Source organism: Lontra canadensis, unplaced genomic scaffold (genome assembly GCF_010015895.1).
Source record: "Lontra canadensis isolate GAN:19392208 unplaced genomic scaffold, GSC_riverotter_1.0 scaffold64, whole genome shotgun sequence".
In the NCBI taxonomy this organism is placed as follows: domain Eukaryota; kingdom Metazoa; phylum Chordata; class Mammalia; order Carnivora; family Mustelidae; genus Lontra; species Lontra canadensis.
The window spans coordinates 6117010-6261188 of NW_022631058.1; the positions used below are offsets into that span (position 1 = coordinate 6117010).

Below are 144179 nucleotides of genomic sequence, written 5' to 3' on the forward strand. Positions count from 1 at the left end.
GAACCTCTTCTAGAAATGTAAAGAAACAGAACAGAAAAAAGCAGAACTGTCTAAGTCAAGTCTAAAAACTCCACTACTCTCCCTCTGGGTCTTCCTCCTCATGGACATAACTAGCCATGATAGCTTCTAGAGCTAATTAACTACTTGAAGAAGATAAGGCTAGCAGAGGCTAAAGAAAACTGGCTGTAGTAAAACACGTCTACCTTCTCAGGGAAAATAGTTCTTGTTTTCTTTTATTTTTCTAATTGAATTTCCATTGGTTCTCCGTTAATATTCAGTAAAGATTTGAGAACTTCCAGATTAATTCAGTTTTACCAAGAGGGAGTCAAAGGGAGGGCTTTTCAGTTTACACAGTAAATCTTCAGGGAAATGGTTAGCGTTTACAGCTGAGGGACCCAATGGACATTGGGGAGTGCATTGACACCAGTAATGGAAAGTGGGGAAAACCTAAGAGAAAGATGTCTCTGTGACAGGCAGAGTCCACCATCTCCTTTCCCTGGCAATTACCCTTGCTGAACTTGAGAGGTTTTGAGATTTATTTAAGTACCAGAGAATGATATCTTTGCAACACCAGTTGTTAACTTAATGGTTTTGTCCTGTAAATTCACAGCCAAGTACAGAACAAGGAAACACATTTTAAAATGATATTTTGTCTTGGAATCAACAGAGAATTATTGCAAGAATACTTTGTCACTTTGACAAGCTTAAGACAGCCAATAAAATTACCAGATACTGCTTTAAAAATTATTAGATCTGGAACAAAAGCAAACCAATACTCCCTAGTTGGACAAGAATGGATGGATTTTATCTGATACATACCTACCATTCTTGTCAACCAAAGCAACTTGGTGTCCTCTCTTCCAGTTTCAATCAAATAAACTCTGATGACCACAGCTAGGAGAGCTTCCTACTCAGCTTTGCATTCCCAGTATCTAACACAGATGTGTGGTGCATTTGTGCTAAGTTCCCAGTTACTATTTGCTGAGCTAAAGGTCTTGCTTTCTGAGTATCTATCTAGATCACATGTAATCACAACAGGCATATTACTTGGGAGAGATTTCAACAAAAGGAGGCCGAAAAACTCTAGTCTTCATTTTGGAGGGCTTATAAATATGTCTGAGAGCATAAGATGTTTGTTCGAGTAGGTGCAAGGTCTGGGGTTCACGTGAACTCTGCTTTCTGCCAGTGTTTTCAGCAATGGATGTACTGGTTGCTAGAAATGTGTTTCTATCAATACACTGTTATACTTAGCAAAGATGACAAGGATGGTGTAATTCTGCTACATTAAAAGCTGCAACTAATAGGTTAGAAACATATTAATAAACATTTTAAGTGCTGAATCTCTAGGCATTCCTCAGTGACTTGGGTAGTTACTTCCTGAGATAGGACTTGAAAATGTTCTATTCTTTTTAAAGCTTTTTGTTTTGAATTATCTAAAATGTATTCCATTCACTGTGGTTATGAAATGTTGACGAGTTACAATCTTGATCACCTTCTCTGGATTTGTTTCAGCCAAAGTAATAAGTTTTTACAACTAATTGTAAATATCACCTTTCAGTGGTTTTAATGAACCTAATAAAGAGATATGGTAATTTGCCTGCTCTCTGCAGGCACTTAGCTCTGAGAAAATTAAATTAGGATTAAGCCATATTAACCCTCATTACTTAGTCAGAGTAATGGATATATTAACATAACTTAAGACAATAAAACATTGTTGTATATGAATCTTCAGCATTTTTCAAAAGAAACATATGTTAGATTCTTTTTAGCTATGGTTTAGATGTGGGAGAATGGAAATTTTCCTTAAACTTTGAATACCGTGAACCACTTTTAGGGGAACTTGGAATTAAACCTGGGTAAACTCTGCCTCATGCTAACAATATACTTCGTAGAAAGCTAGCATCTTTTCTTTCATTTTTATTTTTAACCTATGCACTCTTTCGTTAAAAGGAACCATTTCTTTAAATAGAAGTGCTCAAGGATTTGTTGTTAGACCTGTGTTCTTATTTCCACATGACTGATAGTATAACCAGGAGGATCTTTTGAAGTTGATAAAAGTTTTAAAAATAGTAAAGCTTAGGATCTGCTTTTTGGGACATAAAGAACCCATGCATTTTACTTTACTTTCTGGACAATGGATTTCCCCCTGCCTTGAAACGTAAACCACCATATATATATAGTCTAAATAAACAATTTTCAATTGTATTCTTCCATGTTCTTTTTTCTAAGTAAGTTAAACGAAACCTGATCCACATACATCTGGACATACTCAGGGCTAGTCATGTTGGGATTAAGAACTTGGGATGGCATCAACCTTGCTGTAATTGGTTTTTGACATTTGTATCAATGCCCTCTTTTTCAAAATGGGGCATTTTAGACAGTTCTGGGAGGGGTTCTTGAGATCTAAAGCACACTGATGTGACTCAATGTACATGAAAAGGAAATGTTTCATTGTATGGTGGTGGTTTCCATGCCAAAATTTTCCAGACGCTGAAGGCACTGACACCATGTTTTCAGAGAATGGGAATTGGCGAAGTGGTAAGAGGAAGGAGCATGGGCAGGATATCTGGATTTTAGATGCTAAAACCAATGAAAGTTTGAAGTTCCAAGTTGTATTTGCCAAGAATTTGAAAGCTACATCTTCTCCCATTGATGGCCTAACTCTGATAGCCCAAGAGAAGCATGCCAAAAAGGAGGGGTGAAGGGATTTCCTTTACTCATAGTATATAATATCTCCCAAATGTCTTGAAGAAACCAGTAATTAGGAGTTGCCAAAATATTTTAACATCACATTATGGTGCACAGTCACTGACTTTATGTTCATCTGCAGAATAGGAAGGATGGCAGCAAATACGGACATGGAGAAGGTACGGAAAAAAATGTCACGAGAATCTTAGATCTTTAACATGACAGCAGTGACATTCCATGGAAAATTAGTAAAATTCCCATCTTGAATAAAGATAAATTATAGATGAAACCACTCCCAAAAGCAAAGAAATGGAATACAAAATATAACCAATGTAACTTTTTGAGGAGAAGAGGCGGATTCTTCACTCGTCTTATCGCTTAAGAATGAGATATTGCACCATCTGCTCCCCAAACAGTTATTCCATTTCCCTCTGGATTTCTCCTCAGTCTCCTCCCTATGTTTCTCTGAATGTTCAGATTGGCTCTCTTCCTGTGAGTCACATCCTTTCTTTAAATGCTTCCATATTTACCCTTTCTCTCTGCAGCTTATGTGTGACTCTTTGTTAGGCATTTCAAAATATTACATGTTACCACATCGTAATACATTGCCTGTATCCAGCACCTTCTTTCCTCAGAACTCAGTGGTGTTCAAATAAATACTATCTTCCTAATTACTATGGTTTAAAAAGTGATTATTCATTTCATAGGTATAAAGCCATGTCATAATTTGTAAAAAAAAAAAAAAAATTAGAGAGAGAGAGAGAGAATGACTAGCCCCCATTGATTCTACAGTGTTTAATCTAACTAGTGTTCCTACAGCCATTGAAAGATATCCTGCAGGTTATAATCACTCCTCTTACTGTGTCGCTGCCTTCTACAATCTTCTACATGATACATGAATACATACACCTTTAACCAGACTTAGGGTCATCCATTATAGTGACCCCTCTCACATAAAGGAGTTAGAAACGACATTTCCCTCTCCCTTCCTTCTAGCCAGTGACAAAAACCTTGCAATTTTGCCTCATCATCAGTTTTGTCTTTTTGAAAACTGTGGCCTGGGGGTCAATTCCTGCCAAATGCCTTGTTTTCAAAATAGAGTTTTATTGAAACACACCCACACTCATTTGTTTATATATTGTCTATGGCAGAGTTAAGTGGCAAAAGCACTGGTTATCACTCCCCCATTTTAAAAACCTTCAAAGTTCCTTTCTTTGAGGATAAAACTCCATTTTCAAAATACAACTTTTAAGGCCTATTGCTGTCTATGTGTCTTCTCTTTTCCCTCTCCTCGACAATAGATTTTCCAGGCAAAAGAAGCAACTTTAAGTTTCTATAATATTCCATATCCCTACCAGAAAGGACTCTTGATTCCAGAAAACTGAGTTAGGTGTCTCTTCCATGTTCCTTAATAAAATGTTATATTTCTCCTCATCTAGCACTTGCTATAAAACAGAACTGTAGTTTCACTTACTTGTCTGAATACTCCATAATAATCTACTTCCTGCTGACACATTTACCAGGATAAATTACAGTGTCTGTCATGTATAGCATATCATAGAGTTTCAGAAATATTTAATCATGTAAACAATAAAACATGGATGCCATGGATATACTCATGGAAAAAAATACTACCATGTGAAGTTCATAAACATACAAAAAGAACAACCAAATTTAGAGAGAGGTAGGCCCAAGAGTAGTACAAAGAATATGGATTTCTTGGGAAATTAGTTAAATTTGAGTAGGAAATGTGGTCTAAGCATGAGAACGCATGAGGCAATAACCAGACATATTTATTGGAATGTGATATGCGAAGACCAGGAAACAGTCCCATAGCTGCACTTCATACTGCTTAGTCCATTATCATAAGTGTTGACATTATCACATCCATATTCCCTTGTTATTAATGATTCTAACTTACCCTCTGCAATTATTTACATATGTATTTTGATTAATTATTATTATGTTTAGCAATTGCTTAGTTCGAATCTCACTTATTCTGAAATATGTGTAAGATACTAGTATGAGAAGAGCAAACATTTTGAAGATAAAAAGAGAGACAGTAGGATCAACAACGAATCTGAAGAAAACTACTGTTGTAGGTGTAGGAAATACATGCTTCATTATCCATAAACTTTGTATGAATTTTCACCCATTGTCAGTATGTTCTATAACCTAAATAGTTCATATACAGATAGTTATGGATTATCTCTGACCCAGCTATCTGCTCTTTCTCTGTGTGTAAATGTCATCCTGCTGTGAGACTCATAAGCTGTCCATGCTGTCTATGCAGAAGGAACATAGCTTGCTTTTATATAAACTCCAGCATTTGCCTTATTAGACCAACGTCTACCCATCAGAGCCATGGCTTTTCCTAAGATGTAAACAAATGGAGGGAGTCAACAGCAAAAAAAAGCAGCCAAGGAATTAGTGTTTTTATTCGATTTACCACATCTAGAACTTCCAAAAAAAACTTTGAAACTGGGAATTACTATTATCTTCTTCAACTAAATCATAAAATTAATAAATAATATTAAGATACACATTGATATGTTTCTGTACAAATTTCACCCAGCAGCTATTTAAATGGTCTTGTTTGCATAAACTCTATTGGGATCTTTGCTATTATAACTAAAAAGAACTACATTCCAACTGATGGATATGCTTGAAAACATTTCCAGGGAGGAAAATATTAATAAATAAAATAAATATTTACAATACAATATTATAAAAATAAAATATTTAAAAATATTTAAAAATAGTAAAATAAAAATATTTACAAATGAGAAGAGGATTCTACAGAATTTGGAAGCTAAATGTAACCAAGGTTTTAAAAGTAACCTTGAGCAGATTAGTCCTAGTGAATACCAAATGTACTCCATTCCATATCCCAAAGGTGGCCTGGCTTCTTAGTTGTTTCAAGTGGCTCATTCATACATAAAAAGACTTTGCCAACAGGACGTACAAATCTTTAAGCAATAACACTTGCCTTTTCATCTCACCCAAAGTATCCATAAGAAGGATTGTCAGCATTTTTTTTCTAACTATAACTTTATAGCATTAGTTTCCAAAGCGGGGGGGGAAGGAATATTATGGGATTCACATAAACGATTTAACTTATCCTGAGAAAGGAAATCCCCCCTACTGTTCTTAATGGTTATGTGACTGGGACAAGCCATGTTTGTACTGTTTGAATACATATCCCCTTACTCCTGCCTGGTGGGATTCAGAGTCACCCACTAAGCAGGGTTAACTAATGACCGAAATGAAATCCAGTCAGTTAAGAAAATCTCAAAGGCTTCCTGGAGTTAGGTTGGAAAGATGTCACTAATAGAAGGGCTGTACTTTATGCTTTTGCAATGTTTACAGAACCTCTAACACAATGGAACATGATTAATGAGGCTCTCCAAACTCTAGCCCGAGCATGGAACTTTGTACTTGTCATATCTGAAGATCAGTCCTTTATCACCCTCCTCAAAGAAGAAATGTAAACCAGAATCTGATCATTTCCTAGAGAGTTACCTTGGTTTTCATCCTCAAGTAAGCTAAGGGGTTAAAGAGGAGACATTCACAATTTTTTTTTTTTTCCAATAAGAATGACACTTTTGCTTGGGGAAATGCTTTCCTCATAGATATTTCTACATTTACCATTTTATTCTATGCTTACAAAATGATGCAAAGCAAGTTTGCCAGAAATTATTATCACCTCTGAGAAGAGACATCTGGGGCCTAAGAAAATTGAGTGGCTTTCCTAAATCTTCAGCTAGCTGGGAACATATTTGATACCAGAACTCACCCTGCTTCTCTTCCAAAAAGACTGCAACATGCTCTTATACTTACACACATCCTATAAGGCATTGACGAAGAACTCGGCTAGTTTAGCAAATTTTCTCAATATCTTCAAATGTAGTCTCTACTCTTTTCCTAAAACCTGAGAGTAATGTTAAAAATGAAAAAAAAAAAGTGGTTTTTCTATCTATGATAAAAGATTTTTCATTGTGTCGATTAAAGACATTGATCTAAAAACCTTCAAAAGTGTATTTTTCTGCCCGTTCCAAACTCACAACTCATTAAATGTGCACTCCACCCCCCAACCACCATCTCTCTTCCATCTGGGATGTTGCTGTAAGTGCGTGATGGATGGCTCACAGGTCCAGTAGATCTAGCCCCACTTCCAACCTCCTTTCTTCTATCAACAGTTTCCGCAGGCCTGAAAAACAAGGTCTTCCTGGCTGGAGAAAGGTTATTGAAGAGCACATAAACTTGATTTCATCACATCTAGTGGCCAAGCTCCTGTTGGAGAAAAATGAATGCAGAATACCAATCGGGGCCCCTTTTTCAATTGAGAACAACTATGCCAATTGTCCTAAAGCTCGTCACCTGAGGATTATAAATCTGTACTTTGTTTCTTTTCCTACTGTTGAAGGTAGATGTAAATTATTCTTCCTGGACATTTTCGTCAGCGGTACCCAGAAAAGCATGATGTCGTTCATTCCTCAGTAATAGACATGACATGCCCTTATTCTATTTTCTTCTTTTTTCTTGTCTGCTTTAGCTAATTTTTTTTTTTTCAGGTAATCCTCCTAGTAAAATGACATGTTTATCTATTCAAGGCATTACAGTGGAAACTGTGGAGAAACACCTTTAGTGGTTTTTTCTTTATTTATTTTCTGATTGCTCCAGCTCTGGAGCTGTCATCATTTGAGGAAAGAAAGACTCTTGATCTGAACTCCTTGATGGACAAGATGTTGTCTTTATTTTATTTTATTTTTTTTCCTTTGGCAACTGATACTCTGACTTTCTTCTTAACCCATCTGTTTTATGCCTTCTTGTTTTGCCAGAAAAAAAGAAAAATGTGACATCCTTACAAAATGATATTTATATTGCCCTAGCTGGACAGAAAGAAAGAAGATTCCTGATTGATGACTATATAAAAGAATTAAGCTGTTCAAAGGGTATGTTAAAGTAATTGATCAATCTATTATCAAAAGTGGATCTTTATTAGTAAAACATCATGTTTCCTTGAGCCATAGTAAACAAATGTAATATGTATTGTAAAAATAGAAGAATCATTTTGGCAGAGTAAACTGGAGACCAAAGGACCTAATAAAAAAGCAGAGAATTAGCTTTTTTCTTTTTTTTAAGAGAATGGAGTGGAAAGGATATGTCACCTGTGTTCTGTTTATTTTACTTTTGAATTTTTACAGATCATGTGGGTGAATTTAATCAGATTACAAATGATCTGCTCTTCTAAAAAAGTAGATAATAAGAAGAATGTTTAGACACACATATTAGTTTATTATTTCTACTACTCTCCATATTCTTTATTTATTGGTCTTAAGATAATTCAAGCCCTATTTATTGGTGACATTAGAGGACCTAGCAAGAATATTACCAATATTAAATATTCACAGATATTGACATTAATCCTCTTTGCTTTTAAAAAATAATTTTATTTAGACATATTTTACATATCATATAATTCATTCCTTTTGAGTGTACAATTCAATTCTTATTTTTAGTAAATTTGCCAAGTTATGCATACATCACCATGAATCAATTTTAAAACATTTTAATCACTGCATTATGATCTCTTATGCACATTTACAGTAAATCTCTGTTCCTTCTTCCACTGTCAGCTACTGATTTGCTATCTTCAAAAACTCTGCTTTTTCTGTGATTTCTATAAATTAAGTCACACAATATGTGATCTCTAGAGTGTGACTTCTTTTATGGAACAAAATTATTTTGAGGTTCACCCATGCTTTACCATGTATCCTTACTTTGTTCAAATAACAGTCCATTGCATGGATACACTACATTTTGTCTATGTGTTCAGCCCCTAATAGCCTATATGTCTATCTAGCCCCAGTTTGGGGCTACTATGAAACATGTTGCTGAGAGCACTTATGGAGAAGTGTTTGTGTGGATGTATACTTCCATTTTTTTGGAGAGATATGACTAAGGGTGGGATTTCAGGGTCGTATGGTAAATTAATGTTTAACTTTTTAGGAAACCTTCACACCAAAGTACCTGTAGTATTTTACAATCCCATCATTAAGGTATGTTGATTCAGATTTCTCTACTTGCTTACCAATGCTCATTATTTTCTGTCTTTTTAAATAGCCATTCTAATGGGAGTGCACTGGTTTCTCGCTGTGGTTTTTTCTCCCTAATGATGTTGAGGCTCCCTTAACTTTTAGAGGCTTACTTCTATAATTTTTAAGCCTGTCTGCTTAGGACAGACATGTGAGAAATACAGGATGTCTTTTAAGAAAACAGTCTTTTAATTTATAGAGACTTAGAAATAAATTTATAGAGACTTAGAAATAAATTTAAATAACTTCAGTTTTATCTAAATGATAAGAAAAATACTTCCTGTTGATGAGAGAACAAAATCTATAGCAGGGTAGTGGCTAAACTCTGGACAGGTTTCTAGAGATCTGGCATCTACTACTAGCTACCTCACTTGTTTCTGTAACCTACGACACGATGGCAGAAGGCAGAGAGCTCTCAGACATAGTCATCCATTTGGTAATGATGTAAGAGATAAATGCCCTGCAGATGGAGGTATTTTAAAGGTTAACTTCTTGTCTTTCTACTAACTCTGATGGGTAATCCATATTCTTTTATCTGCTATACTTAATAATCTGATATGATTCCATTTATAAAGCATTAAAGTAAAATGAAGAGGAAATTATACTGTTGAAACTCAAAACTGTAGCAGAATCCCTAGAAATACAAATAAATACATACTTCAAGAACAGAATGATTCAGATATTTTCATGGCTTCATATAGTTTGAGATTCGTTTCTTCAAAACACTGAGGAAAATGGGAAAGCCTTTGGAAATCAAGCTTTTATTGCTTCTTTGGAGAAAGGAATGCCATGGCCTTTGCCAAACTATACACCAGACTGTGATCAACAACAGCCCTTCAGTGTTTAGGAAGAAGAATTTAATTCACGCCCTTGTACTATTGATAAAGAGTAGAAATCAAATGCAAATAAGCTCACTTCATTCATATCATATGACTTTCTAATATGTCAACAAAATATGGTACTACTGGAAACTTCCAGAGGTGAAACAGAGAGAGACAGAGAGACACTCTCTGTGAGGAGCTACCTCTTTAACTTTTTGCTAACAAGTTTTAGTGACAATTTAATTTTCCAAAAATGTTTCAAGTAGAGAGAGGGGAAACATCAAATCTAAGTTGTTTCAACTGAGTAAGCAAATGAGATGACTTAAATCCAGAAAACGCAAGCATGAAAATAATTTAACAATAAAATTTTTAAAAAATCATTTAGAAAACTTTAGTTACTTCTATTAGCTAAGTGGACGAACTGCAAAAGAAAATTGGCCAACAGCAATTTATATGAATTTTTCAGTGAGGGATCGATAAGACAGCTAAGAATTCCCTATGTTGGATAAGTTTATTGTTCAGGTAGTCAAAACTTGGTTGAGTGGCACCAGAAAGTATTGTTTGGAGCAACATTGCAGGAATTTAACAACTCTGTGTCTTTGAAGCTCTGAAACTTTGTGTAAAACAGGTTACCAGAAAAGCCAGGAATGTCTTTTTTTTTTTTTTAAGATTTTATTTATTTATTTGACAGAGATCACAAGTAGGCAGAGAGGCAGGCAGAGAGAGAGGAAGGGAAGCAGGCTCCCTGCTGAGCAGAGAGTCCAATGTGGGGTTCGATCCCAGAACCCTGGGATCATGACCTGAGCGAAAGGCAGAGGCTTTAACCCACTGAGCCACCCAGGTGCCCCTAAATCCAGGAATGTCTTAAGATTATACAGAGTAAAATAGATCTCACATTAAATTACGGTTTGTTACAGTCATTACATAAATAATAATAGTTTGTTCTTAATTTGAGCTTCAAAATAACCCACTTCACTTACTGTTCATGTATCTACCCTGGCAGATCGTTTTGTTTTTCCTTTTTGGATAAAAGAGAAACTGAGGCCTTGAGCTATTAGTGATTTCCCTGATAAAGTGGTAGAGACTTAAAGTCCCACCATCCAAGTCCAAGTTCAGGCCTCTTGCAACTACACATAGCTTAACTGAAGTAGTGTTAATCCTTATAATAAGAGTCAGGCTTGAAAACAATCTCTGACCTTCTAAAGAATGCAATTTTATTTCTCTAATATATCAACAGACAATGAGAAGTGTATATGTGTGTGTTTGTAAATAGTTACGTAGATGACAGATGATAGATAGATAGATAGATAGATGATAGATATGTAGTCTAGTGGGATGTTATATATATATGTATTTGTTATATATATTATATATTCTAATTCAGAATCTTTTATACTCACTCAATGAAGTATGTTTTCTCCATTAAAATGAAACTTCCCAGGGGCGCCTGGATGGTTCAGTGGGTTAAAGCCTCTGCCTTCGGTTCAGGTTATGATTCCAGGGTCCTGGGATCGAGCCCCCATCAGGCTTTTTGCTCAGCGGGGAGCCTGCTTCCCCCCCTTCTCTCTGCCTGCCTCTCTGTCTACTTGTGATCTCTATCAAATAAATAAATAAAATCTTTAAAAAAGAATGAAACTTCCCTCTTCATTGGAACTGTAGTCAGATACAGGAGGCTTAGTCACTTTTGTTACAATTGCAGCACCCAGGTTCAAATCCGTCTCTGGGTAGATCTTTCATCTCTTCTTAAAATGGCTTCCATCTTTATATCAACCATATACCTTTTTTAAAAAGGGCATTTCCCTCATTTATTCTTCCCCAGTGCTGTTGGAGAATGGTTGATTCAAGTTTTTGCTAGCTTCCCTTTGGAACAGAGAGTAAGTGCTTGACAAATGGCAGGTTTATGTATGAGGAAATCTCCATGGTTTAACGTGCTTTTGTTTCCTGTCAGTGTAGACCCTCTGTTTTTGTTATGCGTAATCATCTTGTAACCTGCATGGAGAGGCAAAGAAACCAAGGCTTAGGAGAAATGGATAGTCAAGCAATTGACTATCCATTCTTGGCCCAAAGAGATTTTCCCATTCTTGGCCCAAAGAGATTTCCCTGAGACAAGGGACTCTGGTTGGTTGCTGGGATTGCTGTATGCAGAAGGCTGGAAGTAAAAATGTCAAAATTCCCCTATAAAATCAGTATATTATCAAGAGAACCCCCTCATCACTTGGATGAGGATTTCCCTCCTCAGAGAATCTATTTTAGGTCACTAATGTGCTTTGCATATACCAAATTGTTTTATTTACCTGATGATTGTAATTATTTAATTAAATGTATTATTATTTATATATTAATATATATATAATTTATAGTATAACTATGTTACTATTATTTAATTAAAATTATTTAATTTAATTAATCAATTTAAAATTAATTAATTATTTAATTAATGTGTAATTATTTAACAGTGTACCTCTACTACACTGAGAGCTTTGATAGGGTTAAGGACTAAGTGTATTTATCAAAGTTCTGCTACATGTTTTGTGTTTTCTACAAATGTTTGTTGAATAAATGGATGAATAATAAACTGTACCATGATGTTTCAAAACCAGAGGAGTATGCATTTCAATGTCATAGATTTACATGAATCATGTCACACACACACACACACACACACACACACAAATGCATAAGGAGTCTTTTATACTCAGGAGAGAAATGAAAAGCCACCTAGCCCCAGTGTGTTAACCACGGATTTCCTTACAGTGGCTCTCATCTCAGAAGAAAGGTTAGCTTTCTTTCTACTTACTACAGAAGCTTATTCATGAAGTCAACACGCATGTTTCAAGTATTTACCAGAATAAAAGAAAGGTAACACCAACTAAATTCTCAGAGACCCTTAGACTATCCAAAGACAAACTAGTCGATTGCTGTTGTCCCTTGGAGGGAGACTGAAATGAATACCAAACTGTCAGAAAACCATGAAAGGGAGGAAAGGATAAGAGATCATGGATGCCATCTTTCTGTAGGTAAGTTGGGATTCTAAACCAACCAGATGTGACGATGAGAACTAGGAAGGTAGGAGACATTTTAAAAAAGAATCAAGAGTATTTGGAGACTGGGTTTGGGGATTGTAAAGCATGGCGTGGTGAAGATGGGTTCAAAAGACATAGCCAAGAGGAGGTAGTTGAACACTTTCCTAAGGATGTAGAATACAGGAAGAATTTCCTGGAAGATTATTCCTAGGTGGATTCAATATTTGGGGTGTTCATGAGTTGCACTAAAGGCTTAACCTGTGCATTTACAAATTCTAAATCCATGAGGGTCAACAGAACTTAGTGACTCACTTCCAAAGAACAGAGTATGGAAAAGGACAGATAACTTTATAGCAGAGAGACCTTGCACACAATACCTTAGAGAGTGATAATGTTATCATCAGTGACATCATGCCCATATCATGCACCACCTGCTATGATGAGATGAGAACAGCACTCTACCTCCTGAGTATTTTTTCCCCCAAACCCAGAACTACAGTCAAATCAGACAAACCCAAATGGAAAGACAAAATACAGGACCATTATTCTTCAAAACTCCCAGGGTCATTAAAAACAAGGAAAGATTGAGGAATTGTCACAGAGCAAAGGAGATATGATGAATAAAGGCAATGTGGTATCCTAGATGGGGTCCTGAAATGGAAAAGGGATATTAATGGAAAAAATGACAATATACCAGTAAAGCCTGGGGTTTAGTTAATAGCAACATAGCAGTGTTGGTTTCTTTGTTTTGATAAATGTTCCAAGGTAATGTAAGATGATAACATTAGGGGAAGCTGTTCAGGTTGATGTAACTTTCCAATGTTTTGAAGGCTGAGACTGTGTGATGTAATGATAATATTGTTAGCAATAACTGAATAACAACTGAATCTTCTAAAGCACTTTCCCATGCACTGACTCACAATGTGACAATATTATGAGACTGGTACAACAGGTATTTTTATGCCCATTTTATTAATGAGTAAAGAGTGGCTCAGAGCCAGTCTTACCCAAGATCAAAATTTTCAGGGCCTTGGGCTTAAACCATGATCTTATAAATCCAAATCCTGTGTTATCTTTACTTCTGCAAAATATTATTATTATTATTTTAAAGATTTTATTTATTTATTCATGAAAGAGAGGCAGAGGGAGAAGCAGACTCCTGGCAGAGCAGGGAGCCAAATCCCATTTGGGGACTTGATCCCAGGCCCCTGGGATCACAGCCTAAGCCAAAGGCAGACACTTAACTAACTGAGTCACCCAGGCACCTTTCTACAAAGTATTAGAAACACAGGCCAATGTACATGTGCATTGTATAGATGGGAGAGTATACAAAAAACATGGAGAGGGGCACAAAAAGATTTGAGATGGCAGTCAAGTTTCGGCTGATGTGAAAACTCCATGGAGAAATGAAGTCCAAAGAATAACGAATGAGCTAACTTTCTGGTTTTGCTTGTTTGTTTGTTTGTTTTTTGTTTTAGGTTTTATTTATTATTTATTTATTTGAGAGAGAGTGCACCCCAGAGAGAGTGCACAGGTGGGGGAAGGGCAGAGGGAGAAGGACAGAGAATCTTCAAGCAGACTCCCTGCTGAGTGTAGAGCCCCTCAGTGGGTTAGAACTCAGTACTCTGAGATCATGACCTGATACAAAATTAAGAGTCAGACACTTAACTGACTAACCCACCCAGGTACCCCATGAGTTTCCGTGTTTTGAGGCTCACAGATTTGCTTTTTGTTTCTCTACTCTTCTATCCTTTCGTATTAGTGATGTCCTCTTAATAAAAATAAAGTAACCTAATTATCCCAGTTTTGTGTGTCTGCAAAATTATTACTCTCTGGAGCCCCTGGAACCACATTTACTATTCTGTCACTTTCTCTGGCTCCACCAGCACACATTTCTAAAGGACTTATAGGTCGTGTGGTTAAGAAATGTGTTACAGTTATTCTTTTCATATATCTGATGTGATGTTTTTCTGTACTTTGTTTTCCTTGTCCTGATTACAGTTATCCCATCAATAGTCTATCACAGGGAGCACAGACAGATGATAGTGTTTCCTTACAATTTATAAACAGCAGTAATCTGAAATAGAAAATCTGTACATCTGCAGCCACCTCATCTCTCTTTTTAAATCTTAGTCAATTTCTGGCAGCATAAATCAGAAAGTAAAACCTATAAGGAGTTCCATTTTTTTTTAAACAAAAACGTATTCTTAAAGATGAAATAATTATACTGTTATCTCAGATCAAGATTTCAAAGAAAGAATCTCATGTGGATACTTACGTACACTTATATACACGAAGATGAGTATTAAAAAGCAGGTAGATGAGTATTTGTCCTAAAATGTGGTCTTCCATGTTGATTCTGTTGCCTGACAAGCTCTCCCTATGCTTTGCTGCCACCTTGGCAAACTAGAAGGATTTACAACAAAATTCTGCGCCAGGCTGGCTGGAAACTGTTCCCATTGCCTCCGTGGGCAGACCCGGCTCTGGGGCGTTTAAAATGGGTATTACAGATTCCCATTGGCTTGGGTATGTTGCAGAGAGAACTTAGAACATCTATCTATCCCATGGAGAAACACATTTTTTTTTCTTTTAAAAATAACTCAGTTTTTGCAAGATCCAAGTGTTACCCTCTAAATGATTTTTAAAGACTCAGTCTTTCTTTCTTTCTTTAGTTAAGTATGGAGGTGGAGAAAAAGGGAATCTGTTGAAGATTGTCTGAGTTTGCGCTGTGGGCAACGTTCTGGCTCATTTGGGTGTGACAATGACAGCAGAGGCTAGAGCTGTCATTTTCTCTTGTCTAAGTTTCCATTCCACATCTAGGAGATGACTGACCTCCAACTCCAGTTTACTTCTTGGGCGTTCGGAGCACTTAGACAAAGCTGTTTATAAAACAAAGTATTTGGGTTGCCAGGGCTGAGCCTCACATATTCACTTTCTCCCTCTCATTAAAAAACAACAACCACAACAAAACAAACTCCCAAATTCATTCATTCATTCATTCTGCTTCCAAGGAGCTGAGGAAATATTGCCCATCAAAATCTAGGCACTTAAAGCTGACCTGCTGTTTTCAGTGTTGGGACTCAGGTATATTTTCTGCATCATCATTCTTGTCTGTGTTTCCCCTGCTTCTTCCATTCTAAGGCGCATTCTCTCTCCCTTCCATCTCCCTATTCGCACAGCTCTAACTCCCCCAAACCTTCCCCTTCATCTTCCGGGCGTCTTGGTCTTATTTGAATATGTGGTCATTTGCCATTGCCCACACTGGGTGAGTTGGTGGGAGACAGCTTTCCCGGCGGTTTCATTTAAATTTTGCGTGGGTGGATGGGTACCCTCCACCATTCGTCTCGCACACGCAAAACAGTTATAAGCTAGAATTAGAATGAGGGGAGAGTTCCACTTCTTCAAAGCATCGCTAGGAAAGGAAATAATACGGGGGGCGGGAGAGAGGAAAAAATAAAGGAATAAAACCCAACTTTGCTGGCAACTTCAATAAATCGGGTAACTGGAGGCAAAAAATAGATTCCGAGGGCTGGGTCTGGTCCGGATGAAACGCTAGGTCTCCTTCCCATGCCGGAGTCTGGCGCTGGAAGCCTGCCACTGGCGTCTTGCCACGCGAATGCCCCCAGACAGCAACACACCCACTGGAAACGCACGTGAACAAAGCTCTTGCCCCAGGAGCCGCCGCTTGCGGTTTCCGAGTCGATTCCAGCTTCTCCAGGGAGAATAGGACGCACACAGGGTTAAATTAGTTCCCTCCCCAGTAGGAGGGAGAGAAGGGGGCGGGGGGAAGCAGCATAGTGTCTCGGACTGGGTACCTTGTAGTTAGTTGTACGTTCGAAACCTGTCGCTGTCACTTAGCGAGTTTGTCATCTTCCATTGTCACCGCAGAAGAACGAGCGCTCAGAGATAACATCAGTGGCTACAGTCTCCGCGCCAAGGCGCTGCGCTGCTTCCGCCCGGGGTGCGTCTTTCACCCTCGGTTCCGGGTGTCTAGCAGCTGCGAGGCGGCAGCACTGCGCCTGCCGCGGTGTCCACCCAGACCCGGGATCAGGTTGACCGTTTTCAACGATGGGCAGGAGGGACCTTGGCGGTGACCCCTAAAACAATACCATGCCCCGGGAGCCCCGCTGCTGCCGCGCCAGCTTCTTCCCTTTCCACCTCCCCGACCCGGTCGGATTCGGATGAGCCCACTGCGAGGAGACACGGCGGCCGCCAGGTAAAGGGACAGAGGTGCCAGGTGGACTTTCCAGTAACCGCCAGGGCTGCTGCTACACGGTTGGGGGGAAGATAATGTTTTTTTTTGAACCAGCGTAGGGTGGTCAAAGGGATGGGATATTTTTAGCTTTCCTCTTGCCTCCAGAGAGAGCATAGCTGCTTAAATCTCCCCCGGACTTTAGGGAGGTCTATTTGCAGGTAGAATTCCTCTCCTCGAAAGAGTTTTGTAACTGAGCTCTGGGTCAAAACACACATTTGTCAGTGCGCTGGGAGGATAGATCCCAAATCGCGGTTCTAGAACCATTAAGCTTGCTGTAATCCAGCGTCTCACTTTGCCAGGATGCATATGATAACTTCTAGGAGTAACACCCCTTACTCCTCCACCCCCGCGCCCACTCCATCTGCTGATAAGGTCGCCGATGTTATCAAGCTGTTACATCTAAAGCCACCAACCCGCCTCCCCCCCCCCCCCCCCCCCCCCCCCACCCCGGGGGGATTTCGGGGAGTGTAAAAAGGCGGTGATACCTAAACCCCCAACCCCCCCCCCCCCCCCCACCCCGCCCCGCCCGCAATCCGGGATTGATTCGTGGCTAAGAAGATGTCGAGGATGCCAGTGCATTTTCTTTCGAGTTGGGGAGAGGGTTACTCTTTTTACCAAAACCAAGTCTTTCTCCAGCTCTGCCGGTCTTCAGTGGCCGGGCACCGAGCTGTGGCCGGAGCGTCTTCCCGACGCGCCAGCGTGGGTGATGAAGGCGCAGGCAGCGCACCAGGCTGAACTCCCGTTGCCTTGTTTGAGACTCGTGAGTGGAACGCGGACAGGGGGCGGAAAGTGCCAGGCCCCCCACTGGTAGCTCTGAGTGCCGGGGGCCGGCGGCGGCGAGGAAGGAGGAAGCAGAGCCTGGCCAGCTGCCACCGTGTCCCCGCGCGGGCTCGGAGTCGCTTGCAAAGATCCCTCTGCCGCGCTGACCAGTCCCGGGTTTGTCTCCATGCCTTCAGCGCCGGCTCGGTCACTTCTCATTTCCAATCAGGCCCAAGATCAAGGTTGTCAGTTGAGGTCGGGGCATTAACCAAGGAAATTAAGGATCGGGAAGGAGGGTGACTGGGGCCGTCTGGACTCTCAGTGATGCCAGGGAAACTCCTGGATCGCGTGGGGCTCAAACCAGCGGCAGCTGCTGTTGGAGGTGGAGGTGGAGGCCACCGCGGCAGTCGACGCTGGCCCCTTGCTCCTGGAACCTCCCAGCAAGATGGCACTCACTGTCCTGGTCCAATTAACTACCCCCGCCGTGCCCCCTCCTCTTTAGGGTATTTGTTAGTCACACACTGAGTTTGGGGAGAAGAGCGGTTATGTAGATGTAAATCAAAGTATTTTCCTCACCACTGCATAATGCAACAGAAACAGCGACCCTCGGGCACAAACCCAGGTCGTGTGTGCGTGTGTGCGCGCCTGAGAGAGCGTGTGCCAGCGTGCGTCTCGGCCATGCGTCTGGGTGGATCCATGCGTGGCTTGTGCTTGGGAGGCAAATGGGGCGTTTCTGCAAGTCCCCTTAACACAACTAAGGCACTCAAGTGAAGGCGGTAGACACAACAGGGATGCGAAGGAAATAAAAACAATTGGGAAAGTGGCGCCAAGTGACTCAGACTTTGAACTGAAGACGGGGAAATCCTCCTGAGTCAGCCGAGGCCACCACCCCTGCCCAGCCTTTCGTCCGAGACAGCCCAGCGCATCCCTAGGGAGTTGGTCCTGAGCTAGTTTCAAGCTCGATCTGTGCTTCCCGCGTGGCCCCACCGACGGCGCGTCTCTGGCGCTGCTTGGAGCTTGGCGCGAGCTCGCTCTCCCTCTTCTGTTCACATTCAGCTTCTCCACAGACTTGTTAAAACATGACAGCAACTTACTGGAGGCAGGAGGAGCGACAATGAGATGAGAGGAAAAAACAGAACCTTTTGAAATATGTTTTCCAAGAAAGAGACGTGCACCTGGTTTTCTTACATTACTCTTAAACCTTTGCAAAGAGATTGCGAAGTGGAAACGTTGCCCGTATACAAATCGGGCTCCTTTTGCTAAGTCTGTTTCCTGAATCTTTGAGGCTGAATTTAGTTGTCCGTTGTAATGTATGGGGAAAGTGAACAATCCTTTTTTTCCAGCAGCTAGAGTGAGGGGAGGAAATAGGTATTCAAGATAATCATACTAAACTTCCGATTATTTTTCCAATTAGTTATTTAATAAGGTCCGGGATAAGGGAGTTAACTGGTGATGGGTGGGGGTGGGGGAGCACATCATCAGGGTTGCCTTCATTTGAAATAACGCCATCTTGGTAGAGAGTCTTGTTATATTTTTACCCTCTAATCTCACGTTTCGATCATTTCTCAGTGTCCAAGTAATAGATCCTCTGGCTTAGAGGGCATGGGGGAAATCGACTTTCAGAGTTCAGACGGTGGCATTCTCCCTAAGAGTTGGGGGTGGGATAGGGCTGGCTAGAGCGAGAAGGCATGCTCGGTCAGGGTGGCATCCATGGTGTTGGTCCAGGCACTCTGCAACTCTCTTCGGGGAGGAGAGGGTTAAAAACCGAGACAGACTTTGCCTCTTGGAAAGCTTAGGGTTGCAGCCGCGCCTCCCAAGCATTCTTTAAACCAGAAATGTGGGAGGGACTCCGAAAGGGAGGGAGTAAAGGAGGGGGGCAGAGAAAGAGGGCTCGAGGAGGGGAGCGCGCCAGAGCGCGAGGGACAGAGTGAGAGGAGGAGCGCGGGAGCGGCGCAGGCGATCCAGCGAATTCATTACTGTAAACATCTCCCGGGGGTGTCAGGAGGGGTGGGGGTGGGAGCCGCGGCGTCTACATTAGCCCCGACGCAACCGATCGAGGCAGCAGTGAGGTCGGAGCAGCCTCAGGACCCACGCCCCGCCGGCGCAGCACTTGGAGCGAGCCCCGCGCCCGCCCCCGCGCAGCCCCGCGCAGCGCCCTGCTCCGGGCTCCGCGCGGTGGGTTCTCAAGCGCCCGCGGCGCGCCCGCCCGGCTCTCCGGCTGACCCCCGAGGTCCTCCGGTCTCTGAGGAGCCCCGGCGCTGCGGGGCCTGTTTCCGCAGCCTTCCCCACTCTCTCTGCTTCTTTCGGAACTCGTGGCTTGGTCTAGGCGGAGAGGGGGAGGCTGAGGAGGAAAGCAGGCGGGGGCCGCGGCGGCCGGAGCCGAGAGAAAGTGGCATGCCCGAGCCCTGGAGGCGGAGGTGGCGGAGGACGGGGGAAGACGATGCCGCGGCTCCGTAGAGGAGAAAGGCGAGAGCGAGCTAGGCGAGCGGGGCGCCCGGGCTCCGGCAGGCTGCGGGGAGGCGCGCGCCGCTCTGAGGCTCCGGCCTCCGCACCCCCGCGCCCCGACGCTGCGGGAGACAAGGCTGGGCTTCAGCACCCGCCACCGTCGCCGCCGCCGCCACCCGGAGGACCTAGCAAAAGTTTGGATCTGGGGGAGGACGCGGCGCTGAGCGAGATTACCACCGAGGCTGGAAGGAGACCTCGAGAACCTTCGCAGGTAACGCGCACCCCCAACCGTCTCCTTCCTTGACCCGCCGCTGAGCTCCTGCTTCTTCCCAGCGTCTTTCCTGACGCTCGGCAGATCTGAGTCAAAGTAAGAGGGAGGCGAAGTTCAAGATCCCGGGGATGGGCACCCAGCGCGGGGAGATCTACAGTCAGGTTCGAGGGGCCCGCGGCGCTTCTCTGCCCTCGGTGGGCAGCTGTGCAGGGAGATGAGGCTCCTCTGGGGATGGGTGAGAAACCTCGGCCCCAGCTGGAGCCTCATCTTGTAGCTCCTCGGAAACAGAATGTGGATTCAGGGGCTTTTAGTATTCTTCAACCCCGGGGGAATGGTGCATAGATTTCACTCCCTGCCACCCTCACCCCCTCACCTTCACCCTCTCACTCTCTCAGCCCTGTTTAGCTTAGCATCTTTTAGAAATGATAGGAGCCCACCTCATTTAGCTGGTGCAGGAAAGCAAATTGCGCGCGCGTGTGTGTGTGTGTGTGTGTGTGAGAGAGAGAGAGAGAGAGAGAGAGAGAGAATATCAAGTAAAGGGGAAAATTTCCTTTTCCCACTTTGACATCCCCGGAGCCTTCCCTTCCTCCCTCCTTCCATTCACCTTCTGGCGTCATAAAATAAAAACTTTAGAAGTCTCATATTTATTGCAGTATGAGATGAAACACATTAGCCTTTGGCGACGTGAATTTAACATGATTTTTCTGTGTGTGTGTGTGTGTGTGTGTGTGTGTGTGTGTTGGGGGTGGTGGTTAATGGTGTTGTGGAGAGGCATGTTGTTCCTCAGTGGCCTGATACACGATGGTGCAGGGGAAAGAGTGGTCTCCTGGGTGCACTTGGGGCCAGGGGCAGTGGAGAGAAAATATGGTAACCTTTCCCAAACAGCAGCCTTACTTAGGTTAACTGAGAAAATAGCTCCTGCTTTTCCCTCAGAGAGCTACAGAAATATTCCAGCCCCAACTCCCCACCATCCCCTTTCCCCCAGCTGAGTTTCAGAGATGCTCAGCATTTGCTGCTGCTGTCATCATTATTATGATCATTATTTATTCACCTGGAAGCTCATCTTGACTTCTCTTGTAAATGGAAAGCAGTCGCCAAGAGCTTTTGATTAATTTTAGTGGAGGAGATCTCTTGTAAAGCTTGCAGTAAGCTAATCGAGTGCAGGGCACAAATCCGTGTAAATGCTCGCGCAAGAGTGCAAGGTGCTGATTAGATTTCTTCACATGCTGCATTTGCTCTATGCAAAGCCCCATCTAAATGGGAGCTATTGCTTACCACTCAGCTGGGAGGCTCTTAAATCACACAGGGTTTCAGGGAGCTTTGGGGCATGTCCCCTTGCTCACACAGGCTTATTGTTAAATTTATTACATCTAACTTCTCCTAGCCAAAAGCTAATATGTAGGCTAGCTTCCATATAGGAACCCATATTGTCTGTGTATTTAAGTGATAGGACCTTCCCAATTCTCCAGTGAGAGGATCCCCCAATAATTTGGGGTAAGAGAATGCAGGTTGGCATTTGCCCAGGGAGGTATTCGGGTTGTTGCTGTATGAATGTAAAATTTTAGGTCAGTATCTAAAATGTTAGAACTGGACTTTTTTTTTTTTTTTTTAATTACTAAGCAGTATGCACCAGATATAGAAGATCGACAGGCCATATTAGAAGAGAATAAATCTTTGGGAAATACACATTCCATGAAAAGTTGCTTATTTCCCCATGATGTTATTGCTCCTCCAAATACAACTTTTCTTCCTTCCCTCCTCAAAAGCCCCAAACAGGATAGGGTTAAACCATTTAAGAATTTTTAATAATCACTGATGGAGGTTCAGCCCCATACTGTCATGCTGAGTTGCAAATATCTGAGTGGAGTGGAGGATGTTGGAAGATGAAATTTCAAGCATTATTCCATGTCTCTGCCAGTAGGTACAAGAAATTGTAAGTGGACTAGCCCAGTAGCAGAACCTATTACAAACCTAGCATGGAAAGAATGCTGATTTTAAAAAAGATGCCTATGTCTTAACACTTCAGTAGTTTCACTACAGTTTTAGAAATTCCAGGGGATGCTTTTAACAGAAGAAAGTAGATTCCCAAATGACACCATGCTGGGCTGCCTTGAGGTCCCCTAGGCAGTCATGGTTTTTCCCCTGAAGGCTAGGTTTCAGATGATGTGATCTTATCCCAGTTTGACTTTGACCGGCTGGATCTAATTTGAACCTCCTCTGATGCCTGTTACATTTATATTCTGGCCTGCTGGAGAGTTTGATTTAGGATTTAGACATATCTCCCTGAAGCAACCTTATATCTTCCCAGTCTGAAGCTGTGGTTTCAAGAAAGGCTCAAGTATGTATGTCCAGAAACCTTATTCTGTAGAGACTCAGGGTGAACATCTGATCTAGTTTGACTCTTCAGTCTTGCACCCTACAAGGAAGAATTGCTACTTCTGCAATCAGAAGTGACTGAAGTTAAAAAACAGCAAAGGATAGTGTGCTCTCAGTTTTGCTCCCTGGTTTTAGAAGACAGCTCTAAACAAGACTGTTTAGAGCCAGGTGATGCGATTTTGTTTCTATTCAGGTCAGACCTTTCTGAAAAATCATCTTTTGGTATTTTTACTTTAATTTTAATTCAAGTTCATTTTTCACTAGATTACTTTAATAACTTAGTGGTTTCTGCCACAGTGATTCAAATTCAGTCCATTAGTGACCTCTATCTGTGAGAAGTGGATACTCATTGTTTTCCTTTCTTCTCATCAGTCTGCAAATTATGTGTGGGGGGGGGCAAAGCTCTGTAGTTCTTTCTGAATATTTAGATTTTCCAACCTGATTTTTCTAATATGGAGTTCAGTATGGGTAATGATATTTAAAAACAGTAATAAAATGTTACAGGCTAATAGGCTACTAAATGGTTATTCCATATAGCATTGACAATATGATCAATATAAATAAAATACCAGGGCTATCCACTGCCAGTAAAAGGATTGTACAGTCAGGTAGACTAATGTTTTGAGACTCATAATGCTGCTGAATGTAAGTGAAATTTTATTGCCCCTAAGTGCTTACATAACAAGAGAAACTTGAGACAAGCTCAGAACATACATGTGATAACTAGACTTCATAGTAGCTGTGTGTATGTGTCTTTAAATTCAGCTGTGCTTCTGCTGTGAACTTATGGTACAGATCAAGGACGAGGTGGGATGTGAGAAGGGTGTCTTAAACAGATGGTCTTTTAAGGAGACTTTTAAAATCTGATTCCTAATCCCAGCTTTGTCTTCTGAGGGTTTTCAAATTGAAATTTCAATTTGAGTTGATTATTCTAAATGGTAATTGAAGACAAAGTTTGCTGAATTTCTTAGGTGGGTGGATACCATTATCTGACATTTTCCAGATGGGTTTTGATGTAGTGGTGTTCAGGGATATGGAATTTTTAAGAGGTTTTCTTTCTTTTCCCTTGGGCAGGTTTTATGTAAAAGACATTTTTAAAGACCAATGATGATGATGATGATGATGGTGATTATCAAACAACCATTATAATACCCCAGTCAACTTTCTTTCCTTTCCCCACCTTCCAAATTGCTTTACTTTTTAAAAATTAGGTATTTTTTTTTCTAGAACTACGTGTTGGGAATAGGACTAAGACTACCAGTATTTTTTTTTACTCTTTTTAGCAAAGTAAACTCCCATTAAGTATCTGTTTATAGTAAAACACACGTACTCACCTACACATCAAGAACCATTTTAAGACAGAGATTCTTTTCAAGGTTTTAAATATGTTTCTTTTTAAAGAGCTATGACACAAATATTGTAATAAAAATATCCTGCGTTCCGATGAATACAGAGACTTATTTCAGCCGCATGGAACAGTAAAATACTGTATTAGCAAAATAATCAGTGGTATTTTCAGTACATGGTCAAAATCTGTTAGAAACTTTTTTTTTTTTTTCTTGGCGAATTTCACATCTACTGGTCTTTTTGGTTTTCTTTGATTCCTTCTACTGAGGCTCTTTGAAGTGATTCAAAACTAAACAGTAGCTACTTTTTTTAGGGAAATTCATCATGTTATATTCAGGATTCCAGAAGAGTTAATGATGCAGAAAAAGTCCTGTAAAACATCTTTCTAAAAGAAGTCCTTTTCTTGTAGGCTTCCCACTTACGGGCCTCCTGTACCATTTGCAGTGAATTGGAACTCCATTATTTATTTATTTTTCGAATACCACCTCTAACTTAATTTAACATGGGATGTGTGTCTGCAGAAGCAAGCAGCACCATGTGTCCCGGGTCTCCTGAACAAAGCAGTGTCGTTTTTATGGATCTGCAAGAAGGGAAAGTCAAAGAAAATATCCTTGTATACTTTGGGAAGTCAAAAAGGCCACATTCATGATTCTCAAACACTGGTCAGTTATTCTGCTGATGCTTAATAAGACCACACGTTTTCCGGCAGTTTAGTGGTTAAAGACCTCAGCCATTTTTTGAAGCATTCACGAAATAAATTTCTGGTGCTCCTACCCATTAGGCGCTCATTAGAGCTGAGCAGTTTTTCTCACTTTCTTCCCAGGTTGCTTTTAAGGGAATGTGCAGGAAACTTGGCAAAAGGTCCTCTGTCCCCCTCAGTTCACAGGTCATGTGTGATATTTCAGTTCTTTTTATTAGAGCTTTCAAGACACAGATAAAAGTATCTTCCATCTGAACCTTTTAAGAACCTGAGGGCTTTTGGATTTAAGCCCACCAAAAAACCATCATTTCTCAAAGTTCATCGATGGCTGTGAGGTCCTTGGAATATCGAAACCCCCCTCAACAGGGAGTGAAAGAAGAGTGGCTCCCAAAGTCTGTTCACAAATATAGTGTCCCTTGAAGTCAACAGAGGTCATGAGCTGAATGGAAAACATTAGACTCCTATCAGTCCCGAAATAGGTCCATGTGCTGGTGTCACTTATCCCCAGCTGCCTATGGGCGTCACTTTTCATGAAATCCAGTGTTAAAATAGCCTCTGTGATAGTTTCCTCTCCCACTTTGCTCCAGAACTCGGACTGAAATATTTTGAAGAAGGATATAATACAGGGAATTATAATATCTCAGAGATAAAGAGGATATGAAGGTTATGGGAATAGACTGGATAAGCATTTGCCATACAGGTGCCAGGAAATTCTCTCTAGGCCAAAGGGATGAAACTGATTCATACCTAGCCTTGACCGCCTCCTCTCTTACCTTTCCTAATTATCGCATGCAGGATTTTATGGCTCACAACTGCTTCTGTGAGTTGGTCCGAGAAAACCCTATTAGCCTGGCCTCTATTGGGTGAATGGAGCCAAACAAGTTGAAGGTTACCCATGCCTGCACCGAGTTCTCCCTCAGACCATTTGGCTTTGCACAAAATGATGAACGTTACATTTAATCACATAGATGTTTGAATTCTTCAAATGCAGTTTATAAGTTTTTCCTTTTACCAACTTACCTGAAATGATTTCTTATTTAAAATAGTAGCAGTTATTTCAATCACATAAATATGTAACTATAAAAAATAGCATTTCATTGTCTCTCCACCATTATAGTAGATATAAGTTTTTCCTGTTATGGATCAGTATAATTTTATGATGTAGGCCTTGTGACTTGGGACCTTAACTGTGGGTGGGGAGTGAACGGTAGGGAGGTTGTTTTGGAGGAAAGAAAATATGTGCTTATATAAAGAAAACCTGCATTCTCATGTCAGCACACTCCTTTGTACACCGATGACCTTGGACAAATTACTTAATCTCCCGGAGACTTAGTTTCCTTTCTGCAGAGGGTTGTTGAAGGGTCAGATGAGATTAATGTGTGGGAAAATACCTTGATAATCATACAGTGTTATATACCTATAAAGATGCATTATTCAAGTTGATAACATTTATCCCCATAGGACTGTCATGTGCCAGAATAGTTCTAGGTCTTATACTAAGATAGAGTGCCCTTCCCTATAGGAACTCTGGTGTTTGTGAATGTAATGGGATATCACCCAAGCAGTCAAGTGTCTGGTGGCTCTCTATACCATTTCTTCCATTCATTTAACGGGGCCTCGTCTTCTCTTGTGAGTTTGCTCTGTTTTGAACAAAGTATTCTTTTCAAGGATCAAGGGTAATTAGGATAAGATCTACGCAAGGGCCAAACTTTCCATCCTTGACAGGCTGGCTTGTTGTTGGAAACTGAATTTATCACACATGGATTCCAGCGGGGCTCTTTTGGGAAGAAACCTTCCACATTCCCTGCAGTAACGTTGTTTCTCCTTTTGGCTGGATTTATACTTGAGTCGTCCAAGTTACCTTTCACAAAAACATAAGCCATTAATAGAATATATGATGATGTTTAAAATTTTCATTCTGCAACACGAGGCAGGCTGGTGCAAAGGACTGCGTTTTTGGTAGGGCAAATCTCCTGAGCTCCTTCTCAGTGAATGGAAAGACTTGATTTATTACAACACTGACATACTTTCCAAAGCTTGGCCTTATTTTGACATTGTGAGTATCACAAAATCTTTGTGGGGCAGTTTTTTTTGCAACTTATTTTCCCATACTTCGTTCAGTTATATTTTTATAATTGTCAAATCTGAGACAGTTTTAATTTTAAATGTTCCAAGAGTGAGCATGTTTATTTTACTTTCCTGATTTGTATACATGTGGGCCTTTGTAAAGGTTAATTCTTAATCATTTTATGGTTGCTTAAATGAAGCTTGCAGAAAACACATGCATATGTGAACTGTATTTATAAAACGTATGATTAGGTTGTGACTCTTGATCAGAAGGAATGTTTTTATCCATTATTTGGATACATGACAGTGTGTATCCCATGGTGTTCTTTTCCATTTCTGACTTAATATTTGCCAAAGTTCTGACACTTACCCCAACCCCGTTTTTGTTTTTTTTTAAGTTGATGAGAATTTTAGCAGTACATTGTAAAACACCTGACTATATAACTCTATTTTTACATGACAAATTACTTTGGTAGTTTGGCAAAATTAATCTGAGTGCTTTTTGTTCTGGCAGTGCTGAATGATACAATAATAATATTTGAAGAAGAAAAATGTTTATCACTACTCTGAAGAGTTCTGCTAATAAAACGAGAAGAGTCTGGAGGTATACGTGTGGGGAGTTAGAAAGGCACAAAGAAATTTCAGTCTTAGATACCATGGGGAGAGGGGTGCTTCTTACACTCTTCAGCTGGGTGGTGCTAATTTAGCCCATATGTTCCTAACAGAATAGAAGAATGAGATAGCCCAAGTTATTTTTAATCGGACATTTTCTTTTCCAGATAGGTCCTAAGGAAGCTCTAAATAAAGAAAAGCACAAAATGCAATGAGGAATTTATTTCTGTGTGAATGGCTTGGTACTCATGAAGGAGATAGGATCCTTTTAGAGGCAGAGGGTATATACCAGATGATAAAGAAAGCTTTTCCATTCATCTGAGGGGTGATTTTTAGCATTTGCTGTATGCCTGGCAGAGTAAGATTGGAGAGGCACGTGGTAATGCAGGATCCCTGCACTTGAGGCTGCCTAGGCTGAGGAGGAAAGAGGGAGACACAAACCTAATTGCATTTGGTTTGTACGTGACTGAAGACAGTCAATCCTAGTAAGTGTGCCAGGGATACGTAGTGCTAATGAAGAAACCTTTATGTTTGGAGAAGGATAGTCTCGGGTTCTCACGCTGGCTGTGTCACTTGTTAATTTGATAAACTTGAGCAAAATTTTAAATGTCTTTCAATCTCTGTGTCTAGTCTAAAATGGGAGAAAATACTGTATACTCATAGGGCTGTTCTTTGGAGGACTGAGGTAATTATGTAAAATGTCTGCCTGTCTGGCACACAGTAGAGGCCTAATAAATGCTGACCGCAGATCCTTCTCTCTCTGAAATGATAATGATTTCATTATGCTACTTTCGCCTTCAACAAATATCTTTGCCATTTCTCTGGAATCCCCAAAAAGGCTTTGGGCCCCTTGAACCTATTCACTCACAGGACACAGCCTCTTCTGCAAAATAAAATTTCAATATTTGTGCGTGTAACAGAGCATGAAAAGGACAGTAAGGGAAATAAGCACTTTGCACGGTGGCAGGATGAGCTCAGAGCTAGTAGTATACAGTGCAGGCTGCTGGTGTGATAGGGGCCAGAGAAAGGAGGGAGAACATAAAAGAGGACTCATCTCAGTTTGGGGAATCAGAAAGTAGTGTTATCTGGTACTCTGTTGTCGTTGCTGTTGCTACTGTTCATTGAAAGCGTAAGCACATTAGGATGTGCTTCTTAATGTGCATCCCCCCCCCCCCATTCACCCTTCCATGGCTAACCAATACCAGTAGCTTGCGACAACATGTCCTGTGTCCAGACTATGACACTGGGCACACGGAATTGTGGTTATTACTCTATACCGAGATTTTTATCAGAATGAATTTAAATACTTACTTCACACAATTCATCTCACACATGCCTCTTGGCAAAGTCGTGAAACTATTTTGTTATAGAAGATTAACATATAAATTATTGTTATATTTATATAATGCTTAGTCTGTACTTATGGAATGATTGTACCTTGCTGGTATAATGACAGATGTCTGAATCAGAATGATGCTATTAGATTATCAGTTTAACATGGAATTATTTCTTTCAGAAAGTAATTTTCAGTTAATTTAAGTAAAGGGACTTCTAATGACGTCTATGGAAGATATTCTGAACAAGTACACAGCTCAAAGGCACTGGTCAAAATATGAAAGGCTGGGGTTATTGTTCATTTGTCATTGTAATTGGATGAATATGTAGTATAATTTTTTGCTTTCTACTCAACACTATGTTTTTTTTTTCCCCCACTATGAGTCCGTAAATTCATTGCTATATGAAAGTTATACTTCACAAGATGTTAGGCATGCCCCAGACCTCCAAGCCCAGAAGTGCAGAAGCTTTTCCTGGTAAGAACATCTAATATATATATTATATATACATATATATATGTAATACATACACATAAAATTAATCAAATTGGAGCAGAGAGAAGCAGGCACCAGAGTATATTTTGTAAGGTGTTAGCATCTTAGTAAATAGCGACCCAACATTCCACCCAGCATAAAACAATAAGACCTTGTTTTGCTACTTTAGAATATGTAAGAGAGATTAAAATTCTTTGGAAAATGGTTTAAAAAATTTATTTTACTCAAATAGGTAAGAAACAAGTCCAGTAGTGCTGACAGCAGTGGAATTTAAAACTAAAGTCTAATAATCTGAGTCCTGAAGGAATGCATGGCAGACATCCGTTCTACTCACGCGCTTGTAACCGGGGATTTGACAAAAGTTGAATCCTTACCGAGTGCCAAGCACCATGCTGTTTTGGCATTTGGGATATTTTTTCAAAGAAGACTTCATCCTGTTCATCAAGAAATGTGATGGGTTGGCCTAGAGATACCCTCTTCCAAACTTGACTCATCGGTCTGGATTAACTGGAGAAGTTGGTTAAAAACCAGGTTCTCGGGACCAAGGCCCAGAGGTTTTGATTTGTTAAGCCCCTGATGAAGCCTGGAAATGTGGATGTGCAAAACCCTCCAGGATTGGAGTTTACTGACCTCCATAATTTTTAGAATTTTTTTCTGGCCCAGAGACTCAGTAGTTTTATAATCATCTGGTTTATAGTCAATTGTGAATTTCTGTTGGTACTTTTTTTTTTTTTTTCCTGTGTGTTTTGTCACTTAGAAAGTATTGGTTGATTTAATCCAACTGTTCTAGTAAAGAACCTTTTGAGGGCCCAGACATCAGGACTGGCTTCTCTCTCGGTACCACAGTCTTCTGTGTGATGCCACCACCAGGCACCTGTGTCCCTTACACTGGTCACTGTACTGGTTTTGATATCCCCACAGTTATTCTCCTAACAAACAAATTATATTACTTCAGTTACCTACCACTCAGATTCCCTGTCCCTGTGGATAAAGCCCATCCAAACTTCTTCTCAGGACATGTGAGATCCATGACCATCTGAGTCTCAAACTATCATCAAGCCTCATTCTTAAACACCCATCTCCTGCATCCACGTTCATGGTAAAGCATGGCTTTGTGATGCCTAGCCTTTCCCATGCTGCTTACTCTTTATGTAGAATATGACCTCTCACTCTGCATTTGGCAAACTCTTCTCCTTTAGGACCCACATGAATGTCACCTTCCCTCCCAGTCAAAATGACTCATTCCTTTCTCTGGGCTTCTATAGTTTTTTGTTTGTTCCTTTATGATTTCCCTACTCGTATTGTTTTGTAATGTGTCAGTTCTAATGTCTGTCTTTTCCACTGAACTCCAAGAACCTTTGCTCATTCATTCCATCTCCCTAGTGTTGACAATAATGTCCTGTGCACCAGGTTCTGCATATATGTAGTTGAATGAATAAATGCATAATTGGGCTGGCCAGTCCTGGAAGACCAGAAGTTTCATGATCTAGTGGCAGGGACTCCCTCCTCTAATCCCATAGATTAGTTGCCCAATGGGGAAAAATACAACCACCACTTTCTGCCTTCCTCTGAGCAAGTTTGTCAGGTCAATGCCTGCTGGTTAACCCGATCCTGATCATCATCAAACACTCTAAACCATACGTGAGGCGATTCAGATGCCACACTGGAAGATCTGTTTAAAGAAGAAGTAATTCCACTTGATGATATTGCTTCTTGCTACTGAGTGAAACCATCCGTTAAGTAGTTGTGCACACAGATGTGGTTAACCATAGGATGAGAAATTTAGCTCATAGAATTAACTTTGTGTATCTTTCTTGGCATAATTAAGGAGAGCAAAGAACTTGTGAAAATTTTGTGTGTGTGCACTCTCATTTTTCATTTGTTTACCCTTTGCTTTGATGTTGTTGATTTTATCGTAGGCACATTATTTCCTGACGGAGATCTCTGAGGAGCCAGGGCTCTGCAGAGAGGAGAAAAGAAGACTAGAAATCATAACTTCTTAATCACTCTGTCTCCACAAAGCAGGACCTAGCTTAGTCTTCATGATGTGCATATTGAAGAATATTTGAAGGGTAAAATAAATTAAACAAAAGTATTTTGTTTAATGTCGTCATAATGGTGACAAAAGGTGGACCTTCATCCCTTCTTCTTTGCCAAAACATGATTGTAACAATACTTTGCTACTTTCACAGTGAATCATCAATTGATGAACAGAGATGACTTGCATGCATGTGGCCAGGTTGTGTGCAGAATTTCAACAAAATTTCTGGAGTAGAAGATGGTGGATCATATTTTGATATGTTCCTCCCTTAACCCTTGGCTCCCTCTGGGGTGCCTGTATGTTGACTACGCACTCAATGTCAATAGGAAATATATGGCATGACACCTCAGATGATTTTTGTTAGCCACTATGCTTTAATATAAGAGGCTTAGAACACTACCCAGAAGATCTTATAATGTTAATTTATGGGGCTGTTTAGAAACAGTATGCTCTCCTTGTTCCTGAATCACACTGAGTATCAGCAAGTCCATATTCTCACCTGTGGATTAATAATAATAATAGTAAATAATACATGAAGATATGAATCATAGATAAGGTTTATTTGGAGTGCTACTTAGGCAGTTCATGGATACTATCACATTAAAATTTTCATGAAACCCTATAAAGTAGGTTCTGTTTAGCGATACTGTTCATAACTCAGTTTTACACACAGGGAAAATGAATTAGAGAGAATTGCCTCAGGTTGCTTACCCTATTTTGTAGCTATTACTTATCTTTATAGGATAGGTGAGCACTGAGTAATTTTCAAAATTAATTCTGCATTTATTTTTCCATACCTTGAAAATCGAATTCAGAAGTGCTTGCTCATGGTCCAGGAAGTAATCTGTGACACAGCTCATCGTATTGGATTTTTTTAGTAGATAACTTTGTAAGAAGTCATTATTTGCTCTTTGCCATTTTCGAGTGAAAAAGGTTCTTGGGTCTCTAAAGGTGTTTCTATAAAATGGGAAGAGGGAAGAATTACTAGTTTTAAATAGTTTAAATAGTTTTAAATAAAGTGTGACAATTGTGATCTTATTTTCTGTACTAATGAAAGTCTGTAGATAAGTACCAGATTGTGGGGTATGTATATTGCAGATGATACTCTCCATTCTTTCTTTCTTTCTTTTCTTTTTTTAAAGATTTTATTTATGTGACAGAGAGAGACACAGTGAGAGAGGGAACACAAGCAGGGGAAGTGAGAGAGGCAGAAGCAGGCTTCCTGCTGAGCAGCGAGCCTGATGCAGGACCCTGGGATCATGACCTGAGCCAAAGCCAGACACCTAATAACAGAGCCACCCAGGTGCCCATCTCCATTCTTTCCTTTAGTACTATTAATAAATAGTTAAATGAATTGATTTTTTTCCTGTGGAGGTGATAATGAACAATGGAATGACCAGAGGGCAGATAATAGCGTAAAGCTAGTGGCCTGAGAGAGCCTGAAAATAATGGAGAATTGACTGCATTACAAATATCCGATTCTCTCCTTTTCTAGATCTATGTAATTGCTCAGGCTGTAGGCTTTATTGAGGAAAAAGAGTGACCCTGAGATGGGCTGGAAAGGGCTGTACTCCATTGGTGGTTTGAAAAGAAGCACAGATGTATTTGAAAGTCACGGATGTTTGGCCATCCATCCATCCGTCCATCCCTCTGTCTCCCTCCCTTCCTTCCTTTGCCCCTCCTCCTCCTCCGCCTCCTTTTGGTCATCCTTCCCTTTCTGCATTTGTACTGATACACTCATCTCTGTAGGTAGCAAAGTTGTGTTTTATGAATTCAGGGATTGTAGTGAAGACCTCCCAATTATCTGTTCTTTCTAACTCCATGTGAATATTATCTGTGCTGCCTTAATTCCTTGTTTCCCACTCCTTAATTCCTCCATTTCCCTTTAGACAGCTAGACCATGGCTCTTGGGGTTTCTGTGTCCTTCTGTCCCCATATGGCTGCTCTCTGTCATGAGGCAACTCTGGATGGGTGGCATAGTAGACTCAGTCTAGATGAGATCATTGATGAAGTTATGAAAGCAGGCTCTGCCCAGGCACGGGAGCAGATTGGTGAATGGCCCCATGACCAGCCTGCTCCAAGACCACATGAACACACTAGCTCTGTTTGGCCCTTCGGGAAATTCTGTGGCATTTCTGTCCGTGATGGTCTGAATTTGGCTGAATTACGTGGAACCAAACGTTTGCTATCTGCAGTTTGCAACTGAGAAGTGATTTGGCCATGTGAAATAAATGTAAACATACCAGTGTTGCTCCTACCAGGAATGGTTGCCTGACTTGTCTGGACCACCTGCGTCTGTAACAGATCAGCCTATGACCCCATGTCACTCTTTCCTCTCCACTCTGAGAGCTGACCTGATTGCATTTTCTGTGGGACTTCAGTGTGGGTAAGTGTCAGCATGAGCTGATTGCTTGCAACGGAATCCCAACAAAGAACTTAATTCGTATTTCTTTATTAAACAAGCTATATTGTCTAGAACCACTACTTTGAGCCATATTTGATTACTCCCATTCATTCATTTTCAAATATTCTATCTCAGTTTTATGCATCTTTTCAAAATCCTGTCTTTCCTACTCTTGTTGGTTCCATCGTGGCCCAGATAGGCCTTTCCCCCCTGACTTGCACACCGTAGTTACCTTACTCTTCCTCATTCCGGTGCTGATGACATTACTTTCCACTATGTACAAGGTCAAGTCTAAACTTCTTAGCTTGCTACTCAAGGCTGTTCCTTCTGTAGCTCTCCCTAATCTTCCCAAAGAAAGTTTATCTTCTCTTCTGAACTAAATTTAGAGTATGTCCTTATTTTTATCTTTGTAGTAGTCTTGTGTAAAATTTTACCAAGTGCTTTGTCTCTATGATCTGTGAGCTGACCCAGGGCAAAGGTCATGCCTAATAAATGTTTGAGGTGCTAAACTGACCTCAGGCAGCTGACCCAACCTGCCTCTGTGAAATTCCCTTACAGCACAATTCTGTGTCTCCCTCTATCTGTTCTACTTTCCAGAAGATTTTAAATATGGGGCAAATTAATATTAACAAAGTTTGTAGAGATAACTCTCACGTATTTTAGTTTTAAAGTTATTTAATGGAATAAGCTCTCTTTGTTCCGTCTGTGGAATTCTTTGTCAAAGCAGTGCACTCTTGCTTTGAAAACAGGAAGGTAGAACATTCCAACAGCATCATGAACCCTCTGTTTATATTTGTAAAACCTGTAGTCTTTCCAGGCCTCTAGGCAAGAGCAAATAGACATAATCAGAGGCATTAGAACTTGATTATGTTGAATTGGATTCTTATAACTGAGGCTTGATAGCCAAAATTAGTGGTGTGCTAGTTTATACTGAAAGAGATGCTTGTGTTATTCCAAAACCATAGACTTCAGCTTGCTGGAATCTTTGACGACATCTGGATGTTTTGAAAAATACAGCAATCACATGTTTTTTATTATCTCCATAATTGTATTCTTTTTAAAAGGGAGCTGCATAAAGACGTAGGGCAGGGGGTAATGGAAGGCCACAGAGTTTGGATTCAGACAGATGGATTTGAATCCTGGTTCTACCTCAGCCAGCTAGGGCAACTAGAGCATGTTTTGTTTTTGTTTTTGTTTTTGTTTTTTGTCTTTGTATCTACTCTTTCAATTTTTAAATAAGGAAAAATGATATGCATCTCATAGGATCACTTTCGTTGTAGCAAATAGAGCAGGTGATGCCTGACATATATGAAGTATGATAAGCTTTAGCTCCCTTCCCCCTTGCCCTCTGACTTAAAATAATACAAATTCTGCGGCTTATAAGTGACTATTTTTTCTTGCACAGATAGGCAGTTCCGTAATACCTTGTCACTTTTTCCCCGAAGGATCTCTGTAGGGACACGGTTTACCTCCTGCCCAGTTTCTCTAGAACACTATTTATTTCTACGGTCCAGAAGAGGATATAGTACCCCAGAAATAATCATTACCCTGTCTGACTTAGGACACTCACTGATGAAAAACTCTTAAAATCACATCCTTTTATAGAAAAAAAAAAAAATCTTTCCAACAATCTCATTGCCTCAAAAACAGTAGGTATCATGGATTATTAGAAAGGAATTATCCAAAGGAAATGCTCTTAAAGACAACTGCCTGCAGAGTCTGGTTTATCAACAGGCAAAAAAAAAAAAAAAAAAAGAAATTTTTCTACTAAATTTCAGCTTGTCACTACAAACATGAAAATAGCAACATTCATAATATATTCTTTGGGGACAAGGCTGTGAATGTTTCCACTAGGTGAAATTCTCAAGGAACAGCTTCTAAGAATGAACATGAACTCTCCAAGAACCCCAGGGAATGTCTATTAAGAAACAGGTAAACAACAAAACGAAAACCATGACAAAGAGGGAAGAAAAAGGCAAATTAAGTAAATAATTTCATTGCAGACCACATTGTGGAAAATATGATGTGATAGAGTCACAGTTCATTTACCCTGAATGACCACTGTAATTATAACTGGCTAATGAATATTTTTTCTTTTTCTGCATAATATTAGTGTCATCCATAGTTATGGAGGTGTTTTTCATATCAAAACACCACAGCCGTGCAAAATTATATTTATCAGTCTCTTTCCTGATGAAAAATCAGTGTTGTTTTAGCCTTTTCCTAGAATTCTGTTTAAAGGTTTATCCTTAGACTGGAAATGCAATGTTAGAAGATAAAGAAAGATCTACATTATACAGCATGATTGTTTTTTCAACCTATAATACACAGGTATTGGAACTTAACCCTCGAAGATACTTTTCTTTGTGTGGAGATATTGATCTCCTTATGCAAAATACTCTGGAAATCTGGAAGGGGTTCTTGAGAAAATTGTAGTGTTCCGGGCGCCTGGGTGGCTCAGTGGGTTAAAGCCTCTGCTTTTAGCTCAGGTCATGATCCCAGGGTCCTGGGATCAAGCCCCGCATCTGGCTCTCTGCCCAGCAGGGAGACTGCTTCCTCTTCTCTCTCTCTCTGCCTGCCTCTCTGCCTTCTTGTGAGATCTGTCTGTCAAACAAATAAATAAAGTCTTTAAAAAAAAAAAAAGATACTTTAAAAAAAAAGGAAAATTGTAGCATTCCCTTTATTAGTGATGAGAATAACCAGCATAATTATCCTGCTGGTTTAGTTTAAGTTTGGTGTTTTTCTGATAGGCATGGAAACAAGCTGACTTGACATTGCCTTTCCTATTCTGTGATTTTGTATTTTTAAATTATTACCAGAATTTCTGTGAAAATATATAACAAATATCTTTCTGAAAAAAAATGAATATTCAGATAATTCTTTGTCTTTAAGTGATGGAGAGACTTATAAATAATGAGATCCGGAGGAAATCTCTAAATGCATGTAACTGGTAGTTGGGTTTGATTCTCACTCCACCTTTTTACTGGGATTCCTAACATGAAGATGAAAGGATTGAACTTCAAGGGCCATGTCCTTCTTTCTTCAAAATTAAGAGCACATTGCACATGAAGGAGTGGTAGCTGGTATCTGTGAACTATGGTGAGCAGGGCTCTTAGGTCCTAATTGGCATAAGGAATGGGATTGTTTGGAAAAGTTAGGAAATGGGATCTAGGGGACAGAAGCTTAAGAAAGATCCAGACACGTCACTAGTAGAGATAACATCCCAGAATCTCTTTTCTGCATACAGTGGCTCTTATCCTTCTCCAATGGATGGGTACTGGGAATTCATAAAAACGTGAACTGTTTGTTTTTTTCATGTAACTCCATAATTTAACTTTATGAAGCCCAAGTGACAGCAATAGAGGTTCCAGTGTCATTACCACTTGTCCTGTTTAATAGGAAGGGATGGGGGAGCAGTTCCTTGTGGTCATGGGCACATCCAAGAACGACCTCATGCAAAGGGAATCTCAAGAACAGCGTCGTGGTTCAGAGTGGAAGTAGGTGGGTTGGAGTTTGAATCCCAGCTGTACTGTTAACTGACTGTGAAACCCGGGGCAAATTATACATCTTATGGAAGCCTCTTCTGTAAAATGAAGATACTAATTTTTTTAGTGTTCTTGTGAAGATTAAGTGACATAAGAGATGAAAAACATTATACACAATAGGATCTTAGTGTATTGTTGTTGGTTTTCTGTGTTTGACGAATTATCACTGTATCCTAAGTTCTTTTTTTAAAAAAAAAAGGTTGGAGAGATGCATGGATTGGATGAATATGTGTAGAGGTTCTTCCCTGAAATGTCTAAAAGATTCATTTACTTAAGATTGCAACGGACTCTAGTGAAATATGTGAAGATTTGATTTAATCATCACCAGGGAGAAAGTACGGTATGAAGGGAGATACTCAGAGAGGGAACCATGCTTCGTATTCCTTGTCATTGTTGAACTCGTATTTAAGTCTTAAACCACTCATTTGGTCTTACTTCCCTGTTTCCTGTAGCAGGTGTGTGTCATTATCCATTCCTCATAGCATCATCAAGAGGAAAATGGAATGCTTAAGGGCATGCCCCTTTCTGTTTTGTGTCACTGTGTCCTGAACAGTCACCCTATCAACAGTTGATGCCATGAATTGAATGGGCCAGGGATTGTGGGGTACTTTAAAGGATCATTAGGTGGGTGGGCGGAAGGTTGGAGTTCTTGTTTTTGTGCTATCTCTAAAAAAACCCTTTGCTTTCTTTTCAATTACTCAGCATTGTTGAACCTCAGTTTCTTCCTCTGCTCAACACCAGGCAGTTCCTGTAATTCATTAATTATTAGAATCTAAGGAACTAGCATTAGTGATTGGGAGCTTGGCTTTGGGTTTCTTCTGCTCCGGCTTAGGTGTGCCTTCCCTACTTGACAGCTTTGGCGCCTTGACAAGAAACTTAATCTGTATAAGCCTCCTTTTCTTCATCGGTGCAGTGGAAACAGCCAAATTAAAACCTCCTTAAAGAATTGCCTTAGGATTCAATGAGGTATACATGGAAAGCATCTAGCATCATACCTAGTCGAATTCCGTGCTCAATAGATACTGACAGGTATTTCCAACATGGCTTATTCAAAAAATAAGTATGGTAAGCATCTCTGATGTTTTCAAAAAGCAGCAGACATTAATGTGTCCCCACATTCCTGACCCAACAGCCTCGGTCATGCCCTCAAAGCTACCAAAGGGAGATGATCACAGAAGAACATCCTACTGGCCTCTCAAAGAGAGATACAGTTCCTCTAGTTCCCTGTAGAAACTCAGTAAATGTTTGATGGTGATAATGGTGATGATTGTCATAGCTGAGAGTTTACTGGTGCAGACAGGTAAGACATGGGGACCTTTTTTGGTTTCTGGCAGGATCTGGAAGGCTGATTGCGAAAACTTTGGTGTGAGTGAGCTATTCCAGAAATCCTGCCAAGAGTCCTAAACTGCTGTAACTAAAAAGTCTTGTTTCTCTTATATCTGAGGCTTCTACCATGCATTAAATCTCTGGAAATTTACCAGCCTAACCACCTAGTTTCAGAAGACTGCAGAGGTAATGACATTTTTTGATGCCAGGTTCAGGATATGACTCTTGCGTTTAATTTTGACTACAGGATTTTTTTTTTTTTTCAAATTAAATATGTTCAGCTTCCACACATACAGCAAATAAGGCAGAGAAGACTCAGAGAGCAGCCACCTTCCACCTGGTAGCTCTTTTCTTTTGATTCCAGTAAGGTGGTATGGGTATCTGCCTTAGTCATTATTATGAAATACACTCCCATTCTCCTTTGCAGCCTTCAGACAAAGGATGTAATGGATAATGCAGCCATAAAAGTTTATTGGCCAAGAAACATGAAATCAGAACAGAATGTGATGATCAAATCTCCTTATAATGCAAACAAGGTATTTAGTAGTGGCCAAATTTCAAATGCTTGCTCCCAATATTTCACAGGCCCTGTGTGTGTGTGTGTGTGTGTGTGTGTGTGTGTGTCTTTCCTGGTGGTACCAATGGGATCATCCAAGAGTCATTTCTCCTTGTTGAACCCCTGAGAACGACAGCTGTGTAATACATATTTTATCCCCAGTTCCAGTACTGATCGGGTACACGGTTAGGGATTCGACACATACTTGTGGAAGGCAAGAGGGAATCACAGGAGGAGGGGAAAAGAAGGAAAGATAGAGAAAGAGGGAAAAAAAAAACATATTTCAGCTTACTTCCAACAGGTGATTATAAACAGTTTAGTTGTTGGTGGTGGTTTTGCACTATAAATTTGGAAAAGGACAGAGCCTTTTTGTCCTATTGAAGAAGTAGCATACAGATGACTTCTGGAGTGTGTTGAAACTCAGCTCTGCCTCTGTGCTTGACCCGGTTATCCAAATTACTATACAAAGAGGATAAATTCAGTTTTATATTCATCAACTTATAGGGCAGGACACATGCTTTTCAGACATGATTTTGAGGGTTTAAATTGGAAAAAAAAATCTTATCAGGAGTAGAAAGTCAAGCCTCCTTTCTCTTTCCATTCTCATATAGAAGAAAGGAGAACACATTTTATTTTATTCTTCTTCAAAGCACTTAACTTACCTATTAAAGGGCTTCATTATGCTCTGCAAAACACTACAAAAACTTTAAAGAAAGATGCAAGATTGAGCCAGCAATCAACAACTATTTATTGAAGTCCCAAATGACAGAAAGTTCCAACTGCCAGTTTAGTTGTCTTCTTGAGGGATTTAATAAACTGTCATCTTGCAAAAAGAAAAAAAAAATTACTGCAGGAGGCAAACATTTTGTCAGCGAGCGGTCACAGGCTGCAAATGCCCTTTCTACAGAATGGAAGTATTATGTGCTTCCTTTCCTGGAATATTAGTCCAGCTAAGAAATACAGTCCAGAATGTACAACATTTTTTTTTTAAGCTTGCTGAAGCATACAGATGACTCCGAGTTCCTCTCAGACCAAGTCTTCACTGCTTGAAAACCCATTTTGACTCCTCCACCCTTTTCCTGAACTGAAAGCTGACATTCCAATTAAAGCCAACAATGAATTCAACTCAGTAGAGCTGAGAATCCCTCCCTCTTAAAATTGCACTATTTCTACTTGATCCATTCTTAGTAAAATTCAGCTCTTTGTCTTTGACCAAACAGTTAGTATTGTGAATAGAAGCATCGTGTTTAACCTGATCCAAGAAATGGTTATGTCTTTGTAGCCATTTCTTTTTGAACGTAAAAACAGAGAGATGCTGCTGTGAATTTCAATAAATCTGGCCTTGTTCAGAGAGCAGTATTCTACCACTGCAGGAAGCTGATAAGGTGAGTCTGAGGTTCTTTTCCCCTGGAGGTCGGCTTTGCCCTAGGGTAGAGTCAGAGGCAGCATTGTCCTGAGCTAGCCTCACGAGCCCTCACCCCCTGGGTACACATCAGCCCTGCAGAAGGCACTGATGTGGATTAAAGACCTATAACATCATCTAATAATGCCTGTCTAATGGAGATAGGGCATCATTCTGGTAATGTAATTGTGGTCCTTAGACACTTACAAGTTAGACATTTGATTTTACTCCCTCGTGTAAGAGCGATCTTTATTGAAACAGAGAGATAGAAAGTTTACAGGTGGCGAGGTATTGAAGGCTTTTCACATCAAATGTCACAGTAGATTCAGAACGTGATATAAGGGGCCAAAGGAGGTTGGCAGCCCTCATATTCTTGCTGTGCCTTCAGAAAGGAACTCGTCAGTCTACTAAACTATGCCCAGAGTCCTGTGTCTCGCTGCAGGTTGGCAACATAACTATTTCTTCCCTATGTGAAAATCTTAAAATGAATCTGGTAAGAAGAGTACCAGAGGGGAAGAACGCCAACTGTTTGAAAACTAGAGAAGAAATAGCTGTTTGAAATTTTATTAGAGGATGAAAATAAGTGTTACGATGTATACATGTTTCTATTTTCTAGCAGTGAGATGTTAATACAATATGGATAGAAGGCATATTACTAAGACATTTACTATTAAGCTGATAAATTAGGTCTTGTGAATATAGATATTTTGTACTTAAAACTCTGGAATATACAGATGATTCTTTTTAAATGAAAGCAATAGTAAGAGGCAGTGCTGTTTGGTTATTTAAAATGGCTTCAAAGTCTGGTATTCTAGAGACAGTTTTATAGATTTTTATCTGCAAAATTTGTCAGTTTGAGAGAATGCCCACTGGGTTGTTGAAAATTAAGCATAAAGGGGTATGTGCAAGGCACAGTGATTTCGTTGGTAGGAGCTTTATTGGAGATAGTTAGCTTAACCTTTTGACAAGCTCTAGCCTACACCTCAAACACCTTGCTTTCTTTCCCTAAATTTTACCTACAAGTGGTACTCTACTTATGTCAAAAAGCTGGTGGTAAAATTATATTGGGAAAATGTTTTAACTTTAAAAATGGAATCATCGCCAGAGCCTGTTCTGAGACCCACACGTTCCTTGGAGAGAATTTTATTTTCAGTCCAGTAGTGTTGCACCTGCTTTCCTGTGCAGGGGTGCACCTGTACCTAGACAGACTTGTAGAAAATGGTCAAGCTTGTCCTGGGGCCAGACTCCTTGGGTTCAAATCCCATCTCTTTCTTGTTACTCGGTGCCTTAGACAAGTTACCACATTTTGGTGGCTTAGTTTTCTTATCTACAGCAAGGAAATAATGTCTACCTTATAAAGTTGTTGGGGAGTTTTAATGAGTCGATACATATAGTGTGCTCTGAACAGGGCCCGGCATGTCGTATGTGCACATCATTAACTATTTTGATGAGCTCTAGATAATGCTTTGCTGGCACCATTTCTGTACCATTTGTAATGATCTAGTAAAAGACTTGTGAACTCCTCTTGTTTTCTAAGTGATAACCTAAAAAAAGCACAGACCCTGTTATTCAATTGGAAGCTAAAGTCATGACTAATTTACAGTGATCTTTTGTAAAGCTTTTTTTAATTAGATAACTACATTATTAGTTTGCAGATACCCTGAGAGCACTGTGCACAGTACATTCATCTCATAATACTTGTACAGCTCCTAACTAAGTATGAACGCTGTGATGAATCAATCTGCCTGAACTACTTCTTCTCTAAGTTTACACTATGGATACTAGGTTTTATGAGGAGAATGCCTCAATTTTCCAAAAGGAGATAAACCAGGTGAGGTCCCTCTGCAGATCCAGAGGTTATAAAATCAAAGGTAGGGATGCCTGGGTGGCTCAATGGGTAAGCCTCTGCCTTCAGCTCAGGTCATGGTCTCAGGGTCCTGGGATTGAGCCCTGCATTGGGCTCTGTGCTCAGCCTGGAGCTTGCTTCTCCCCCTGTCTCTGCCTGCCTCTCTGCCTACTTGTCAAATAAATACATACAATCTTGAAAAAAAAAAAAAAGGCAAACGCAAAGACACTTCTCACAATTGCTTCTTTTTGTATAGCAATAGTTCACATTAGAAAGAAAGTGATGATTGTACAAATAGTTAATATGAGCCTTTTTTTAGAAAGTAAAGCAGGTAATGTGCATCTGTAAAAAATGTCTCTTCAGATGTTCTAAGCACAGAGCATAAGGATAATGAACCCTCCATGTGGTTTGTTTGATTCTTGGAATATACATGTCCTAGGCCTATATGTGTTTCCATGCGGGTGATGTGTAAATTGTCATTTTGCAAACAGAACAAGAGGCAAAGAGCTCAGTTCCCCCCTGAGTTATCCTCAAGTTTTCCAGGGAAATTGTGTCTGCGCCCTTGCTCCATTTTTTCCTTGCTTCAAAAGTTCATTTTCAAAACAAGGAAATGAGAACAAACAGAGAAAATAAAGTGGGGAGGGTGTGGAGGAAGAATCAGAGTCAAGGGCAGGTGCTTAGTTGACTTTAATGAGAAGCAAAGCAACGGCCGATGTTCCCGGATAAATGTCAATATACATTATTAAGTGAAACAGTGGTAAAATATAGACTGTCAGAGGCATTTTTCTTCTGGAGACATGGGGAGAATTGAAATGTGTTTTCAAAAGAGACATCTCTTTCAGTGTTTCTTCAATCATTTTCTGTTTGAAGCTTTAATTACAGTGCCTCTTGCTACCTAATGCTTCCAGTTTAAAATCACATCACAAAAGAGAGGGGAAGATGCGGCTGCTCTGATGAACAACAGGCTTAGCATCAGCTTCGAGGTGTCTAGTCACCGGGGAGTTCCCGCTACATGATTCCTTTATAGATCAACATTTTGTTTTTGAAATGCTTTTGCATCATGCATATTGGACATAATGTTTCTTTAGAGTCATTGCCATGATATTGCTATTGCCTGAACAGATAATAACCTTCAGGAAATAACGTTTCCTGGAATAAAGGCACTGTTTATTCCCATGGTCTTCGCGGATCGGGTAATGTGGGTGGCTAGTGACTTCCTAAGAGTTTAGTATCCTAATCAAAGAAACCTGTATTTTAAAAGATAGATACAGATCTAGATCTAGATATGAGCCCACGAAGACACAGGTAAGCACATATGTACACACAGGCCCGTACTTACCTACGCCAATGCATGCATATCCATGCATTTATAAGGGTCCTAGTTACTCCTGCTGAAGAGTTTATTATTCAAGCCCCATCAGTATATACCTTGAACATTTGCTCAGCCTAGGGTGGCAGAGATTCAAAGGACTGACTCAGCCTCTGTCTCAGGTTGTTCATGGCTGGAGGGAGACACACAGGTGAGCAAATTATCATAACCTGTGATGGTGGTGGTGGGGGTGGTGTGTGTGCTACAGTTGAAGCAAGTAAAAGCTTCATTTCCCCTCTGGGACCCAGGAAGACTTCAGGAGGAAGTGACCTATGAGCTGATCTTTGATGAAGGAACAGCTAAGCAGATAAGCAGAAAGAGGTCAATCACTTCAGGACCAAATTGACACCAAAATGAATATGAGCTCTTTTGTTTACAGTTTCAATATTCTTTGAATACATTGTGCTCACTGCCCAAATGAAGGGGAGTCCCTGAGGCAAACCGCAGCTTCTTATAAAGATTATATGCAATATGTACTCTGTGTGTATATACGTCTATATGGAATAAATAAAGCCCTTTATAAAATTATTTATTTATTTATTTATTTATTTATTTATATTTTTACCTCATAGTAGTTCAGCATTAGATGAATTGGGTCATTATTTCTCAGGTCAGGAAAGGGAGGCTCACAGAAGTGGTACCATGTGCACAAGGTCATAGGTTGGGTTTCCCTCCAGTGATGTTCCCGGGACTCACCACTGGGACCCGGGTCGACACTGACCCTTGCCACCCTGAGAGGGGATGGTGGATTCCAGGTTTAATTAAAGACCCCGGGATCTCCCACGTTGGCAGCATTCAGTCATCATTAGTCACTAGTGATGGATAACTAGTTAACATGAGTCAGTGGGCCTGTCTTGATCGCTCTCGCTTCATGCAAAGTTGGCAAGGCTCTTTATCTATTTCGGGAAAACCATTTGAGCAAAAATGTTGACTTTCTCGTAGCTCTGTCAGGTCCGCTTCCCTTCTCCCCCCCAGGAATTTAAACAGATGTCTTAATGCTGCATCCTCATTTCCGTACTTGAAATTATTTCTGCCAGACAGACCTTGCCCTAGCTCTGACTTTTCAGGGATGGGTAGGTTTCCTTCTTTCTTTTTTTTAATTGTTATTTGTCTACTACCTATGGACTTACACCCACCCAGGAGGAACGATTTTGATTTTCCTCATTTATATAGGCGCTACCATGTGACCATGTAATTAACTGAAACTAAGTCCGGAATCAGGAAGCATGGAAGAGAAAAACCCCGTAACCTATAAAAATTAAAAGTGATATCGCACAAGAAGGGACTGCCTGCTAATAAAGACAATCTTCACACGTAGAATCCATGCTCTGTAGCAAAAAATTTGTAACAGCTAGCTAAAAAAAAAAAAAAAAAAGTAGCTCATAAGAAGAAAGTTGAAAGATGCTATATGTAGCAATGTGACTAGTCTGCCTGATTTTGGATTCTGTGATGCTTGTGAAACATTAAAATAAAAAATGAAGAATATCTTTTCTCTTTTTTTTTCCCCCTACAATTAAGATCTTTTTGACTAAGAAAAAATGCAGAAGAGCAATTACTCCGTTACTTTAATTACTATCCTAATTATAACGATAACCTTGTCACATTATCATAATTTCCCAAACAGAAAATGCAAGCTCCAAATTGCACCAATATTTGGTAATTTTACCTTGTTAACAGCTCACTGTCAGTGTGTAGAACACTAAAATTTTTTTCTCATTACCTTTCGGTAACATAGTTTTTTTGTTTGTTTGTTTTTTGATTTTTCCCCTCCGAAAATGATGTTTCATTCTGTAGAACACATTTGTGTTCCACCACCCCATGATTTGAATGCAACTTTGCAACAGCTCCTCACAGCTTCCGAAGCTATCTCTGGAGCAGTCTGTAATTCTCCCCTGGCTGTTTGATGGTGACAGGAGCTGTCCCTGTATCTGGAGAGAGGAGTGCACAGCCTGGGGTAAAAAGTAGCTATTTATCAAGGTATCATACAATCTCAGTTCATGTTGTTGTAAAACGTTACTGTGCATGTTCTGTGAGATTAAATCCATCAGAATTTTGTCAGCCATTGTCAACATACTGAAAGGAATAAGGACGTGCCTTCTTCTAGTCGACTTAATTTTAGCCTGCGTTTCTTTGCCCTTGTTTTCAAAGAGACGGACTACCAGGGACACTGGCTTGATGGTGCCATCTGTTAGACTGTGAACTGTGCAGAGTGAGTGCTGGGATTCGACTTGAACACTCACAGAACGCTGGCAGGTAGACAACGAGGCATCCTGATGCATGAGTCTTGCCTGTGTGGAAATTCTCCCTCCATTATTATACCAGATGATATTGCTGACAACCAATAAAGTTGCAGAATGGCTGCCTGGTTTATAATGCTAATGTAGGGGTGAGATGAAATAGAGTCATAACAGAAATACTTCCAAACAGAATGGTAAATTTCCCTTATTTTAAAACGTGTAATAATGTAGCCCTGAAAATCATGAGTTCTGTAAACAGCCTCAGACGTTAGTAAAATCATGAAATCTTGGGGGTGGTTGTTATTGTTGTCTTGATTTTGCTGTTGTTGCCTCTAGTGCCCTTAAAATTCCAGAAGTCCCCAATTTTACTTCTATGGGACACTTTGGTCATCACTTTTTTGTTATTTTTCTGTCCTCAAGCTTCTACCAATAAAACCGGTCTCAAGATAAGTTGGTAACTTATTCCCCTAGGGAATATAAGTGCCACCAGTGCTAAAGGTTACTTTTTTGAAAACATTTACATCTTAAAAACTATGAGTAAAGCCTTGGGCTAAATGCAAGTTTTTTTCTGAAACGGAATGTTTGGCAGAGACTGAGCAACTAACAGGGAAGAGTGTTCATGGCGGGAAAGGCATCCTTTCCTTGTGAAAGTTCCTTGAACACCAGGTCAGCTTCTTAAAATCCATAGGACTCACTCAGATTTTCAAAAGGATATTTCATTTCACATAGACATAGACATTTCTGAAATTCAAACCCAAAGTATTTGGAATGTTATGTAAAAAAAAAAAAAAAAAAAATTGAACATCTTTAATGATCCCTGGGTTTCCCAGAGAGGATGTCTGGTAGTTGGTGTCAGGAGGACCAGGGTTGAGTGCAGTCTTTATCACTTTTTGGCTTTGAGGACCTAATGCGAGTTATTTGATTTTCTAGCAGGGTGGTCTCTTCCTCTGTTAATTGAGATTTATAATACCCCGTCATAGACTTGTTCTGAAGATCAGATAAGATGTTATTAAGTAGTGGAGAAAGGGAGAGAGTAGATGGGCATGAAACGTCAGGTAGTTGTAGCTGGTACCAACTTGACCCCCTGTTGCACCCCCTTTTTTTTTAAAATCTAGATAAAAGATCTTAAACCTATTTCATAATTATCTTGAAGATTATGATGGTCACGGGCATCAGTTATTTTCCTGTTCTTTAGGACATTCTTCAGGCAACAATAGTTCAATAACTGGAAAGAATGCCATCACATGATTACATCATGTTCTTTAAAATGTAATCTATTGATGGTTGAACAGTATAAACAACAAGGAACATAATCGGTCAGAATGATCCAGGGGAAAGAGCCCAATGAAATTAAACAAAGGAAATTTTATACTGTGAGGAAAAATCAATGGATTGTAACACAACCCTACGTGGAGGGGCAGAGCTCTTGAGTCCCGGAGACCTAGAGAAGCCATGTGGACCAGAGAAGCCAGGACTTTTTGGTTTACTTTTCTAAGACTATTTTCACACTGTTAAATGTAGAGCTAAATAATAAATATATGTATTTTAAATCCGTTTTTCTTACATAAAATTAGACCTCCAGAAGCATCTATAGCACATATCCATTTTTGAGAAATACAGTTTTCTAGCCACTGTTGCCCTACTCAGTTGAATCATTACAGAAGACTTATGAAGTATGAATTGTCATGGTCATGCCCAAATGATATCACAGCAGTTACTTTTGTCACCAGGGCCACACAACCAGGAAATGATGAAATTGGAATGCATCTGACTTGAAAGTCTATGCTATTTAACAAATGGGAGATGTATCGAATGCCACCCTACCCCAAGTCCCACCTTTTGCAACTGACTTGGTTCAGATCTTCTGTAATCTCTAAACCTCAGTATTTATGTGATCTTAGAAAAGATAAACAAAAACAGAGTGGACTTCTCTTGCAAAAAAACGTGAAATGTCCTAGGTGGAAAGTATGGATGTGTCTGGTAATTATTTGTACATAACTTAACAGATGATAATTGACTTAAAATGTCAATGAAGATACTGAAGTTGAAAAGGAGCTGGTGTTGACACATGTAAAAATCTTAGCAAAAAAAAAATCTGTGAAAAAGCAGTCCCTCATGTGGCACTTGAATGGATAGCCAGAAGTCAGGGCACTGATACTCTTTCCAGAAGATGATCTTTATCAAAGGAAGTGAAGGACAGGTATGGGCACCTCGGTGGCTCTGTTTTCAATATTTACATGGCAGGAAACCAAAGTGGCACTTGGACACTTACTCTTCTCTGCCTGTACATACAGAACATTATAGCCAAACGACATTTTTTTCTCCATGTCTCATGAATTTACTTGGTCAACAACTATGTATTCCTTGAGTTGGATGGATACGTTTAGAAACTTTAGTGATTTTTTTTTTTTTTTAAGAGCTCACAGTGAGTAACAGTTTGGTAATGTTAAAATTCACACTGTTTTCCTTCATTTATTACAAATGGGTTAACTCAGAGAAATTGAGGATAATAAAAAATTCAACCAACAATATCCATCACTAACCACCTGAGTTAGAAACATACTAAGATAATTAGAAGCCTACATCATTATATCTCCATTGGACCAACCAAGGCTACTCCAAATGTACTTATGGAGGATCTGTGTGAAGACATTTTTGTCTTTGGCAAAAAGGGCTGGTATTCTGAGTGTGCCACTGGACTCATAGGTAGTATAAAAATAAAGTATTTGAAAGGAGGGTTTTGTCATTTTCTGTGTCTTTTGAGACCATAGAAAACCATTTTCTATGTCTTTTGGAGACATAGGTAACACTATTACAGAAAAATATGACTCTACCTGTCATGATTGAAACAAATGATATGTAATTTAATGTAATAGTTCTTAAACTGTGCAGCTCTGTATTGTCCTACAGATCAGCTTCTTCATCTATATGGTAAGGGTTGTAATAGTGCTGATTTCAAAGGATTTTTTTGTAGTGATCAGATGTGAGACTATATCTAAAAGTGATTTGCAAGTTGAAGGGTACTATTCATGTGGAAGTCTTAGTGGTGTTGATTATTCTCATCTACAGGGTAGTTCATACATTAAGCTGTATTTCACGCGGCCTGTCTTTTCATAAGAAGTATGTATAATAATACCCAATTTAAATCTATTTCCTTTGGTTTCACTAATTTACTGTCTTATATTTCCTGTATAACCAAGAGTTAGTTCTCGCATGCGATCCTGGCCTTACCAAAAAGCAAACAGTTTAATTTTATAATATAATCAGGAATTGGAGATTTTTAAATGTTCCTTCCTCAATATGTTTTTTTAAGATTTTATTTATTTATTTGACAGACAGAGATCCCAAGTAGGCAGAGAGGCAGGCAGAGGGTGGGGGAAGCAGGCTCCCCGCTGAGCAGAGAGCCCGATGCAGGGCTCGATCCCTGGACCCTGGGATCATAACCTGAGCCGAAAGCAGAGGCTTATCCCACTGAACTACCCAGGCACCTCTTGCTTCCTTAATATTAAAGAGAATTCAAACTCCTGAACTGATGGGTTGAAAGTAATTTATGTAATATTAAAAAGGAAGCTATTGAACATACACTGGTCATTTCATAGTAAGGAGGAGATAAGAAATCAATCATGTGACCCCTAGTTTTATCTTATCCCTGTCTTACCATTTCTATGACAGCAAGAAAAGGGTAGTGGAGTCATAAGCTATACCAGTTGTCGAAACAGAACTGATAAGATATTATATACAGCAGTCAAGGTACATAATGGAAATAGTAGAGTTTTGTTTTAGTTTTTGTTTTTTTAAAATAAGCTCTACACCACCATGAGGCTTGAACTCATGGTCTGGAGATCAAGAGTCACATGCTCTACCGACTGAACCAGCCAGCATCCCCCTCCAACCCAGAGTTTTATTTTAAACCAGACTGCCATTTCTGTTGCTTCTATTCTTTTCAAGGATCTTGGGAAAATATGAATGAAATCCCGTTTTAAAAACTGTTTCTTCTTTTGGGGCATGTAGGAGTAGGCTGAGGATAATGAAAATCTTCCTGATCCAAATGACATGTAATCTGGGTGTCATATATTGCTTTTGCATAGGAAGAGTGATATTAATACTTCCAGTATGTATGGAGTCATAAAAATAGCTTTTGTCATAATATCTCTTGTGTGCTCTTCCTCTTCTCATAAGAAATCTGTCACATTCGTTTTAAGTTACAATGTGAGTACGAGACGAGTGGATTCTGCAGTTGTTTAAATGGGCTGGGTGTAAAAATAATGACCTTGATGGAGCTATTCCGAGTGTTACGTAGCATCTGGAACCCCAGTAGTTCCTTGGTCTTATTAATAGGATTATTACCAGCTCTCCAGGATGTGTATGACCAATGACCAAATTTCTTTACTTTTAAAATTTTCAAGTCATTTCAGGAACCATATACATGGAGATGCATTAAAATGTACATGCTTGAGAGTTCTTGTGCTCAGGTTATTGGTTTTAAAATATAGGTGGTTAGCTTTTTAAAAAAGTTGCTATTTTGGGTTGTCATGCTTAAAAGACACTTGGAAATAGAATAAAAAAAAAAGACTCCTACATTGAAAGAGCTGTTGCAAGTCATGAGGGAAAATGTGCTTGACATGACACTGATGTATTCGTACCTATTGAATCCGTGGGTCCTTGGGAAGGTTTAGAACCTGTAATGGAATTTATTACAAAATGCCAACCAACAGGCCATATCTAGGGAGGAAAATGTCATTTCTTTGTTAGTCCTCCAGACAGAAACTTCGCTGCTTGTGGAGTGCTTTTAGTAGAGGATGAATAAGGAAAATGCACCAACTTTCGTAAGATTTTCCTTAACTCCCAACCATTAGAATAAAAAAGATGGGTCTTTGCCTTCTGTCAAATCTAGGCCATGCTCTCACGTGAATCAGAGTAGTAAAACCACAAATGGAGGGAAATTTACAAATGCTACCGTGTCAGTAGTTTTCTGATGAAGTATCCTGATTATTCATACAATGGAGACCGGAGGACAAGGGAAGGTATAATTGGAGAGAGATGTACTTTCATATTGGCACTTACCTAATTCCCTCTGGTTGAAGGCCTTAAAGAGGGCACATGAGCCAAAAATAGGTTCTAGATGTGTTAGAGGGGAGGAAAGTCTGTGTTGTGGACTGAGGTACCCTGGTCAGCCATGCATGGTTGGGTCAGGGCAGATGGTATTCAGTGGATGATGGCCGGGTCTGATTGTAGAAACTTACAAGAAACATTTATCATTGAGAGATAAATGTAACAGATTCTTTCTCCATTCAAGACCGAAATCGGCCTCTGCTCTCCAGGAATAAAATGGCTTTGTAAAGGAATCCAATGGATCATCTTGATTTTTCAACCCATAAGATAACATTTGGTAAGTTCTAAAGGAGCCATTCTTACCACTCTGTAAATGTGTACCTGTGTGTGTGTGTGTGTGTGTGTATATGTGTGTGTGTGTGTGTGTGTGTGTGTGTGTGTGTTTGCTTAAGAAAGGTGGACAGTTCTGCTTCTGTTTCGGTGAAAGTGTTTTGGAAAATGCAGTATTTTGTATTATTCAGTAGTTGATCCAAATATGTATGGTAGAATACACAGGATTTATATTCCTGGCCTAGTTGCAGCAAAAGAAAATGTCATCTGGTGGCTGAAAAATAATCTCAGTATTGGGTCCTATCAAATTTTTGGCATGAATAAAAGGAAATATATCCCTTCCATGGATCAGCTTCCCAGGAATGAAACAAGTGTAAATACTTTTCAGTTTGGTTGTTTGCGAATTAGTCATGATGAAAAAAACAGTCCGTTTCTGCCAGATGAAGCGTAATACGGGGCAGGACTTTCAAGCAGTATTAATATTTGTGTTGTGACTAAAAAGTAATGACAATAGTTTCCACGGGTCACACAGAGCTTCTCATGATTCAACTTGTGTCTCTGGAAGTTGGAGGAAGGATACGTCTATTGGAACCTGTTTAAATGAAAAATGCTCAGGGGTCTTTTTTTTTTCCTTTTCAAAGCAGCTGGCCTGGGGAAGTTGTGTGCAAATACATCCACACATTGCGAGCAGGATTGTGGATTCGAGCTTTACAGAACTGGTAGAACCATCCTAGTTCAGCGGCCACACTGATGTGTCCACTCAGAGCTCTGTGGGCACCTTGGCTGTGCTGTGAACATCACAGTTTTCCCATCGCTGGTATGGTGCCTGCCCATAATAGAAACTCCAAAAGGATTTAGACCTCTGAGCTTCCTTCCATACCATTCCTGTTAGACTAAAATGGCTCTTTCTAAGAAAGCAGGCACTGTCTGTCTATGTCCTGTGTGTGTTTGCCCTGTGGCCATATTGTGTGGATTAAGAACATGAATTCTGGAGCCAGACTGTCTCGACTCAGACCTCAGCTCTGCCGGTTACTCATGTAGGAGACTGGACAAGTTCCTTTATCACTCTGCCTTGGTATCCTGCCCTGTACAATGCAGATAATTATAGTACTTACTCTTGGAGTTGTTGTAGGGGTTGAGTGAGTTGGTTTTTGCAACAGGGCTAGAATGGAACCTTGCACAAAGTAAATAACTTGATGAGTGAATTTGGTTTTCCTGTAGGGATCAGGGGAACGTTTAGCATGATTAATTTCTGTGAACGGCATGGTTTACACTCCCCTAGCAGGTGAGTTACAGAAGGGTTGTAGAGAGCCGCAAAGCAAGGTCTTACCACTTATTTGGAAATTAGTCATCCCTGTTCTCCTTGGGGTTGGGCCCTTGGGAATTTGGCCCCTTCTTTGTTTCATAATGGGACAAATAAAGATGATATAGTGAAAGCAGAACCATGCTGACTCGGGAGAAGCCAGTGCTGGGGAAGAACACGGGCCCATGGGGCAAGGCACATGGCTTTGTTCTTGGGGCCTAGCCAAGTCACTCACTTTCTCAGTAGGTAGGAGTGCCCTGCTTGGGCAATCAAAAGTGCTATTGTACGAATGAACACTGAAATTAAAAGATGATTGGAAAACCTTAATGACCATGTGTGAGACACTAATATACCAAGATAACGGTCATTGCTAGGTGTATTTCCTAATTAACTTAACTTTCCTTGCGTTATATAATGTAAATGGGGCTTTTCCTTAAAAATGTGCTTACGTTTGGGATGCCTGAAGCAACTGTAGACCAGAGGGGCACAGAAAAATGGTGATTGAGCTTCACACTCTAGGTATGATGATTTCCCAATGTTTCTTTATCTTTTCTTCTTCATTTCCATGACGATTGTCTGGGACCCAGGGTCCCAATCCGACCTCCCCTGCCTTCCCAGTAATGAGACACTTCCCTGTGGAACCCCACCTTGGCTGTTCTCTCCTCTTATTCTTGGGATACTTACCTTTCTCTTATAATCTTTTGAAACCCAGTTTCATGGCCTATAAAATGGAACAGCTTTTACTGACTTCAGAGGTTAACAGACATGGTATGAAAGTGCCTGGCGTATCTTAATCGCCTCTCCCTGCTTCATAATTCTGTTAAAGATTTACAGATCAGTCTATCTTTTATCTTAGAAATTGTAGCTATGGTACAAACTCATCAGTAAACCTTTTCATGAGAAATAGTTAACATTTTAACAGTAATTTCCTGGCAACCACACTCCTTCGCTGAAACAGAAGGAGTATATAATGATGGACCTTTGGGGCTTGTAGCAGACTCGTGAAGACTCTGGGGCAGAAGGAGGCCATCTTAGCGGTACTGGTGATTACTGTTTTGCCTTTGAGCATGACTTTGGGATTTCTAGAAAGAAAAGAACCCTGCCCAAAGCAGCTCTGTCATTAGCACACATCCTTGGCCCCTGACCATCTACTGTAAAGGCTACTGAGTGTCTGTACAGGCTTCCTTTCTCTAGTCTGGGGTGGAGTGAGGGGGGAAATGTGAGCTCCCCTGGAGAGCTGACAAGAAAATGGCACAAGAAACAACCAGGAGTGCAGAACCCAGCGTGGAGTCCTCTGGGCTGGGACCATGGAACCAGGGCAGGGCCAGGACAACACCTGGGCAAGAGATCATTTCCAGCACCCACCACCACACTGGAGGCATTCAACTTGGCCCTTAGGGAGGAAAGTTAGAGACAAAGAGACCTGAGGAGCCAGAACACAGTGAGGGCACTTGGGAGTTCTAATAAAAGTCTGCAGACAGTCACAGTGGGAAATGTGTTTTAAGAATTTCAAATGAAGTTTATTTTGTCCCCAAGCCCTTTGGTTACCATGGTTTGTTTGGGTTTTATCAGAGCTACTGAAAAATACATTTCTCTTGCTAAACACTGACGAGCCAATGGCAGAATACCAATCCCGAAATGATGTTATGAAAGCATTCTTTTTCTGTGCTTTTGGAGGGATGTTGCATTAGCAATACAAATGATCGCAAGTGCTGTCATTACCAAGATGTTTTCTCTTAAAAGTTTCGGTCAGTACAATTTGGGGATCATGCTGGTTAAATGCGACAGTGAATCTTAGTGGTTTTATAAAATGTTGGTATGTCCATTTCACCTACCACAGTATTCCTCAAACAGGCGTTCTCCAAATGGGCATATGGTCTTTCAACATAAGAAAAAAGTCAAGCACGGAAAGTGACAAGCTGCCTTCACACCAAATAAGACTGTTTATCTCTACCATTCCTTCTCTAACTTCTGGCATTGACAGTCATCGTCCAAGAGGGGAGAGTTGTCACTTTGACACGTAAATTATACCTTGGCTCCTTTAAAGATGTTCTCTTGTTCTTTTGCCAACTTTGCATTGACCATTAAAAGTGAAAGCTCTTGGTTTTTATTAAGTTTCACATTTCAACTGTAGATTAGAATCTATGTGAGGTTATTGTAAATAACTCAGTAGATATGAAAACTGAACTTGCAATAATTCAACTCCTTTTTCATTTTAGGCATCACAATTCATTGTTGTACTTTCTTACCTCAAACTGACCACACATTGGAAGCAGTTAAATGAATTCACATTTAGGGTCAATTATTTTTTAAAAATCAAATAGCTGTGCTTTAATTTGTACTCTTAATGAACGAGCAAAGAGTGAACTGTATGGCTTTAATGAATTCTTTATGTTTGTGTTTTGTCTTAAATTCTCATTATTTCTTTGAAAACAACTCTGGTAGCTTAATATATTCTATTATAATTTTAAGGTTTTTTTCCATTGCACGCTATACTGAGTCAAGAGTTTAGATTTTAAAGCCTTGTTTCTTCAAGTGTTTGTAAGACCTAGCTCTTAAAGTGTCAGTTTATGTCTGTCAGTGGTATTTTGTTTGGGTGGCATAAAGTGGTAGCTGTGTATCTTGGGCCCTGGTGACATCCTAAAGACGTGGAACCCAGAGCTTTTTTGCATCTATTTTGCTCAAGCCCGAGTGGTTTAAAATGGCTAGACTTATTTCAGTATGGGATGCTATCTGTTTATGTTTCTTCTCTAGAAGTGTACATCTTTTTTTTTTTTTCTTTTTAAGATCTTATTTATTTATTTGAGAAAGTGAGAGAGGATGAAAGAGAGAAAGCATGAGTGGAGAAAAGTCAGTGGGAGAAGCAGACTCCTGGTCGAGCAGGGAGCCCTATGTGGGACTCGAACCCGGGACTCCAGGATCATGACCAAAGCTGAACTGAGCTCAACCATGACTCAGATCATGACCAGAGCTCAACCAACTGAGCCACCCAAGCATAGAAGTGTATAGCATTTTAACACTTACAATGGTATTAGCTCAGGGTTAGCTATAATGTTTTCTATATTTGGATCTGTTATAAAATTTTTTTATATTCTACGATTTATTTTAAAATGGAAATTATCACACATATATATTGGTTTCAGAAACTTTAATAAACTATAAGCATAAAGAATGCTATGGGATAGGGAGAATATTAAATTATTAGGGGGGCAGACAGTGCCTGCTATGACATCTTCATTTAATGGTGCCTAACTGACCATTCAGGAGTATATACCCAAGGATGGGCTGGTTGATGTGGACGTAAGAAGGAAGAAATCGTTTGTCTAAAGTCTAAGCTCGTCCCTTCCACTGACATGTCCAAAGGGTATGCCAAAGATGGATGCCAAAAAAAGGGGAATCAAAGATGATCATTATTTGTCCGGTACTTCATTAACTTTCCTACTGTGGTGGAATGGGAAGTGAGTAACAAGGTAAGGGAGTAGCAAGGTGGGCTGAGGTGAAGCCACTGGGGCAGAACTATAGTGGGACTCTTTTCTGACTCTGCATTTGACTTCTGAAACATACAGTTAGCACCTTCCTTATCAAGTGTCTTCTCGACTGGGTTTTCCAAAGCTCTTCATGGCTCCTATTTCCCATGATATAAACCATTTGTCAAGAGACAGCATTGTTTTTGTAGTCAATAAAATGGAAATGACTGGGGGAAGAAGGTGCTAGTGTCAGTTTACTAGGATTGTGTGTACTCTATAGCCAATCTTTCCTAAGCAACTCCAAATATGTTTGGGTGTAGTCTTGAAAATGGTCATTGTGATTATCTGACAATTGTACAGTGCTGAGAACAAACGCTAAAATCTTGAGCACCACAGGCGTAAATAACAATGGTCCAGCTTTTGTGCCTGGCATTCAGTGCTGCAAATGACCTGGAAGATGTACTATCTACCAATAAGTCATCACAGCCCTGCGTTTTCTCATTTCTGCAGCTTTACTTGTAACAGAAATCGAGGATTTCCTCTTCTCTGCTTATCTAAATCCCACTTCTTTTTCAAGGCCAGTCTCAAGTGGCTTATTTTCCATGAAGAATTCCCCAACTGCATCAACTGTCTTAGTTCCCGTTTCCCCTGAGCTCCGAGGCCTTATCAGTTACACCCTGTCTCCCACTCTCCATCAGCCATTCATCAACCGTCATTTGTACTTCTGTGTTGTCCTTTGGTGGTATTTAAATGGCATCATTTTCATCAACTTCTCACACAGGTATGGGTCACCTCCTTAACGGAGACCTGGGGTTCCAGGGAAGCACATCTTGGGATTTTTGGTATTATTGGCATTGATTAATCAGGTCCAATGTTCATGGCAGTGGTGGAAAAGCTTGTGTTGGTTAACTGATTATCAGACAGTTATCTTCAGGTGGTGAGTAGGTCTTGATATTCTTTTGTTGCTCATTGGTTCTGCACTTAGCCAGGCACAGAGCTGATTTGTACCCCAGTACGAGCAGATACATGGTAAATCAGTGGACCCACAGAAACACACACTTGTGCTTCTCATTCTCACCATTTAGTGAGCCATGTGCCCGTCCCTGCGGTAGGTACGTCACACCTATTAGTTTAATTAATCCTCATGGTCATGGTGGGATTTTTAAACTAAAATCTAACTTTTTTTTAGCTAGATGCTTTATTTACATTTTACAGAAGGTAAAGGGGCTCAGAAGGCTTGAATAACCCACCCAAGGTCTCATGGTCATCATGGTGGAGCTTGGATTTGAACCGAGGTCTGAGCAACTCTGGAGAGAGAGCTTTTATCAACACTTTCCACTCGACTGAACACCTATCGCATATAGGCCATGCTGCAGTTTTAGCTTCCCGTTCTCCACTCTTACAACTAACTGATTAGCCATAGATTCTATGTTAACATCTTTCATGGCTGAGTCATGGTTTTAGACATTTTGAACTCCATAGTTAGTCACCTAGAATTATCAAACATGGCCTCCATGGGAGGTAAGATCTCATTCATTGTAAGTGGAGGGGTGTTGGGAACTTACATCGAATGGGCAGTATATCACAGGAAAGAAATTCTGCCAATAGTAAGAGAAGGAAACACTTTCTCCTCCATCACTCCTACCACAGACACAAAACACACACACATACACACATGTACACATGAACACACACCCACACACATACCTCCTATCCTTGGAAGCAAAAAGTAATTGAGTTTTATATTCAGTAAAGTGCAGTTAAATTTTTCTTTACTCACTTTTAATGCTATGTTAACATTTACTGATACAATGAAGAAACAGCTTACATCTGTTGAGATAATTTCTGATTCAAATGTGGATTTATGTTATACTATGATTGGGCAGTTACTTTGTAGCTAAGGAGTTTACACATTAGCTAAGGATAGAAAAATATCTCAGCTCCTTCTGTTGGGTGTGCCAACTCTTTCAGCTGTTACAGAAAGGATGGAAGGAGGAATTGTTTAAAGATGACAGCATGGGGTGGATTCTGGCATCAGGTATCAGAGATTCTATTCTTGGTTGTGCTTGGGATTGCTAATTTAAAGTGAGTGATTTTTCCTCAGTGTCTTCATCTGGGTAGTGAAGAAATGGTCCATGATGATATTTTCTTAAGCAATATTTGGGTTTCCATGAACTCCTTTTAACATTCTCAAGTTAACCCTGTCTTTTTAAGATTTTGTTTATTTATTAGAGAGAGAGAGCACAAGAAGGGGAGGGTCGGGGGAGAAACAGACTCCCTGCTGACCAGGGAGCCAATTCGGGAGTGGATCCCAGAACCTGGGATCATGACCTGAGCAGAAGGCAGACACTTAATAGACTGAGCCACTCAGGTAGTTCCTCAAGTTGTCTTAAGATTTCAGACATCTGACGTACCTCTGAAGGCTTAGTAGAGTGATTTCAGCCATCAGAGAAATCAAGCTTATTGTGTCTTTCTCATTTCTTTGTATTAGTCTGGGTTAAAACAGTCATTTTCAAATGTGTGTGTATCAGGACTCACCTGGGAGCAGGTAAACATTGTGCTGTTTGGCCAACTGGAGAACGAATCTGTAAAGGAAAGTCTCAGGAGTGAGCATTTTCAAAGAGTTTCTCAGGAAACCACAAAGCTCATTAGTGATTAAGGACCTCTGGTTGCACCATTCACCAGCTCCAAAGCAGTTCATTCAAAATTTGCTCATGACTGCTTGATCATAATAAGGTTAATAAATTTAATAAATAAAAATATAGGATGCCCAGTTAAATTTGAATTCTTGGTAAACAGTGACTTTTTTTTTTTTTTTTGCATACATATGTCCTGTGCTCTGTGTGTATGTTATTTTATTTTATCTGACAACCTTTCTTGCTATAGAAATTCAAGGCTATCTTGATTCTTTCACAACCATCAGTCCTGAGAGGTCAGAAAGGATCCTGATACGAAAAGGTTTGTGGATGCTTTGGTACTGCCTGTAAACTTGTATCTTGATCCTTTTTGAGAAGCATTATATTAGAAAGAAATTTGAAGATGCCTTTTTTAATCTTTTATTGATTTTCATGCCTTTATGCTGCATTTTGCCACTGTTGCATTCACTTTTATTTCTTTAACGAATTGAGGGGATTTTTAGAGAGCAAAGGAATTTAGCCGCATGGCTCCTATTAAGACATCACTTCATGTGGAAATTTCTTCCAAGGCCTCTCATGTGGGTACAACCACCTTTTCCTAAATTACAGAGCTCTATTTTGATGTGAGGCTTATGAGGAACCTCAGACCTCCCTGTTGACCAATTTGTTGTCTTCCCAAATAGTTATTCTTCTAAACAGAATGTTTTCCACGGTCATTGAATTGCATCTCTTTACTCTCCTTTGGAAAAAATTTACCCAGGTTGTAACTGGGTATGGTAGTCAACAAAGGCATTGGCCATAATTCAAGAGGAGACCAGGTCATTGCCAACACCACTAAGATTCATTTCCACTGAAATTGATCTCTGGGGGCTGCCCACCTGATTATAGACTGACTCAACAGGGAAGGCCTGTAGTCATTGGGTAAGCAAATACTTTCCCTTTGGTCTTTATTTAATAAAGTTCTCAGATGTGGTTTTCTATGTACTTAGTAGGTGCACTTGTCTTGTGAATATGGTAGATACTAGCGCAGAGCCTGTAATAGATGTTTGTAATTGTGAAGGAAATAGTTCAGCTGGCTGGACCCGACTTTATCATCACCCTGAAGGTTGTTAATTCCCAACCTTTGATCCTGGCTTTTGCCATCTCACAGAGATCTCAAAACAGACACCAGATCATCCCAGGCAGTCCTCGTGTGTGAAACAGTCCCAATGTTATACTGCGGGTTAATATTTCTGATACTTCTGGGTGCCTTGGAGTGGAGTATGGGTGTGTGGAGCAAGTGATTTTTTGACTTATAACCCCATTTCTCATTTTCTGGAGCTGATGACAATTTGATTAAGTTCTTACATAAATATTTCTTCAAACTCAAACAGTATCTACTAGTACCTCCGTTTCCTCAAAACATTGTTTCAGAATGGATTAAGGGCTTCTGCAGCTCAAGAAAGACAAGATGGGTGTCCCCAAATTGACTCACCATTTTTGGATACAAATTAGGTTGGAACTAAGGAAGTGAAAATAGTTCTCTGTTTTGGAATAGGCACATGGGCTTCCCCAGTAGGAATCCTATGCAGAGGGCAGCTCACTGGATTATATGGGAGAGGAACAGTTTGGATTCCCAAGACCCCCAACCAACATTGCTTACAGCAAGTATGGAAAACCCTGCCTCAGGCTGTCCTCGTACCCTTCTTTCCCCTGGGGCAAAGGACATTGCAGAAGCCAACCACAGCAGCAGTGCCCAGCCCCAGTGACTGTGTGCACCAGGGAGACAGAATGGGGGCTGCCTTTGTTACACCTCAGCCAGTTTCTAGCCCTACTTCCACTGCTCAGTGCCTTCATTTCCTAGAGTCAAATTGTTCATCGGTAAAAAGGTGATGATACTACCTACTACCTATCCAGGAGATTAGAGCAAATCATATATGTTAGGTGCTTAGCACGATGTCTGGGAGACACATAGCTTTTAAGGAGTTCAGTAAATCTTAATTCCCTCTTACCTGTAAAACTCCATTTGTGAGGGTATATTCTAGCATTGGAAAGAAGGCTTATTGCACTAACTCTTTAAGAGATCGTGCACAACCTTGTTTGTTTATCGTCTGCACTTTCTCTGATTAGTGATCTACCGTTCCTTGGGTTCACCAGTGACTAGTCTTGAGCTAAAATGGTGTTCCTTTCCTTACAGTTTGTGCTGTTACTTGAAATTCTGGCCGTCAGAGGCAGCCTCAGAAACTCATGACCAAAACCGTACTTTTTTGGGTTTCTTTCGATTCACTGCTATTTTAATTACATGTGTTTTCTTATTTTCCTTTCAGGACAAGAGCTATGTATTTTCATCACCATGGTTATCTTCTGATGCTTAAAAGTATTTAGCGGTTTTCCTGTATTTGAGCTTAGAGGCAGGGATGCTGTACTTTGAAAGTATTTACTGTCTCCAAAGAGTAGACAGAGTGACTTACATTTATAAAGTGCTAAAACATTATCATTGTTTTGTGTTTGGTGCTTGCAAACTCAGAACTTTACATGTTGTTAAGAGCTTTCAACACCTTCTTTCCCTCCTTTGAAAAATAATCAGCATATTGCCTCTAGCATTCTTTCAAGGAAAGCCAAAGATTGTGTTTTCCAATTTCTGAGAATCTAATCCCTAAAGCAATGACAGTACAAACTGCTTGTACCTTTTGGGGGTAAGTTAACAATCCATTTGTCTTTTTTGTTATCAAACTCATTCAGATTTACAGCTCTCCATATTAAAACCAATTGCTCGCTTGATGGTTCTATTCTACTGCAGTGGAGGAAGGGTCTTATGGACTCACCTTGAAGGCATTCCAGATCCCCAAGAGCAGGGATGCACTGGGCTCAGAAGCCAGCAGACATTCTGAGGGCCAACCTGAATCCTTGACCTGAAAGTCACAGAAAGAGCACGTGGTTCATATTTCTGCTTAGAAAAAGTGAAAAGCCAACTCTGCCCCTGATCTTAAATATTGTTATTCCTCTAAATATAGCTCAGGACATTTGTCAGCGAACTGTGACGCTCTTGTTAAAAAACAAAATGGAAATTCAAATCTCACCATAAATGAGGAGTGATTTGTAACGCATTGCCACTTGCATTTTTCATCTGGGGTTGGCAAATCGGAGGCCCGTGGGATTCCATTGTGGGTGATCCCATTAAAATAATTATTCAAAGGCTATCAGCTCTCATAATTCTGATGTCTCTGTTTGCTCTTAGAGTAGAAAACTACAAAGCTGAATCGATTTTTTAAAATGCATTTTTATATTTTGTCTGTATATGTAAATACGGAGGAGAGGAAGTGAAAGGATTCATTATAAATGACCTAGGAATCCATTTTCTCCTGATGTGCTTTTACTAAACTCCTGTTGACATTCAAGAGAGGAGAGTGCATGAGGAAGAAGAGAATTCTAGTCACAAGCCCACTGTTGCTGTCATTACAAGGAAGGTGCACGGATTTTTATTAATTCCCTGCATCCGTGCTCCCCTTCAGTATTCTGCTTTCTAGGCAGTATACCCTTTATTAGTCAGCTTATTAGCCTCCAAGGACCAGGCTCTGCCTTCAATATGTGTGTTCTACTTCCTCTGCTGTCAATAGAGCTTGAGTGAGAAGGTCAAGGACAGACTTGCTAATGGCAATCACTGCCTTTGGAGAGAGTTTATCAAGCTCTGAGTTGAGGAGGAAGGAGTCAGATATATTTATGATTGCCTGGGGTGCTGCCTTTTTTGTTGTCACCATGCACAAAAGGATACCCAGTCTTTTTTTTTTTTTTTAATACATTGCCACCTTCCCCACCCCCCACCCATTTCTAGGTATAACCCTTCAGAAAGCCGCTAACCATTCCATAGCAGCAGCTTTTGTGACTTGTGCTGGACCGAAAATCGCTTTGTTAACTAGGCAGTGTAAAAAGCATATTGCAAACATTATTATCAGATGAGAACATCTTTATAAGTCTATAACCATTTTGAATAATAATGGCAGCAGTAACCATGATCACTGATGGATGATAAACCCAGGCCGGGATGGCTAAGTGGCTGTCTCTGAGAAGTCACCTTGTAAATCAGAGGCAGAGCAGCAGGAAGGATGCCTTGGCCGGACTTGGAGGCAGAACCTCCTACCCCTGACACCGGCAGGAAAAAATAGATGCCACCGCAGATGAGGGCAGATGGGGATCAGGAAACGTAACAAGCCCTTTGAAGGAACTGCTTGGTTATTTCACGTGTTTACTCTGTGCAGCTCAACGTAGGAGCATTCTTTTACAAAAAAAAAAAAAAAAGAGTATGGCTTCAAAGTTCAGACATGCACAAAGTCACAGAAGGAATGCTCAAGAGTCACGCAGAGTTGCTGTATTACAGGGTGAAATACTCCCTTCTTGTCATGGTCACAGGGGTAAGTCGAGTCTCATTGAAATGTCGATGGTTGGCCCTGCTCCTTAAACCCAGACCAGCACTCAAAAACCAGCAACTGTCCTAAAAGCCTTGGAAATAGCTGTGCAGCAGTAACACATCCCTCCCACTTAAAACTGTATCTTCTGAACCTCCCAGCAGCCCTGATAGAAATCAGCTTTTGGAAAACACTTTGAATTCTTTTTTTGAGATGACTGACATGGGCAGTGAATCTCCACTCCTCTTCTACTCTCCCCTAAACATGAGGTCCTTCTTCCAGCTGGCCCGGATGGATCTCGTGCTCCCCTTCCTCCCAGAGCTGTCTTTGAAGTAGAGGCTGGTGGGCGTGGGGGGCCAGAGGGGAAGACTGGGAGCCAGCTGAAATTCATGCTTCTCGGTGGGATTACAGGTTTCTTCTCTCTCTCTCTCTCTCTCTCTCTCGCTCACTTTTAAAAATATATATATTCACTTTTATTTTGAAATGCATGCCTTTTCTTGGCTAAAGTAAGAGAGAGCTGGTCTGGGTTTAAAGAACTCCCCCAGAGCCATCCTGTTTAAGCATAGTTGACTGTGACAAACAGCTGCCACCTAAGTCATCAGTGCCAGGATTTGGAAATTGGACATAGACCCCTTTTACTTAGGTTATTTCGGGGGTGGACAAGGGCTGGGAGGTGTCAGAAAATTTATAAATGCATCTTGATGCTCTCTCTTCTCTAGTATCTTATTTTCCAGCTACCAGGAAAAATTGCATTACCTCTCAGAACCTCAGTCTTCCTTATTTACAAAATGGAAATCTAACTCTTAGCTCAAAGGGCTGTGTTGAAGACGAAAGGACACAGTCTTTTAAAGCCCTTTAAGTAGTTTCTGGTTTATTTTAACAACCGAAGAACCTGAATCCTTGGTCATTATCAAGACCGTGTTTAGAGTGTAGAATGTTTTCACTGAAAATGTATAGGGATCTAGAGGACAAGATTTGACAGGGTCATCCTTAAAAGCAATACCATTGGAATAATAATGAATATCCTTGAGAATCTATAGGCCAATAGTCTAGACAAGGAGGGAGTGGTCATCTAATGCCCAGGCTATTGGCATTTCCTAAAATAAGTCTTTCTCCTAAGGGGGTGCCTGGGTCATTTGTAGATTTGTCCTTGAACGCTCAGCAGTCCGGCTTGGTTTGTCTCAATTTTGTCACTCAGATTTGCATCTTGTCTTTCTTTCTGTTTTTAGTTGTTTGGATTTCTCCCAAAGTATTTGTGGCTAAAATTCCTTTTGGACTCTGAGGCTGCCTTTTTTTTTTTTTTTTTTTTCACATAAGCCTTGGATTGGAATCAATAGAATGTCAAGATGCCAGGCACATTCAGCCTAATAGCAGGTGGGTGTCTGCTGGACAGTGTGCCTGATTTGCCTGACAGTAGCAAATTTAGGCCAGAATTAATGAGCCAGAGAAGGTGCTGTTGGGTTGCAGGATTTTTGCAGAGTTTTCAGAAGTACTTTTTTTCTCCTTCTAATGGGATCGTGTTTGCGAAAGACATTTGTGTCTGCGTCTATGCCTGTGTGAGTGTGTGTGTTGTATGCGTGTACGTTCACTGTGACATCAAGCTGATTTATATTTGGGAAATTAACCTTAACTCACACACCTAAATAATCGGGCTCCTCAACCTCGATAAGGCTGCATCTCACTTAACAGCTTGTCTCTGGACTGTTTAATGTTCAAGGAGCAGAAGACACTCAAATGCTGAATGAGCTCCTGAGGGTTTTGTTTACACTTATCAGGACACATTCTTGTTGTATGAAGAGCAATGTCAGAAAACAACGGGTCCACAGAAGGTAGGTCCCCTGGGTAAAGGAGATAGAGTTAAACCGAGGGACTGCTATGTTTCAGTCTTGCTTCTGCCCTGTAGAGGATGTTTAACATTGAGAAAACCACCTGCCTTTTGACCTTCCCCACCCGCTGGCACCCCCCACCCCTGCCCCCCGTCTTTACTTCTGTATCAGGGAGTCAAAAAAGACTGAATATGGAAATGCAAGTTAGGTAGCTGGTGTACATTCCTCAGTGGTGGCTTTCTAGATCATCTGTGGGGAGAGAAGAACACAGCGATGGTTCTGGTTTCTTCCCTGCTTATATTTTAGTTGGTCTTTTTGTTTTTCTTTCTTACCCTGTGTCTTGCAACAGATGTTCTCTTGTTTCAGCTTTGGATTTCAAATAGAAACTCAACTCTGGAACCTATGCTTTCTAATCCTTGACCAGGAATGCCCTTTAAATTCCTGTGACCTCCCGTAGCGGGATGATATTAAACATCCTGATCTAGATTTGGGCAAAGGATGAATAAAATGGAAATGAGGCTTATGCAAATTAGCTTCCCATTTGTTTGGAGATGGTCGGGGCAGCAGCAGTCATGGAGTATTCCAGGATTCTAGAATAGAGCAAGCGGTGCTCTGAATGACAAGCCCACGGCTTCACATGGCTCGTTACAGGACGCCGCTTAGCCCAGAAAAGCCCGGCCTCTATATTTAGTGGTCAAAAGAAGGAAAACAATAGTTTGACAGTGCTATTGAGTCCCAGTTTAAACAGTTTAGAAAATTCTACCACGTCTCCACTTCTCGGAACAAATTGATGGTTGTTCCCTTCTTTTGGTTCAAAGCCCTCATCCTCATGGACATTCATCGTGATGAGTAGTGATGTGAGCATTGGGGTTTGATCCAGGATGAAGACTTCCATTTTCCTCTGGAATAAAAGATTAAATTCTCCTTTTGCAGTGGTGATAACATTTGTTTTATGGTATCAATTATTTTTAAATTTATAGAAATCCATTTCAATAATAGAGTTATTAATTTTTATTTGGGAAAAAAAGTGTGCACATTTATGGGGATCATGAAGATGGTGCCCAGATTTCCTTTGCCACATTTCACTGGAATGAAAACAAAGATCCAGTATTTGGGGTCATTTTGCAGGGTTATTTCTTCATATTAGGTCATCCACAAATAGGATGTGTGACAAAAATGATTCTGTCAATTTCATTTCAACTTGGGTTGTAGCCTTTGAAGGGATGAAGCCTTGGCTGTGGAGGACAGATGTACCTGTGAACGTGCAAGCAATCTGGCATTAATTTGTGTCTCATTACAGTAAGGGGTATGGTTTTCTTTTTGTGGATATCTTAATTTACCCTGGCTGGTTTTGTTTTGTTTTTGTTTTTATTTTTTTGGAGGGTCGGCAAATGGAGAGTATTGTCAGTGTAGTCTATCAGTGGAAAGAGCACAGGCTTTGGAGGAAGAACTAATTTTAAATGCATATTTGACCATTATTTTTTCTGAAAATACCTAAGATGTCCTTCTGGAAGGCACCTGGGTGGCGCAGTTGGTTAAGCATTGGGCTTGGGCTCAGGTAGTGATCTCCGGGTCCTAGGATCAAGTCCTACATCGGGCTTCTTCTCAAGATCTGCTTCTCCCTCTCCCTTTGCCCCTCACCCTAGCCCATGCTCTTTCTCACAAATGAAATCTTAAAAAAATAATAATAATAGTAATAATAATCCTTCTGGAATACTCTTAGGAAGTTTAAATGAGAGGATATTTATAGGAAATAGCATCTCTAACAATGGAAGATATTTACTTCCTAACACCTACCACCCCATACCCTGTATGATATACCAGGCTTAAGGTATGCCCGGGTCCTGCTCTTAGATGTACAGACTGGTGTTAAGGCAGAATGAATGGAGTTTTGATACCATCCTGTTCAATAACTAGATGAGCATCTCTTTGATGTAATAAGTCCTTACAATTATATGATGTGTGTGTATGTGCCTGTGTGAGAGTGAGAGATGGGGGGGGAGGGGGTGTATTGGTTTGTTTTGACTTAGGAGCCTTTATGAAAGTGATAAAAAGCTTGGGTGGTGGAAACTAAGAAAAAAGTAGAAATGATTTGCTCAATTATTCTTGGAAATCTTTTTCATCCCCACTCACTGATTTTCATTTGTACTTAGTATTTGTTTGAAACAGTAGAGCAAAAATGGTTAAGAAGTCTAGAATCAGGCCAATCTGGGTCGAAATTCTGGCATTTATTAGTATTTATCTTGAGTCAGTGACTTAACCACTGTGGGCTCGGTGTCTTCATTGGTATAATGGGGGATAACGAGAGAACTGACTCTGTAATGCTTTTGCACAGATTAAATAAAGACGTCTGAAGGGAGGCGCCTGGCACATAGTTAAGCACGCAATAAAAAATCATGGCTACTGATGCTGTAATCATTACTATGATATGTATGATGGGGATAATAGTCTGATCGCGTGCAGTCATTGTGAGGGTTACATGAGATAGCCATGCACTGATATGTCCTGCGAAGAAGGCAGTCAGTAAAGTCTAGTCATTTTTATTATTAACTCAGAATGAAGGCACCGAATTCCGAGAGATGCTAAGTAGTGACTGTGGAAAAGAACACCATTTGAAAGGGTTTTGTGTATGTTAGATATAGTTTAATTGTTTAATTTATTTCTACAATATTCTATATAATTTTTTTTCTCAGAATAAAAATTGTATGTTGTTTCCCTGCACAGTTTTGGAGGTTACAGCTAAACTTGCTGCACATCACCCTCCTGCCCTCCCATGACTTATTGAAAATAGCTCTCTGAAAGAAAAGAACATACAGAAAATTCCCATGTGAGGAGTGAGATTGTCCTTGTGAAGGGTTAGGGCTCTAGCACCTATATGCAGAAAACCTTGGAAAGATAATCTCCACAATGGGGCGCCTGTGGCTCAGTGGGTTAAAGACTCTGCCTTCAGCTCAGGTCCTGATCTCAGGGTCCTGGGATCGAGCCCGGCATCGGCATCGGGCTCTCTGCTCAGCAGGGAGCCTGCTTCCTGCCTCCTCTCTCTGTGCCTGCCTCTCTGCCTACTTGTGATCTCTGTCAAATAAATAAATAAAATCTTAAAAAAAAAAAAAAAAAGAATAGGCAGTGACTACAGCTAGTTTTTTGGTATTGACTGGCTCCTGTCCTGCACTGGACTGTCTTCATCCCTGCACTGGGATTGATTTATTTATCCCTCTGAGAATAAAGGCTCCCGTTCCCTGGAACCTGTGAGCTTCCAATTTAGGGAAGCCTCCAGAATTAAATCGTTCTCTTATCTTAACCTCTCTGTTTAAGCACAGGGGAACTCAGCCTGCCTTACAAAGGGCAAGAGTCGGTTAGTACTTGCATAGGACCAGGAAATGTCTTTCATGAATGGGGCATGCGCGTACCAGGCTGCATGGTATTGAGCTGGGGGCCTTGCGTTCGTGTCCCTGTTTCAATAATTAGCAGAAGAAATGACATGGGAAAGAAATGCTGGAAGGTATAAATGAGAAAAATGTGGGGTCAGTGAAAGCCATGAAAGGCCTTTTTTAGTGGTGTCTTCGTTCTGTAGTTGCATAAAGCAGCCGACATTGAGTGCCCAGGTTGGGTGACTGGACATGATCGGACTCGGGAGTTTCTTCCTTTGCCATTCCTGCAGTGCCTTCTTCCCTTCCTGTCTTTTGGGTCATGACAATATGCCCTCCAGAGCCACAGAGGAAAGACATTCTTCTCTGGGCTCCTGTGGCCGCATCTCGGCTCACACGGCAGGCCCGCTGGGGTTCAGCAGAGAATCAGTCACTGTGCCGGAGCTGGCCACAGATGCCCGCTCACACAGGGTTCTAAGTGGCGCTGAAAGCTGCTTTATGAGCCTTGCAGAGTTGGTGTGCATGTCTGCAGCTGCACGTCTGTGAGAAGACTGGTGTGTTCGGGCATCGCTGGCCCTACCTCCGTCAGGCCCTCTGTGTGGGAGCTATATGAGGCTTTTGTGCCCCGTGTTACTTTTCATTGCAAATGGGGCATCATCGAAAAAAGCATGGACAGGGTGGGCTGGAAGTGGGGGTGGGGGGCATGGGAGAGACAATGAATAAAGATATAAGGGGACTGAGGAAAGGCAAGAGACAGACGAAGGCTTCTGTGGCGGGGTGAAAGGATATTTAACTAGATGCAGGAAATGTGGTTGGCCTTCTACTGCGGCTGTGGACTGGCCCTGTGCACCTTGAACCCCGGTTTCCTTACTTGTAAGGTGGTGGTCTAAATAGCGACCTGCAAGATACAGGTGAGATCAAAGGAGATACAAGGCTTGTGGAGTTATCTGTCATCAACACTCAGTTAAGTGTCGCCAGTCCTGCAGCCTTCAGAAGCCATCCCTCCCAGAATCTCCCCTCTAGATTGAAAGAGCAGTACTGCTTGTTCAAATGTTTTATTTCTCTTACTAATCTTCTTCAGATTTGGTTTATCCCGGGCTGTCATTTTTTAGGCCAGTATTTATATTATCGGTGTGCTGATCCTGCCTTCCCCACTCAAAGGGGGCTCAGTAGTGTTTGGTTCTAATAGAAATACTAAAATTATCTGTGTTTCAAAAACACAAAATTTATAGCTGATCACAAATATGGTAAATTTATTTGCAGATACATAAGGAAATCCAGAGTCAAAGAGGAAAATAACCAGCAGTTGTAATCTCACTACAGAGAATCGTTCTGTGTGTGTGTTGTGTGTGTGTGTGCATTATACATGCAGGAGGGTATATGTGGTGGGTATTTTATTAGATATGATATTACTTAATGTGTTATTTGGAGTTCTAGATTCTGCAAAATAAAGTTCATTGAGATTAATGATGGGTGAATTTTATTTTTTTCAGATTTAGATATATCTAAATTGTCAGGAATTTGACAATGCCATCTGGTCCTGGAAGCTGTGACAAGGTTTACCTGGAGAGCTGGGAAACCAAGGATGGGCAGTTGCATTTTCTTTTTTTTTCTTCCCCTAACTTAATGAGGTATAACTGACAAATACAATTGTGTGTACATTAACCTTTCTTAATGTTCTTTAGGAATATCTTTGCTTCAGCTTTGCTGCTAGTCAACAATAGTGACAGCAAATACTTTTATATCATTTACCTCTTTGGCATTGGTTCTACTTGTCACACACACACATTTATATAATACACGTATACACATGTGTATGATTTATATATACACACATACATATGATTTATACATAATTCTTTTTATAGAAGAGCTAAGTGAGGCACAGAGAGGTTAAGTAACCTGCCCACAAGTCACACAGACAGTGAACAGTGGAACCAGGCTTCAACCACAAGGGGCTGTGCAACTTGAGCTTTTATCAAATTCACTGACCTCATTAACAGTTCTGGTGTCAAAAATAATGCTCAATGAATGGGCATAAAGTTTCTGTTCTGCAGAATGGATAAGTTCCAGAGATCTGCTCTATAACTTTGCACTGATAGTTAATAATAGAGTATGATACACTTAAATTTTTGTTAAGAGGGATCTTATTCATTTTCTTATCCCAATAAAATTAATTTTTTTTTTTTTTAAGAAAAGAGGGGCACCTGGATGGCTCAGTGGGTTAAAGCCTCTGCCTTCAGCTCAGGTCATGATCCCAGGGTTCTGGGATCAAGCCCTGCATCAGGCTTTCTGCTCAGTGGGGAGCCTACTTCCCCCCCTTCTCTCTGCCTGCCTCTCTGTCTACTTGTGAGCTCTCTGTCAAATAAAAAAATAAAATCTTTAAAAAATAAAAAAATTAAAAAAGAAGAAACAATGTCCCAAATTGATGTTTCATAATCCTGATAAAACTCACCTCTACTTAACGTGTCAATTATTCCATAGTTTGAAAATTGAGAATTGAAAATATGATGTTTTGTTCTATTTATTTCAAAGTAAAAAGTAAAAGATAAAACGGGGTCTTTGTTTATTTATTATTATTATTTTTTTAAAGAGGTGAAGTTAGAACACCAGTCAGGCAAATTCTCCTGGGCATGGTAGACATGGAATCAATTTAGTAATGATCCTGTCATCTGTACAATGGGGCCATGATATTTCTCATAGTCAGAAGGATGAAGTTCACATCCAAAAGGTCAACACAAGGAAGGTAAGCTGGTTCTCATGGAATTGAGGTGAATCAAAGTAATTCCTAGGTAGTGTGTAAATGTTAACAATAGAAGAGATTTTTTTCTTTCTTTCTTTCTTTTTTTTTTTTTTTTTTTTTTGGAGTTGGCTTTCCTTCATGAATCAGTATTCCCCAATTTGGCTATAGGGGACTGTCACTCCTTTATATAACCAATATCTTACTTGATCCTGGACCTTTGGTTACATCTTAGGTAAGGTGTTATAATTTCCAGTTTTACCATCAAATAAGGAAGCTCAGTTTTATACTGTTTTCAAAATGATATTAAAAAAACACATTTACATTCTTCCAGCATTTCAGAAAATAGGCAGAAGTACATGTTAAGCTTGAAAGTGCTTGGTCATCTGGTTTGTATATGGCTAAGGAATGAAAGAAAAAAAAAAAAAAAAGAGTTCATCTTGGTCACTCTAATTGACCCCGACAGCAGACACCAGTGTGCCAACAGCTCCAAAGAATTCTTGTGGAAGAACTACTTCTGCTGTCCGAGGTTTTCCTGATTTGTTTTGTTTGCTCATTTGATGTATAATCTTGTGGTTTCTGGCCCCCTTCGCCATCTAAAGCAGAAAAACATACTGGATTCTTAGGTCATTTTAATTGAAACTTGCTCTTCAAGTTCTATTTCAACAAATTAAAGGACTTGACTAGAATTTTTTTTTTTTTTTTTTTTAATGTGAATAGTTTGCTGTTCCTCAAACCCTACCACAGGGTCAGCAGACAAATACAAACTGTCTCTTTGGATGTGGTCACAGTTGACAGTTCAAAAGAATGAAATCAAAACACTTTAAGGCCTGAAACAAAAACTCATCCTTGGAAGAAGAGCTCATATTTCAAAGATGATATTAAAATGATACTAATTTTTAATATCCCCTTTTAGCATAAATTTTTCCTGATTAAACACTACCCACAAGGCTATATTGTCTTCATCATCCTTTAGTGAGATCTCTGGAACCCTTGTGTGGTGAATGATGAGGAAACCTTCTAGGGGACTGCTTTCATTTTAGCTTCCTTTTTTATTTTTGGTGATGGAATTAGATGAAGATATTCTGAAATGAACCAAATTTGACTATTTGTGTGCTGAATTTTATTTTGTAATACTATTACAACTTGAAATGAGTGATTCCTCTTGTGGCCTCTTAGGTTTTCTGTCTTCATGCATTTTCAAATGAAAGACACAAGCACTGTTATTAATACAAATTAATAGAAAAATACTTCTAATCCAATCCGTCTTCCAGGAACTGGATGAAGTGCTTTTGCCTTTTGTCTTACAATATCTTCACCCACCTTTCAAGATAGATTCTCTTACATTATTATTACCTTTATGCAGATCAGTTCACCTGGGCTTCCAGAAGGTCATTATCTTGTTCAATGTCCTATGACTAGTTCAGGGTTTCTTCACAACAGTGTAATCGACAATTTGACCTAAGGAGCTCAGTGTCGTGAGGTGCGGTGCTGCTTCCTGCAGGAGACTGAGCAGGATCCACAGACCCTACCCACCAAACAGTGCTACAAGGCATGACTGTTGAAAATGTCTCCAACATTGCCACATATCCTCTATGGGACAGGGGCAAAATGGCCCCTGTTGAACCACTGCCCTGGTTATGTGGCACAGCTTGGGAGTGTCTTAGGTTAATCTCCTTCCTCTTAGCTCTCCGTTGTACTGCTTCTCTCTGTTCATAAAGCGCATAGCTATAGCTCCCCTCCGCTTTCTTTTTTTATGAACTTGGAGTTGTGGCCCTTAATAAGTGGTTACTGTGTCTCCTTGTTCATCTCAATGATGGGTTAAGTGCCGTGATAAACACCTTCCTTTCCTTTTTGTGGGTGTAGTAGTGAAAACAGGGGTAGGGGTCTACAGTCCTGAGGAGCTGCACACGCAGGGCAGCATGCAGGAAGAAGCATACAGTGAGCATTTTTTAAATTGCTCGTCTCACCTGCTTTGCTTGGTATGTGCTTGGGTGATGTAGTAGTCATGCGTTCACGGAGTAGACGTCTAAACACTGTTTCCAATGAATTGCTGGGTGGCCCTGAGCAAGTCACTCCACATCTGTGTGGTGTGTCCTCTTTGTTGTTTTGACAAAATGAGAACCATCCTTCTGTCATAATACCTCTTACTGTTGACTTCAGAGAGCGGTGCAATGTTAACTGCAAAACGCTTTGAAAAGAATTCTGAGGCATCCAATTTATTGAAAACTAAATGTAATTTTTGAAAGACAAATCATTATCCAGTGGAATTGATTTTCAAGATGAAATGGTCCAATTGTCCGCCATCGATATATAAAGTTGAAGAAAGCCGGGAGGTAGCGACTCAAGGCTCTGCCAAGCTATCCTCAGCTTGGTTTCAGTTTTCTCAGGATTAGACACTTTTTCAGACTTTATAGTCACTGAGGATTTGGACAAATATCATTTTGGAAAAAAATGCAATGAAAGCACACATCAGTGGTGTCTTGATGTTGGTGTCATCTGTTCATTTCACAGAAGCTGAGGACATATCTTGCCCTCTTCCAGTGTGTGTTTGAAGTGCATTGTCCTGTGGGAATTCCTTTTCCACAGAAAGTCTGCTGTGAAGAAGAATCTGAACTCTGAGATTCTAAAGATGCACAGGTGGGGAAGGACCACGGCCCTGCCTGTTGCTTTGTGGGTTAGGGAGCACGTTCTTATTAGCACTTGAAAGGTAACCTAGGAAATGCTTAGGTGATCAGAAATCCCATCACCTTCAGCCTGCACAATAGCCATCAAAATGTTCTTGTCAATTAACATATAAAATAGCTGAGAATAAAACAAATCTTTATATACCTAGGTTAGTAAGCAACTAAATGGTTCTTCTTAATTGCTTTTGATTTATTGCATGGCAGGTGTACATGAGTACCTAATTTATAAATGAGATTCAGTTTTGTCTACTTAATATATAGCATTTTTATTGCTTAATAAATATTTCTTGAGCTAAGCCTTGACTCTAATGGATGTGAGAAATAAAGGGGCATTGTATTTATGGAGAATGCTATATAAATTTAATATACATTTATCTTGTTGTTTTAAGCACATATAACCATCAAGAAAGGAATGACTCACTCCACTAAATTGAAATAACAAAGTTAATTATAAATTGATTTTTTAAGTGTCAAATTAAATATTTGTCTACATAGTAGTTGATTTCACCCTGCCTGAAACGGGTCATTAAAATAGATGGGGACCGGAAGAACACAAAAAATCTTTTATAAGTTTCTTTTTTTAAGAGAAAACATGTGATAAGATAAAGATGGCTTTCTTATTTCTTAATGTTAATTGATATACCCTGTGACAAGGGAAGAGAAAATAGAAAAAGGAAATGACTCTAGAAAAAGAAAGAGACAGCCGCTCCTTTGCTCTGTCTTTTACATCATCCCAGGGGTCACATCACTGCTTTCTCTCCCCATCTGATAGCAGTTAGGCTGCAGATTGTGGGACACACAGTATCTGGTGACCTCCACCCTTCTTCCTTCTTTAACAGGTAATAAGAATTGGCACACATTTTCCCCTTTGGTGGTAAAAGTGCATCAACTCAGAATAAATGGGGTCTGGTATGTGTGAAGAAGTATTGGCATAACTTGCTCCGTCAAAAACTAACCACGTGAATTCTGCACCTGTTGATGCAGGATGCCACGCAGAGTGCCCTAGACGTGGAGGATATGCTGCTTTGCCAGTTCCATGAGCTCAGGGCCTTCTCTGCAGCCAATCCATAATATTTTAAAATTACATAAATATTTTGCACAATATTTTCAAATCAGTGGATGGAAAATACAGAAAATATGTCTTCATCTACTGTATATACTACAGGTCAATTCACATCTGGATATGGGTAACATTTTCTTTTCTTGTACAGTTGCCACTGGCTTATACTAGGATTTATTAAGAACATTGATTTTCAGGGGCACCTGGGTGGCTCAGTGGGTTAAAACCTCTGCCTTCGGCTCAGGTCATGATCCCAGGGTCCTGGGATCGAGCCTCGCATCGGGCTCTCTGCTCAGCAGGGAGCCTGCTTCCTCCTCTCTCTCTCTGCCTGCCTCTCTGCCTCCTTGTGATTTCTGTCTGTCAAATAAATAAATAAATCTTTAAAAAAAAAAAAAAGAACATTGATTTTCAGAAAAAAGGAGGAAAAGATGATTCGGTTAGATGTCTATATAGAATATCTACATTGAGTTTCCTTTTATTTGAGCCTAGCTTTCAAATGGCTAACTAATGAGTTTTTAGACTTTTCTCGAAGCTTCTAAGGATTTGTTTTGTGATGCCTGTGTGGCTCTATTCTGTATTGCTTTTGAAATTCCATGAAGATAACAGCTGTGTCTTCTTCATGATAATCAAACTCTGGTTTTGCACCTCATCTCCTGGCTGCATGGCCAGTAGGCTAATTTAAGGTTTACCAAAACTTTCATATGATTTTTTTATACAATTGGAACCCTATTGATTTGATAAGATTGAAACATGTTGAGCCAAAAATAGTAGGTGCCATCTGAATTTTAAATATGTCATGTACTTTCTGGGGATTGGAAATATTGAAGAAATATTGTTGAATATTTATAAGTCTACCTGGAAACTAATTAATAATGTTTTATAGTTTTGGGACTTTTTATACCATTGCCTACCTTTATTTCTTTTCGTTATTTAGCATTATTTACATGGCTCTTAGTTATCTTTTTTAATTTTTTTTCTCCTGGAACTGAGATAACTTTATACCTGGCTCTAAGCATTAAAGGTACTCAGTCTCTGATTTTTAAAAATTATATTTTATATAGCATCCTTATTCAACTTATATCCTAGGGATCTCATCATTTCTCTGCTTATTCAGAATATGAAGATCACAAGTATCTCTTAATAATTGTTTCTAAATTTATCTAAAAACAGTGTTAGTCAATATGGAGTATATAATATTTGAATATTATTTAAATTATATGAAGCAAACAAGTGAGTAAATCTTTTTAAAAAAATATTTTATTTATTCATCGGACAGACAGATATCACAAGTAGGCAGAGAAGCAGGCAGAGAGAGGAGGAAGCAGGCTCCCTGCTGTGCAGAGAGCCCAATGTGGGGCTCTATCCCAGGACCCTGGGATCATGACCTGAGCTGAAGGCAGAGGCTTTAACCCACTGAGCCACCCAGGTGCCCCAAAGCTTTAACTGATAGTAAGTGAATGACCATAATTATTTTTTACCTAAAACAATGAGCTAAAATTTATATTTTGAACAGTAATGTGATTTTAAGTCCACTCAAATTGTGGTCTTCTGAGAACTGACTCTAGACCCAAGTCCCTCAATCTACTTTGTCAAGAAGATTCATATTGCAGTTGATAGACTCAGGTAATCCAACAGCCCCATGAAACACAGACAAAGTTCTGTCTTCATGTAACCAAGATGAGCCTCTTTCTACGGCTGAGAACGTGAAACTTGGCGGGGGCAGGGTGGGTGGGGAGGAGACACATAAGGCTTAATGTCCTGCCCCAAACACCAGCTCCACTGTCTGGTACCTGTTAGGGTGGCTTCCTTCCGTTAGATCTCCAAATATAAGGATAAACTTTTTTTTTACTTTTTTTTTTAGTTTTTTTAAAAATTTTATTTATTTTTTATTTGAGAGAGAGAGAGAGAGAAAACACAAGTAGGGGGAGGGCCAGAGGAAGAAACACTGTCCACTGGGCAGGGAGCCCAAGGTGGGGCTCTATCCCAGGCCCTGAGATCATGACCCGAGCTGAAGGCATATGCTCAACCACCTGAGCTACCCAGGTGCCCCAAGTCTAAAATAAAAATTAATCTTGATTAGGAAGGTAAAGAACCTTTGATTGGGATGATGTTGGCTACCAATTTATAATAAGAAAAAGCCCAGGAAAAGTATCTGCAGAAAGGAGAGTCCAGTTGGAACAATCCATCTGACCCACAGGGACAGCAAAGAAATAATAAGAGAAGAAATTCCACAGACACACCCTAAGTCTGTCAACAGGCAGAGTCTTGACCCTAAGGAAAGTTGCAAGTCTGTGAAAGGAAGTGACCCATTAGCAGGGAATTAAAAACGCAATTTCAGGATGAGAGACTGTGGGTGATGGCAAGGGTCTTGCTCAGGTCCCACCTGTATTTTAAGTTTGCTTCAGGGGAGCGTCTAGGCCATGATTACTAAACACTGGGGATTGTCTTGTATGTGGAATGTATGTGCATGTGTGTCTTTTGAGTATAATGTTTGCCTGAGTAGAGCTTTTTTGAACTGCTTCCCCTGGTATCCCTGTGCCCAGTTCCCTCCCACCTACGAGTCTCAGCTCAGATGTCCTATTGAAAATGTACGTGCTTCAGGGCTCCTGGGTGGCTCAGTTGGTTAAGTGTCCAACTCTGACTCTTGGTTTTGGCTCAGGTCCTGATCACAGGGTCCTGGGATGGAGCCCCATGTTGAGGTCCGCACTCAGTGGTTAGTCGGCTTAAGGATTCTCCCTCCCCGTCTCCCTCTGCATCACCACCCCCTCACACCCAACTTCACACCCAGGTCTCATGCACACACTCTCTCCCAAATAAAAAATGAATCTTAAAATAAAATGCACCCACTCAGCCCTTCATCATACACCCTAAGTCCCTCTTACTGTGGTATTTGCTCAAAAAGAAGTTGGGAATTTGCTCCCTGCACTCCAAAAGAAGTTCAGCCTTTACAGTTGCCCCAGTCTCTGTCATTTCCATGTGAGGAACATACACAAGGCTTTTATATTTTGGTACTTTTGATTCAAAGCTCCTGTCTTATTTTATATAGTCCTGAAAAAAAATTTTTTTTTAATAGTTCCATACACACCCACACTAAGTTAGTAGGAGATGTGTGTGATATGTCACAATGACCCTGGGTTTTGGAAGTTGCATAATCTTAGATTCAAGAGCTGATGGCTGATGGTTATAATCTGTGTGATTTTGAGCACATTATTTTACTTGTTTTAAATTTAGTGTTGTTTGTGTTTTTTTTTTTTTTTTTTAAATCTCAAAATTGGGTTAGTCAGAATGTCCTACAAGTGATTTGTGAGTATTAGTGGTGAGATGTAAAAAAATGACTGAGAAGGTGTACTTGGCATTAAGAACATGCTTAGTAGCTGGTAGGCACACATTTTGAGTATATATATATATATATATATCTGTGTGTGTGTGTGTGTGTGTGTGTGTATCCTTACTTATTTAATGTTCGTATATATGCACATAGCTATGAGAAATCATGGATTTCAAAGATACAGAAGAAAGAATCCTTTGAAGTCTATATGAAAAGAGCTTAGGAATTAATGTCCCTCTTTTATCCAAGGTATAAGTGCCTCCCATGTTCAAAGAGCATCAATAGGATTAATATTCAGAATTTTCTTTGAAGTCCTAATACAGAAGGGCCTGGAAATGAAACCCATAGCTATTTCTATAGGGGGATCACTTCTTAATATCAAGTAACAGGCCCAGCGGGAAAACTAGGCCATTTCTGCTTTGCTGTTTTTTCCTGTCTTTACATATACATTCTCTCGGTGCTGTGAAGAGGGCTGAGAAAGGTTCAGTTGACTGGTGAGAGGTGAGTGTGTTCCTTGCTTGGTCTGGTGCTTACAGTAAACTTCCACAAATACCCTAAGGGCAAGGTTGGGGGTCTTTGAGAATTCTGCATTTGGGATTGGGCTCATTTTCAGTCCTTTTTCAGACAGGTTTTAGGCCTGTGTCTCTCAGGAAATTACAGTTCATTTTTTGACTGTTCAGGAAGGACCTTTTAAAATATTAGCGTCCAGCAAACAAACTATCTCTCCCTGCACAGGTCAAGAAGACTGTCTCCCCCAGGGGCCAGGAACTGGCTTCCCTGAAGTCCTGCAGGGGTTTTCGCTTGCTATCCACTCTTCCAGATGTGGAGAATGACAGAGAACCACACAGATTGAGGTGGGGGTAGGGTCACTTAAAGAATCATCAGCCCTCAACTTCACAAGTGAGTTCCGATGAATCGAGCATTTCTGTAAATATTAAAATAGTTGGACACACCCTTTCCATGTAGTTTGTTTTTCTTTTTGTTTTCTCTTTTTGTGATATTCTAGCACATTTGCTGTTTGTCATCCCTCTGCCTTGTAGAGTCAGAGACCAAAGGAAATTAGACACAAACACAAGAGAGCTTTTTTTTTTGAAGTAACCTCTTCTTCCTTTTTCTTTCCTTTTTTTTAATGTGGAAAAAGGATTTCAACGTGAAAATTTATTATTTTTAGATTTTTCCAATGCAGAAATAAATAAAAGAATTTCAGACTTAAAAATTTTGAAGTAGCTGAATGCATCATCTTTTGAAAGATTTTTTTATTTTTTATTTTTTTTATTTTATTTTAATTTTTTTTTAGCCTTTTCAGTATTTAAAATCTTTCTGCCTATCACCATGGTACCTGGGAGAATTTGGATATTTCATATTCGAGCAGTTACCATGCAACTGTACAGATCAGAACATGCTAGCAGTGTCTTGCTTGTTATGTGATATGTTGACTTTCAATTGATTTTAAGCACACTTTAAATGGTAATGAGAATGCTGAGCTGGGAGATAGCATATGGCTTTAACGATTTGATTCTCAGAAACCAAGAAAACATTTAAAAATGATAGAGTTTCTTGATAGCGAAGTCAAGGTGAAATCTGAGTGTTTGAATGACAGAAACTATTTCTTCCCTCTGTATTATTTTCAGCTGTGCCTTTATTATATTTTATTGTGTTAATATGAAAAAATAAAGAGAAAACCAGAATTTGCTATCGAAGTTTGAATCAAATTAAATATGGCATAAGGCTTTGCTCAAAAGGTATGACTTCTTTGGTGCTTTGAACTCAAATCATCCTTTCAAGCAAAATTTAATATGAAAAGTCAATTAAAATATAATAAGGAAAAATGTAGTTCAAGGAGCTGGAAAATGAGAGAAAATGTGTTCATGCTGTGAAAGAAAGATGAAGAGAAATATTAGCTATTTAGGCATGAACTACATTTATGTATATAGTACACGGTGCATAGTCTCTTATTAACTGAGAGAAGTATGTGAGTAAATGAGATGAGCCACTTCGAGATACTTGCTTTCTTCATGAGGAAAAACATCATGGTGGTGTCATTACCAAGTTTGTTTCATTTGTTCTACTAGATTTTACTGACTGCTGTTCCCAGCTAAATAACGAAAATCTGTGAAGTTACTTTTTCTTAAATTGTTCTATTTTCATAGTTTAAACTTAATACTGGAAATGAGATGCAGTTGGTTTTTAAGAGATTTCAGAGCTGAAACAACTCGTGAGAAGTCCCGTCTGTTCACAGATCGACGGAGGCGCTACACTTCTCTACAGCTCACTCACTTCTACTTCTGCAGAAATCTAAAGATATCAGCGAATTATACAGTCAGATGGGCGGCTTAAAATTATATACTGATAGGATGTTATAGCTCAGTGGGATAGCAGAGAGGATATGCTCTGGTGGCATTTTTTACACCAACAAAATTGGCTTATTTACAATCATAAATATAATTTCTGCAGTTGGGTAAGAAGCTTTAGATCTCCTCTGTTTTAGACTCGCATTGGTAGCTCTATATTTGTTACTATTTCACTGTAGTTGTCTCCTTCGAAACTCTTTTACTCTAGTTAGTTCATGTAAAACAGCTTATATCCAATGATGAAAGTAGTGATTATCATTTATTGTGCACTCAGTCCATTCAGGTCATTTACTAAGTAAAGATTTTGTATAGATCTCCTTGTTTAATCTTTGTACCCACCTTCTGAGAAATTTTTGGATTAGAGGAATTAAAGGATTTGCTGAATGTTTGCCCACTGCTCATTAATGACAGAGAGGGTGACTGGACATCCAAGTCCATCTGACTCTATTTATCCATCCTTGAATTAAATATTTTTTTTTAATTGAGTTAAGTCATTCTACTGGAATTCTAAACGTCCCTGGATTTTTCAAATGATTTTAGATTGCAGAGTGTAAGCCATACTTATCAGAACCCAGGTACTAGACGCAGATTCAGGAAATCAAGTCTTGTCTGTCATCCTCATGGACACATCATATTTAGTCTATGTAGTGTGGGGTTCGGCTTCTGATGGTAACATTCAGATGTTCTGAGAAATTTCTTTAAATCTCAAAGCTAATTCTCAGTTGGACCCAACAGGTGGCACTCCACTCCTGGGACTCATGGGATTTTCAAGCTGAAAGAGACTTTAGGTGTTGTAAAAATCTTCTTCCTATTATGGTTTTAATACTCAAGAAGAGATATTAAATGACTTCCCTCAAGGCTACGCATTTCGTTAGTGACAACACTAAGACAAAGACCCAAGTCTCTGGAATCCACGGCTTTACCTCTTCCTACTATTCAGAAAGCCTTCCTTTACAAAATATTGTTGAGTAATAGATCATACACATGAATTAATCATATACAACATATTCATACAACTATGCAGTAGGATGAACAGGAAAAGTGGGTTTCTGTTTGTTTGTTTTAAATTCAGATGGCAATGCAAACAGCTTTTGACCCCATGAAATACTCTTGACTCAGTAGGCTAAAAATATTGTCCAGTGTCAGAGATGGCCATGTTCCGGCTGCTTCATCCCTAGACCATGCTCAAGAATAGTGTTAGTAACCACCATCAAGCTGGTGGCGACTGTAGATAAACCATGTTGCTATTGCTAATTTTTAAAGTAACTCTGTAGGGTAGATATCATTATCCCTAGTTATGGGGTGAAAACCATGACTCAGTTTAGATAAATGATTTTTACAATGTTATATAGCTACTCATCAGAATATTCAGGAGTTGAACACTGGTTTCTCTAACTATAAAGCTTACATGTTTCCCTTTGTACTACGTTGGCGTAACAAAATTAAAGTTAATTAATGTTAAAGAATTATAAAGTACGTCTAACACTGCCATTTACAGCAAAATTAATTCCTGCTTCTTCTTCTTCTTCTTCTTCTTCTTCTTCTTTTTAAATTCCTGCTTCTTAAATTGCACCTTGGACATTCAGTTTAATCATTTGTTCATCTATCTTTTCTCTGCCTCATCAGTGAGTTAACGAAAGCCTGTATATTTTACAAGTGAGGAAATCAGGTCATGGTAAGATTAAGTAACTTCCCCAAGGTCACACAGCCAGAAAGTGGCAAATCTGGGATTACAATCCAAGACCCAAATAAAAAAGATAGGCTGCATCCAGCTATGAAAAAGGTTAAATGGCTGTAACCTTCATAAACAGTAGAAGTAACATTTTGAGCGAGGTAATACTAGGATATGCTTAGGATATTCATATGAGTGGAGAGTGGCTAGAAAGGAGAGACTAGGGACAGGGAGATATGAGACAAGTGCAGTTTAGGTCTTTATGGGGGTAGCAGCCAATATATGAAGAGGGAATTATGAAGGAATAATTGATCTCACTAGTGACTCATGTGGGTGGTAAGTTAGGAGGAAGTAGAAAGAGTGGGTGTCATTACTGTGGGTAACTGAGAGGATGTCCATGTCATTGGTTGAAATGGGGAAGTCAGAAGAGCTTGAGAGATTGAAATTCCAGACGGATGTATGGCTGCTAATGTCTGTGGGTTTAGAAATCAGTTCAGATGTATCATTATTGGAACTGGGCTGAAGGTTGGAATCCAGCTTTATATATTTAATCAAATATTGAAGAGAAGGTGCATGAAGGTAGAACTATAAGGACTGTCCACATTTAGGGGTTGAGAGGAAAACAGATGTGGTCAGAAAAGTAAAAAGAAGACTAACAGGATATCAGAGAAACTGACGGAAGGGAGAGTTTAGGGAAAGGAAATGTGGTCAGGCACAGCATTGCTTGTGGAAAATCAAGGTGAAGGAAGACAGACCATTAGATTTTATATTTGGAAATCATAATGTGGACTTTTTTTTAAGTTTTTGTTTTTTATTTTTAATAGATTTTCATTATTTGACAGAAAGAGAGAGAGATCACAAGTAGGCAGAGAGGCAGGCAGAGAGAGGGGGAAGCAGGCTCCCCGCTGAGCAGAGAGCCCGATGCAGGGCTCCATCCCAGGACCCTGAGATCATGGCCTGAGCCGAAGGCAGAGGCTTAAGCCACTGAGTCACCCAGGTGCCCCCAAAATGTGAACTTTTTAGAGAGAGTTTCAGATAGTGTAAGCCGGATTTTGTTAACCTGAGGGTAAGACATAGAGATAATACAATTTACATAAATGCAAAGAGAAAGGCAAAGTGGGAGCTTGTATTGGGACAGAGGTTTTGGAATAATGAAGAACTGATCAACTTTGTTATCAAGGAAGATCTAGCTGGAGGTCAAGCCTTTGTCTTAACATTAAGCTGCCTGGTGCCTTATCCATTCCCAGTGCTCAGGAGACGTTTGTTAATTGAGTGGTGTCACTTAGACTTTTACAGATTTAGAAAGATGGGTATTACTCTCATTTTAGTTATTAAAAACAGCATGGAATCATATAAACAAACGGAAGCCATGTCCTCAGGCAGGCAGAAAGGAGGGGAGGAGGTTGGAAGAAGAGCACCAGGCTAAGTTCAGAAAGAAGGTTCACTCATGGCCAGGCAGAGGCTGCAGCTGAGGAAGGCAGTGAAGAGAGAGAGAGAGACAGAGGCTGATGTGCTGAAGGGACACACGATGAGGTTTAAAGGAAGCAAAACGTGAAAGAGACCAGCTGACAGAATGTAGCCCAGGACTGTCTGCAGACTGACAGTGCCAAAACCATCAGGGCCAGGTTGAACTCTCCCTGGGCTATATAGACCATTGTTGAGCCGTTTTGTCAGCATTGCTTACAAGTCCCTTTGAACTTTGAATGACACAGCATGATCCTAATAAAGAGGTCCTGGAGCATAGCCAGGCTGCCAAGACTAAAATTATGCCCAACATCACCAATTCCCTAGAGAGACTACAGGCCTCTAGATAATGGAAGACAGCAGGCTTCCCTAGAAGCTGTGTAATGGCAGGCCACAGTGAATGGATGGCCTGGGAGAAAAGCCCTAAAGATCTTTCCATCCCAGAGGAAAGAGCATAACCTTGGCATGAGAACACTTAGGTTTAAATCCCAGCCCCTCTACCCACTACCCAGATAAGGTTGAAATCCCTGGAACTTCCTGAGCCTCAGTTTTGTCCTTTATAAAATGGCCCAACCGTAAGCCTTGTCTTCGAGAAATGGGAAGATCAAAGGAGATGTATGGGGGGAGTACGTGAAAAATTGCAAGATCTATGCAAATATTATCTCTTTCGTAAGTGTCATGATTATTGGTAAAGCCTGGAGATTTGAATGGCTAAGAACAGTACTAGCAGGAGGATTACCCTGTATCTCAGAAATGTACTTGTCCTTAAGTCTACCACGGAATGTTCTGAATATGAGGCTGTATGAACGGTTGTTACTAGAAGTCAAGTGGAAGACGTTAATGTCTATATCAAATTGTGCTTCTTGGTTTATATGGATAAAAGGCTCTTTTCACAATAGAGATTTGAATTTTTTAACCATATCTAAAATTTATCATGAAATACTTGTTTCTAGGGGCACCTGCGTGATGCAGTTGGGTAAGTGTCTGACTCTTGATTTCTGTTCAGGTCATGATCTCATGGTTGTGAGATTGAGACCCACATCAGGCTCTGTGCTTAGCATGGAATCTGCCTGAGATGCTCTCTCCCTCCCCCTCTGCCCCTCTTGCTTATGCTCTCTCTCTAAAAATAAATAAATCTTTAAAAATAAATACATAAATAAGTAAATAAACTTATTATTTATTTCTAGTAAAAGGTAGATAAGTGTAATTTATGGGTATAAATATATTTGCACATATATACACATACATACTCTGTAAATGCATATAAATTTCTACATGTTTGTTACATGAAAAAAATATATATATATATACCTACCTGATTTTCTTTGCTCTAGCCTACAAAGCTGTCTTCTAAAATGATGATACATTTATTTCAGTTTCTCAAAGTAACCATCTTGCTATAACAACCTTGGAATAGTCCCTGTGCTCAGATTTGGAGTTGCTGCTGCAGAATCATTCCTGGTATGCTTCTGGCTCCTCTCCCAGCCCAGTTCCTCTATTGGAAGGCTAGATGGCACTTCCGATTTCATTAAAGCACCCTGTAGCTCAGAGAACAAATTGGAGAAATCAGGATTGATTACATTCTGTGCTCTCTTTGTCTTCATCAGGATTTGTTCAAAGCCAAGTTAGAGTTTTCAAAGTGAGAGTAGCTTAAGGGGGCTCTACATTCAGTGCAGAAGACTGATTTCATAAAAGCTGCAATTATTATGAAAAATAAAATGGAAAGGATGAGCGTAATTTTGCTCTAAGAGTCATACCTTCACATCAGTGACTTCATTTGCCCTGTAGTGGAATGGATCTTTCAACTTATTTATTAGGAAATGAGTTGCTACAATGTCATAAATGGATGGGGCATATCCTTTGATGTATGAGAATTCTGTGTGGAGATCCTTCATTCCTGTTGAAAATGAAACTAATAACCATTTGGAAGATATATATGCCATAACCCAAGATACATGATCATCTCTGTTCTTTGGTTTATTTTGAGGGGATCTTGAAGTGAGTTTCTTCTTTACGACTAGATGGGGAGTTGAAAATAAAGCTAGTCTCAAAGGCCACTTCCCTTCCAAGGCCTTCAGCTATTTCCAAATATCCCTCTTTCTTAACTGCCTGGATATAATTTTGTTGATACCCCTTTTTTTATGGCATTTATGACCTTCTGCCTTCATTTATTCATTTATCCATCTTCTTTGCCTTCTTCTCTCCTAAGTAACGTGCAGGCAAGGACTTGAACTGATTTATTTCTGAATTCCCTGAAGGCACTTAGTACAGAGCCCTCCACTTAGCTTTCACTCACTTGGTAGCTGCTGCCGCTGTTCCAATGAGGCAAACCCCAGAGAACAGTAGATAGAGGCCTCTTTGCTTGAGTCTGTAGGGAGGATGAAAGTTGAGGTTCTGGGCATCGATTATTAACGGGGGGGGTTTGTGTCATAATGCTTTCTAGAATAATGGCATTGACTGAAAAACTGATAAACTCAAAACCAGCATATAAAGAATGACTCTGTCTTACTGTTCATTGATAAGTGAATCCTTCTGCTTGAGGAGATGATATGTCCTGGTAAATGACTTCTGATCGTAGATGAAGGGTTTCACTCCTTATTTTTCCTTCTCTTGTCTTTTTGTCAGATCTTGGCAGGTAATTGAGAACCAGGATAAAGAATGGAGAAAAAAGTCAGAAATTAACACTGTACAGATTTCTGGGTTAACAAAAAGAGTTTCTTCACTATTTTTGATGGGACTGTTTTGATTGTGTTCCAGCACACTGCTTTTGTTCAGGCTCACATCATTGCTTTCATTAATATTACTTCTGCAAACTCGAGAACTTCAAAAGCAACCTTACCTAAATTAATACCACCCTGTTTTACTGTTTTGATTTTTTTGAACCTTTTTTTTTTTTTTTTTTTTTTGTGGTGTTGTTTTTTTTTTGTTGATTTGGGGGGGGGTGAATTTGTCATTTATTTTGACATTGGAAAAGAGCTTAGATAGAAGTGAGTCCAGCTCCTTCCATAAAGTTGTGTAGGACACAATGCCTAGGGGAGTTAGGGGTAAAATTAGGATCTCCAAAATCTTATCCAGGTCTTCCTTTAGTTATACCTTATTTCATGTGTTTTTCACCGTGTTTTTCTGTTGCCTGTAATCTTCTCTATTGTGCACATTTATTTACCCAACCAATTTGTGAACTTTTTAAGGACTCGGATCATATCTTTGACTTCTGACCTTACACAAGCAAACCTGAGTTTTTGAACATTATTAGTCACAGTAGGTCACAATTCAAGGATTAATGGTGGCTGTGGGCAGCATTTGTTTGCACAAATTGCTGTGGATAAAGAAATTGAGAGTTGGAAAACTCCACCACAAGTGGAAAAAAAAAAATCATAAGCAAGATAAGTAAGCCTAAGGATTGTTTTTAAAACTGAGAAGGATTTCTTTTTGTTCTTATTGTTTTTGAAATTGGACTAATGGCAGAGGAAATAAAAAGATGCAGATGAACTAAATTGCTCTAAATCACCACAGTTCAGAGCTGTGCTAGAGAAATACCTTCAAAGAGGGTTTAGAAAATGGGAAAGAAATTAGTCTTTCCTGCTGTGCCTGTGTGCAGAGGGGTGGACCTGGGGGATTAGGAAAGAGAATGGGAAGAACACAGTGGCCCTCCCAGCCTCAGTCTGGCTGTCAGTGCTGGTTAGCAAAGACAGGACGCTTTGACACGGAGGGTTCAGAATCATTACAGGTCAAAAAAACACCACTAAGAATTCATAGCCCTTTGGAGCCTAACTTCAGTGCACCTGATAAATAATTCAGGTAGTCAGAAGTGCCTGGGTAGGGCAGCCTTTAAATGTGCTTCTTCATCTTTTCCTTTAATAACATCCCAAACTTTCCATCTGATTTAATTAAATTTATACCCTCCTTTCAATTGTCTGTCCTACCTTCCCCCCCTTCTCTCTCCCCCTCCATCCCTCTGTCCCTCCCTCCCTCCCTCCATTTCTCTCTCACTTTCTTTCTGTTCTTTCTTTCTTCCTTTTTTTTTTTCTTTCTTTCTCTCCTTCCTCCCTTCCTCCCTTCTCTTCCTCTTCCATCTCTTTCTTTTCTTTTTTCATCAAGAAAGGTCATTCAGGAGCAAAAAAGAAAGGTCATTTAGGGAGCGCAGTGTTTTGTTTTCTTTTAGCTACATTGTGCCTTTCAAGAACTCACAACTCTAGTTGGAAATAAAGAGCATTATTTATTTTGGCAGTGGTAGCTGTCTCCCATTGTATGGTGCTCTTCAATTTTGCTTAAGTTTTTGCCTCAGTAATAAATTACAGCTTTTCTAGGTTTTAGGGCTGATAGAATGACAATATGCTTTTGAAAATGTCCATAGTGTTCAAGATACCTATATCAGACAAAATTGGGCCAATTAGTTCATTTTATTTAAGAAATAATTAAAAAGTTAATAATAACTTGTATGCACATAAAACAAAACTATTTAAGTGGACATTAATTCGCAATTTTTGATGTAGGCACCAGGGTTCCATCTTCATGGGGAACCTGATTGGATTAATACACTTTTCTTCCCCAAAGGCAGCAACTCTGATTTCCAGTTTCCTTTCTTATATTGGAAATAAAACAATCAGGATCTAGGAGAATAATCTGAGTATAGAATTGTAACAGATCTTTAAGATTCTGCTCTCTCCATTTTTGTCTTACCTAATGTGCTGGCACCTTTAACTGACTTGCCATTAAAAAACAAAACAAACAAATCAACAAACAAAACTAGTTTTTCTAAACTATTCAACCATGTTTTCATATGAATAACTCCCTTCTTGTACTTGTCTCATATTGCTTTGCAAAATCTTTATTCTAATTGTGTAATTAAAGTACAAAAGCGTAACTAGCATAATATGGTTTGGAACTCTTGATAGGCATAGAACTCAGAAGTCCAGAGCAGGTATAGATGTACTAGAAGACTATCTGAGAAGCCACTAATGCCCCATATGCCATTGGTACCATCAGTGAGAGTGTGAGAGCATAGTATTTTTAAGTATATTATTAAGTGGCCTATTGGTAAGGAGCTTTCTGTTACATATAACCCAGCCACTATAGATCTAAGATGTAACCTTCACAAAATTAAACACTTAAGGCCTCCATATCTACATCACTAGAATGGTGGTATAATAATAGTATTTACTTCTTCAGTTGTGGCGAGAATTAAAGGTGTTGACAAAGCTCAAGCATGTGGCGTTGTACATTTCAGTTTTACATGGCACTCAGCACATGTTAGTTATTAGTCTTCTTATTTTCATTTTTGGTACTCTTATTTCCAGTCTATACAAGTATCTCTCAAATTTTATTTTTATTGCTCCCTTAAGAAGGTTGCCTAGATATTTTCTTTTCCTAAAGTTCCCTTCCCTTGTGACATTTTAGAACTTTGATCTACAGTATGTCTGTTTGTGTCATGTGGCCACTTGAAAGGCCACAGACTATCATAATACCTAAGTTTGTTTTGCTTTGTTTTTTCCCTCTTTTTCCTAAGAACCAATTTTTACCCACCTTGGGGGTGATATTACCCTTGTAGAGAATGTATGATCTACTGTATGTCAGGTAATTGTGCTTTCCTCCACCCAGGGCTGTGGGGCACTGTGTCAGAGTGGGGCTGACTTGATATTAGACTGGGCAAGTTGACCCGGGAGTCATGCTCCCTGCCCCGCCAGAGGAAGCCTGCCCTAAGATGGACACTTCGATTTGGAAGGTGTTGATGCAGAGAACCGGGTAAAGGACTGAAGCACATCATGGAACTTTAGAACCTGAAACAGTAATTAGAGTTAGATAATATACTTTTCTTAATAACCTCCTAGCAGTTTTCAGTTTTTATTAATGGATTGTCATCAAAGGTATGAAGTCATTATTCGCTGGCCTGAAAAATAGGGAGTGGATGGATTCTTGGAACTGCTGGGGTTATATGACCATGGCATTTGAGAAAAGAAGATTTTAGCTTCACGACTGAGAAAGCTTAAGGCCTTGAAGCTGAAGTTCGGTTCAGAGTGGAGTTCTGGAAGGAAGACTTCCCAGGGGTGTGCAAACAAATTGCTTTGCGGTCCTGCTCTGAGAGTGGGGTATGAGTGAGCTGCTTCTTATTCATCTCATTTTACGATTGACTCTGGCATATCTTTCTTTTCCACCATACTGTGAACTCTTGAAGGGAATTACTTACCAGACTGTGCAGGCTGCCATAGCAAACCCCACAGACTGGGCTGTTTAAACCACAGAAATTTATCTTCTCACAATCCTGGAGGGTGGACATCTGAAATCAAGATGTCAGCAGGATTCTGTGGCCTCTCTCCTCAGCTTGTGGATGGCCGTCTTCTTCCTGTGTCTTCACATGGTTCCTCTCTGTGTAACTGTGCCCTGATTGCCTCTTCTTGAAGAGACACCAGTCCTATGGGATTCGGACCACCCTAATGACCTAATTTTAACTTAGTTACTTCTTTAAAGACTTTGTCTCCACATATGGACACATTCTGAGGTTCGAGAGGTTAGGACGTTAAAAAACGAGTTTTGTGGGACACAACTGTGTCCATAACAACTCACTACCTGTGGTGTGTGGACATTCAACAGTGAACGAACGAATGAATTAATGGATTTTTATTTTTGTTTTGTTTTGCCAAATTTGAATTAGCAATTCTATCAATACTTGTGAGTTATTATTAAGTTTCTTAATTTTTTTTTATATTTATTTTACCCTGAAAGAGACAAAATCCCATGGGGGTATTTGTGTTTTTTTTTAATAACTATGCTCAGATGCTCCCTCCATGAAGGTAGGTCCCCTTCTCCACTGGAGAGCCACTGATGTCAGCAGGCCAGCCCTAGACTTTTGCAGGGCCCTGCTCAAGGGTTACAGAGAGGCCCGCCACAGAGTTAATCTCTCAAAAATTGTAAATCTTATTAACAAATTGCTTAAAAAGTGTGTACTATTCTCCTATGTGACTGATCTGCCTTTTAGAATGTCCTGGAAGGCCAGTCAGGTTTGACCTTAGAATTCTCAAACTACACCATAATCTTTGTTTTGTTTTTGTTTTTTGTTTTTTTAGATTTTATTTATTTATTTAACAGACAGAGATCACAAGTAGGCAGAGAGGCAGGCAGAAAGAGAGGAAGGGAGGCAAGGCTCCCCACTGAGCAGAGAGCCTGAGGGATGGATTTGGGGCAGGGTCCTCGGATTAGGACCTGAGCTGAAAGCAGAGGCTTTAAACCACTGAACCACCCAGGTGCCCTAACTCCACCACATTCTGCATGGAAAGGGACAATATAGACAGAACTGGTACCAAGCATCTTCTGTTCCCTCAGAGGTCCCATCCTGAGCCCCAAGGAGCCTTGTGTGTGCACCCACGTGCGCATGCACACACACACACATATATACACATACACATATACACACACACCAGCTCTGTGCTTCCCGCACCAGAAAAACAGACCTAGAGGTGCTGTAACCTCAGGAAGACCGCCTCCGCTGAGAAGCCAGTCGAGGCCACGGGACAAGGTTTCCGCAACCTGGCTGCTCGAGAGCATAGCCTGGAGGGGGCCATCCACATCTTGACCTGGTAGGAGGGTGCAAGTCACAGGTCTGACGGTAGTACTGTGGTCAGTCATGGTTAGAGGAACTCCCACGGATTTTGAGATTGTTCTCATACTCTGACTTCCCTGAAGAGTGAGCAAGAGAGGGGAAAGAACGTTCTGAGGAAATATTAGGGTCAGGGCTTAGCGACAGCCAAAGGAAGCTAACGGAGTTTGTCGTTTCACCTGAGAATCTCTCCATTAAGTCCTGACCCTAAGTCTTCAGTTTTTGGCCCCATACGTCCCACAAAAGACCAACTCACCACTTGCAAACAAACAAACAAACAAACAAACTTGGGTCTAGAAGCATATGAGCTTTCAGGTGGAAGCAGACAATACCCAGGTTCCTGCCCCCCTTGAATGGGGCCCATTGTCACCTCAAGGAGCGAAGCAGCAGTGCCCAACCCCTCAGGTGAGACTGAACAACCTTTCTGGAATGAGGCAGCCCTGCCCAACCCTGGACAACACTGGCAAATATTTTTGCCACTAGGGCCACTAAAAGCTGTTTTTTTGTTTTGTTTTGTTTTGTTTTTTTTAATTATTTAAGGTTGTTTTCCAAGCCTTCTGAGTAGCAGGAAAAAAAAAAATAAATAAATAAATAATTTAAAAGTCAGTGCTTTTCCTTACCACATAGAATAATTTATAGTAGGGACCAATTTACTTGCTAGGGAACAGCAGGTGGTCTGTACCTTTCTCAGTGAAAGGGATAGTATGCTAACCAGGGTGGCTTGCTTCGGTAATTCGGTGCTTAGGATAGAAGGGGAGAGACCCTTCTAATTAATTATGTGGCTGTCTTTACCCAGCATGGGTACCTCGCTTTGTCTTTAAAGTTCTTATTTAGTCAAAGCTATTTCTTTTATTTATTATTTATACTTCATCTCTTTCCAAAGAGAATTTGAGATAGCTGAAAAATGTGGGGGTTATTTATCCTGAAACAGGACATTGAAAGAAAAAATTGTGACAGAGGACAGAGCTTACTTTTCCTCTCCAAGCTCCTCGATAACATTTTCTGTTCTACTTTATCCCTTCCCCCAAAACTTCTTTCAGCTCTTTGCTGTGCAGATTCAGGTTATTGCTTTCCATCTTTACCTTCTTTCGCCATACCCTCCATGTTCTAGTCCATTGAATCTTGGGCTTCCCATTGCCCTCAGAATAAAATCCAAATGGCTTGCCAGAGCCATGAGACTTTGTGTGACCAGGCCCATCAGTGGGCCTCTGTTCACTCCACTCCTCACAAATAAATGCCACCCACATTGGTTTTCTCGTTCCAGGAAGAGGTTAGGCTCTTCTTCCCTTGAACCTTTTCACCTGCTCTTACTACGCTCAGACGTTGAGTTGGCCTCTCTCTTCCCATGCACTGCCCTTCCTTGTCCCAGATCCCCAATTCATTACAACTCTTCATTCTTTGGGAATCCCATTCTCCAAGTTGTCATCCATGGCCGCCATATCTAAACCCACACCTATCATCCACAGTGATATTCTCTGTCATCTTTCTTTATTTCCTTCATGACATTGCTCAGGACTTTATTATTCTTGTCTCATGTGTGTAGGTTTCCCCCCCCCCTTTTCTGTCTTGCTTCCTAAACATGTCACTTTCCTGACTCTAAGGACTTTATCTTTCTCATCTTTGCATCACAAAGGCCCCACCATATACCAGGCACAGTGGCCACTCAACAATTGTTTGATGAATGAATGAGTGAGAAATACTAGCTCTAGGAAAAGGTCAGATACATGCATTATTAGAATGTCTGCCAAGAATGTTTCGATTTCTGGAGAAAGTAGCATTCTAATCCAAAGGAACTGGTTTATAATTATAAAATTTTAAGCATCAGGGACCTGGTGAGGAAAGGTTTTGGAGGAAACCACATCATGTTAAGTGGTTGCCCATTCAATGTGTATTTTTCCTTGACCTATTTCTTGAATGTTTTGTCTCAGAGAGCAGACCTGCCCTGCCATTTAGATGTAATCCTTTAGAAGATAGACCTTGTTAGACCAATCATGATACTGCCAAGGGTCTGGGGAGCCCATATTTTAGTCAAGCATGAGAATGTAGCTAATGAAGCAAAGAGTAATCTGCTCTTATTTCATACATGTATGCCACCCTCATCGATCTCAGTACTTTAATCTGTTTTATCATTCCAAACATCATGGTACTTTCTAATACTTGAGTTTTTAATTTTATTTAGAAGTGAAGATTAGAACTCTTTTCTGGACAACTATCAAGTAGCTGAGACAAAGATGGGAAAAAAATGGTCTTGCGTGGTGTGGTGTGTGTGGGGGTGTGTGGTGGGGTGTGGGTGTGTTTTACTGAAACCACTTTCAGCTGTGTTGCCTCCCTCTGGTGGCGGCTTTGTGTACATGGACATGGGTGGCATTGAGTCAGACTGTAGTTTGCTTTCTTAATGAAAAGAAAGAAAAAGTCATCATGTTCTAATGAGTGTGTGTATGTGTGTGTGTGTGTGTGTGTGTATTTGTCAGGGGTTGGGGGAAGCATTTTTTTTTAAACAAAGAATTAAGTGATTGAAATTGATTGACAGCATATAATTAAGAAAATACAAACTTTCTGCATTGGGAATAAAATTTGAAGCCTGCAGTGTTCAAAAATGAAAGGAGTGCTCTGACTGTGTATAAACCTGTAACAGGATCTGCGCGTACATTTAAATTCTCCTTTGTTTGGGAAACATCAACATTTCGTTCAAATGAGAAAATCTGCTAGTGTAGATTTTTCAAAGATAGCTTTTAAAATCTGCTGTGTACTTTTAATATTTTGTTTTGAATGATTCTTTTTGTGCTGTGTGAAGTTTATACTGGATAATACTAATGGGGTTTAATTTTCAGTCTGGGAAATCACTTGATTTTATCTTATCCCATATCTGACCGTGCTGGGGGAGATGCCGTTGAGAAAATGAGAAGGTCAAGGATAAGAAATCATCATCTTTCTTTTGTTTCTTTTTCCCTTTCATGCCTCAAATCCAGAAATAGTCTCCTGAACATAGCCTGACACTTCAGCGTGACAGGTGTTCTGAAGACGAGGAGGTACTCTGTAAAACCTGTTTATTCAGTTAGGATATTTTGTACCATTTGCATTCAGCGCCATCCCTATGATACCAAAATAGGCTCATGCAATGAATTTTTCATTTTTTAAACTCAAAACCAGATAAATCACCTGCAAATACACACTATATAATTTCATTTCATGTGCCTGATCAGTATCACTGCCTGAAATCTGTATTCTCCGTGTGAAGGAGACAACAAGATTTTCTGTTTCTTTATGCATATTACATATGTGGTGCAGTATTTTGGTGGGAAAATGGGTCATGTTTATATTTTTGGATTCAGTTTATTTTTTTTTCACAAGCTTTCTTATAGCTCTCAAAGTTCCCGGCCTATTTTGTATGGATTCTAACTATGAGGAATGGTAAAGTGCCGTGCAATTAAAGCACAGTTGAACTGTCACTCTGAAATTTGTGTAAATATTTATAAGCTATTGGCATTATAGGAGAAGAAACAGAACACTTGGATTTTTTGTTGTTGTCTTTTTTTTTTTTTTTTTTTTTTTAAGAAACATAGAGTTTCTGTAGTAGATCATAAGGACTTACCTGAATTCGGGTCAGAACTTCACAGAACGGAAAGGGTTTGTATCTAGGGTGATCAGATGTGCCTTCATCAAGCCAAGTTTGTAATAATGGGTCAGACTGACCCCATTTCGGTCAATAATAGCACAGAATTTGAAGTTATTTTGCAAAACAAGTATAGTGCTGTAGCAATCACAATTTTCTAGTTGCATGTTTTATGTTTTATGCCCTTGCTCAGGTCATCTAGTTTCTTTGTATCTATAAACTATTCATCCATCTCTCTATCTGTACCTCAATCTCTCCACATAGGTTAGTGTTGCTTAAAACCTGTGAAGCCTTTTCCAAAATATTAGCTGGGTATGGTTCCTTATGGGACCTCAGATTGAAGATGTCAAAGAGTTTTAACAGACTGCCTCTTCAAGCAAAGTAATCATCTGAAGGTTGTTTTTTGATTGTTGTTTGTTGTTTTTTGATTCATCTATTTTTTTCTATAAACACTGAATGTAGTGTCTGCCTTTGTAGGCTCTAGGGAAACAATAGTGAGCAAAAGCAGTCCAACCTCTGCCTGTATAGAGTTTACAGGGAAGCAAGAAAGGGGTTACGAACAAGACCCTGCAGCTTATACATGAGTTCAAATTCTGTCCCTTCCTGTCCCTTATCTGATGATTGGCTTTGGAGAAACTACTTAACTTGGTACTCTTTCTCTCTGTTGGGGTAATAACCGTATCAAATGCATTGCTTTGGGGCACCTGGGTGACTCAGATGGTGAAGCGTCTGCCTTGGGCTCAGGTCGTGATCTCAGCGTCCTGGGATTGAGCCCCGCATCGGGCTCCCTGTTCAGCGGGGAGTCTGCTTCCCCAGTCCCTCTGCCTGCCTCTCTACCTACTTGAGATCTCTCTCCATCAAGTAAATAAATGAAATCTTTAAACAAAATTTATTGCTTTATTATGAATCAGTACATAGGTTCTTAAAAAGTATCTGAAACTGCAAATGCTAAGTTAGAAATGCTCTTAAAACACTGCAATGAATAAGTCAGGTGGGCCTTCGGCTATACAGGGGAGGAGCTAAGAGGACAGGCTAGGATGGAGATTGTAGTTTATGATTCATTTGCATGTGCAGATGACAATTTAAACTTGGGGTTGGATGCCATGTCCTACAGAAAGAGGAGGAGAGCAGCACCTGGATCCGAGCTTACTAAACTCACACTGAATGCCTGGATAGAGGAGGGGAAGTCTGAAAAATAGCAGATAAGAGGAGCAGGAGGAAACCCAGCAGACTATGATGTCATAGCAATCAGAGAATAAGAACATTTCAGGAAAGGCACACACAGCAGGTCTAAATGATGCTGTGAGATAAAGAAAGAAGGATATAGGCAAGAGCCCTTGGATTTACCAATCTGGGGCTGATCGTTGACGTCAGTGAGACAGGCTGGTGTGAAAGTAGAGACAGGAACCAGTGTGGAGAGTGATGGTGGGAGATGGGTGGGAGGTGAGACAACAGAGATTCAATTATGACCCATTCTTTCTAGAAGTTTGGCTAAACGTCAAGAGAAAAATGGGGCAACAGCTGGAGGAAGCGTTATTTTTAAGTGGGAAATACTAAAGAATTTTTTTTAATTTTTATTTTTTTTATTTTAGAGATAGAGTGTGAGCAGGGGAGGTGCAGAGAGAGAGGACAAGCAGACCCTGCGTTAAGCACAGAGTTGCACCCAGGGCTCGATCCCATGACCCTGAGATCATGACCTGAGCTAAAATCAAGAGTCGGACACCCAACTGACAGAACCACCCAGTCGCCCCCAGAGAATGTTTAGAAATAGATCCAGTCTGAGACAGAGAGTTTGCATACAGAGGGAGGAGAACACAGAGAGATATATTCTAGAGACGCCTGTAGGGTAAGGCCCCACAAGAGAAATGGAGTGGTCAGCTTTTAAGGAAAAGAAAGTAGGTGCAGACACAGATGGACTCAGATGTTTGGCAATGAGAAGACGTGGGAGATCTGTCTGATGTCTTCTGCTTGTCTTCAGATTAAAGTCAGGTTGTCTACTGAAAGTGAGAGAAGTTAGTGATGTAAGGAGAGTGAAGACTGACTCCATCTTTGAGGAGAATGAGGGAGGAATTTTTCAGAGAAGTAGAACAGGGTTGCTAGATGGGGGGCAGCCTCACTGTAGATGAGTGATCTCTTATTTAAAGTAGATCTCCTGTGGGCTATTAGGTGACTTTCTCTGGTGAGAATCTGAAACTCAGGCAGGCGCAGGGGAGACTGGGTTTGTGATTGGGTGGGTTTGTTTGCTTGATTCAAAATGCAGTAAAAGAATAGAGGGCAGAAGAATTTTTTGAAATAAGAGGTTGTATACCCTAAAAATAAGATAGGAGGGAAATGTGGTGGGAAGAGCACCAAATTGTTCTTTTTCTTTTGTTTTGTTTTCTTTTCTCTCTCTCTCTCTCTCTCTTTTTAAATCTTATCAGAAAAACTGACCCGGGATTCTATGGCTAGGATTTGCTACTGTTTGAACTTGAGTAAGTCACAGATTTCTCCAAGATTGTCTCATCCTTTGCAAATTCGACATAATAGTGACTTATTTCTCATGGCTCTGTGAGTATTGCACCATACTAGCAGTGGTTAGCTCTTAATAGGTATTTGACTATTAGCTGAATTTGAACTCAAGTTGGAAATGCACCAGAGTCTAGGGGTGCATAAAGTGATTATAGTCATTTGCTTATTTCTTCTGTTGAATTATTAAAGGCAGTGTTAACAGGAAGCTCCAATCTCTTGTCCTGTCCCAACATAGCTTTCCTTTCAAAAAAAAAAAAAAAAAAAAGGGAGAAGAAGGGAAGAAAAGAAGATGACTTCTCATTCTCCTCTCTCCCACTCTAGGTGAATGCTTGGGGGCATGACAAACTGGGGGACAGCGTGGAAAGGGACACAAGTATTCAGAGTGAGCACTGCATGTGTAGTTCATAGGGCAGAAGACAGAAGAAGAAATCTTTGACTTTTCTGGAGTCAAGTGTTCTTATGGGATTGTTTAGAAACAGTCCCCTACAGAAGGAAAAAAAAAAAGATCTAGCAAGATCTTCCTTAAAATTATTGTCTGTTAGAGTGCTGATCTCATTTTCTACAGATTTTTTCCCTTGGAATTCAAGGAATTCTTGATACCTATGACATCTCATCCCAAGCTATTATTATGCAGAAGGTGGCCATATATTGGGCAATTGGTGACTGGTTTTACTGCTTCAACAGCTTTTGCCACAGTGGCCCCACATAAAGACCTTCCCAAGCTGTAGAATGTGGTGGCGGCCAACTTGGGGTTCTTTGAGATGAAGTGGGAAAGGAAGCTTTGCTGTTCATTTTGCTAGCAGCCTATCAGTAGCCTCAAGTCCTTCAGACTTCTCCCGTCCTTGGCACCTTGATGCTGGCCACCAGCTGAACTACAGCTTGGTTTCCCACTCCTGCTGAGTCCTGGAGTCACAGGGAAGAACCGACAATGGGCTCCCTGGGATAATTACCCTTTATTTATGCATCAGTCCATCTTGGAAGTTTTACTTACTTCAGATGCCAGGCTACTGATAGTTTTGTATATTTAATCAGTAGGGAGAGGCTTTTGTTTTTACAGGAAAGTGCATGTTGGTTTTAATACCATCATAACTAACGCCATTCATAAAATCATGCCAGTAGCTAGTATTTTCTTAGGGAAAATTTATAATACCATCCTCTGTTCATTCCATCAATATGGCTTCAAGCAAACTACTTCATCTCTGTAGACTTCATTTGAAGTTGATATGCCTATCTCCTATGGGTTGTTGTGGGATTACAAGAAATGAAACATATTAAAATGCATTTTAGAATTATAAAGAGCTTCATGCAAAGAGTTATTTGATCTGATGTGAACAGATACTCAAACATGGAGCCTGTGCCATAGATATCTTTCTAGTAACCGGGTCTATGCCTGGCAGGGAGTGGATACTCCCCACAGTTTGCTAGGCTGTATGTGGTGCTGGTCTCACCACATGAGTCTTGTTTTCCATTCCAGACAGCACATATCAAGAAATGGAGGCATCAGCATTGCTAAGATTCTGAAGCAAAGGAAAGAAATGGGACATTTACATAGGAAAGGAGAAGATCTGAGAGACCCAGTACATGTCTCCACATATTTGCTGTGTTGATGGGTGGGAAGATGTATGTGTATATCTCCAAAGGAAAGAACTATGATCAGTAAACAAAAGAGGAAAGTAAAATTTGATGGATTCAAAAGAACCAACTCTCTACTAAATTCAGGACAAAATTCAGCAGGAGGTGTTTTGCTATTGCTGCTGGTTTTTAAAGCTAAAAATGGGAATGGCCAACACATAATGAGCGGATGTTTTCCACATGTTCGATTATACTTGAAATGATTTGCAGCCTAACAACTGTGAGAAAATTATACTACCAATTTCTCCATTTGACAAATCAGTTAACAAGGGAGAGGAAGTGATTCCCCCAGGTTAACACCACTGGCAAGTCAGAAAACTGTCTGGGTCACCTGTCACCAGAGTCCAGCACAGTTTATTGAGTGCCTACTTGGTATTCTTAGTTACTTCACATGTGTGACCTCTAGTCTTCCCAAGGATTTTGTGAGCATGCCTTATTATCCCCTCTTGAGATGAACAAAGAGAGGGAGGTTAAGTCAAGTGCCTGTTGTCGTGCTTTGGAGGAGTGGCTAAGCTGAGGTCAAAACCAAACTCTAACTTACCCCAAACCCTTTGCTTTTGCCAGGCCACCACATCTACTGCTCCACCTCTCACAAGTCAATTTGATCCAGAAAAAAAGAGAAAAACCAGTTGTCTCCATGCCCTTATAGTGGGTATTTGGGCAGTCAAACCCTAACGTGGTTGATCATCAGACCCCTCTGGAGAATATTGACAAAAGGCACATGCACAGCCTTCTTTGAAGACCTATCAAACCAAACATCTGTAGGATTTACCTAGAAACCTCCTTTTTTCACCATCTTTCCCTAGGGTTTTTGATGACCCTTGGGGTTGGAGAATCTCTGAATCAGATGCTGGGGCAAAGTCCTCTCAGGGAGAAGAGCCTCCGAAACCAGCTGTTTTCCTTGCTTGAAACATGAGGTTCTCAGTATACATTTGTTTGAGCAAATGAATGAATGTATAATTGAGTGAACTACCTTCTTTGTAAATGGATTGAAAAATAGATAGATATGGGCTCTAGGGGGTCCATCCTCTATGGACTGTATATTTGTTTCTTTTCTTTAGTCCTCTTGGTCCTATCTCAGTAGAATTCTTCTCTATTAGTGTCTTTTCACCCCAAGTTTAAACATCATGAAGCCCCAGTCTTGCATCCAGATATGAGGATTTTGGTGGAACCGAGAACCGGCCAGTGGGAGCTCTGTAGCGGGTGAAGAACAGCCAGTGACAGTAACGCATGTGTCCTTAAAGTTTATGCCCTTGAGTTTTTAACGTTGGTTGCTTGTTCTAAACTTATTATTTGGACCAACTGCATTGGAAGCCATGTGGGAACAACTCTTCAAATGTGTTAGAGAATTTTATGCTTGCCAGGAGAATAGCTTTTTTTTGGTCCAATTTTAATGTTTTCAATTCTAGACTGACTGGAGCCAGGGAATTGTCAGCTGTTTATATAAGTGTTTCCTTTCCTTCCTTTCCTCTTTTCCTCCTTCTCTCCCTCTTCCCTTCTTTCTTTCAACAAATAAAAATGTTCATCTAATGAGAAACTTCAAGGGGCTTGGGTAAGTGTCAGTGAATGAGATGAAAAAATGGCTTCAAGTTAGGGACGACTATTGTTATATTTTTCCCCAAATTCCTCTGCTAATCCCCACATCTTGGCCCGCTAACTATAGAACTCTCCTGACTGTTGTAAGAACAGTATTTATAACCTATCTTCCGGAATGTGGAAATGTGCACAAGATCTATAAATTGTTTTAGTGTTTCCAGATTGTAACAGAGACACTCATAGTATAGTTGAGACTATGGATTCTGCACCTGTGTGTCTGATTTTAAGCACAAAGTGTCTAACTCCAGAAGTGCTAAGTCCCAGGTACCCAGGGAAACTTTTGTAGAGAATCCCTCTTTGGGTTAGCTTTCTCATTCATAGCCTTTCATGCACTGGGCTGTCTTGTCACAATCCAGCCAATGCTGAGACCATTAAGATTTTATTGGGTTTGTCCTGGCGTCATTATATTATGTAATCGGCAGTGCTTATTGACAATTCTTATTTTCTGTACTATGATTTTTATAGTCTGAGTTTATTAAGCGCTCCTGGAATACAGGCTCCTGGAATTAATTAAAAAAAAAAAAAAAAGTCTTCTTAGGCAGCACTGGGAGGGAAACACTTGCTGAAAGCTTTTACGTGATTTATACGCTTTGAGTCTCAGTTCCTATGAAAAGAGTTAAATTAGAGTAAAGTAGCCCAGAATAACTGCTGCCATTACGGTCAGCTTTAACAGAATGGCAGGGCCAGGTTCTTGGAGTCTCCAAAGAGCATCTGTTCCATGTTGATTTATACTCAGCCTTTGGAAACTGTGTTTTCTATTTTCAGTGAAAATTCCTGTTTTTCCTTAGCACCTTCCATTAAACCATTCTTTACAATCTCTAGTTTTCCTGGAAAGGAAGCATATTCAGTGCAATATTCAAACAAATAGGAAAGGAGAAACAAAACCAACCAAACAAAAAATAATTTTTGCCCTCAATATTTGAAACTCATCTTGTAAGCAAAATCTTTTATTCCCAATTATTTAGAGACTTATAAATGGAAATGGCCAGTGAACTTGAAACACAGGTTTGTTTATTAGCTTCTGGAAGTGAGACTCCTCAAGTGAGAAGCAGGCAGAGTTGGGAGAACGTGCTGTCCAAGTTCTATTTCTTCTCTCGGCTGGACTGGCTTTCACCTTTTGATCCCTGTTACAACCAGCTTGGGTCCATGTGCAGAACTTCTGGAATCTCTTCCCTTGCTTGCAACTTTTTAGCCTTCAGACCAGCACATAGACGATCTCTGTCCTGCAGCGTTTTTCCAGATACCCCAGGGACTAGGTTAGAGCTCTTTATGCAGTACCGTAATTCTCTGATACCCTAAGAGTGGGATACTTTACACAGTACCGTAATTCCCTGCTTATTAATTTCTCTCCCCTCACTGACTTTAGTCAAGCACATGAAGCCAAAACCCACATTAGCTCCGCCTCAGACTGTATTCTCATTCTAGTGCCCAAGAAATATTGGTTGAATAAATGAATGAAAAACATGTTACATTTTCATGGGTTTTTTTGGTGTCCATTACAAGAAGCATTTTTAGCTTCTATTTATTAGAAATCTATGCTCAATTTCTTCTATAAAATTAGAATAATAATGCTAATCTTCTAAGGCACTTATAAGATGCTGTGGGTCAGTGGTTCGTAACTGGGGGTGATTTTGTCACCCCATGGGACAGTGTGACTGGAAACATTTTTGGATGTTCATGGCAGCCTCACACAGTATTATCCAGCCCAAAATGTCAATAGTGCTGAGGTTGAGAAATTCTGGAGTATATGGAAAGGCATAGAACTTAGCAGGTTCAAGGTGATTTTATTTTGCAGTACATGTTGGAGTTTACCTCTTTGGACAACATAAATAATCATAATTAGGGAGAGAATAATAGTTTCTATTTATTATGTTCTTGCCTGTGTCAGACATCATGAAAGCTTTCTGCAAATACTATCCTATTTAATTTTCTCAAGAATACTATGAGATAGGAGCTATTTATTATCCTAATCTTTCAGGTGAGGGAAGGAAGGTGTCAAAGGTCAAGATCCTGAGGCTATTCCTTGTCAGGAGTGGGACAAGAACTGGGGGGTTATGCGTTTGACCATTCTACTATAAGGCTTTCTTTTTTCCTTTTTTTTTTCTTTCTCCCTTTATTTTTCTTATTTTTTTTTCTTAAATTAACATATAATGTATGATTTGCTTCAGGTGTACAGGTCTATGAAACATCAGTCTTACACAATTCACAGCACTCACCATTGTACGTACTCTCCCCAATGTCCATAACCCAGCCCCCCATCTCTATCCCCCACTCCCCAGCAACCGTCAGTTTGTTCCTGAGATTAAGAGTCTCCTATACTTTGTCTCCCTCTGGATCCCATCTTTCTTTTATGAATAGAGTCTCCAGCTTAAGGTCTGAAAGCATTTCTGCTCTCAGTATTACATACGAATTAGCCTGAAAATATAGAAGAAATTTTAGCCTACTTCAATGAAAAAAAAAAAAAGTCATTATTGCCGAGATGTTTGTAATTTTACACTTGCACTAATTTGAACAAAGATACAGTATATTGACTGACATATTTAGGCTGTCATCGATGCAAGGATTACAACAAATCTGCTGTTTGCTGTAATTTTGTGGGATTCTCAAGAAATTCAAAGAAAACCCTGAGAGTTTGTTTTCATTCAGAACTGAAGTTGTCATAGCTGATCAACGTATTGTGATCTTGATGGGACTTTTCTTCTGTTAAGGTGGATAAACCATGACAGTTTGTCCGAAGTAATCCTATTAGAGGATTTCTTCAGGACCACATCCTCCTCTTACATAATTACAAAAGAAGCACTCCTAAGTAGAGTCTGTCAGCAAGAGAGCAAGGCCTGGGGCAAATGGTGAGGGGGATGGGGCTTTTCCCCTTCCGTACAGAAGACGAGGTGCAGACAAATGGAAAATGTGTAATTTGGGAGCATGATAGTTTCCAGGTCCAAAACCCGAGTACTTTGTTACCTCCCAGTGATTATTGCTTTGTGGTTGTCACGTGATGACTTTTCTAAGTAAATTAGATCATCCTCAAGTACTAGTTCTTTGTTTCCAGGGCCCTAAAACTTGGCTATAAACATAGTTAAGAAACATCCATTCTTTTTGCTTAGGAACTTAGAACTCTGGAGCAGCTGTTTTTCTCTCTTCGAAGATTCTATTTATTCTGTGCTGGCATCCCATGTCGAAGATTCCTGTGGAATACTCAGAACTGGGTTAGGTTCTGTTCTATGGGTCTCACTTTCCTACCTCCTGTGAAGAGTAAATGCTAATGGCACCAAACAAATGTTTGTTCTTAAATAAATCCTGCTGTATCAAGTGGGCTTCCATGATTACAAAAAAACTTTTTAAGCTTCTACTGGGCATTAGTGCTTGTCACTCAGACATACATTTTCAAGTGTATGTTGAGGCCAGTGTATGGTATGTCATTGCACTACTCCTTCTACAAGATGTCATTTATGTAGAAGAAACAATTTGAGACTATCTCCTGAGGACCAAAGTGATCAATATGCCTTATGCTTTTATTCTTCCTTAAGAGTTATTTGATATGCTCTTGCATTTGTTTTATAGTTAATAAAATAAAACGTTTGAATGACTAAATAAGATGTTACTGTGTTTAGGGGAATGCCTCTCAGATGTTAACGTGCACATCCTAGGTTTTTGCTAACATGCAGATTCTGCTTTTCCAACAACTTCCCAGCTTGAGTTCACATTCCTGGACCAGGATCACCTTCGAATAGCAAGCTATTGGGGAACACTGAGATGGTTTTAAAATTTGAAATCTGAGCTAAGGATGACATCAGGCTGATGACATTAAACTCATTTTTCCTGTACTATCCCATTTGTATTATAAATTATTTTTTAAGCAGATAGGGAGATTTTTGCTGGAGCAGGGGGATGGCTCCTGTCTAGTGGTGAAACGTACATTTTTAAGTCTTAACAAATTAAATTATGTTTGGTTTTTACATGCAGTATCATAGTGCAGGCAGTTTTTGCCTGGACAAACATTCCCTATCCCACCCCTTTCCCTTTAAAAGCTTTTGAATAGTAAGACATGCATTTTGCTGTTTCAGGTCACCAGAGGCGACCTGGTGACCTGAAACAGGTTTTTTTTTTTTTTTTTGGTGTTCACAATTTTTTTTTTTTTTGTGGAACAAATTTACAATATCCTTGACATTTAAACAGCATTTACAGTGTTTTCTTTTTCTTTTTTAAATTATGTTTCTAAAGATAACTAAGGGAACAATTTCAAGTAGTTCCTCTGTGCTTCTAGATATAAGTTGTTTTGAGTTTCTGTCTGTTGGTGAGAATTAAGAAACTCATAGCTTGCCATGTCCTGTCATGTTAGCTTATTTTGTAAGGAAATCAAATCTGGCACCGTTCAATTAACTGCTTTACCTCTCTGATCTTAAAACAGACAGAACACACAAAGCAGGAAGGCATCATTACTATCTATGTATTGCCTATACTTCCCCAACCGGGTGTGCTATCATTTCAAAGTCTGCTGAAGGTCCTTCTTGAAAAGTAGAAAAAAAGCCCTCACAGATGAGAGGAAGGTGGTAGAGTTGAAAAATAACTTATTCCCAGTCATGAGCTTGGCAGCTCTCAAGGAGATTGGAAGGGTGTATCTCATCTGTACGTGGCATCTGTACGTGGAGGTCCCGAAAGGGGGAATAAATAGAAACGTTATCATGGACTGGAGCCTAGCCGTTCTCCTTGGTAACTCAAGCGTAAACAATTTTGAAAAAGGGCGAAGATGAAAAGAGGCAGAAAGTGGGGAAGAAGAGAGAAATCTTCTCTCTGCCTTCATGCATGCTTCTGTGTGTTACTTTTATCCCTCTCCCTCACAGTGTCAGATCAAAAGGACACATCTTTTTATTTTATTTTATTTTTTAAATTAGTTTCAGAGGTAGAATTTAGTGATCCATCAACTGCATATAATACCCAGTGCTCTTTCCATTACGTGCCCTCCTTAATGCCCACCGCCCAGTTATGCCATCACCCCACCCACATCCCGTCCTGTAACCTTGTTTGTTTCCTAGACTTCAGCATTTTTCATGTTTTGCCTCCCCCTCAGTTTTCCTCCTGTTTCATTTTCCTTCCCTTCCCCAATGTTCATCTATTTTATTTCTTAAATTACACATATGAGTGATCATACGGTATCTTACTTTCTCTGCCTTTACTTCATTTAGCATCATATCAAAAGGACACATCTTTTTAAAGGACTTCATCAGTCCCTATCTTGCCTTTGTTTATTTATAACTAGAAAGGGTTTCGTGTGTTTGCCCTCAAATTGTATGAATTACGCAGTCACTTGTGCCGTCTTGAAACAAGATGTGACCAGTTGGATTTGCAGGTGATCCTTAGGATTAATTCACTGTATGCAACAGTGAGCCTTGTTCTTTTCTATTTGGTTATGCAAATGGATTTGTAAGAGAAGGTACTGATGGGGATGTAAATTTCACAGGATGACCCCTGAGGGTGAGAGGCAACGTTGAATCATGTTCCTTTCTTGAATACCTTTTCAACCAAATTATTGTTACTTAAAACATCACTTTAAGCCAGCTCCTGCTTCTCCTGGTCACTTGGTCCCAGCTCTTGAAGGGCAAAGAATCAGATTAGCCCTTCATCCATTAGGACCTTAGCTGACTTTTTTCTCTTTGCTTTCCTACAACAGGTTGCAGATTGAGCTTGACCAAGAAGTTCAGAGTCTGATCAACGCTGACCTGATCTACAATACGAGAAGGGAGTTCCAGTTCTGCCTGCCCAGCTGGGCCACTGGTGACCGCTGAAAACTTGGCTTCACTCATTGCCTGTGTGTGAAAATTCTCCCTATTGAATTTTTTCTTTTTTTTTTTTCTTTTTTTTTTTTTTTTCACATGGAGGACAATAACAAAGAAGACAACACAGGCTGATAAGACCAGAGACCATAGGAGAATTCTTTTACCACAGGCCTTCAAGACTTTTCCTCTACTTGGAGTTCTGGACTTTAACAGAACCCTGTCCAATCACTTTTGTTTTGCTATATATATATATATATACACATAATTTTTTGTTTCTTCTCTTTTTAGTTTCCCTACCACCTTGTATTTTGTTTCTGTACTTCAGAAATGGGCCTACAGACCACACAGTGGCCCAACCATGGGGCTTTTTTCCTGAAATCTTGGCTTCTTATCTCCTTGGGGCTCTACTCACAAGTGTCAGAAATCTTAGCGTGCCCTAGCGTGTGCCGCTGCGATAGGAACTTTGTCTACTGTAATGAGCGAAGCTTGACCTCAGTGCCTCTTGGGATCCCGGAGGGCGTAACCGTACTCTACCTCCACAACAACCAAATTAATAATGCTGGATTTCCTGCAGAACTGCACAATGTCCGGTCCGTGCACACGGTCTACCTTTATGGCAACCAACTGGATGAATTCCCCATGAACCTTCCCAAGAATGTCAGAGTTCTCCATTTGCAGGAAAACAACATTCAGACTATTTCAAGGGCTGCTCTGGCCCAGCTCTTGAAGCTCGAGGAGCTTCACTTGGATGACAACTCGATATCCACGGTGGGGGTGGAGGACGGGGCCTTCCGGGAGGCTATTAGCCTCAAACTGTTGTTTCTATCCAAGAATCACCTGAGCAGTGTGCCTGTGGGGCTTCCTGTGGATTTGCAAGAGCTGAGAGTGGATGAAAATCGAATCGCTGTCATATCAGACATGGCCTTTCAGAACCTCACAAGCTTGGAGCGTCTGATCGTGGATGGCAACCTCCTGACCAACAAGGGCATCGCCGAGGGCACCTTCAGCCACCTCACCAAGCTCAAGGAATTTTCCATCGTGCGGAATTCCCTCTCCCATCCCCCTCCCGATCTCCCAGGTACACATCTGATCAAGCTCTACCTGCAGGACAACCAGATCAACCACATCCCTCTGACAGCCTTCTCAAAGCTGCGCAAGCTGGAACGGCTGGATATATCCAACAACCAGCTGCGTGTGTTGACTCAAGGGGTCTTTGATAATCTCTCCAACCTGAAGCAGCTCACTGCTCGGAATAACCCCTGGTTTTGTGACTGCAGCATTAAATGGGTCACAGAATGGCTCAGATACATCCCTTCATCTCTCAACGTGCGAGGTTTCATGTGCCAGGGGCCTGAGCAAGTCCGGGGGATGGCCGTCAGGGAGCTGAATATGAATCTTCTGTCGTGCCCCACCACGACCCCTGGGCTGCCTGTCTTCACCCCGGCCCCAAGTACAGCCTCTCCAACGACTCAGCCCCCCACCCTCTCTGCCCCAACCCCCAGCAGAAGTGATACCCCCCTGACTCCCACCACCTCCCGACTGCCCACCATTCCTGACTGGGACGGCCGGGAAAGAGCAACCCCGCCAATTTCTGAACGGATCCAGCTCTCTATCCATTTTGTGAACGACACGTCCATCCAAGTCAGCTGGCTCTCTCTCTTCACGGTGATGGCATACAAACTCACGTGGGTGAAAATGGGCCACAGTTTGGTGGGCGGCATCGTCCAGGAACGCATCGTCAGCGGTGAGAAGCAGCACTTGAGCCTGGTGAACCTAGAGCCCAGATCCACCTACCGGATTTGTTTGGTGCCCCTGGATGCTTTTAACTACCGAGCTGTGGAAGATACCATTTGCTCTGAGGCCACCACCCACGCCTCCTATTTGAACAACGGCAGCAACACGGCTTCCAGCCACGAGCAGACGACTTCCCACAGCATGGGCTCCCCTTTTCTGCTGGCCGGCCTGATCGGGGGGGCAGTGATATTCGTGCTCGTGGTCTTGCTCAGCGTGTTTTGCTGGCGCATGCACAAAAAGGGACGCTACACGTCCCAGAAGTGGAAGTACAACCGAGGTCGGCGGAAAGATGACTATTGCGAGGCCGGCACCAAGAAGGACAATTCCATCCTGGAGATGACCGAAACCAGCTTTCAGATCGTCTCCTTAAATAACGATCAGCTCCTTAAAGGAGATTTCAGACTGCAGCCCATTTACACCCCGAATGGGGGCATTAATTACACAGACTGCCATATCGCCAACAACATGCGATACTGCAACAGCGGCGTTCCAGATCTGGAGCACTGCCACACGTGACAGCCAGAGCCCCGGCGTCAGGAAGGCGGACGGTGAGACTGTCCAGACACACACGTGTGCGCACCTAGAGACACGCGAATTACATTTGATAAATGTTACCCAGATGCATTTGTGCATTTGAATACTCTGTAATTTATACGGTGTACTATATAATGGGATTTAAAAAAAAAAAAGTGCTATCTTTTCTATTTCAAGTTAATTACAAACCGTTTTGTAACTCTTTGCTTTTTAAATCTTAAAAAAAAAAAAAATAGTCGCTGAAGTACTGTACAGGGTTGTACAAGGAGAACCCAACGCCAAGGCAAAAGACGGAGTGATTCTTCCTCATGAGGCACATTAACCATTTTTGCTGTGAAAGCTGTCAGAGTAAATTCCTTTCTTACGGTCGGTCAGTGGTTAGATGAAAGGGCAGATTAGAAGAGCTCATCAGGTTAGGCTAAGTGATGGGGGTGAAACAAGAAATGGCCCAGATACCTTCATGCTATTTCTGCCCTTCCTAGTCTGGAAGACAAGTTAAAAATCTCGAAATAGAAGAAAGGAGGTAGTTAACCCTGAGTTGACCCAAAGCAGGAAATAGAGAAAAGCATCATGAGGAAGCCCGTTCCTGTAAGATAAGTTAACCCAACCCGGCAGTACCCAGCAAATGACATTTTGGAAAAGAACTTCAAACTTGGGTGTTGGCTTTCTGACCGGGAGCTTAAAAATCACTCCTCATGCTTCCCTGACCCTATATGATAACAGAGTTAGAGACTTGAGTCTGATTTCAGTCATCTGCAGGGACAGGTAGGATGTTCCAGCAAGAAAACTCCCTTTAAAAGTGTTACTATTCAAATAATATGTCAGGTTGAATCACATTCAACAGAGATATATTCTAGAATACTTTTTTAGAAGAGGCTAATAAAATAATGGGAAGAATTATATTGAATGGAATTATTTTTGATAATGAGAATTATTTGGGTAGATTCACTGCAGCTATGTCAACATGATATTTAGACCAACAAGAGGTTAGTGTTTGGAATATACTGAACTTGTTATTTAAAAACTATTGATACCATTTAGACAAAAACAAGTCATGAGCGGTTCTGCTATACTTTATCAAATGACTGTGTTAACACGTATCATGTTGAAATAGCTTGAATTAATACCTTTATCCCCTCGCAAATTTGTCTTCCAATCACCTCACATATATTTTCGTAATTAGCTATTTATGCTACATTTGTTTGATTTTTTTTCCCACTCTGCTTAAAATTTGAAAGAAAATTTTAGATGACAGTTTTGGTTGAACAAAATATCCATATATACTTAAACACTTTTAAATGTATACTAATTTTCAGTGTTAATAATTCTATGGGGACACATCAAAGCTGGATGATTTTTTTTTTTAAAGCAATACTGAGCTTCCACTTTGAACTGACTTTGACCCTGTTCCAGTTTTGAAATTCCATTTATTCATTTTCAGTCTTGGATGTCCCTCTTGTTTGGGAATCATGGAGGGATGATCAATCTTTTATTAACAGGATAACATGAAAAATGAACAAGTCAGGGAGTGTGAGCTTGTTCCCCTAATCTTGGCAGAGTGGGGCATACAGCAGAGGGCACAGGGAAGGGAGGGATGTCTGTGTTTAATTCTAGATATTTTTGAAGCAATGCCCATCTTCACAAAGTATGTATAATTTACTCCTTTTCATCCCTTAGATGTAGAAGGGCTATCGATCGCATACATTATCTAAAATACACACACCCTTGGAAAATTCCTTATAAAATCAGATTTCATCCTATGTTGCATATTTCCTTTACCGCTGGCCATTTTTTAGGGACCTATGAAGTTAATGTCACAATCATTTTCGCTTTCTCTCTCTCTCTCTCACTTTTAACAAAATAGAACTGTGATGTGTCTTCTTTGTAAGAGTTTAGGTATAAAATGCTATGCAAGTTTTTCTTTATAGTAAGAGCTTTATTTTCTTTAATAATGTACCCCCAACTTATATGTTTTAATCTCCCTTGTCCCTCAGAATAAGCAGAAAATATAACTGAAGTTATAATGTTGTAGAAGCAAGAATCAAAACTGCAGACAGTTGAGCTGAAATTAGCTACGAATTAATTTGAATTAATTCTAAAGTGACTTAGGTTTCCCTTTTAGTCTATTAGCTAGCAAATTTTGGCTGTTGCTATTTTAAATCTAATTCCACACAGCAAAGGGACAAGACAGTCTGTGAAGGTGATCAGTGTAAATGGTAAGCCATGTAACATTCAGGACAATGACATGGGGTTTTGTGTACTTACCTGGATAATTCCCTTCTACTGTCCTCTTCCCCTTGGCTGTGTAGATAAAACAATGTGTTGAAATGATGGTACTTGGACTTATGAGGGTTTTTTTCTCTCTTATCCACAAAATAATCATTTTCATTTATTTCTATTGTGTGTATAACCCTAGCATGGTATTTGGCTGCTGAGACATTTTTGCTTTGGGCCAAGAAGACCAATGTTGGAGAGATTTCTATGACGTCTTATGTGATTCATAAAATTATTTGGGGCTTAACTGGTACAATGAAGACCTAGTCACTTGACGTGGTTCCTTTGCTAGAAGATGTTCCTGAAGAGATAGAATGTAGTTATAGGCTTCACTTTGCTCTTGCACACAATATGACAGAGACTGCTAAAATTCATATCAATGTGTCATTTGTCATGGCATACCTGGGGCTCTCGCTTATACCAGGATAGAAAGCACATCACTGTATTTGTAATGTCTTATGTGTCTTAGGAAAACTGCTGAATAACCAACCATAGGTGTTGGATTAGGGTTTGACTGGCATTTGTAGTCACAGGAATGTGTTCTACTCTGTATTCGAGCCTCTTTTGCTGTCATTATTTTGTATTTTGAGATTAGTCAAGAGTCACAGTTGAAGGTGCAGGCCCAGTCCGTGAACAAAGCCATACACAAGGGACTGGCTTATAAAGAGCTTGACGCTGTTTGACCAAAAAAGATGATCAGATAATACGCAGCCACTTTCAGAGCTAGGGGACTGTCACTGTGCAGAGGAAATTCTAAAAGGAAAAGATACAGCCATGATCACACAGATATTATGTATCGTTATTCATACCCAGGGTTGTCATTAATATCTATTTGTTTGGGGAGACGTGCTTGAATAGAGAGGGGCTCTGGGCTTCCCACAAAACTCTCAAATGCATTAACAGTCATTGCAGTGCACAACCACGGGCAGAGACAAAAAGTGTGTTTCCCTGTGTAAGAAGTGGAACACTTTCCATCCCATGAGAAATAATGCAATTTCTAATTATCTGGATGCTTGTTGAAAATATATTAGATATGTTCCCTGAGGTATAAACAAAAACAAAAGCAAAAAACCTGTAATGTGACTAGTCTGGCAAAATTATTAATGAAATAGCTAATTCTAAGTCCCCATTTCCTATGAGTACAGATCATGATGGTCTTAGTCATTTCACAAGATCACAACTTACTTCCCCTTTGTGGAAAACCTGCTCTGCATGCGGCCAGCAGGACACCCAGTCCAAACACAACTTACAGGGAACAGTTGGTGCACTAGTCTGGGGAACCGCAGCTGGAGAGCTCAGTGCAACTTTTGACCATGAAGTGGTTCATTTCCATTGCCATCTTTGCGTATAGCATTTTTCTTGAACCTACAACAAGAAGACATTACTTTAGAACATGAGAAGAATGGTTTTGCCCATGATTTTCCTGCTTCATGGGAAAGCAAAGCAGTTTCTTTGTGCCCCAAAGGGGAATAGATACAAACACGAAACAAAACACTCTCCTAGTTCTTAATCATAGTCAAAACTGGCCTGACTTTTTGTTTGTTTGTTTGTTTGTTTTTTGTTTTTGTTTTCGTTTTTTTTTTTTTTCAGTCAAAATACTAATGAAGAAAGCTGTAGCTTACATCCTTCTCTGATTTCTTCAGCAGGGTCAAAAGACAATTACTGGTAACGGGGATGTTTGTCACAGATTGTGGGGAGAAAGATTTGTACATGTATGATACTGTTGTTGTAACAAATGGATCAGAGTCTTGTACTATCATTTTTCTTTTTCTAGCGGCACGTTCACCGAAGAGCACAAAGCAAGGCAATTGCAACAGACATTTTTAAACGAGTATGAAACACACACGTGCGTGTGCACACACACACAAATGCACACCCAGAGGCATTTATAAAGATATCCATAGGATGTAAGATTTATAACCTCTTTGAGGTAAGGTGAAGCTGTTGCCACTGTCTGTTCCTCCTAGGACCAGTATATATTTCCTGAAAGTTAATTCCAGTGATTTGTTATTGTTTGAACCATACGTTGATTTGCTTCCAGTTTACGTTTAGTGTGTTCTCAGTGACAAGGGACTGCAAGGGGCTGGAAGATTCTTCATTACACACCCTCTGAGACCTACCATGTCACACACTTTGTTAACTATCAACTTCACTCCACACTATACAGTACCTTGTTGATATATTCAGTAAAGGCTTATTTTAAAAGAAAACCACATTGTGTTTATCTGAGTAAGTTCATTGGGGTTCTACCAATACTTGCATTCTTAATGTTAAAAAGAAATATGGGATGCTTCCTGATGATGCAGGAGGGTGGCAGGGATGAAGAAGGTAGTAGGATCTTTCCCTTTCTCCTACCTTAAAGAAGTGTTTTTTAAGGCCATGTGAGCTTTTTTGTGTGAGGGATTTCTATGACATCTTCATGTTCTTTTCTATTTCCCAACTAGATTGTGTGTTTCTATGAATATCTTTTTAGTATACACACATACATCAAACATATTGTTTTGTATTTGTAAAATCCGTGTTGTTTAGGATAGAGATAAATACCAATGTAGTTATCCAATCAGAATAATCTTTTTTTTTTTTTTCCTATTTCAACACATAAGCTATTGGTTTTAAATGTCAGTTTTCTTTAACATATTTTCATGGTACATTTCTACTTCAGATCTGTTTACAGCTCATGTACGCGTACTTCTAATGAGCACTCATGAAGATATATCTATTCATATGCTCCACTTCAACTCAGATTAATCTCAAGGTTTGCCAGAGCCCTTTCTCTAACTCTTCTTGACCATTTCACTAATAATGTATTTGACAGAGATTAAATCAGGAAATAAAATCACGACACTTCGGTTAACTAGTGTTAATTATTTGTAGACTCTCTGTTGGAAGATTAAGTATGAAAGACAATGGTAACAGGTGATTCACATTACACTTGGGAGATTTTATGTCAAGTAATGTCCAGGCAACTCCTAGTTACTTTTACCAAGAATTACAGACCTTATTCTGTGAAAATCAGACCCTTAGTCAAGGAATACAATTTATACCAAAAAAAAAAAAAAAAAGGTTATTAAGATCCTTCTACTTTGTTCCAGGCACCTGGGTGAGTATAGAGTTTTCAGAGAGGAATAAAATGTAGTCTTCGGCAAATCAATCATATCTTCCACTTCCCTGTGCTCCTAAAGAAATCTGTCCATCCAAAGTATTTACTCTTTATCTACTTTCTGCAGAGTACTATGTTAGATTCTTCTGGGGATTTGGAGAAAAATATGACTCTGCTGTTAAGGAGCTCATAGATCATGCAATAAGCTCATTTTCTAACACTTTCCAGATTTTCAGAGACTGCATTCTCTCAAACTCACCAAGTGTCTAAGGTGATAAAAGAAATACATGTACTTCTTGGTAAATTTGATGATGCATTAGTTGTATATATTAGATGATCTTGGTGTTTAATAGATGACACAAAGTGATAGTGCATTGATAAAATTTGAATTGAATTTGAATTAACTTTTCAAACATATACTACATGATTGAACATTTAGGAATTGTGTTTGGTAATTAGACATGCAACCTTAAATTTCCTTTGGGCACCTGAATATAAACTAATCTAAAACAAGAATAATGGCACCTTATAATCATTGGTCACCTATGTAAGGCCATATATAGAATGCTTTGATACATGTGGTCACATTTTGTCTTTATCCATGTAAGGTACGTTATCATCATTATTCAGATTGTAATGCTCAGTTTCCCGAGAAGTATAGTGATTGGTCCATGATCACAAAACCTGTAAAATGACAAGAGTCGGAATTAACCTAAACGTGACTCTTAGGCTCTTAATTATTTCCTGTCTCTTAATAAATTGACTAGCTTTAAGACTGACTAGGCTTCAAGGCAACTTCTTTGTCAATGGTTAAAATTTGTGATGATGGAGATATCACGACTTCACTCAGTGGATGATATTAACTATTGTTCATGACAAATCAAGGGAACATTCTTAAAACCTAAAAAATATCTGTCTTTTAAATCCATTGGTTACATATCCTTGCTTTTTTTTTTTTAATAGAAATTCTGTGCTTGTTATTATTGGGTGACTGCACATTTATCTGATTTGAAAGCTTCAGATGGAATCAAGTTATGCCTAAACCCACAGGGTGAGCTGAAAGAACTATTAAAAGGACCTGAGTCAGGTTATTTTTGGTAATGAATTTGTTTCATACTTGAGAGGTTGCTCGAAGTATTTTGTAGATCCTGCTGAAGATGCTCATATGTCAGAATCTATTAGGGCCTTAGCAAACTGGCTTCTGGATTTACCCCCCCTTTTTTTTTTTTTTTCATAACACAAGTAGAAAACGTGTGTTTTAGAGGATATAGGAGTTTTGTTTTCATTAGTTATACTGAAAGTTAATAGTAAAGACTTTGTAATGGTACACTCTAAAACAGATGCCTTTTTAGCACACACACTGACTAATGAACCCATTTACCCATTTTCTTGGTACGAAGTCTAAACTAAATGAAAAATTTATTACACCTTTAAGGAGATTCTGGTCATTTCAATGACATAATCAACATCCATATTGGGTCACTCTATTCTTAACCAAATATAAAATTGTGCTTTTTGAGAGCCTGCTAAACTCCGTGATTTGGGTAATAAGGGCCTTTGTTAATTTCATTTTTTTTTTTTCCCATTCCACAAATATTTGCTGAGGCCTGGTAAGTTTTGGTGCTGACAGTAACTCTGTATCATTGAAAATCTTCCCTGGAAGTTACTGGCATTCAGTACATGGGTTAGGCTTTTCCCACTTCTTTGCTTTCTTTAAGTGCTCACAATCTTACATTTAAATAATCTGGCACATTTCTACTTCCAACAGTTGTAAGATTTCACGAACGTATTTTCTTCTCTCAGTTTCCAAACTCTGGCATGGCTAGGACACTCCCTGTGGTCTCTAGTCCACTTATATTTTTCCTACACACTGTGGGACAAAGGACAAAGATCGGTAAAGAATGCCTGACTGTGACACTGTCTTGGTTTCAAAATATTCCATTGCCATGACTTTAAGGGAGAATTCAAACTCTTTGTATGACATATATGCCATATATACATTGCTCTCTGACATTCCTTGCCAGAGTGTCCCCCTCATTCATTATGTGCTCTAGACTAGATCCAAATTTGATATAAACAGAGTCTATCTCCAAGGAACCTCCAACTCCTGACTCCCGTAGTTTTGCTCAAGGTCTTTTATCCTATGACATGCACTTTCTCCTTTGCTCAGTGTTCCTTCCTCAAGATACAACTGAAGTGCCCCCACCTTCAGGAAGTTTCTCAAATAATATCTGTCAATTATCTGAGCCTGCTGTGCAGCTAATATAACTTTAAAATACTTTTATTTATGGCATCTATACATTGTGGTTTTTCCTGGGTCTGTTTCATGCCTATGCTCCAAGCCCCCCGAAGACAGACTACACATTCTGTCAATTGCTATATGTCATCCATTGCTGAGTAGAGTGTCCAGACCTTGACAGGTGTTTAGTTCATGCTTTTGGGTAAAATGAGAGTAGAACACATGAGACCCTGCCATGATAGCAGGCTCCCTGTGGGTCCAGCCTTCTCCGAACAGCAACTGCTTAAATGATATCTACCTTGTCAGTCTTCTATGGCCCAATGCCTTTCTAAAAAGCCTCAGAATGTTCTGTGAAATTCTGGATATGTAGAATCAACCTTGTTCAAATTCCACAATATATACTTTACAAGAATACACAAAACATACATTTTTCTAAACAAAAACAAAAATAAAACAAAACAAAACTCTTGTTTACCCATGGCAATTTCTGTAGCAATTATTGCTTTCATGATTATTTGGTGACCACACATTTATCTGATTTGAAAGCTATATTAGAAAATCAGGATATGTCTGCACCCACAAGAAAGGGCTGAAAGAACTATTCAAATTATTTGAAGAACATACTTTTTTAAATATTTTGCAGACAACCTAAAAGCTCTGAACTAACTTTCAGAAAGGAATGTAAAGAGATATATTGAAGAATTATCTTAAAACAAAATGTCATCATATGGGAAGTACCTGACATATGGATAGACATAAAGTCAAAGTAAAACACTTTGACAGTTTGCTAGTCAAGATGAATTTTTCACATGTAAAACACAGAAGAAGATCTTTTTTTGTTTGTTTGTTTCCATCAGCAATATCAAACGAGACAGTCATTATTCACTGTGTCATATCTTATATCTAAAATATGGTATGCATCATTTAGAGGTTCACGTATTACTATCTCAGTTATTTGTTACAAGAATACGTAGTTCTCTTCTAGAAATGATATTCCCATAAAGAAGGAGGCAGGGGAGGTGGTATTTATTAAGAATTCATACCTGAAACAGGCTGAGTTATTTTGGAAACCTGTCTCTGCCCATTGACTTTGTTAATAGCTTATACTTTATGGCCATCAGTTTCTTTGACCTGAAATAGAGACAGTGAAGTTGAACACGTATGGAGGATGTCAGAACTGCAGGCCTGGAGAGCAGCTGGCAGTCTCAGACTAAGGCAAGCATTGAATACATGGCATTGAGCACCACGTATTTTCCAGACAAACGTCGTTCGCGAACACAGGGTGACATATTGCCAACTTTATATGAAGAAACTAAACTTTGTGAGTATTAAAATCAGAATTATATGTAAGAGTCAACTATTCAAAAGAATTAATTAGCATCCCAAGTTCCACATAACTGTATAACCATTATCGATACAAGTTGACAGGGGTTTTTCCATTTTCCTTATTTCTTCCTTCCTTCCTTCCTTCCTTCCTTTCTTTCTTCCTCTCTTTCTTTCTTTCTTTCTTTTTTTCTTTTTTTTCTTTTCCTGGAGAAGTTGGGGAAAAGGAGGTGCCATCAGGCAGCACAGCATCATACCAGGTCCTCTGTCTGATGATGGATGGGACCACTGAGCAGCACTGTTGAATGGAGAAAAGAATAGACTTCTTTGTAGTGTAGTTAGCATGTTCCCTCTCTGATCTTCAAAACAAATGCATGGGATTATTGATGAAAATTCATTCAGAAGTATCAAATGCACTCCAGAATGGAGTGTTCAGAAAACACTGGGAAATTAAAACATTAAAAAAATTCAAGATAATAACATTCTGTTCCGGAAACTATAACGTTAAATGGTATAGTGTTATTTCATTTTACTCTATGACCAACCATACGATCTACAACTGCACTTGGCTGGCTGCTATTGGGGCTGGTAGCAACAACTGGAAGGACATTTTAATGGTTTTGCAGTGCAGATGCGAACATGTACCAGCTGACACCCCTTAAACTCTTTGTAATCAATGCATGCGTCCTCTTCAGACAGGTCATGTTTTTTCCTTCTGTACACTTTCCATTGATGGTAGACAAGATAGTCTCAAAGCAGCACACTCACTGGCATCCATATTTGCATTATTTTCCTTTTTATCTAGCCTTTCCTCATTTAATAAATGTAGGAGGTGAGATGCTAGGGGGAAAAATACTTTCTCTTCTAGTTCTTGACTGCAGAGTTTAATTGGTTTCAAGGCAGTTATTCCACAGGTGTAAATCAATACTGGCATTCCCGTGGTCTAGAGCCGATTTCTCTTGTGTTTGGTCTGGTGTCTGTTTTGATAGATTGCCGCCCCCCCCCCCGCCCAGCTCTTTCTATTGTTAAATATTTTACATATTGGCCATCCTTAGTTGGAACACAGCACACTCCACTAGTATATCTGGAATAAGTGGAAACCAGTTGCTTTGCAATGAAGGCCAATCACCTTTGATAGAGAACAGCAGTTTCTATACAGACTATTTTATGGGAGCTAATTATTGAACAGGAGGAATTCCTCTCAGTCTGAGTTCAAAGCTGTCCAGAGCTAGAGTTAGCCTTATTCCAGTCCATACTACTTGGGCCTTGAGCATATTTATGCTTCAGTTTCCTTTTTTGTTCATGGGGGTAACTATGATACTTACCTCAACAACAATTGTCCAGCACAGGGCCTGACACATACTCAATGTCAGGTACTTACTGCAAATATGTGGAGTTAATGTCCAGAAAGTTGGGTTACATGGCTTGGGTCTCCCTTGGATCATGGGTAAGACCATTCATCTCTCTGGCTTGTTTCTTCTAGTGGAGAGCATAAGACTTTGGTTGATTCTTAAGTTCTTTTGGACTTAAATTTCATTTCATCCTTGTCAATTTTCAATGAAGTGCAGCTGTAGTGAATTGGGCTGATTTTTGTTATACATTTTTATAAATTTTAGGAAGATGTGTATAGGATTGAAAACAGGGAGCATGTAAACACCCAGTTTCATTGACTTTATTATAAAAGACTAACATGCCCCCATTGGTGACAATAACAGTAAGCTCAGTATGTTTGGGAAGCAATATGCACAATTATCAAAAGAGCTGTGGAATCACAAAGAACTGCCACTTTGTACCTGTGTGTTATTATTTAATGTTTCTAAGTCTCACTCTCCTTAAATGTGAAATGGGGAAACAGTACTTGTGCAGAGTCAACAAGATAACTTATGTCAAGTGTTTGGTGCAGTGATGGACTCATTCAAACTCATTGTGGCTGAAAAATTGCAAATGAATAGAAAAGCAAGTGGAAACAAAACTCATTCTTATTAACTCAATTATCTTTCCCTCAAAAGAGGGAAGTTCAAACTATGTTACTAAGTAGACATATTTATAAAATACTTTATTTCAATTAAAATTATTAAAGATAGATTTCCCTACAATAAAACTTGTATAAAGCAAGATTGTTTCTTAAAATATTGAGTGCATCTTCTATCTTTGTAAGCCTTTTATGTAATAGCTATTAAACTTTAAATATTCAACAGAAAAGAAATTATGAGAAGAATACCCAGGAAAATGCTGAATGATAAATGTGCTTTATTTTTGATGAAATAGAACAGATTTTAACACTGACTGTGCCACTTCTTATCTTTGAATCTTGAAAAAGGATACAATTATGATCTTAAAAATAAAGAACAAATTTTTAGAATAATCAGAAAATACTTCTTTCCAGGACATTCAATAAATTTATAGAACTGCTACTTACCAGGTAGCACTGGATGTTAATATTTGGCCTTAAAGTGGATAAGAATCCATACCAGTATGTATTAGCTTCAATTGATTACATCATATATCGGAATTTAATAATGAAACATTGCTCTATTAAAGATTTTTATATAATTCAGAGTTTCCAATCTAGTAATGGCTACTTTAAATGAATGGCTTTTAGCTGTGTAGTTAGAAAGTGATTCTGGGGACACAAATTGAGGTATCATTATGTATTCACTTCTTTTACAATCTCATTCTTTCATTAGGTCTTTATTATGAAATTTTAAGCTTGTTGAATGTATAAAGAGAATCAAATAAAATGTAATCAAGTTAGTAAAATTTCATTTTCAAAAGTTAGTTAAGGATTATGTTACCTCTCTAAAGGACCAAAATACCATTTTAAAAGGAATTTATCGAAGCAAATATTTCAAAATTATTTAGTAGTATTTTTTTTTTCTAAACATTAAAATTCTACCAAGCAGTTTAGGAACTTATAAGTAAATCAAAGATAAAACTATCTGGAGGGAAAAGCACATTGCTGTTAATCTTATCTATTTTTGCATAGTGAAGGAAGTTCAAATTTTCAAAGGCATGTTCTTGAAATAATGTATTTTAACAAAGATGGCTTTCACTAATGAAAGAATTACTAAAAAGTGAGTCTGTTTTAAAAAGTCAGTGCAGCCTGAAGAGTAAACAACAAACAAACCAGCGTAAGGAAAAAAAAAATCAATCAATAAATAAAATGTTTATATAAAAGGACCAACATTTTAACAGCAGTAGCAACAACAACAAAAAGCCAACACAAACCAAACCAAAACCAAAAACACTTTAAAAATATGTTTTGCAGAAGAGAAAGTATGGGCTAATATATTTTGGTGCGACATACTTTTTTTTAGGGAAAAATAAGCAACATGTTTTGTGGAGATATGAATAAACACACTTAAATATGCAAATAATTTGTGGCATGGGTACAAGTTAATCAGGTTTAGTTTAGAAAATATAATAATAAAAAAATCTAGACCAAGAAGCTATCAAAAGAATTAACAAGTAGTTCAAAATATTAACGATCCAAATACTAGAAATTTGAACTGCTTTTATTAAAAGTTATTTGAGAATCCATGCCACATGAGAGGGTGAAAATTGCATTGGCTTTGGAGTTCAAATATTGGCTTATTGACTTACCAGCTGTGTCCCTAGCCAAATAACTAACCTCTTTAATATTTGGTTTCTTATCTTGAAAGTAGTATAATAAAAACCCCTACCATAGTGTTGGTGTGAGAGTTCATTTAACGTTACCAGCACAGGGGCACCTGGGTGGCTCAGTCCCTTGAGAAGCATCCGACTCTTGATTTCAGCTCAGGTCATGAACTCTGGGTCCTGGGATCAAGGCCCCCAACACTCAGGCTCTGTGCACAGCAGGGAGTCTGCTTGTCCCTCTCCTTCTGCCTCTGGCTCTCCCCCCACTCATGTGTGTGCTCTCTCTCTCTCTCTCTCTCATAAATAAATAAGATCTTTAAAAAAAAAAAAAAAAAAGTTACCATCACAGCACCTAGTACATAGTGGTTGCTTAGCTGTGTTAACTCCATCAAATTCCTTCCTGTCATTTCCTGTCTTTTTCCTTTTCTATCATCCCTGGTAGAACGAAATGCTTCTTGTACTCCTGTAATGAGTACAGACATCTCACAGTCTGTTCTTCCATGAGATTGTCAGAGAGAGAGAGAGATGCTATCTCATGTGACCTGTAGTGACAAGCTTTGAGCATGGACCCACCATTCCCGCCATACTTTGGGCATGCTCATGTACTGTTTGATTTAAATGACATTTTAAAACATAGTAGCTTCCTTTTGAGCTTCTGTAGGTATTTGTGAGAGAGCTGGTGGGCACACATTTCTGCAAAGTTTTCATGATGTAATCTCCCGACAGTAGTAACAGTGGAGTTAACCATGTGTACCCATGTAACCGGCTCATTTAAAAAAAGCTTAAATTCCCTGTGGCTCTTACCCTGTTCACTATAACCCTCCACTTTGCTTAAAATGCCCACCAGTTTCTTCATTCCTTTGATTCCGGGCATCCTCATTGAAACAGCGAGGTGATACCTAGATTTTCAAGAAGTGGAGTGTTTACTAACCATTATGATGGGGGCTAGGAATATGTGTCTTACCCAAATATAGCAAAGACCAGTAGAGGATGGGACAAAAGACTGTCGAGTATGGTTGGAGAAAGGAGAAATGGAAGAGTTTGGAGCACAGGCCATTAGGATGGACAGCCACTGAAAAGGATCCCAAATTTGGGGACAGCATTAAGGGGAACAAGCTTTGCCTGCATGCTTGGTATTCTATGAAGTGCCCTAGCACTCTTGGTAGAGAGCCTGAGGCAGAAGAGAAAGTATTCACTAAGATTCTAAGGTTCTACCCTCTTCTCCAGGCCACCACTCTTACCTGATGACTGGTAGGCACCTCGGCTCACAGATGTGCTGCAGGTTAGATTTCAGCTTCAGCTGAGATTTCATCTTGGGTTCACTTTTCCCTCCACCCTGTCCTTCCTCTCCACTCACCGCTTTCACTGCTGTCAATTGCAAGAACCCTGTCTACTCGTGTGTGCTCATCTCTGTCTGAGTTTGCTTCCCTGACACCCCAACCTGCCATAGCCTGCTTCACACTTCTGCTCAAGGCTAAATTTCACCAGAAGTAGGACTATAATTATAGGAAGGTATAAGACTGATCCCGAAGGTGTTCCCTACTCATTGAACAACATGAAATAAAATTAACTTCAAGTCATAACCCCTGACTGTTTACTTCTAGAATTTGATGAGACACATGAGCACCTACACATGAGGCCCAAATTTTGCTGCATGTTTATGGCAAACCTAGTTTAGCTAATCAATATTTAACCTTTCCCCTTCTCTGCTGATTATCAAATTTCTGAGAAAATAACCCAAATATACCTTAAAAATAAAAATTAAAAAAAACACCAGCTGTAAAAAAAAAAATAGTTAATGTTCAATTCTTTTACACACACACACACACACACATACACACACATGAGTGGGGGGGTGGGGCAGGGAGACCCATTTGGGACTGGATTCCCAGACCCAGAGGTCATGACCTGAATGGAAGACAGAATCTTAACCATCTGAGGTACCCAGGTGCCTCAACATTCAATTCTTTAAAGCCAAATAAAACCAAAATTTCTCAACTCCATATGAAAAGAAAATGTATAAGAAAAAGACACTCAGGCGTGTCTGGGTGGCTCTGTCAGTTAAGCATCTGCCTTCAGCTCAGGTCCTGGGATCAAGCCCCACATCAGGGTCCCTGCTCTGTGGAGAGTTAGCTTCTCCCTCTGCCACTCTACCTTCTTATGCTTGCTCTCTCTCTCTCTCTCTCAAATAAGAAAATAAATAAAATGTTTAAAAAAAAAGAAAAGATAACCAAAATGATTGGTGGTTTACTGTAACTAAATCCTAGTCTGTCTGCTGGATGCACAGCAAAGAAATCATTGAGCCATGGGATATGTAGCAAGGAAAGGGCTTATTGGAGAGGCAGCCAGAGAAGACAGGAGAGCAAACCTCAAATCCACCTCCCAGAAGGAAAGGAGGCAGGGAAATATACAGGCAAAGGGAAAAGATCTGGTTAAAAAGTCGTAGCTGCAGTATTAAATCTGTAGCTGGGATTCGTCCCATTGACCCTTTGGTTACTGGTTTCCTTAGAATAAGTGTTTTCTGTGGATAGACAAAAACTAAAGTAAAATGAAAACAATTTCTACAGCAGGCAGTCTTTACTCTGTAACAACATTCTCTCATGATCTGATTATTTCAATTATACCTGCAAGATCCCAGAAATGTTCTTAATCATTGGCTGAACACTGGGAAAATGGGTGACTCTCACTTATTGTGGTCAGGTGTCCTTCTTCCAGCCACAATACTTCTTGACAAATGCAGCTAACTGGACAGCAACCTTCTCATTGTATTGACAAAATATTGACAGGAGTAAAAGAGTTGAATTCTTTTTTTGGAGTGGTTTATGATTTTAACATAAGCAGCTTTCCTCGAAAGCAGTGGCCCATAGGGCAAAGAAAGGACGAGAATGAAAAGCTATCAGGTATTCAGGGCACGAAATTTACCTTCTATAATGCAAGTACAATTCTGGACTCCACCAGAAATCCTAAGACTTCTGATTTTACTTTCTTCCACTTAGTTTTCAATGTGCCCAAAGAATGGCAACAATTAATGAGTGACTCAACCACGCTGGAGAGCTGCTGAATTTTCCCTTCTGATTTTGGCTAAGATTAGAGTGCTCATTAATAGAATTTATATTTATAGATTCTTTTGATATCATTAAATGTATCATCTATCTCAGAGAAGGGAAAACTGAAGCCCCCTGAAAGAATTAGGGAAGATCTGACCATTAATGGTGGAGGCAACTCTGAAGCTTTGAAACATAGGGCTTAGGATTTCAAACCAGGTGCTTCCTTCTCCTGCATTGTGTTACTTGACTAGTAGGTTTTCTTGCAGCCATCGTTATTGTCTAATTACCTAACTGTGCTGACTCTGCTGTGAGCCTGTGGTGGGCCATTCTGCATATGAAGCCAAAGAGATCTGGAAATGACCAATCTGAGCATTGTATTCCCAAAATTGTGTATTTTATCAGAACAGAGAGGTACTTGGTAGATTAATGACCAGACCAACATGCTGACTACTTTTAGAATCATGCAATTACTAGGTTTTAATGCAGACCATGACCCAGCTTTCCTTGGCAAGTAAAAAGTAAGATTTAGTCACCAGCAAATATATAGCATATAGATAAGATAAATATATAAGATATCCTCAAGAATTATTTTGTCATTTTCATACATCTTTGAGAAAGCCATTGAGAACCTTCTCTATAGAAGCAAATTAGAAGAGGGAGAGTTCATTAATAATAATAATAATAATAATGACTGAGTTCTCTCTTTAAGACATACACTAGCATTTGCTGCCATAAATTTCCTACTTTTTAATAAATATGCTTTGTGAATATTACTGTATTTATATACATGTGCTAGATTCTCACTGGTCTTGCTTTGTCTTTTCTGTTGGAGTCTAGCATCTCTGAAAAAAGCTTTAAGCCCCTTTACTGGAACACAGCAAATGACTCAAACAACCTGGAAAACACATCATTAGAAGCCACCTCTTATTCTCTAAAGAAGTTTGAGAGAATTAGTGTGAATGTTCCTAAAATATAGATCCTACCTTAGGATTTTCTGCAGCATAGCTGAGTGTGTGGGTGGAAATCTTGACCTGGCTTTTTACTCACCATGTGACCTTGGTTAAGTTGCTTAAACTGTAACCATAATTTCCTCATAGACTTGGTGTGAGTACTAAATTAGTTTAAATGCATATAAAGTACGTACTACATCCACATTTCCATAATGTGGGTTGCAATATTCTAATCCCTTGGTCTATGATTTATTTCTAGTGCCTTGCTATCCCAATAAAATACATTTCTGCTAAAACTAAATAAAACTAAAATGAAAACTAATGATAGGGATTTTCAAAGTATTACAACTTCCAAGGATAAAATAAAAGCAGGAAATGCAGTAATGAATACTGGGGTACACACTATAAGAGTTAACTTTTTTGACAAAGTCCTGGGTGTGATTCCTAATTCCTTCCATAAAACTTTTTTCTTTTTTTTTCTGGAAGAAATCTGGCACATGTATAGGACATCTTTGCATGTAGGATTCTGTATGTCAGTTAAGCTTGCCAATTATATGCACATACACAAAGTTTTCAAGACAATCCTGAAGTGGAGACTATCTTCCTATCAATGTTGGGTCACAGGTACAGAGGCAGCCTGCCCATGTAGCTACAATTAGGGTGCCAGTGTCTGGTCATTAACTTCCCCGGGGTCAAGAGGTAATAGCAGGAGAGCCCTCATTTCTGGATAAAAGCTACAATGAAAAGTCTTTGCACACAACAGTTTAAGGGGTGGGTGGTCCCAGATTTCTCCTCACTTAACTATTTTTACTCTTCTTCTGGAGCTAATGTCAGCCTCCATAAACAATAGAATTTTTTGTTAAATTACCTTTTATTTTATTATTATTTTTTTAAAATTTATTTGAGAGAGAGAGAGAGTCGAAGAGAGAAGAAGAAGGGGGAGGGGCAGAAGGAGAGGGAGACTGAACAGGGATCCTCATGTGAGGCTTGATCCTGGGACATCGGGATCATGACCTGAGCCAAAGGAAGACGCTTAACTGATTGAATCACCCAGGTGAACCTAAGTTCACCTCTTAAATAGACAATGGAAGGAAGAGTTTTTACATGGGGTGACATAGAAATAATTTAAAAATAGTGTTTGTTCTAAATGTTGGTAAACCATGGTTTTGTTACAATGAAGGTTGGAAGTGAAGATGTTAAATAAAATAACCTATAAATAGTCCAAATATTATGCACACATAATATTCTGTGCAGACCTAATATTTGTATTAAATCCTCTCCAGTTTTTTCTATCTCTAGCCTTTTATTCTTGTTGGATGAAGTTTTTGGTACCCAAACTGGCTGCAAGTCTATTTATTCAAGGATATAAATTTGGTATTGGTTGCCTAACCTGGTTATAAAAGAGACATTTATACTAGTGTGTAATGGAACATTGGCGATTCTTGGCTTGAAGTAAAAAAAAAAAAACATCAGTTACTGAAATTATTACCTGAGGTACTTGGAATGAAATACCCATTAAGTCAAAGTTTTGGTAAGCTGTATGATTTTTTCAATAGAATTTTATGATAAGAATATAAATATAATAATTGTGGGGTAGGCTAGCTCTTTCTGACTGGACTAAAATATTCAGAGAAAGAAAACAACAGCTCAGGGTTTTAAATACTTTGCTTAAGGCAAGTCAGAGGCCCAGGGAGCATCCATGACTACTTCCCACAGTCTTTTATATCTTGTAGCTGCAGGGCAGCTGTTGGGGAAAAAAAAAAAAAAAAAAAAGCACACGGTGTCTGATCTTGTTTATTGCTGAATTATAATGTGGGCTGAATCACAGCCTCACCAGGTCTCCTCTGTGAAAGTTATGGCCTTGGTTGGGAAAGACTGAGAACCCAGAAAATTCAGATGGAAATGTTAAGTGGGTATAGATTAGTGTGACTATACCAAATGTCCAAATCTGATTAAACTTTCTTGCCATTAACAGCCCCTCATCCCTGTTGTAGAAAATTGGTTCTTCCTTTTTTAGGGTACTAACTTGCCTCAGGTGTATAAGGAATGGCATTTCTCCTCTTGGCCTGTCCTTACTACCTTCCTGCCTCGGACCGAGAATAAGAATCCTGTCCCAGGGTTTTAGTAGAGGCCAAAGTGTGAGCCAAGAGGAAAAGGTTAAAATATGAAAAAATGCCAAGTATTTGTTGGTTTTTATTAGCAAATAACTGGGGAGTGTGTGTGGCAATAGGATTTGAAAGGAGCTTCACCAGGTGGGGAAAATAAAAAACACATTGGTCGAAATTCCCCAATATGGGTGTGTGCACCAGAGACTGTATCTAATGTGCTTGCCCAAGCAGCCTAGAGTGACTATAACTGCCAGCTGGATTGGTTGCCTGAAGTGCGGGCTCCATGATGGTTCACACCAAGTGAAGGTGCAAGACAAGGAATTTCTTGGTATATTGTAGAATCTGAGACTTGTGGGCATATGAACAGAGGAGTGATTTATCATCTGACTTTCTTTAACTTCTAATCTGTCTTCTAAGAGAGTCCAAGGTATTTCCTTCACTAAAGCATTTACCAATACATTGATGAGGCTGTCATCTTTTGGACAGAGATGAAGGTGCAGACGCTGGCCTTGAAATGGGCTCCATGTTTAAGAGAGAATGATGGAATCCTGGAGTGGGGGAAGTCAAATGACAACACTTATTATCAGGTATAGGGTGGACATGATTATAATAGGCATCAAGAGTATAGTAGTAAGTAAATGACTTCACCCATTCTCTAGGAGTGGATAATTGCTCATCATAACTTCATGAATAAAATAGATATCCAGCCAACTTAACTTTTATTAAATTGTTCAACTGAAGAAATGACCCAGGTGTGACAAATGGCATCCTGACTTTAATAATCATATGGAGTATCACAGCCACTTACCAATTCCAAGAGTTAAGTTGTAGGGGTAGTGATTCTATGTTATCCCCATTTCACTTGCTTCTTTCATCCAAGAAGTTGGCTATATTTTGGAGAAAAGCAGGTCAGTGTACATCTAGTCAAGTGAAGACTTCAGCAGCTACTGTTGTAGAAGATGTGGTATCTCATGATTCATCTCCCTTTCTGATTTCTCCCCCTTCAGATTTCTCTCCCTTTCCCTACAGTCCTTTGTGCTATTTCTTACGTTCCACATATGAGTGAAACCGTATGATAATCGTCTGTCTCTGCTTGACTTACTCACTTAGTATAATCCCCTCCAGTCCCATACATATCGATGCAAATGGTGGGTGTTTGTCCTTTCTGATGGCCGAGTAATATTCCATTGTGTATATGTACCACATCTTCTTTATCCATTCATCTGTCGAGCATCATCTATGGACCCTGGGAAATAAACTGAGGGTTTCAGAGGAGAAGGGGGTTGGGGGAGGGAATAACAGGGTGATGGGTATTAAGGAGGGTGTGTGTTGTGATGAGCACTGGGTGAATCATTGAACACTACATCAAAACTAATAATGTACTTACTATATAGTGGCCAACTGAACATAATAATAATAATAAAAAAAGATACGGTATCTATTGGAAAAAATCACCTGGGTTGTGACATCTTATATTCAGCTATTGATCTAGAAATGGTTATAAAGTATTTTCTTGTTTTATCTCAATAAGCAAAGAACACTAGAGTGGTTTGTTTTCAACTTAATTAACATTTCTCATTTCTATCATAAATTACTTCCAGGGACCTTGATTGTCTCACCATACCAGAGGATATTACACAGGTCTACTATTTAATGACATCAGGTGACTAAAATTGGAGAGCTGGGAATACATGATATCTAAGTTAACTTTGTAATTTGCATACATGCCAGAAGGTAGAAGAAACTACCCTCTGTACCACGAAAATTTAGGACCTACAATCTTTTTCATATTTCTGAAAGTTCAGTGAGACATGTCTGAACATCCCTTCCAAAAGAATTGGTCCAGTTCTTGGTGGGCTTCCTGGATGTTTGAAAACAACATATACCATTTTTGGATGTGCTGTTTCAATACTTTTATCAAGTAATTGCTACATCTGTGAATTTTCAGTTTATTCCAGAATAAGAGTAGACTCTCCAGCTTATTCAGGCTATAGTATAAGCTGTTCTCTCTGCCATTTGGTCATAATGATTCAACAAATTCAATGATGCCTATAGTGTTTGAAGCAGATGGGTTTGTATTTGGAAAATCTTGCAAATCTGATAGGAGATTAATAAGGTAGACGTTTGGAGTACCAAAACAAAATCAGGCCTTTTTCCTGAGACTGATTATTACTATCCTTTTGAGAAAAAGATTCTATTTTGCTAATAGATGCTAAGAGAGGCCAAACACTGGACCACTGAACCCCCAAGTGGTCATGCAAATATTATCATCATTTTGTTTTGTTTTGTTTTAATGAACTAACTATAAAGCTAAGCTTGGACAACAAAAGACCTATACAAAGTAGAAATGGTATATATAAGATTGGCTCTATGTTCAAATTTGTTGCTTGAACAATTGTTTACCCTACCAATGAGTTTTATGTTGTTGCATTGGCACTTCTTTCATCTCTATCTATTGCCCAGAAAAATCAGAGAGAAGAGACATCTTCCAAGTGGGCAGATTATTGAGTGGTACATCTGTTTCCCTTTGTGTGGAAACAAAGGTTGCCAAAAGCATGGATATGATTTGGAGGATTGGTAATAAGGTGATAAAGGGGAAGAGATATGTGGAAGGACCTTTCATAACTGGTAGAATCTCTGTGGATATTAATGCCCATATGACTTCTCTTCAGGAAATATTCCTAGCTGAAGAACCTCTCAATAATTATGTGAATATGAGAATAAAATGACCAATTATGTGACTATTAAGCAGTTACTTCCAATAGCCACTTCCCCTTGCTTGCTCAATAGTTTCATAAATAAAGAATTTATAACAGCAAGAAGATAGGTTAAGACATGGATTCAACAACATGGATTATTTGATACAGCCAATGCTGAGTACCCAAGCTGCCAACCTTGTCAACACTCTCACAATTCACCATCCACTAGGGGGCCAGTCATCCATCTGATGATAGGTTAGGACACTGGATTCCTTCCATTATGGAAAGGGCAACTATTTATCCAAATTGGAATAGACAATCATTCTGCATACAGATTTATCTTTTTTGTGACCATGCTTCTGCATCTGTTGACTTACTTAATGGAACAGCAACAGAGTGACCCATATAACATTGTTTTTGAACAATGCATTTGTTTATAATGCAAAGGTTGAAAAAATGGACTCAAATCAATTGGATATACTTGTGTTATCATATGCCACAAGCTGCCTGAAGCAACTGGCCTTTTAAAAGAGTATAATGTACTATTGAAGACTCAGTTATGGCACCACTTGGGAGAAAACACTGTTGGAGAATAAGGGCACTCTGGGAAGAGTCTTCCATAATAAGAAATATGATCTAAATTACTGACCAATATATGGTACCTTTTTGTTTATAGTTAAAAGTTGTGTGGGAATTACCTTAAGCTGTCCTAGAGGTCATTGAACACAGAGGAGTCTCAGAGACCAAATGAAGATGCCCAAATCTCACATGGCTAATTCAATTTAAAACACATTGTAGAAAGTAAGGGGAGTAGAGCCCAGGAAATTTTATAGGATCACCTGTTAGTACTTCTATACTTCTTGGTCAAAATATAAATGGGAGGTTATAACAACCCAATATAGGAAGAACCACCAAGAATAAAGATGACTCAGCAATGAAGGTTTAATTCCTCTACTGAGCATAAATCTCTGACCAATTTCAGTGCTCACAGAGGAACTCAAAATTAAGGGGAATGGGATGAGGATAAAAGCTATCATCAAAGACATTTGTGAGCTCGGGACCAGTTGCAGAATAAGGAATCCATGACCATTCCTATTGTCTTCTTTGCTTTGTTATGTATGTACTGACTTTCCTTTTTGCCTCTTTCCTTTTCCCCAACATTTTATACACACAGTGATGTTTGTAATTTATATCTATATAATATCAGGTTAGGATTATGACTGGAGCTGAAGGATGATGATAAACCAGCTATGGATACAGTGACAAAGAAATTTGGGGAGAAATACAAATATTTCTATTTGTATAAAGACTGGCTGCTATATGTTAGGCAGGTGCATGTTGAAATTGCTTTTTTTTTTTTTCTTTTTTAAGTATGGGTCTTGGGTTGCCAAAGGATGCACTGTACAGAATACAGTGAATTGGCACACAGCATCCATTCTCATATCCTTCCGGGTGCCATCCTGTATTAGAGAAGCTGTGAACCTAAAAAGGCATTTCCAGACCCTCCTCCCCCGTGGCGATTTAGGTACTGCCATGAGATACACATTTTTGAAGGCAATATGAGGCCATGGCTGTGCTTATGTTGCTGTTTCAGTTAGCAAGTTCACTGAGACATGACTGCCAAAGCAGCTGAGATGGAATAGTGGTAGTGCCCAAGCAGCAGTCTCTCTAATTCCCAGAGAACAATCACTCGGATGTACTCTAGAACTGACTATCATTACTTGCACTGACAGTCCCCTTTCTCTGATCCTCTACCATTCTCCCTACAATTTCTTACATACTTAATTTCCTTTCTTTTCTAAATACTAGGGTAGGTTTTATTTCTTGAACTGTACCTCTGACTAGATATCGATATTAAGTTCTGTCTGGCTCCTTAACTGCCCCCAGAACTACATTAAGGACACTAGCTTTAAGTGGTCATCTGTCTCTGTGAATGTGTGTTTAACGCCCATCTCCCATTTAATTGCAAGATCCATGAAAATAGGGACAGCCGTTGTTTTGCTCAGAACTTAGCACAATGCTTCACATTGTAAAGAGAACCTGAAGCAGCAGAGAGCAAAGTTGTAAAAACAGATTTTATTTAGGAACTATGGCAACAAAAGGACAGAAATCTCAGTGTAGAACTGGCCTCAGTTGTGAATAGAGCAAGGAGAGGAGTTGTGAATATAGCCAAGGATGGCAATGAAGTGTCAGTGATAGGCAGTTACTAAGAGGAAATGTCCAGAGCAGGTGTATTCTAATTAAACAGATTTAGGATTCCTCCTATAGGCAGGTCAAGGCGATCACATATCAAGTGTGGAAGATTCTCACTAACATGAATTAGCAGGATGCTTGCTACAAGTGGGCTAGGCAGGCTCAATGACAAAGCTCAAGGATGAGGCTTCATTGAAACAAAGATTCAGAGGAAACTCTCTAAAGATTGACTCAAGGAGAGAGACTATCAGACATAATAAGACCTAAAACAACAACAAAACAACAACAACAAAAATCTTGATTCTTTCCATAGGTTGGCTATTGTGGACATTGCTGCTATAAACATTCAGGTGCACATGCCCCTTTGGATCACTACATTTGTATCTTTAGGATAAATACCCAGTAGTGCAATTGTTGGGTCATAGGGTAGCTCTATTTTCAACTCTTTGAGGACCTCCATGCTGTTTTCCAGATTGGCTGCACAAGCTTGCATTCCCACCAATAATGTAGGATGGTTCCCCTTTCTCTGCATCCTCGCCAGCATCTGTCATTTCCTGACTTGTTAATTTTAGCCATTCTGACTGGTGTGAGGTGGTCTCTCACTGTGGTTTTGATTTGTATTTCCCTGATGCCAAGATGTTCATCAACAAATGAATGGATAAAGAAGATGTGGTATATATATACAATGGAATACTATGCAGCCATCAAAAGAAATGAAATCTTTCCATTTGCAACAATGTGGGTGGAACTAGAGCTATGCTGAGCGAATTAAGTCAATAAGAGAAAAACAATTATCATATGATCTCCCTGATATGAGGAATTTGAGAGGCAGAGTGGGGGATAGAGGGGTAGGAAAGGAAAAAATGAAACAAAATGGGATTGGGAGGGAGACAAACCATAAGAGACTCTTAATCTCACAAAACAAACTGAGGGCTGCTGGGAGAGGGTGCCTGTGCAGAAGGTGGTTGGGGAGGGTATGTAATATGGTGAGTGCTGTGATATGGACATTGGAAAGGGTATGTGATATGGTGAGTGCTATGAAACGTGTAAGCCTGACAATTCACAGACCTGTACCCCTGGGGCAAATAATACCTTATATGTTAATAAAAATAATTAATAAAAAAAAGAAGAAGAAACAAAAAGATGGCAGAATCTTTGAAAACTAATAGTAATTAAAGTAGCACTTATCAGAAAAAAAATAAAAAAAAACATTTTTGAATGCATAGATTTTAGCAGGTACAGAATTTGTATTTCTATCTTATAACTCACTAGTTTCTTTGGCTCATAACACCTATGTAGAGTATTTTGCCCACAGACAGCGCTCCATAACTAATGTGGACAAAAATTCATATCTCTGAGGGAATTTTGGTATTGTTCTCATCATCACACGCGGTACTTCAATGGGATGTAAGATTGTCCTGAAGTCTGGCTCCAGAATCCTAACTGTAAATGTATTCATTTTAAGCATGATGTTAAGAATCTGAAAATGTACTAATTATTAATTTTCTATTCTACAGTTTCCTCCAGAAAGCTCAACATATTTATTTTGGGTAACAATTTATTTGAGCAGAAATCACTTGACCCAAATTTTGATGATTTAATAGCTCATTGAAAGAACTAGCCTGAAGCTGATAACAAAATCTGTTGCAGATGCTATAACTCCTATTTGCATTCATTGGTCTTTCAGTTTATGTGCTTTAATAATTTGAAAAACAAGAAGATAATCAGGAACCAAGATAGATATGTATGTCTCGAGGCAGAACTTAACTGAAAATTGTACAAAATGTTTTGTCAGAGGAACTCTTTAACCATATTTGATATCAGTGGCACAAAATATACTGGATTAAGTTTTTGAATAATGTGCAAGGATGGTGTCAGATTGATCCTAACAGATAAGAAACTGAGGATCAAAACCAGGATTTTGTTTCTATCATACTAGTTTTAGGTAAAAGATTTTATGATGAATTCTTTCAAAATGGAATTTCGGATAGTATCTATACTTTTCATTACTATAAAATTTAATGAATTTTGTATCATTGATATTTTGTGTCATCTTTGAATTCCTCAGTTGTCTTTATTGGAATTTTGTCAACAATTTCAAGAGAAGAAACCTCATTGTGGGCAAAGGCATTGAGTTCCTTTTTTAAAAAAAATATACACCCTATACACATATAGAATACTTTCTCATATTCTGAGGAAGAATGTAGAATTTCTGTGTTAGTTGATTATAAAATTTGTTGCTCTGTTATTTCATTATTTATGATTATTTTATTTTTTTATTGGAAAATTATTGTTATTTAACCACACAGGAAAATAAAGAGAGGGATAGTAGGAACAGTCATGTACCCATCAATTGCCTTTTCTGATCTTAATATTATTCTACGTTTGCTTCAGATCTTTTATTTATTAAAAAAATTACAAATACAATTTAAGACTTCATGCCTCTTACCTATCAGACTAGTCTCTTTTCCTTTCTCAAATATTTACTATGTTCACATGAATCAATACACAGTATATAGTGCCATTTTACATATTTTAAATTTATAAATAAAGGATTTCAAACTCTATGAATCATTCTGCACTTTGCTTCTTTGTACTCAGTATAACATTTGTGAAAGGGCGCTATGTTGTTTTCATTCACTCATTCTCAATACACTTTGATATTCTGTCATATAAATATATCATTTTAGAAATATATAAGAATTCAGATTTTACTTTACAATGTTGATGAACTTTTAATCCATTTTATGTTTTGGGGGATTATAAAATCTTGTTCATTGAACATTCTTTTAATACCTTAGGCATATACTAGAATTCCTTGATTGTATAAATCTAAGTTTTAAATCACTAGGTTGAAGACTCAATTTTCATTTGTAGCTCTACTAGATATTACCAAATTGTTCTCCAAAGTGTTTGTACAAATTTTAATTACCACCAGTTAAACAGTTCTCATTTCCACATCCTTTCTATTTCCTATCATAAAACATTTAAATGTTTGTCTATCTTAGGAATGGAGATAGTGTCATTCTGGTTTGAATTTGCATTTAAGCTTCTTTTCATTTTTTTTTTTTATCAGTCAGGAAATTTTGTTCATTTTTTTTCCTAATTGGTTCAAGTCCTTTATATATGCTGACTAGTAGTTGTTAGCTTGTTATGTTTTCTGCAATAATTTTATATTTTGTGTTCTTTAATATAAGATAGAAATTTATTTTGTTAAAAAAAGATGTATTTACTTATTTATTTAAGAGAGAGAGAGAGAGAGAGTGTGAGGAAGGGAGGGGCAGACAGCAGAAGAAGAGGGAGAGAGAAACTTTAGCAGACTGCACTCAGCACAGAGCCAAACATGAGGCTCAATCTCATGACCTTGAGATCGGTGCAGTCAGTCATTTAACCAACTGAGTCACCCAGGGAACCCCAAGACTAAGTGAGGTTAGTACTTTCTAAGTACTTTCTAAGTACTAATTTAGCTACCTCTCCAAATTTTTAGTGTGTAAGTTTAATTTTATGTTTAGCTCTAAACTTTTCTAATTCAATTGATATATCTTCTTTTTTAATTTTAGAAATTTTTTATTAACATATAATGTATCATTAGCCCCAGGGGTACGGGTCTGTGAATCTCCAGGTTTACACACGTCACAGCACTCACTGTAGCACATACCCTCCCCAATGTCCATAACCCAACCATCCTCTCCCTACCCCCCCCCAGGAACCCTCAGTTTGTTTTGTGAGATTAGGAGTCTTCTTATGGTTTGTTTCCCTCCTGATCCCATTTTGTTTCATTTTTTCCTTCCCTTCTCTGAAACCCCCCACATTGCCTCGCAAATTCTTCATATCAGGGAGATCATATGATAATTGTCTTTCTCTGATTGACTTATTTCGCTCGGCATAATACCCTCTAGTTCCATCCACGTCATTGCAAATGACAAGATTTTCTTTCTTTTGATGACTGCATAGTATTTCATTGTGTGTGTGTGTGTGTGTGTGTGTGTATGTGTACCACTTCTTCTTTATCCATTCATCTGTTGATGGGCATCTAGGTTCTTTCCATAGTTTGGCTATAGTGGATATTGCTGCTATAAACATTTAGGTGCACTTGCCCCTTTGGATCACTTCATTTGTATCTTTAGGGTAAATATCCAGTAGTGCAATTGTTGGGTCATAGGGTAGCTCTATTTTCAATTCTTTGAGGAACATCCATGCTGTTTTCCAGAGTGGTTGCAACAGCTTGCATCCCCACCAACAGTGTAGGAGGGTTCCACTTTCTCTGCATCCTCGCTAGCATCTGTCATTTCCTGACTTGTTAATTTTAGCCATTCTGACTGGTGTGAGGTGTTATCTCATTGTGGTTTTGATTTGTATTTCTCTGATGCCGAGTGATGTGGAGCACTTTTTCATGCATCTGTTGGCCATCTGGATGTCTTCTTTGCAGAAATGTCTGTTCATGTCCTCTGCCCATTTCTTGATTGCATTATTTGTTCTTTGGGTGTTGAGTTTGATAAATTCTTTAAAGATTTTGGATACTAGCCCGCTATCTGATATGTCATTTGCAAATATCTTCTCCCATTCTGTCAGTTGTCTTTTGGTTTTGTTGACTGTTTTCTTTGCTGTGCAAAAGCTTTTGATCTTGAGGAAGTCCAAATGGTTCATTTTTACCCTTGCTTCCCTTGTCTTTGGCAATGTTTTTAGGAAGAAGTTGCTGTGGATGAGGTCGAAGAGGTTGCTGCCTCTGTTCTCCTCAAGGATTTTGATGAATTCCTGTCTCACATTGAGGTCCTTCATCCATTTTGAGTCTATTTTTGTGTGTGGTGTAAGGAAATGGTCCAGTTTCATTTTTCTGCATGTGGCTATCCAATTTTCCCAAAATCATTTGTTGAAGAGACTGCCTTTTTTCCATTGGACATTCTTTCCTGCTTTGTCGAAGATTAGTTGACCATAGGGGGTCTATTTCTGGGCTTTCTATTCTGTTCCATTGATCTATGTGTCTGTTTTTGTGCCAGCACCATACTGTCTTGATGATGACAGCTTTGAGATAGAGCTTGAAGTCTGGAATTGTGATGCCACCAACTTTGGTTTTCTATTTCGACATTCCCCTGGCTATTCGAGGTCTTTTCTGGTTCCATATAAATTTTAGGATTGTTTGTTCCATTTCTTTGAAAAAATTGATGGTATATTGATAGGGATTGCATTAAATGTGTAGATTGCTTTAGGTAGCATAGACATTTTCACAATATTTGTTCTTCCAATCCATGAGCATGGAACGTTTTTCCATTTCTTTGTGTCTTCCTCAATTTCTTTCATGAGTACTTTATAGTTCTCTGAGTACAGATTCCTTGTCTCTTCCATTAGGTTTATTCCTAGGTATCTTATGGTTTTGGGTGCAGTTGTAAATGGGATTGACTCCTTAATTTATCTTTTCTCTGTCTTGCTGTTGGTGTACAGAAATGGTACTGCTTTCTGTGCATTGATTTTTATATCCTGACATTTTACTGAATTCCTGTATGAGTTCTAGCAATTTTGGAAAATGGAGTCTTGGGTTTTCTACATAAAGTATCATATCATCCGCAAAGAGTAAGAGTTTGACTTCTTCTTTGCATTTTCAGATGCCTTTTATTTCTTTTTGTTGTATGATTGCTGAGACTAGGACTTTTGGCACTATGTTGAATAGCAGTGATGATAGTGGACATCTCTGCCGTCTTCCTGACCTTAGGGGAAAAGGTCTCACTTTTCCCCCATTGAGGGTGATATTCACTGTGGGTTTCTCATAGATGGGTTTGATGAGATTGAGGTGTGTACCCTCTATCTCTACACTGTGAAGAGTTTTGATCAAGAAAGGATGCTGTACTTTGTCAAATGCTTTTTCAGTATCTACTGAGAGTATCATATGGTTCTTGTTCTTTCTTATATTAATATGTTTTATCACATTGATTGATTTGTGGATGTTAAACCAACCTTGCAGCCCAGTAATAAATCCCATTTGGTCATGGTGAATAATCCTTTTAATGTACTGTTGGATCCTATTGACGTGTTATTTTGGTGAGAATTTTTGCATCCATCTTCATCAGGGATATTGGTCTGTAATTCTCCTTTTTGGTGGCATCTTTGTCTGGTTTCGGGATCAAGGTGATGCTGGCCTCATAAAATGAATTTGGATGTTTTTCTTCCAGTTCTATTTTTTGGAACAGCTTCAGGAGAATAGGAATTAATTCTTTAAATACTTGGTAGAATTCCCCTGGGAAGACACCTGGCCCTGGGCTCTTGTTTTTTGGGAGATTTTTGATGACTGCTTCAATCTCCTTATTGGTTATGGGTCTGTTCACATTTTCTATTTCTTCCTGGTTCAGTTTTGGTAGTTTATAGGTCTCTAGGAATGCATCCATTTCTTCCAGATTGTCAAATTTTTGGGCCTATAGTTGCTCATAATATGTTCTTATAATTGTTTGTATTTCTTTGGTGCTGGTTGAGATCTCTCCTCTTTCATTCATGATTTAATTAATTTGGGTCCTTTCTCTTTTCTTTTTGATAAGTCTGGCCAGGGGTTTATCAATCTTATTAATTCTTTCAAAGAACCAGTTCCTAGTTTCATTGATTTGTTCTATTGTTTTTTTTGTTTGTTTATTTGGTTGGTTTCTGTTTCATTGATTTCTGCTCTGATCTTTATTATTTCTCTTCTCCTGCGGGGCTTAGGCTTTCTTTGCTGTTCTTTCTCCAAATCCTTTAGGTGTAGGGTTAGGTTGTATATTTGAGACCTTTCTTGTTTCTTAAGTAAGGTTTGTATCTCTATATTTTTCCTCTCAGGACTGCCTTTGCTGTGTCCCACAAATTTTGAACCATTGTGTTTTCATTATCATTTGTTTCCAAACAAATGATTTCTTCTTTAATTTCCTGGTTGACCCATTCATTCTTCAGCCTTCATGTATTTGGAGGCTAAATGACTGAGTTCATTTAGCCTCCAAATACATCAGTCTAAGTGACTGAGTTCTAGCTTCAGGGCATTGTGGTCTGAAAATATGCAGGGAATGGTCCCAATCTTTTGGTGCCAGTTGAGACCTGATTTGTGACCCAGGATGTGATCTATTCTGGAGAATGTTCCATGTGCACTAGAGAAGAATGTGTATTCTGTTGCTTTGGGATGGAATGTTCTGAATATACCTGTGATGTCCATCTGGTCCAGTGTGTCATTTAAGGCCTTTATTTCCTTGTTGATCTTTTGCTTGGATGATTTGTCCATTTCAGTGAGGGGGGGTATTAAAGTCCCCTACCATTATTGTATTATTGTCGATGTGTTTCCTTGATTTTATTATTAATTAGTTTATATAGTTTGCTGCTCCCATGTTAGGGGCATAGATATTTAAAATTATTAGATCTTCTTGTTGGACAGACCCTTTGAGTATGATATAGTGTCCTTCCTCTTCTCTTATTATAGTTTTTGGTTTAAAATCTAAGTTATCTGATAAGAGGATTGCCACCCCACCTTTCTTTTGATGTCCATTAGCATGGCAAAATTGTTTTCCACCCCCTCACTTTAAATCTGGAGGTGTCTTTGGGTTTAAAATGAGTTTCTTGTAGACAGCATATTGATGGGTTTTGTTTTTTGATCCATTCTGATACCCTGTGTCTTTTGATTGGGGCATTTAGCCCATTTACATTCAAGGTAACTATTGAGAGAGATGAATTTAGTGCCACTGCATTGCCTGTAAGGTGACTGTTACCGTATATTGTCTCTCTTCCTTTCTGTTGTACTACTTTTAGGCTCTCTTTTTGCTTAGAGCACCCCTTTCAGTATTCCCTATAGAGCTGGTTTGGTGTTTACAAATTCTTTTAGTTTTTGTTTGTCCTGGAAGCTGTTTATCTCTCCTTCTATTTTCAATGATAGCCTAGCTGGTTAATGTATTATTGGCTGCATTTTTTTCTCATTTACTGCTCTGAATATATCATGCCAGTTCTTTCTGGCATGCCAAGTCTGCTGCCAATCTAATATTTTTACCATTGTATGCTACAGACTTCTTTTCCCGGGCTGCTTTCAGGATTTTCTCTTTGTCACTAAGACTTGTAGATGACGGGGTGTGGACCTATTCTTTTTGATTTTGCGGGGGGTTCTATGCATCTCCTGGATTTTGATGCGTGTTCCCTTTGCCATATTAGGGAAATTCTCTACAATAATTCTCTGCAATATACCTTCTGCCCCCTTCTCTCTTTCTTCTTCTTCTGGAATCCCAACTATTCTAATGTTGTTTCATCTTATGGTATCACTTATCTCTCGAATTCTTCCCTAGTGGTCCAGTAGTTGTTTGTCTTTCCTTTGTTCAGCTTCTTTATTCTCTGTCATTCAGTCTTCTATATGACTAATTCTCTCTTCTGCCTCATTTATCCTAGCAGTAAGAGCCTCCATTTTTTATTGCACCTCATTAATAGCTTTTTTGATTTCAACTTGGTTAGATTTAAGCTTTTTTATTTCTCCAGAAAGGGCTTTTATTTTTCCAGAGAGTGTTTCTCTAATATCTTCCATGCGTTTTTCAAGCCTAGCTAGCACCTTGAGAATCATCATTCTTAACTCTAGATCTGACATATTACTAATGTCCATATTGATTAGGTCCCTAGCCTTCAGTACTGCTTCTTGTTTTTGTTTGTTTGTTTGTTTGTTTTTTTGTGGTGAGTTTTTCCGCCTTGTCATTTTATCCAGATAAGGATATATGAAAGAGAGAATAAAATACTAAAAGGGTGGCAAAGACCCCCCAAAAATGTGCATTAACCAAATTAGAAGAGACCCCAAATTGTGGGGAGAAGAAAAGGGGTAAAAAGAAGGTCATATATATATATATATATATATATATATATATATTTGACTGGTGAATAGAACAGAGCCACCCACTTGATTTTGGGTGTATTTTGATCTCTTAGAAGAAACTACCTCCCAAAATTTTAAAGGAAAAAAATATACATACACACACACACACAATATATACAAAAATAAGGGTAAACACGATGAAGGGATGGAATATGACTATAAAGATGAATTTTTTTTTTTAAATTCTAAAAAAGGAGTTGATAAGTTGGTTGGGAAAAGGAAGAAAAAGAAAGTGGAGAGAATTTGCTCAGGCTGGAGACTAGAACAAAACCCTGTGCTAGATTTAGGGTATATTCTGATCTATTAGAAGAAGTTGTATCCCAAAATTTTTTAGAAGAAAAAACCATATATGTGTAAAAAATAAAATTAGATACAATGAAGGATTAAAATATGACTATAATAATGAAGGTTCAAAAATATTTTTGAGGGGGGCTCCCGGGGTGGCTTAGTGGGTCAAAGCCTCTTTCTTTGGCTCAGGTCATGATCCCAGAATCCTGGGATCAAGCCCCACATCCAGTTTTCTGCTCAGCAGGAAGCCTGCTTCCTCCTCTCTCTCTCTCTGCATGTCTCTATGCCTACTTGTGATCTCTATCTGTCAAATAAATAAATAAAATCTTTAATATATATATATATATTTTTTTTTTAAGAAAGGCATCGTTAAGATAAACTAGTTAAAAATGTAAGAAGAGGAAAGAGTAAAAGTTAAAAAAAATAGAATAAGAAAAAAAATCAAATTAAAAAAATTTAGTTAACTTTGCAAGACTAAAGAATAATGGGGAGAAAGCCATGAATTCCATGCTTTGCTTTCCCCTCCTCTGGATCAATGAGTTTGGTCTTGGCTGGATGTTGTTGCTGATCTATTGGGAGAGGGTCCTCTTGTAGTGATTCTCAAGTGTCTTTGTTCAACGTGGAATTACCTCACCTTTGCCAGGGGCTGGGCTAAGTAATCTATGTGGGTTCACTCTTGGGAGCTTTTGTTCCATGAACGTTTTCTGTAGAGCTCTGGAGGAGGGGAATGATAATGGCAGCCTCCCAATCTCCAGCCCAGAGGAGCTGAGATCTTCGGGCCCCACTCCTCAGTACGCCCTCAGAGAAAAGCAGCCTGTCACTCCCATCTCCCTGGTCTCTAGCCATGCTCTGAACTTACCCAGCCTGTGACCAAGGATTTCTGTCTCTGGCACACAGTACCAGCAGATTCTTACCGCTCTGCTCTTCCCCCAGATCTGCCACTTATGGGGTCCCTGCTCAAAGAGCAGTGGTCTGATTACACCACAAATTACAGTTTAAGGTAACTTAACCCTGAGCTGAGAGCTCACTCCTTGGCTCCGTCTCAGTAACCGGCTTCCCCTCTCTAATACCTGCGAGCTCTGCTACACTCAAAGAACCCCGATCCTTCTGTGACCCTGTGGGACCTGAGACCACACTGTCCCTGAGAGGGCTCCACCCCTGCTTAGCCTCTGGAGCGCTGTCCCTCAGTGGATGAGACTTTTAAAAGTTCTGATTTTGTGCTCTGTTGCTCCACCACTTGCCAGGAGGCGGCCCCTCCCCCCACTGTCTATCTTTCCGTCACTTTGGAATCACTTCTCTGCATATCCTACCTTTCAGAAAGTGGTCAATTTTCTGTTTCTAGAATTGCTGTTTTTCTTCTCTTTGGAATGTTCAGAATGGTTTGATAACTATCTAACTGAACTCCTGGGACCTGATGTCATCTCAGCCTCCTATTCCTCCATCATCTTAACTCCAGAACCCAATTGATATAACTTATTTTATCCAAAAATTATTTGGTATGTCTTCAATTTGTTTTTGTTTTATAGATAGATATCTGTAGTGACTTACTCTGCACTATCTTCATTTAAGCCAGAGAATACAGCCTGGAAAGTATCTTTTCCTTGGTATCTGTTTTGGTCTGTTTTATGGCTTAGTAAAATTTGGTCATTGCTTGAAACAAATGTTTTTTTCCCTGATAGTTGTTTACAGAATTCTGTGTAACTACATTATATTGAACTAAGGTTACCTCATTTTTACCTGCTTGTTCTATCAGTTATTGGGGTGATGTATTAAATGATTGTGAGTGTTTCAGTTTCTGTCAATAGTGTTATATTTGACTCTGTTATTAAATAGGTAGATTTTAGAAAGTTCTGTGTTTTTAGTAAGCTCTTCCTTTTATAAATATGTATGACTCATTTAATTTCTCAGAGGGACATTTACTTTTTTGCCTTAAACTCTATTTTGTTGTTAGTATAGTTATACCAGCTTTATTTTGGCGGTATTTTCTTGTTGGTGGTGTGATTTTTTTTTTTCTCTTATTTTAAGGCTTTCTATCTCCATATGCTTAAACTATCTCTTAGGAGGAGGCTATTTTTCCCCCTCAACTGATTTGGAAGATGCATGTTCTATTTTTATTTCTTTCAAGTGGTTTCTTGACAATCTCAGCATGCTTATTTGACTTAAAGTCCAATTTGATCAATACTTTCTTATTTCCCCTGAAAAATAAGAGGAATTTCAAACATGTTACTGCTCTTCATCACCTGCCTACTTACATGTGGTTTGCCACCAGGACTGGGAGTTCACATGTGCATCTGAAAAAAGGCTTCTATATTATATAGGGGCTTCCAAACAATACCAAGAAAATCATCTTAATTAGATAAGTCTCCTTAAATGAACTGTTTATAAGTAAAGCAATGAACAAAGAATATCAAATATTTCTTAGACATGAAGCAAAATAAAGTATTATTAGAAGTATGTTTGAGGTTACTGAAGATTTTGTTACAAACATATTATTTGAAGTCAATTAGAATTCTGCTTTTAATGACCTTATTAGCTCAGAAGATGTTTTAATGATTCATGCTGATACATCATTTAGAGAATCTTTAAATAACTCACTGTTAGATGCTTTGATATGTGGGAGCATCTATTTACACTAAGGAGCAACTGCTTTTCTTTTTTTTATATTATTTTTTAAATTTAAATTTAATTAGCCAACATATAGTACATCATTAGTTTCAGATGTAGTGTTCAATAATTTATCAGTTGCATATGACACCTAGTACTCATCACATCA

At 39.4% G+C, this 144179-nt stretch overlaps 2 protein-coding genes across 2 annotated transcripts; both read left to right on the plus strand.

The window, feature by feature from the left end:
* The first annotated feature begins 19561 nt into the window (after positions 1-19561).
* LOC116879928 (neural Wiskott-Aldrich syndrome protein-like) lies at positions 19562-106646 on the plus strand. Its single transcript, XM_032878559.1, has 2 exons — positions 19562-20360; positions 106289-106646. The coding sequence occupies exons 1-2, from the start codon at positions 20085-20087 to the stop codon at positions 106298-106300; spliced, it is 288 nt and encodes a 95-aa protein (XP_032734450.1). The 5' UTR covers positions 19562-20084; the 3' UTR covers positions 106301-106646.
* Positions 106647-106650: 4 nt separating this feature from the next.
* Positions 106651-115024, plus strand: FLRT2 (fibronectin leucine rich transmembrane protein 2). Its single transcript, XM_032878557.1, has one exon. The coding sequence runs from the start codon at positions 106722-106724 to the stop codon at positions 108702-108704; it is 1983 nt and encodes a 660-aa protein (XP_032734448.1). The 5' UTR covers positions 106651-106721; the 3' UTR covers positions 108705-115024.
* Positions 115025-144179: the final 29155 nt, after the last annotated feature.

Coding starts and splice junctions, on each gene's coding strand:
- LOC116879928 (XM_032878559.1), top strand. CDS start 20,085: ATGCCGCGGCTCCGTAGAGGAGAAAGGCGAGAGCGAGCTAGGCGAGCG.
- FLRT2 (XM_032878557.1), top strand. CDS start 106,722: ATGGGCCTACAGACCACACAGTGGCCCAACCATGGGGCTTTTTTCCTG.